At 40.8% G+C, this 144,179-nt stretch overlaps 2 long non-coding RNA genes across 2 annotated transcripts; both read left to right on the top strand.

Moving 5' to 3' along the window:
• The first annotated feature begins 33,894 nt into the window (after positions 1–33,894).
• Positions 33,895–79,401, top strand: LOC115358104 (uncharacterized). The gene is made up of 3 exons (XR_003928154.1): positions 33,895–34,016; positions 35,900–36,018; positions 78,802–79,401. It is a non-coding gene; the product is annotated as an uncharacterized LOC115358104 (long non-coding RNA).
• Positions 79,402–82,146: 2,745 nt separating this feature from the next.
• LOC115358105 (uncharacterized) lies at positions 82,147–97,609 on the top strand. The gene is made up of 5 exons (XR_003928155.1): positions 82,147–82,203; positions 82,512–82,516; positions 83,204–83,211; positions 89,702–89,709; positions 97,599–97,609. It is a non-coding gene; the product is annotated as an uncharacterized LOC115358105 (long non-coding RNA).
• Positions 97,610–144,179: the final 46,570 nt, after the last annotated feature.

Here is a 144,179-nt window from a genome sequence, read left to right as displayed (position 1 = left end):
ACAGGCAGCAGGAGAGGAAACTTTATGTAAAGGGGCCACTGAGTGTAGTTACCATAGTTAACCAGTTTGCCTACCACACTAAAACCCTGGTTCATGTTCATCACACACACACACACACACACACACAGACACACACATAGCTGCACACTCAGACTTACTCCATGAAAAATATTCCTGACTCATTAGTCACTCTTGACTCAGTTCTCGCCCCTGCAGATTCCCCTCCTTGCTTTCTCCTTCCTCCTCTCCCTCTCCTTGACTTCACCCCCTCCCTCTCATCTCTCTCCTACTGTTTTTCACACCTCTTGCCCTTCTCCTTCTCCTCCTCGCCGCTCAGTCCTGAATTCTCAAAATTCACCTTCGTTGGCCTCTCGGCTCGGCTCTCTCCATCAGCGCTCGCTCTCTCGTTCCTCTGCTCCTCCTGTGTTTGTTTACCGGCGCTGATTGCTGACCCAGCAGCCCTCCTCTCTCTCTCTCCACCACCTGCATTTGGGTTGTGTGAGGCCAAGGACGGCAGGCAGGGAAAACTCTCAAGTCTTAACCTTAATCTGATGGAGCTTTTACTTAGACAGCATTTTTACTTCTGTTGCATATATGTTGGATTGCTTATCTGGCTATTTCTTAGATTTAGATTTAGATGCAGCCCTCATAATAAGCAAAGAGGTGAGAAGACTGACGAGCAAAACTGTGAATCACAAATTGTAAATGTTGATCAGTGGGGGTGTAATGAATTTGAAAAGGCTAATTTAGTATTTTTAACTGATATCAAAATTGCAGTATGTTCTTTTGACTGACTAATTGGAATCTAATGGAATTAGAATGGATTGCTATGCTTTGTAACGTGACATGATAGTAAAATTAACTCGTCAAGGAAAACAGGTAATGGTATTAAACCTTTGCAAACTATTTATTTCTATATTTATATCAGAGTGGTGTGCTGAAACAATACACTATCATGCTGACATTTTCTGCACACTGCATGCCACAGGACACAGAGACTTATCAACTCTGTGTACATGCAACACCGAATGGGAAAAACCTTTCAAAAAGAAAATTTGCCCATGGGCTTGTGGGTTTCAAAGGGTTAACGGTCTCAGCAATAAACAGGATCTGATGTCACTTTCCCCCGTTAAAAGCTATGAAAGCAGGGTGAGCTAAACACTGGAGGTTAGAGGAGAGAGTGTGAGCTGGCACTTAGCAGTGTTGAATTTGGCCCTCCACGCCTCCGGCAGGATCAGGTTCTGCTGTCCCACAGTAGCTGCACGTATGGAGCAGAAAGCGAAAGAAAGCGTCTGTGTGAGTGTTGGAACCACCACTGACAGAGACGCCGTACTGTACGGGATGGTTTGCAGCCGGCTACATGTTCATTTTTATCACTTTGTTTCTCTGAAGTGTCCTCTGGTCTTTTCACAAAACACCCCCCCTCACGGAAAAATACTGGCTCTTAAATGGTTCTTCAGAATGCTCTCTGGTTCTACAGAGAACCATCAGCAGTTGAAGAACCTCTTTATTTAGGGGCTGGTTCTTCACACACTTCATGTGGTGCTTTAAAATAGTAAAGGTTCTTCATTTTATCAGGTATTTGGTGACAACAGCATGAAATTAGGACTTCAACTACTGATTATTTTCATTATCAATTAATCTGCAGGTTATTTTCTCAATGAATGGATTAATGGCTTGGTCTATAAAACAGAAAACAGCTGACATTTTTAGAATAGAATAGAATAGAATAGAATAGAATAGAATGAATTTTAATACCTCATTTGGAACTGACTGAAGGCAAAAGGAATGTTGATGAATGGCCAACAAGTTTGTGTTGTTTTTCAATCTACCCATAATAATTTGATTTAAAATGCTCAAGGAACAATTTATTCTGAAAAATCTCAAAAGAACCATTTAAAAAAAGGTTGTATACTGAACCAGTTTGTTCCATAAAGAACTTTGCTGAAATTTTTTGGATGGCTCTTTAAGGCACCTTACTTACTAAAAGGTTCTTTGTGGAACCAAAAATGGTTCTTCTACAGCATCACCTAGAAGAGCCATTTTTTTGGTTCCAGTTAGAACCTTTATTTTTTGCGTGACCACCCCAAATCTCATCACAAGAAGGCCAGAGAGGGCCCGGAGTGATTTCCTCTCAACAAAACAAGCCAGTTACGAGGTGGAAGGCTGGGAAAGAAGAGAGGGTCTTGCTCAGGTCCACCAAGAGTGCCACGATACTAAACAAAAAGAGGAACAATAACAACAAGCGCAGTCCCTGGGAACCTTCCACCTTTTACCTGAATTATTCATGAGCCCAATACAGAGAAAATAAATATTTATATACACCATAGTGAAAGATTTAACAATGAAATTACGTGCTAGCGGTTCAACAAAGGCATCCCAAACCTATCAAATATTCAAGAAACTTTGTGGGGTTCAGTGTTGGTGGAGAGGCCGAACAGATTGCCTTGTGTAGTGCACCGGCATGCTGATTTGGAGGTAAGCTTGTGCTGGAGGGAATGTCAGAGCATCCTGACTGCAAGCACAGATGCACAGTGTGTGTGTATGTGAAACAGAAATGTAAGTGTCGCTGGACGGATGTCAAAAACTCAACATGCAACATGATCTTGTACCCTCTTGTTTTTGTCCATCAGGTTTTTAACCTGGCACAATTTAATTAGAAATCTTCATTCAGTTCACACACATTAAAAATCGACCTGGGTCACTCGAGCACGCACTTATTCATATAAAATCATCCCTATCACATCCTACAGTATTTTACAATGCTGCAATTCAAGGACGACACTTGAACATTGTCTACATGTGTTTTTTCTATTTATTTGCCTGGTGGGTTTCTTTTAAAAGGACCATAGCGGTGACTTTGCATGTTTAGCGTAATATCTACAAAATGTATATGCAGCACTTTATGTTTCTGCCAATCTTTACCGAAACAAGCACTTGTCTTTTAGGACTTCTGTATCATTTTTCCTAGCTTTTATGCAGCCGTTGGTTTCTGGCGCGCGGTGTGGCTGCTGACCCAGTGCTTCACGCCGCTGGTTTGTTTGCTTGTATATTTTTAATCCTGTCTGTAAATGTGTTTAACTGAGTTCATCAAATTGCCCTTGGGGAGATGCTACAGAGCTGCTGCAGCAGCCAAGAACATTTACAAAAACTCTTTCATAGCATTCTAACCCTAACCCTAAACTGTCATGTTTTTACTTAAGAAAAAATGTTTAAGGGAATTGCCCAATAATTTCAGTGTACATGTACTTGTACCCTGCATGTACCTGTGTAACTGTAACTCCTCATGGATGTTTAAAAATCATATTATTTGACTGCTATTTGATTTGATTATTATTAAAAGTCACATGCTATCTGACGATAGAAAAAAATGCATGCATTTTGTTTATTCCCATTTCACTCTGCTAGTATTCTCCAGTTAATTTTAGTGAAACTGTTGTAGTTTGCTGCAGGATGGCTTCAGTTCTCTGACTCCTGTTATCTCCAGTTGGAACTTTGCACGATCAACACTGCAAATCAAGCCCCGTCAACACAGCGCCTGAGAAAATTAATCTTTTTAATTGAATGAACATGTTGACTGGATTGTAGTCATTAAAAATTCCCCCGCACTATATCGCTGTTTAGGCTTTTATAGGCTTTTATAGACTTCAATATCCTGCTTGCTGTGTGCGCAGAAAGCGTTTTGGCTGGACGGCCTCGCTGCGGCCAGCACCTTGGGGTAATGAATTCCATTAAATCATTCCCCCTCTCTCATTAAGGCCACATTAAAAGAGGCCAAAACCTGGAGCAAAGTACACAACTGCCATTGTGAGCCGATCCAGAAAGAAGGAAAAACAAACCACTCAACATGGAATAGAGTGGTCCCTCTTTATTTTTGGGGGGAACCAGAAACAGGCTGCTCTTTTATTGGCTGTCAGCTCTCACCCTACTGCAGCAGGCAAACACAGATAAGGAGATGAAAAGAAAGGAAGGGAGAAGGAAAAGGGGACATCTCTGTATTGAGAGGTTAAAGAGAGGCTCATCCGGGCGTTCGATGGCTATGTGAAAGAGAGACAGGCAGAGAGAGAGAGAGAGAGAGAGAGAGAGATACAGAGAGAGAAAGGGAAAGAGATGGATGGAGAGTGTGTGTTTCTGTCCAAGTGTGGGTGTCTGTTAATGTGGGTGCATTTGAATGGGGAGATTTTTGTTGTTTAAGTGTGTGCGTGTATGGGGAGGTTCTTTATGCGTGTGAGTGTGTGTGTGTGTGTGTGTGTGTGTGTGTGTTTACAGATGAGTCTCAGGAGAGAGCAGTTGGAACACTGTGCAGGCCTGCTATCGTCAGATTTTGTCCAAGCGCTGCCAGGAAAAGTTAAGTGATAGCCTGGCTCTGTGCAATATTTCCCAGATTAGATATGAAAGACATTAAAATGCATCAGGTTTAATGTTTCTGGACGTGTGTACAGTGTGTGTACAGCGAGTGAGTTGCACAAACGTCACTTTGTTTCACACAGACCGTATGCATGTGCAGACTGCAGTTTAGCCTTGTAACGTTTTCTCGGTGATTGAGTGGAGCTTGCACGTTTCACAGGAGGCCAGTGAGTGGGTGGTCAGCGCCAAAAACATGCTGAACAACTTTTGTTATTTTTCTAATGATTGGCCTTTTTTTTTTTTTTTTTTTTTTTCTGGTGGGTGGTGGAGACCTGGCATGCCACTTCTCCATAGGTCTCAGCACTCTGACATAATGTTGAGCACAAATCTTTGCCCAAATATGTAATTCTGCATTTTCTCTCTGGGGAAAATCCATGGAGTTTTCACATAATCATCCCTGTCACAGTCTGTGACTTAAGCCACCATTTCAAACTTGGATGTTTTTAACTGCATGTTTCTCTCTTAAATGCAACTTGATCCACTGAATCCTGCTGCCACTTTCCAACCCAAACAATTATTTTGCTAACCAAAAGGCTAACTGCGGTGCACATCAAATAAATATGTAGCTGACTATTACATGACCAGCTCTGTCCAATAAATTTGTGACTAGAAACATTATACTCATTGCTGAGCCATAGAAAATACCTGTTCAGCTACACATGGGTGACAAATTAAAGAAAATAGCTAATATAAAGTGTCCTAATAAGGTGTTTGGCCACCACAAACTGCCAGAACAGCTTTAATACTCCTTGGTATATTCTCCAAATCTCTCCAAAAGTTTTTTTCTTGGAATGTTACTCTCCCTCCCCCGGCTCCATATTTTTTTTTTTTTTTTCTCTCTACAGTGGCCTTAGGATGCTGTCGTAGCATTGCTGGACTGTGAATAGAACTTATTTTCTTCCTAGCACCCAGCACTGCAGAAGCACCTTTCCACTTTGAGGTGGGTTATTGTGCTTGATGTCAATTAGGACACACAGCTGTTCGTTTTCCATCAAGTTTCAACTGTCTTTGCACAATAAACTGTAGGGCTGGTTGGACATGGCGAGTCATTCTCAAAGTCATTCTTGAGAGTTTCCATATGCTCTTGGCAGTCAAGACACCGGCTTATGCAATATTTAGTTGAGGAGTAAATCTTTGTACATCCTCGATTCTCACCTTCTTTATGTCATCACTTTCTTTTGTTTTTGGAATTGCCTTTTGGCGAAGCAGTGTGACATCAAACGTATCGTGGAGGTCACAAGAGCGCGCAAGAATGCAGACTGAGAAAGATCTGTACTTTGTATAAACGTCCTGTCAGACGCTTTTACAGCCTCCTGGTTTCCTTGGGTTTCTTTCATAACCGCCTCAACAGCTTAACAGCTAGCAGCGAAGTAAAACAATGTCACATTTTTCAAAATGGATAACTATCCCTTTAAGCATGTTGTATTCATTTGCTGAAATTTGACTTGAGTAGGGGTGAAATTACTAGTGTCAAAATCTACCTGATTGGAAGTTAAAGGTAGTTTATTTAAAATGTACCCAGAGTTACAGATAGTATTGATCAGTGCAATGTAAAAAAGGAAGGACAAGAGGACACGAGACAACTATATTCTTTTCAAATTAAAAAAAAAAAAAAATACAAATAATGTGCAAAGCAAAAAGTGCACAAACTGGACTGTTTGAATACAATTACAATTTGGCGGTCTCTAAAGTACATGGAGGGTCTACAGCATTTGTACTCTGTAAAGGACGTGGTTTCTAACGTAGGAAAATACTTAAGTCAAAACATACTTAAAGGGAAATGACCTAATTAAAAAGTAAAAGGAACAAAGGGAACTCAATTATGGCAACAGGAGTAATTAAAATTTAGTACTTGTGCATGTGTGTGTGTGCATGTGTGTGTACAGTATGAGTGTGAAAGGAGCACAGCCAACACCCTGCCTCTTGGGTCGGCTCTCCCCTTATCACTCCAGCTTTCTTCCTCTTTAAGCCTTCCGCCTTCCCCTCCCACTGATCCATAATGGCACCCATGGGAGACTGCAGGTGGACCATCTCACAACTGGCATGCAGTCAAGCTCAAGCGGTGTCCCAAAGCCCTGAACGCTCACAGGGGATAAAATATCTTTCCTGATTTCTTTGCTCTTTTGGATGATATTGAGCCATAGTTTAGCCTGAATCACCTCATTGATCTGTTCTCTGTGTAACGTTCTTTCTATCTCACTTATATTGCACCTTGATCCTGTGTTTCTATAATACTTTGAGACATGTGCCAGAGCTGTACATACTACAGCGGGGCTAAAAAACTCATTCTCTTTGGTTGCCAAGAGGGAGTAATCAGGATTACAAAGCAGCCGTGAGGAGTGAGACAACAAAGGCCATCCCTGTTCTCTTTGGCGTCTTATTCAATTCCGTCTCACCCCGTCTTGTCTTGCTATATCCCCTAAAACAATTGTAATGTCCCCCATCCCCCTCTCTCTCTGCACTAAACCCACAATCCCTCTCACTTTCTCAGTCTTTCATTCATTTTTGCTCTTTTTGTCTCCTATGCACAATAGGTCTCCTCAACCCGTGTGCTGTTTGATGTTGGACCCTGAACAGCGGACCCCTCCCGCCTTCCTTTCTGTCGCTCCCTTTATTCCCCTTAAAAATTTACCCAATTTATTTATTTATTTCAGTCTAGCCGAGGTTCACTCATCGCCCGCTTCTCTGATCCTGTCCCTTCGGTGCCCTTTCTCTGGATAACCGGAGCCTGCTCCGGTCCATCACCACCTCCCACTCAGCCACAGGCCGGGTCTGACAGATTCACACAACCCCCCCCCAAACTGCCCAACCGCCCCCCTCACCCTCATCATCCTTGCCTTTTACCCGCCTCACCCCTTCCCACCATCTACTGTCAAGCCTCTCTTTTAAACAATACCAGGGATTTTGCATCTTTACCTTAAAATCTTCAAAAAGTACATACTTCACATCTCTGCAAGCAGTTACATTTTAGAATAGCATTTTTTTCTTACCTTTTATCCAGCCACTGGTTTTTATTCATTCCACAATGATATGAAAATTTCAAACTTTCTTCATATCAGTATTCTGTTGCCGTAAATAAAATCATCCACATTAGTTTTCCTAAAGCAGGGGCACTGATTTTGAATGTTTGGCCCATTTACTACAATTTACCTATATGGGGGTCCCAAAGATGGCACAACATATAATCAAAATCCCCCAGTTTTCAAACTTGAATTGTTGGTTGAAACACCCACTTCATGAATGGCAATGACTTTGTTGGCTGCAGAGGAACATTTTCAACCACTGAAGTGATAACTGGCTGTGTGGCCAATCCAAGCAAAGTTTCACGATGAGAAGAGTTGAATCAGATACGGTGTATCTGTAGTCTCTGTACTTTGTTCTAACTGCTGGCTTTTCAGGCTTTGGGAGTCGTCCATGGGTGCCTCAACATAATACCCACAGGAGTTATGCAAATTCATGCTGTGAACTTGAGACAGGAGATCTCCCCTCCTTTGTCAGTTTCTCCCAGAGCGGTTCTGTTGTTCTAACTGACTTAACAGCTGACTTTGCTACGAGCTGATTGGCTGTCAAAACAGGCGTGCCTTATGTTCTAAAACCAGTCACTGCCGACTTAGTGAGCTGAGACAGGCCAGTTCACACTGCTGCAACCTCTCCCTGCAAACCCCAGGGACTATTTCAAGTCAAATCATCAAAACACAACAGTGCTGCTGCTTATGGGAAAATGAATGTGGACGACTTTATTATGGTGATGGGATTCTGTCACAGTCTGTGACTGAAGCTGGTTTTTCAAATGTTTTTATCTGCACATTTGCACATCTTAAATGGGCCTGGCTCCATTGAATCATTATTCTACTAACAAGAAGCTAACACTACAGTCTGCTGAACGGCTTTACTCAATAAATTTACGACGGCAATCATTCTAGCTGGTTGCTAGGCCATAAAAAATAGCTAATTAGCAAACTGTCAAATTTGAATTTGTGGTTCAAAAATTGGTTGTATGTGATTAAATGGGATTTTGATCATATGATGAGAAATCCTTGGGACCCCTGCATGATTTGTAAATTGGTTTGTTGCAGTTTAAAATGTGGGTAAATTGTAGTAAATGGGCCAAACATTCAAAATCAGTGCTGCTGCTTTTAGAAAAACCAATGTAGACAACTTTATCACGGTGATGGAATACTGGTGTGAAGAAAGTTTGAAGTCTCTGAAAGCTCATTTTCATATTGTAGTGGAATGAATGGAAATCAATGGCTGGATAAATGGTAGGAAAATGACACTGGAGTTATAAAGTACAATTGTTTTTTTTTTTTTTGTTTGTTTGTTTGTTTTTAGGAAAAGCTTAACAGAAATGTTATGCATCTACATTTTGTTGATATTGTCCTTAAAACTAAGACAAGGACAGAGAAAGATACTCCCATCCACTAGTTTAAAGCCCCTCAATCCAAACCGTTCCCCCTCCATTTTCTTCCTCCTTCCCCATCCCTGGCTAGATCCCTTGGCCCGTTAGCTACACTGTGAGTGATGTGTTTACGGGGAGGGCTTTGGCCCAAGGCACACAGATATTAATTCCACTGACGGATTTATCTGCTTGGGGACTCCATGTGTGCAGTATGTTTGTGTGAGCGCACATGGGTGTGTCTGGCTGTTTTTGTGTGTGCATCTGTGTGCATGCTTGTTTTTTATGTATGAATGTGCATGTGTTTTACTGCAGACTATCTTTCACAGTATAGCCTACAATGCACACGAGTTGTCTCTCTAAAATGGCTATCTCATGCCGATTGCCCACCTGTGCTCTGTGTATATAGCGCGTATTTGCATGCGGTCTGAGATCGTTCTGGTAATAGCGAGCCATTCCATGTAGATCAGCAATGACAAGTGTAATCTGTCTGTGTGGCAGTGGCTCCCATAGCACTGTGTACTCCATTTACAGTCCATAGGCTCCTCAGTGGTGGAGGCTGTACAGCATGTTTTAATTTAATGTTTTCTTCCATGATTGACTTGTGACGACCAACTCTGCAGTTTGGAAACATTTTGACCTCTGATAGAGGCTAACCAGGACAGATGTCGACATATCTACTCGAACATTAAATTTGGGGCCGAGAAGTGAAGATAAACAAACAGCGAGGATTTGTTGATGTCATTCCATCTACGAGGAAGTGACTGCCTGCAGTCATCGTTGCAGGAGAATCCCATTTTCCAAATGTCCCGACAGATTGCTGATTGAGCTTTGTGGCTATAAAATATTGCACTACTTAGAACAGAAAATGTTGGAGTGCTTTTCTTTCAATCCCTGAGCAGCACTGTGCCACTTTTTTCATCTGCTTTTTGCTTTTGCTGCCTTATAGCAGTCCATGTCCCTTGGCTAAATGTTTCATTTAGTTTCAGATGACAGCGCCCATGCAGCACCTCCTGCTTTTGAACTGTTTGCAGTGTGTATCGTCTTACCCATAATGCAAAGAATATGTGGTGATGAAAACAGGTTTTCAATTGTTGTGTCTGGGGAAGGAAAAAAAACAAGAAAATGCGGAGGCATAGGCAATACACACACACATACACACAACCAAGCCGCCACCACCCACCTACACACCACTCCCAACAAAGCTATCCGGTGACACTCGGGAACGATAATGTTTGTTATTCATGTTGGAGCGTAAGATCAGAGGAGACAGCTGTTGCTCCCCCTCCTTAAAGTCTGATATGGAAAAGTGTGAAAGGTCACAGGTTCCTCTCCGCTGTGGTTGTCAGCCCTGAACTGTAATCATTATTCAACAGCATCAGGTCCTGGGGGGCCACCAGCTCCAAACACACATACAGTAGACACATACACACACACACACACAAACACAGACAAACCACCTGAAGGACCATACCTGGGATTTTTTTTTTTTTTTATTTTATTTTTTTTATGTTTGGCCCATTTACTACAGTAAACACACATTTGGCACAGTAACAAACCATTTTGCAAATCATGTGGGAGTACTAAAGAGTCCACAAAATATAATCAGAATCTCTCAATTTTTAAAGTTGAATTTTTGATTTCTGAGGGACTATCTTCTGGTGGAAGGACCGGTTCGCTCTGCTCAATTTCAAGTCATCAAAACACAGCAGTGTGGCTGCTTTTAGGAAAACTAATATGGATGAAGAAAGTTTGAAGTCTCTGAAAGTTCATTTTCATATCATAGGCAAGGCAAGGCAAGGCAAGTTTATTTGTATAGCACAATTCAACACAAGGTAATTCAAAGTGCTTTACAGAGACATTAAAAGCAACAAGACACAATTTAAAACAATAAAAACAGTCAATAAAAAAAGGGAAATAGATCATATCATAGTGGAATGAATGGAAGCCAATGGCTGAATAAAGGATAGGAAAATTGATATTGTACTTCTAAAATATGACTGCATGCTTTGGGAAAAGATTAGCAGAAACTCTGCACATTTTGTAGACATTTAGCTAAACATGCCAAATTACTGTAAGGGTTGGTCACACTTGTCTTTCACCTTTCTTTCCGTTAAGTTCAATTCAAGTGTATGAAAGGGCAGGAAGAAAGTATCCATCCTTCGTATCCATGTGCAGAGAAATTTTGTTTCTTCACTCTGAACAAACATGCAAATTCGTTTTCTGGTTCTTCTGTTTTTTCAAATCTACTGGTAATTTTCTTGTAATTTTATTTATGTATTAATTCATTCATTCATCAATTAATTGATTTATTTAGAAATTTTCAAATGTTATGGTCATTTTTCACTATTTTTTTTAAATTGCCTTTTCCCCCCATGTTTTCAATGTAAATCAAGTGAATTTGCTCAGGTTTCAAAGGGCAAAGCACACACCACAGACACCTTTTGTTCTTTGCCCCCTCATCTTTTCACCACCTTTCATGAAATAATCTTCTCTTCTTGTTCTTTGTTGTCATTGTTTGCTTTTCGTAGCTTCAGCAGGTCTTTTTGCACCACACAACAGCAAGCTGTTTCATTTAACCACCACCGTGTCTGCTGGACTAAAAATATCAACCCACAACTGCATGTATTTACCTGCATTTGGGAGGTGGCGGGTGCGACTTTGCCACCCTGCTAGTCACATCCATGCTTGTCAAAATCTTCCGTGTTGATGATGTTGTGTGGCAAAGTGGGAGAGAATGTGTGAAGGTAAATTCTGAGTTTCCAAGGAGTGAATATGACAAGGGAGAGGACAAAACATCTTTTCCACATAGGAACAGTTGTAATGATTTGATGTGAATGCAGCTCTAAGCAATATTACACTAAGAGACAGTGAGTACGTTTACATGCACACCATATTCCGGTATCATTCGGAATATTCGCAATATTCTGGTTGGAACAGGCATATGCCAGGGGTCTTATTCGGAATTCTCTGCAACCGGAATATGACCTTAATCGGGTTTAGTGCGTGTTTACATGACACGTGCGCAACCGGAATATTGTGAATATTCTGGTTGCGCAGAGAATTCCGAATAAGACCCTGCGGCTGAGTGTTGCATTACGTCAGAGAGTAGAATACGCTGAAACACGGGAACATGCCAAGTAACATGTAAACGGAATATTCCAGTTGCCACAGCGCAGTTACCTTAACCGGAATATTGACCCGAACCAGAATATGGTGTGCATGGAAACATAATCAATGAGAAAGACAAAGACTAAGAGAGGAGGTAGCCAATGTTGTGAATTCTCTGTTACTAAGTGAAGGAATTTGACTAGGTTTGCTAGTTATTTTTATTGGAGTTATTTGATGGTGATATCATGAGATTAGGATTGCAACTACCAATTATTTTCACTCTGGATAAATGTGCAGATTATTTTGTCGAATGTCTCACTCTATAAACCATCAGAAAACTGCTACAGCGTCACAGCTGACATTTTTATTAGCTCGTCTGGAACTAAATGAAGGAAAAGGCACGTGGGGAGAAACGGCCAACAACATGTTCATATTGGTTTTCAACCTGCCCATAATAATTTGATTCCCAATGCTGAAAAATTACTAAAGTACTTTTTTAAAAAAAAAGGTTGTTTACTGAACTAGTTGAGTTCCCAAAGAACCTTCTTAAAAATGGTTCTTTAGAGAACCTATTCTTGCTAAAGTTCTTTAAAGAACTATTTATGGTTCCTAAAGGAACCCTTTTATGATGGTTCTTTGAGGTGCAGTTGGGGGTGCTTTAAAGAACCACCTACACAAATGGCTCTTGAAGAACCTCTAGCTAAAAGGTTTTTTGTGGAACCAAAAGTGGTTCTTCTATGGCGTCATTACAAAGAACCATTTTTGGTTCCAGTTAGCGCCTTTATTTTTCTGTGGGTAACTAGCCTGGGGAAGCTAGTTAGCTTACCTGCTTACCTTCCAAGGTCATGAATGGTCACAGGGAAGGGAAGGAAGGAATTATTATTATTATTATTCTCATTTGTGTACATATTTTACCAGAGTTCCTTCTTTGCCATTCAAGTCTATGCATTAGCTCACTTGTGTGTGCGTGTTTTTTTGTTTGTTTTGTTTTTTAAATAGTAATTATCACTATTTTCACTCTAGTTTTAGGATTTTAGTATTTAATATATTGTGTTCTTCTAATTATTGTGATAGTCTTTTTGTGATACTGTAACTGCTGCAACAATGTAATGTATCTCTGTCTATCATCTTTATGCCACATTGTTTCTGTCTCATCAAATGTTTGCTAAAAGCTGCTAGACACACACTTGGACATTCATATATGTACACGTGTGCACGCGCGCACACACACACACACACACACACACACACACACACACACACACACACACACACACACACACACACATCAGCATACATTTTGCACATAGGCCTGAACACACACTTTCACACACAAGCTCTGCAGTCCCGTTCAGATCAACAGATGAGGCAGATTGCAGAACGGAAACCTGTCAGTTGCGAGGCAGTAGACTCGGTCTCACAGTCCAATCCACAGACAGGCAGACAGACAACAGCATTTGTTTGTTTTCCAGTCTTTGACAAGCTGGATAGCTGTCACTGCCAAGTTGGAACAAATGATTTTAAGACCCAAAATGAAATGTCAGTAAACAACGGTGATGGATGGAGGTTTAGAGGATGGATTAGATGTGTGCCTGTTTGTTGGTGGGATGGAACATAAAATAATAACTATGATTAAAAAGTGAAAGACAGACAAATAAAACTATTAATCATAATAACTTCACATCAACACAAGGAATTTGTTTCATCACATTAGAGATATACATAGCAGCATTTCGAAAGGGATTGGAGCACAGCTGGCTTAAAGCCGTAGTGGCACTTGCAGCTTATGATGGAAGAAAATAATACAGAACATAACTACAAAATGTTACTTTCCTCCCTTGAATCCCTTGACCTTGTTTGCGTAAAACAAGGAATACACTCCCCACATCCTCATTGATCTTGGCACAGTCAAAATATGAAAGCTGTGCTGGACAACTTTACACGTTAATGGACCCAAATGGCACTGAGAGATAACAGTTTGAATTATTTGACTTCAATACTCTGTAAACTTCACACAGCATGCTCATATTTACCAGTCTGGCCGCTCTGAAAGGATAATGATGGGATGAAAGGATATCAAAGAGAGCAGAAACATGTAATGTTAGTGAATCCAGTTTTCTCTGGACAAAGCGCGTGCTCATCGCTCATCGCATTTGTCAGTTCCTGTGGGCTAGAACCCCTACAGGCCATGTTCTGTTAATCTTGTCATGAAATTTCACCAAAATCTTTGCCAATTTTATTTATTTATTTTTTTTAAGATTTCAATTTTTGGGTCATTTCTTGCTAATTTGCTTATCACCTTTTTTCCCCTCATATTTTTCACAGAAATTGGGTGAATATCATGTAAGATCTTCTGAAGGTATATTTTCAATGCCAGAAAGTTTTTTGTTTAACAGACTCTGCCAGACTGGCAGCTGCCCAGTATAAGCACATAGGGGTAATTGAGTGAGGTGGACAGCATTGTCTAGTTCCCAGATTTTTCCAACTAGCTTCTGACCCTTCCATCAGAAAATAATGTCTTGGAGTGCTTGAGAAGCAAATCTTACACAAAGATCTATCCCTGTTGATATGCATGTGCACTTGCCAGCGCTGCAATTGATGCGGTTCTCTTAGGATGTGGATTTTCTTCAATAAAAACAAAGAAAAAACACATTTTCCATGAAAAGATCATAGTCCTACCATGAAGTAATAGTGTAGATAATTGAAACACCAGAGAAAAACATTTGACATAAAAGATTCACACTGATAGCACAAAGTTAAAACTATTACAAGGACTGTAGAAATTTTATAAGACTGCTGACACATTCCTGACAAGTTAAAAGTATGAATCCTCTGTCTTTTGCAGTTATTTAACGATGAATCTCAGGCAATGATTTATTTCCCCCCAGATGGATGTATTGGATTTTGCAACAGAACTCTTCAATTTAAAGTGAACTGACCTCAAACCTGGTTGTTACAAATTCCTGCACTTCATTCAATGCAGGCCCAACCTGTTTCATAGTGTGGAACTAAGAAAGTATGACTCACGCTCCTCTCATTTCAAAAAGGTCACGATATTGAAAGGAATCCAAAGAAAAGAGAAGCCCCTGCCCAGTCCTTTTGAAAGCTGACTTCTTCTGGTGATTTTACATCAATGTCCTAAGCCCCGTGTTTGGCCACAAGACAGCTCCAGTGTTGATTCTGCCAATAGAAAACTCATGGAGGAATCACTGAGATACCTGGCAGCGTCATCCAGCTTCAAACCCACCCACGAGAATGTAACACTAGAGCTGTTTCTCCCTTGCTTCTTGCAGCACCAGCAGGGATGTGAATAGCGAATAGTGTGAACTCCCTGTTTCTCCCCTGGTCCCTTGTTATCACCCTCCATTTTGCGCTCTGAACTGCGTCCAGCTTTTTGAGACACCCTGGCTCCTCGTAGACGCACATTAACACAGACGCACACGCCAGCTTGAGAAGGACTAGCCATCAGGAGTTACATGTGGATGATTACAGCATGTTCTCATACAGTGTTTGCATGAGATCTGATGTAACAAAAAAAAAAAAAATAAATAAATAAAAAAAAGACCTCTGAGGTGTAGGCCTCAGAAGTCATGCCGTCATTTGTCTCCAAAAATCAAACAGAGACATGGATGAGACTTTCCCAAATCCTTCAAACTAAGGACATCTGGATGTTTGGATGTTTCACACATTTTTAAAAAAAAATAATGTCATAACAGCATAATTTTTAAAAAACGCCTAATGGCTAAGAGGTTAACCACTCGAGAAGACCCACTGCACGCAAGTGGAGCTGTTGTGACTCTCCTCTTGTTAAAGGTTTTGCATGTTTCGCCTGTGGAATCTTTTTGCAAAGCAAGCAATGGCATGTTAAAACTCTCTTATTATTTTTCCTACCTTTTATCCAACCACTGGATTCCATTCATTCACATTAGTTTTTTAAAAGCAGCAGCACTGATTTGAATGTTTGGCCCATTTACTACAATTTGCCTGCATTTTACACTGCAACAAACCATTTTGCAAATCATGCAGGGGTACCAAAGATTTCACAATATGTAATCAAAATCCCATATAATCCCATACAATCAAGTTGTTTTGATGACTCTCCACCAGAAAATAGTCCCCAGAAAAACATTTGCTTTCCATAGCCAATTATCAGTTCTGTGGTTTATGAGTGGTGATGACTTTGTCAGCCACAGAAGCAGAACATTATAAAGTGTTTGTTTCGGCCACAAATTCAAATTTGAAAAATGGAGGGATTTTGAATATATGTTACGAAATCTTTGGTACCCCCGCATGATTGGGTTGCTGCAGAGTAAAATGTGACTAAATTGCAGAGTAAAATGTGCCAAGCAATCAAAATCACTGGTCTTTAATAATTTTGCTGTCACCCTTGAACAAGGAGAACAGATCAGCCAAAGAAATGACAAGGTAGCTAGCTAACTAGCTATTTTTATAGCTCAGCCACCAGCTAGAATGATTGCAGTCGTAAATTTATTGAGTAAAGCCGTTCAGCAGATCGTAGTGTTAGCTTTTTGTTAGCAAAATAATGATTTGGGTTGGAAAGTGCAGCAGAATTCGGTGGATCCAGTCCCATTTAAGAGAGAAATGTGCAGATAAAAACATTTTAAACGCCAGCTTAAATCACAGACTGTGACAGGGGTGATTATGTGAAAACCTCATGGATTTTCTCCAGAAACAAAATGTGTTGGTTCCAGAACTCCAAGGTTTGAAGTCAATGTTACATCTGACTAATGAGGCCTATGCACCCTTGATTTGTAAAATACTTACACGAAGCATCTGATATGCAATATACATGACCAGCCTCATAATCTGCACTGAAATAAATGATGCGTGGGCAGCTAAAAAGATTTTGGTTAAAACTCTTGAAAACTTAGTAGAACATAGTAGAAATCTTCCTCCAGCATCAGCTGAGATTTGAACCCGTCTGCCATGTTATTTCAGTGTCAAACTACTTTGTCTTTCGCTCACATTAACTCCGCCTCCTGTCTCAGCTGATTCACAGGATATCACTCAGAATCACAGAACATTATTTTTGGTAGCTTTGACTTCGAATTTAAGATGAGAACAAGCTCACACGACTCTCCTTGGCCCAGCTCCGGGTTAATATTTTCCCCTTTTATTGACTTCAAATCCCAGTTCAAATGATTTCCCTGCACTCGGTCTCTCTCTTTCCCTACACCTATCCACACAAGAAAACTTAATCTCCCCAAAGTCTTACCATATGCCCCTGTTTACTTTCCAAATCCATCTTTTCCCTCGATATGGTCGGTTTAGATCAAATCTAGGACTTTATTTGCTCAATTTAGCAATCTGGGATGTGACATTTAACAAATGCACACAGGCACTTTGGATGGGCACGCCTGTGGTAGATGTATAATATAGTCTGAATAAAGCAAAAATGCATTGGCACTTACATTCAAAATGCATTTGTAGTATACGTGGCTTCAAACTTTGACTGGGCAAGTGCCATGGTCTACCTTCTTGAGTTACACAGGTACCACAGACCTCTGTGGGGTGTGTGTGTGTGTGTGTGTGTGTGTGTGTGTGTGTGAGTCGCAGAACCAGATAGGACCCACGGCTAAAATAATTGGAGCCATTCATTAAGCCAGAACCAAAGCCAGATTGTGTCAGCTCCCTTCATCTGAGTTTAATCAGGAGAAAAAACACCCTCCCTCCGTGCTCATTCCACTGTCCAGCTGAGATCCAAGGACTTGCGCTGAACCCTGCGTCCAGAGCCTCGCCTTAATTAGTCCATTGTTTCTGCGAGGCCCGGCACACAACTCTCTGAGCAGAGAGCTTCATGGGAGTTTCTCCAACTGTCACCTGGGGCAAACTTTTACTGACTGGTATCCCCACCCCCTACCCCCCACCCACGTACAACCCTGCACGTATGCTCTCTACTCAGACATATTTCCATTTCTTCCCTGCGCCCCACTGACAGACAGACAGACGTAGCGAGATATCGAGGGGTTCAATCTGCTATTTCAGCACAGAGAACCAGAGAAGAAGCCGAGGAAACAGAGGGGAGAGGAATGGAGCGAGGAAAGGGTCAGTTCTCAGAGCGCTGATTGTTTTAGGCCACATGCATACTGCGGGTCTTCATACGGAATTCCAAATTTCTGCTCGCATTTGATATGTTTTAACTATTCATGCCTATTTTAGTATGCAACTGTAACAGTTATGATGCCAGAATGAACTGACAGTAACGTTGAAATCATGTGCAGAGTAATAACAATATCATTTTGGTTTAATTGGATGAACATTGCTCTAGCTTTGCTCAAACACATTTTTGTTATAATATGTGCCTCCAGGTTTTGACGGAATTAAGCTCTTCCTTTCTTTTTCCTATTCACATTTTTTATGCAAGCGCTATTGTCGTTTCTTTTCTCTCTGTGGTCACGTTTTTACGAGTGCATTTTGCTTCAGAAACACATTAAATCCATGCACCTTTGTTTCCCTAGAGAAATTCCTGCTGAGCAACGGATTTCTGTTGGTTAAGCCACCCATGCATGTCATGTCCATGCACTTACTGAACATGACATCACACATGAAAAACACTGTTATTTACCCTTTTTGAAGTTCTATTTTACAGTTAGACAACATAAAAAAATAAATAAAATAAAAATCCTTCTCATGACTGAGCCTTACTCTTACATCAGTCTCATTTATGGCCTCAGCATTATCAATACAACAAGATTAAATTAAATTAAATTAAATTAAATTACATTAAATTAAATTAAATTAAATTAAAAATAAAATAAAAATGACTCCTACAGTTCAGGAAATTAATTGATAAAAAGGTACAAAAGAGAACTTAAACCTATTTTTCCTACAAGTGTGAATTCAGCAGTGTGATTGGATTCTAGTATAAATTATGATTTGTGTCCATGTAGATGTATGTAGATTAAATTGTCTTGCAGGCCCTATACACATTATTTCCTTCTTTCCGCTGTCGTTTTTCACTGTCGCCAAATTATGACAACTGTCTCAAGTGAATGTCAATAAGAATTACTTAATGTTATGGCAATACTGACCTATTTGACCATTCAAATACAAATTGACCAAAGGTAATATACCTCAAAATCTGTTTTAATACACATACATGTATGTAGTTCAGATCAGAATTAGAAAAAAAGAAACTCCATGCACCACACTGATTACAAAATATTGGGTTACGTAGGGGAAAATAAAGCAAAACTGGGGCACTTTCAGCTGCTGTGTGAATGTAGATTCAGAGCATTGCTCTGTTAGGTTTTCAGAAATCAGGAGGGAGGCCGAAAGACAGAGGGCCACTCACACTCTCCATCTCTCTCCAACTCTGAAGCGAGAGGCATCAACCTTTCAATATTCAGGGGACAGAAACAGGCTGAGTGTCTCCATTTTGAATGTGCGTCACAGGCATGGCAGGACAAAGGGAGCTCAAGAGTGAAGCACTTGAGATTCAACTGTTTAGGCAGAAAGGACACTTTTGTCTCGAGCTGCAGCAAACCGGTAATTACACTAAAGAGACTGAAGGGTTTCCGCTGCCGTTTGATCTTGGTAATTTGATATAATTTTCTCTTAGAAAAAGTTCTCAAGCTCAGATGAACTGTGGAATGAGGCAGTTATTGATGACATTTAAGATTAGGCATGGTTAATTACACTCATGAATGCCTTAATGACTTGGCCGGCACCACTGTATTGACTGTGCCGTTAAAGCAAACCGCAGTACAAAGATCATGGACACAGATATCACTTGAGACGTGTCAAATGTTCCTTAGGCCCTGTTTCCTGGCTGCAGTATGCATTTCATTACAGAGCTGGGTTTGATAAAGCTGGGAAACTTTGATTTCCAACAAGCTCTCAAATGATCCAGGCCAATAGGGGGAGCTCTAGCATTTCTAATAGCATAATGAAGCCAGAGAGAGAGAGAGAGAGAGAGAGAGAGAGAGAGAGAGAGAGAGAGAGACACACATACACACACACACACACACACACACACACACACACACAGACTATAACAAAGAGACACAGCACATTTGCTTATTTGCTTTTTCAGTGTGTTTCTGAAGTGTTTGAGAGTGTACTTTTATTTGAGTAAAGTTGTGAATGATCCCTTGAAATGGAACGCCAAATAAGTGATCATGGGCTTAGACAACATTTCTTAGAAATATACCCTTACATCATAAATGTTAGTCAGAACAAGTTCATTTTTGACCATACCCTTCAACCAGCACATTTTCAGAAGATGAGTTAATTTGAAATAAATTCAGATTCATTCTTCTTCTTTTTCTTCTTTTTTCCACGAAAGGCTTGTACAGCATCCAAAACTTATCAAAAATAGATTTAAAAACTTTCCGTATTACTCAACTTCCAACATTTCATCTCTTTAGGCTCTCTGTAGGCTGCCGGAATATATGGAGTGAAACTGGACAGCATAAAATTGAGTTTGATTAAATTTAATGAGATGTAGTCCATTCATTTATTACATCTTGATCACATTAATGGCTATGGACAGTTAAATTCTTAATGTCCCATCTATTACATTATAAATTGAATGCATGGATCATCAAATCAATTAGTAATGATAAAGATAACATTACAAAATGATGACTTTTGACCAATTACAGAGTGGAATGTATAGATTAATGGATTAATGGTCAGAGCTGGGTGTTATTGCTGATACCAACAGCTGAATCTTACAGGAGGGATATCAAGAGTGAGGAAAAATGGTTACAAGTTCAATCCCCGAAACAGCCAGTGTGTGTTTATCACCAACCATGTGACCTACTGAAGGGTCCTTGAGCAAAATACTGAACCTGCACACTCAAGTCGCCATGGATAAGAGCAGAAAGGTAAATATACATTTGTAACTTGAGAGAAGCAGGATGGGTCAGTGCATAGAGTTTTGTGATCCACCTGCCAATGCTGTCTTCTTTCACCATTGTTAATAGAATAGCAAAGTAGCTTGACATACAGTAAAATCTAAATTATGACATGAGAAGGTCTATTTCAAAGTGCAATATATTTTTTTCTTAAATTAAAGGCAGACTGAGCAGTTTCAAATGGGAGGGCAGAGCACTTTGTTTACTGATGGTAAGGATGAGGCTAAGGAGAATAAACCCCTCAGGTTCATGCCAAGACTGACTGAAGACTGATGCCAACCCATAGAATTAATCAAACACTTGTAAATGCCTGTCTTGAGTCTATAATTTTGATATCAAATGTACACAAAACATGAACAATGGAGTAAAATGCTCTTATATTTTGGGTTATGATGGGGTAAAAAAGATGTCCTGAACTCTGGAGACATTCTTTTGAGAATGGAGCGTCTTTCTTACATCAGAATAGACGCTTTACTCAGTACTTAGTTGAAGCACCTCTGGCAGCAATTACAGTCTCGAGTCTTTTTGGGTATGACGCAACAAGCTTTGCACACCTGGATTGGGAGATTTTCTGTTATTCTGTTTTGCAAATACTCTCATGCTGTCAGGTTGGATGGGGACTGTCACTGGACGGCCATTTTCAGGTCTCTCCAGAGATGTTCCATAGGGTTCAGGTCAGGGCTCTGGCTGGGCCACTCACGGACATTCACAGAGTTGTCCCTAAGCCACTCCTGTGTTGTCTTGGTTGTGTTCTTAGGGTCACTGTCATGTTGGAAGGTGAACCTTCAGCCCAGTCTGAGGTCCTGAGCGATGTGGAACAGGTTTTCATTGAGGATGAACTGTACTTTGATCCATTCAGCTTTCCCTCAACCCTGACCAGTCTCCCAGTCCCTGCTGCTGAAAAACAGCCCCACAGCCTGATGCTGCCACCACCATGCTTCACTGCTATTATGGTACTAGGCAGGTGATGAATGGTGCTTGGTTTCCTCCAGACATAATGTTTGAGGCCAAAAAGTTCAATCTTGGTTTCATCAGACCAAAGAATCTGAAGAGAGACATAAGAGGCTTCCATGTAGCCACTCTGCCATAAAGCCCAGATCGGTGGAGGACCACGGTGATAGTTGTCCTTCTGGAGCTTTGTCCAATCTCCACACAGGATCTCTGGAGCTCAGTCAGAGTGGCCAGCAGGTTCTTGGTAACCTTTCTTACTAAGGCCCTTCTCCCATTATTGCTCCGTTTGGCTGGGCAACCAGCTCTTGGAAGAGTCCTTGTTGTGCCAAACTTCTTCCATTTGAGAATTAAGGAGGTCACTGTGCTCTTCAGTGCAGCAGAATTTTTTTTTGTAGCCTTCCCCAGATCTGTGCCTTGCAACAATCCTGTCTCTGAGCTCTGCAGGCAGTTCCTTTGACCTCATGGCTTGGTTTTTGCTCTGATATGCATTGTCAGCTGTGAGGCCTTCTATAGAGAGGTGTGTGCCTTTCCAAATCATGTCCAGTCAGTTTAATTTACCACAGCTGGACTCTAATCAAGGTGTAGAAACATCTCAGCAACCATCAAGAGAAATGGGAGGCACCTGAGCTAAATTTCAAGTGTTGTTGCAAAGGGTCTAAATATTCATGTCAATGTGACATTTCAGTTTTTCCTTTTTAATAAATTTGTAAAAAAATAAATAAATAAAATAAAAAAAAAATCCCAGATTTTGTTTTCACTTTGTCATTATGGACTACTGGGTGCAGATTAATAAAATAATAATAATAATAATAATAATAATAATAATAATAATAATAATAATAATTTAAAAGATTGTAGCATCAGGCTGTAACATAACAAAAGTGAAAAAAGTGAAGGGGGTCTGAATATGTAGGACAGTGTAAAATGTTGGCCATTCAAAAAAATGATCAGTGGTAGAAATATTTCCTTACGTGGTCTAAGCTCTCTGTGCTGGTACTCAGTTAAAGTGGTGGCTGACAGGTGCCTGAAAGGTTTATGAAACATGTGATAGAGGGAAGTAGAAGAAAACATGAAGCTAACCAAAACGTTACATGCAGCTATCTTGTAGTTCTTCAGATAAAGTTGTTATTTTTGTCCTGCAACATGCATAAATGTGTTCAGAGAAGAAAAAATAAAACAATAGAAAACTCAAGTAATCTACTTCAGTCTCTGTGGTGGCTGTTTGCTCCTCTGCTGGATGGGGAGTCCAATAACTTCGCATTTTTCAAAATGGGTGAAGTGTCTCTTTAAGAGATGTAACCTGAGATTTGCTATTTCTGAAATACAGAGGATCCAGTCCCCTCCATAATTTTTTAACTAATGACTGAAAGTAGGCAAACAATCTATAACAGGTTCATTTAATGTCTGTTTACTACTCTGTATTCCTAATCGATACAACACAGGATTCAGTCTAATCCAGTTAAATAAAATTTTTACATTTCTATTTCTGCTACTTTTACCTGAGGAAAATCCTCTGGTGCACACAATGTGATGATCTCTTGGATGTGCAGTGTGAAAAACCACAGCAATGACAGCTTAGCATCAGGATAAACAAACAAACAAACAAAATATTGTGCAGTGATTCACTTTGTAAGAGTAGGTGTCAATTTGTTCAAATTATTTATACCCTATCTTGGAATGAAACTTGGCTGTACATCTCAAAATCTGCATACTATAATCCGTAACTTCAAAATGAAAAATATTCACGCATTAAGCAGTTTATTTGGATTTTGAAGTCTAGTGAAGCATTAAAAAAATAAAAGCCACTGGAGGCATTCTTAACCCCTCACCCCACCCCTGATGTCACAGAACACCGCAAGGTAGTGTCTTTGTGCTTTTGTTATTTGTCCTCTCAGAAAAATACTGGTTCTCAAAAGGTTCTTCAGAATTCTCTCTGGTTCTACAAAGAACCATCACCAGTTGAAGAACCTCTTTATTTAGGGGCTGGTTCTTCACACTTTCTGTGGTTCTCTGTGGCGACAGCAAGAAGTTAGGACTGCAACTAACAATTATTCAGGATTAACAATTATTCATTGAGGACTAATCTGCAGATTATTTTCTCAGTGAATGGATTAATGTCTTGGTCTATAAACCATTAGAAAACAGTGAAAGATGCCACAGCATCACAGCTGACATTTTTAATACCTCGTCTGGAACCCAATGAAGGAACAAGGAACGTGGAGAGATGGCCAACAACATGTTCATGTTGGTTTTCAAACTGCCCACAATCATTTTGATTTAAAATGCTCAAAGAAACATTTATTCTGAAAAATTACCAAAGAACCATTTAAAAAAGGTTTGAAAAGTTTTTTAAAGAAACATTTTTTGGATTGTTCCTGAAGGCACCTTTGAAGGTTCTTTTGTTGTTCAACAGAAATGGTTCTTTGAAGAACCTCTTGCTAAAAGGTTCTTTGTGGAACCAAAAATGGTTCTTCTGTGGCTGCACTCCGAAGAACCATTTTTGGTTCCAGTTAGCAACTTTATTTTTCTGAGGGTATGTAGCCCACTGTATCCATCTGCGGGCAGTTGGGTAATGTTGTGTCTGAGCCTTGGGCAAGAACAGTTGAGCTCTCTAGCTGGCTGGGCTGGAAACAGGTAGGTGAGCACTGCCAAACAGCAAGACAACAAAGACAAAAGCAGGCTGAAGGGCACATGGTGGGGATGTGTTTGAAACAAGAAACGTTCTGATAGCTTGGAAGCTGAGCTATATTCAACTAAAAGGAGGTATTTTTAGGGAACTTGTTGAACTACAAGGAAGATTTTCTAAAGATGGAAAAGTACTTGCATGTCCCTGACCAACAAGAGAACCTTGGATGTTTCTTTTTTACTAAATGGTCTAATTTCCCAGGACACTGATTTTTTTTTGTAGTACAATAAAAACTGCAATGAACAGATCCCCTGTCGGCCAGGATGATTATTGTTCTTTGCTGTTTTATTATTTTTATTATTTTATTATTATTATTATTATTATTATTTATATTTGGTTAATTTGGGACCTTTGGCCTGAGGAATCAGGCTCCAGTAGCAGGGGAGCTTATTTAAGAATTACTCAACACAAATCAAGAATTTAACCCTTTGAAGCCTGAGCCTATTTTATTTATATATATTTTTTATTTTTATTTTATTTTTTTTAATCTATTTTATTCTTATCTATTGTGCTGGAGTTGTTGCAATCGCATTTCACTGCTGTACATTCATGCATGTGACAGATTAAAAAAAAAAAAATCTTGAATCTTGAATCAAAGACACGGAAAAAATGGTTATTAGAAAATTAGAAAAAATATTACTGGAAAATTAGTAAAAAATATATTTAAAAAGTAATAGGATATTACCAGAAAATTTGAGGAAAAAAGTGCCTGAAAAATTATCAAAAATATTTTTAAAAATTACAAGAAAACTATATTTATAATTACTGTAATAATATTTCAAACATCAGATTAGGCTGCAGGATTGATATCAGATTTCTTGCATTTAAATGCTTGTGATCTTGTGATGCTATTCACAAATATTTAGCCCTTTGATATCTGACCAAATTCACTTGATTTCTTTCAAAAGCTTAGCAATTTAGCAAGAAATGAACCTAAAATTAGCAAGACATTAAAACTGACACATACACATTTCTAAGATAAAAGGAATACATTTTGTAAAGAAGGTGAAATCACCCCCCACCCCCCACCCCCCAAAAAAAATAAAAAATAAAAAATAAAAATCCATGGGCTCCTCCTTTCAAAGGATTAAGTGTCATTCTGGTTCACACTTCTGTTGTAACTGTTAAATTATTCACATCTCTTGCATCAGGCTCGTTTTACTACATGCTGCACTCAGTGAACATTACTTATGAATACCTTTCAGCTGTACTGTTGGCAGTGAATATGCATGCAAGTCCAGTCACCAAAAAGTGAAAGTTAATTATGCCAGCCACAAGTCAAACATGCCCTCTGAGCTGGGTTTTGGGTTTTCAGGGGCACAGAGCGAACTGCAATAGATAACAACATGCTGGACTTAACCAAACATTTGAAAATAAATTCAAAATGGAATTTGATCACTTGTTTGCAGAGTACCATCCTCTTCAGCCAGCCTGATCTCACAAAAATGTGAAATGGCTGCCATTTCTAAGGAATCCTTCACCCATAATTCATCATTTTGTATCAAATGATGAGGAAAGTCCTGATGAACAAAGTCTGACTCACAAGCCTTCATGGTTTGGATGGAGTTTTTTTCCAAAAACACTAGCCATCTCTGATCCAAGGGAAAGAAATGGAGCCATAATTTTAAGATTTTACAACAGCAAAACAATAACAAAAGCTCACATTCATCATGATAAAATAAAAAACAATGCAACAAAAATTGCAATATAATTATCAGGGTATTGCCACAATAAAAAAAAAAAAAAGAAAAAAAAAAAGTAATGTAATAAATTTACCAAAAAAGAACAGAAAATTGACAAGAACGCAACAAAAATTAACTAAAAAAAAAAAAAAAAAAATTTATCACACTTGATCATGCATTCATGATGAAAATGCCTCATTGCTGAATGCACTTTAAATTTTATTTTGGGGTCAGTATTCTGGTTAAGGTAATAAGGTCTGCGCTGCAGCAACTGGAATATTCCGTTTACATGTTCCTTGGCATATTTCCGTGTTTCGGCGTATTCCAAGCTCTTATTTAATGCAACATCCAACCTGCGGGGGGCAGCAATACGCCTATAGGCGTCTGGTGTGAAGAAGAAGAAGAAGCTGTCACTATTTCTGTTTTTTCTCCCATCGATACACTCCATGATATTTAAGTCTTTCATTAGCTGAAGGCAGACTGCAGTCTCCTCACTCCAAAAATGCTGGCTGTTGCTTCTTTGCTTTTTGTGTTGTTCATGTTGTTCTTGTTCTCCCTGCTTGCAGTAACCATAGCAACAAAGATGCCCCAGGATTCCTTGTGAATCGAGCATGCGCAGATGTAACTGAATATTCCGGTACAGAGCATTTTCCGATTAAAGTGTTACATGGCACAATATTCCGGTTGGAACAGGCATATGCCAGGGGTCTTATTCGGAATTCTCTCCAACCGGAATATGACCTTAGTCAGGTTTGGTACGTGTTTACATGACTCGTGCGCAACCGGAATATTGCGGATATTCCGAATAATACAGGAATATGGTGTGCATGTAAATGCGCTCATCTACCCTTTTCAGTTTGAAAGTCTCACATCTCTTAGAAGAAAGGATGAAACCAGCTGCTGGACTCTCATTCTCTTCACCATGCAGAGTGGCAACAGTTTCAAGAATTCAGTTAACAAGAGATTGAAAGTGGTGGTGTTTGACCGGAAATGGGTGGGGTTTAACCGGTATGTTATTTTAAGCCTGAAATTGATACAGGTTGATCAGAAGTTGCTATATTTATTGTTTATTAGAAAACTATTTACAGAACAGCCTCGCAATTGAGCTTCAGATCAATGTTTTTGATCACATTAGTAAATGAACTATTTACAGAACAAATTGTTTATAAACACAGAACATGAATATTCTTAAGTGCATCAATGAATACAACATATGCAGTAGGCAATTATGAAGTGAAGAGAGAGTGTATATAGATAGATAGATAGATATACACTATATTACCAAAAGTATTCGCTCACCCATTCAAATGATCAGAATCAGGTGTCCTAATCACTTGGCCTGGCCACAGGTGTATAAAATCAAGCACTCAGGCATGCAGACTGTGAAACAAGACATTTGTGAAAGAATGGGCCGCTCTCAGGAGCTCAGTGAATTCCAGCGTGGAACTGTCATAGGATGCCACCTGTGCAACAAATCCAGTCGTGAAATTTCCTCGCTCCTAAATATTCCACAGTCAACTGTCAGCTCTATTATAACAAAATGGAAGCGTTTGGGAACAACAGCAACTCAGCCACGAAGTGGTAGGCCACGTAAAGTGACGGAGAGGGGTCAGCGGATGCTGAAGCGCATAGTGCAAAGAGGTCGCCGACTTTCTGCACAGTCAATTGCTACAGAGCTACAAACTTCATGTGACCTTCAGATTAGCCCAAGTACAGTACGCAGAGAGCTTCATGGAATGGGTTTCCATGGCCGAGCAGCTGCAGCCAAGCCACACATCACCAAGTGCAATGCAAAGCGTCGGATGCAATGGTGTAAAGCACGCCGCCACTGGCCTCTAGAGCAGTGGAGACGCGTTCTCTGGAGTGATGAATCACGCTTTTCCATCTGGCAATCTGATGGACGAGTCTGGGTTTGGAGGTTGCCAGGAGAACGGTACATTTCAGACTGCATTGTGCCGACTGTGAAATTTGGTGGAGGAGGAATTATGGTGTGGGGTTGTTTTTCAGGAGCTGGGCTTGGCCCCTTAGTTCCAGTGAAAGGAACTTTGAATGCTTCAGGATACCAAAACATTTTGGACAATTCCATGCTCCCAACCTTGTGGGAACAGTTTGGAGCGGGCCCCTTCCTCTTACAACATGACTGTGCACCAGTGCACAAAGCAAGGTCCATAAAGACATGGATGACAGAGTCTGGTGTGGATGAACTTGACTGGCCTGCACAGAGTCCTGACCTGAACCCGATAGAACACCTTTGGGATGAATTAGAGCGGAGACTGAGAGCCAGGCCTTCTCGACCAACATCAGTGTGTGACCTCACCAATGCGTTTTTGGAAGAATGGTCAAAAATTCCTATAAACACTCTCCTCAACCTTGTGGACAGTCTTCCCAGAAGAGTTGAAGCTGTAATAGCTGCAAAAGGTGGACCGACATCATATTGAACTCTATGGGTTAGGAATGGGATGGCACTTCAGTTCATAGTATGAGTAAAGGCAGGTGAGCGAATACTTTTGGTAATATAGTGTAGCTTAATTTGTAATATTTATACTACTACTATATTTATTTTTTATGAACTACAGTGAGAAAGTGTCAGACTCTCAGTGCATGCAGCCAAAATAAAATCAAAAGAATAATATACTTTGTGTGTTCAGCTAATGTGTGTGTGTAAGTGGTGTGTGTGTGTTAAGACTGTGACTCTGCACCGTGTCCGGGATGAGCAAAGTTTTCCAAATGACTTTATATCAGAAACCTGCCGGTAAGAGCAAGCAGATGGTTAAAAAAAAAAAAAAAAAAAAAAAAAAAAAGCAGTGTGTCAGCAGTGAGAGACGTGACGCGAGTCGCATTCAGCCCCAACCCCTAACCCCTAACCCTAATCTGCTCAAAAGCAGCGCGTCTAAACCAAGTTTAGCAGAAACTCTACTGACTATCAGTGATTACAGACCGAGGGAAGAGCGAGCTGAAAAAAACGCGACTGAAGAGAGACGCCACGTGAGCTGTGACACCTGAGAGAGTGACAGAGAGGTTGTCACTGTGTGTGTGTGAGAGCGGGGCACACGGTGTAGGGGACGGTCGCTGTGTGTGACTGTCCTATCACACAACGTGGACACAGTCAGTTACCCAATGAGGATGTTCATTCATCACGAGCACAGATATTGACTCATATTACTTGGATCACACTCGTACTCGGCAAAAGTGCTATATCCTTACCAGATACTTGTTTCAGCCGAGTATCCGGCTCAACCCTACTAAATATCATTGCAAAGTAGAATTTGATGGGGTGATCAGCCCACTGTATCCATCTGTGGGAAGTCGGGTAATGTTGTGCCTGAGCCTTGAGCAGGAACAGTTGAGCTCTCTTGCTGGCTGGGCTGGAAACAGGTAGGTAGTCCCACTTCTCAGTCTCAATGTGTCCCCGTCACCACAAACCTCTTCTGCCTCAGCCTCTCTGTCTCAGCTCTGTTCCCCAGCTGCTACACTCTCACCTCACCACTCAACCTGTATCAACATCCCCCATCCCACCCCACCCCGTCCCCCCACCCAGTGTTACCTCCCCTACCGCTCACTTCCAGCAAAAGCCCTATTAACCCCTTACCGGGCTCTATATTGTCGCTGAATAATTGAAGGTGCCTCCCACCACAGTGAAAAGGCACCTTAATAATGAATAGGATAGGGCTTCTTTTAAAGGTGGAAGAGCCCGTTGAATAATTCAGTAGGAAAATCTGTAGTAAAGACACCTGTTGCATAGAGAGAGAGAGAGAGAGAGAGAGAGAGAGAGAGAGAGAGAGAGAGAGAGAGAGAGAGAGAGAGAGAGAGAGAGACAGAGAGGTCCCTGTATGTACAGTTTAGCAGGAATCAAATTCACTTGATGAGAATGAGACTTCTGATGTCTAAAAGGTGCAACAGAAATATGCACACCTACACATACAGGAATTTGTTCTTGCAGTGAAATGTGCTACTATCAAATTCCAGCCTATTCCACCATATGATTTTTTTTTTTTCCTGAATCCATGTATGATTGTTAAAGGACCATCCAGTGATTTTGAATGTTTGGCCCATTTACTATGGTTTGCCCACAATTTTACATTGCAACAACCCATTTTGCAAATCATGCGGGGGTACTACAGATTTCACAACATATAATCAAAATCCCTCCATTTTCAAATTTTAATTTGAAAATTTCTGGTTGAAACAGCCATCTTATAATGTTCTGCTTGTGCGGCTAACAGAGTTGTCACCATTCATAAACCACAGAACTGATAATTGACTATGTAAAGGACAAGAAAACAGTTGTTCCATAGAAGGTCATCATCTTTACGGCACGCTTTGCCATCGAACTACTGATCTGACAGGATCTCCCAAGTTTGTGCAGCTCAGCTCTTGTCAATGGAAGTCCTCTGGTATGAGTGCTTTTCTGTCTCCCATGGTCAAGTACTCAGAGGGGAACTGTGCATTTCCATACTTTCAGAATGTGGGAAAACAGAATTAGCAGCTTTACCACACTATTTTTGATGGCCACTCAAAATCATCATATTCACAATATCTTCATGGCATTGGATCTGTTTTTTTTTTTTTTTTTTCATCTGGGTTAGGTTTACAGCACACCTTATGAATTTGATGCTGTTAGTCTATTGTTGTCACATACGCACCAGGAAGGCTTTCAGATCCATTCAGAACCCTCTGCCCAATTTCATCAAAACATGACAGTTAGGAAAACTAATCTGAATGATTCTATTTACAGTAATGGAATACTGGTGTGAAGAAAGTGTGAAGTATATCGAGATAGAATGAATGAAAACCAATGACTGGATAAAAGTAAACACACACACACACACACATGCACACACACACATATATATATATATATATATATATATATACACTACTCACAAAAAGTTAGGAATATTTGGCTTTTGGGTGAAATTTATGGAAAATGTAAAATGTTCACGCTACAGTGATATTATATCATGAAAGTAGGGCATTTAAGTAGAAGCATACACTGGTGATTTCCTCATCTCAAACAATTTCTTGAAACAAAAGCCAACAACAGTGGTGGGTATACCACAACAAAAAATGTCAGTGTCAATAACTTGTCATGTGCCCTTGAGCATCAATTACAGCTTGACAGCGACGTCTCATGCTGTTCACAAGTCGACTTATTGTCTGCTGAGGCATGGCATCCCACTCTTCTTGAAGGGTGGCCCTCAGGACATTGAGGTTCTGGGGTACAGAGCTCCGAGCCTCTACACGGCCACTCAGCTGATCCCATAGGTTTTCTATGGGATTCAGGTCTGAGAAAGTGCAGGCCACTCCATCTGAGGTACCCCAGTCTCCAGCAGCCGTTCCCTAATGATACGACCTCGATGAGCTGGAGCATCAAACACCTGATGTGAATTTTGCTGTTAAACTCCTTGTTAGAGAACAGCAACTTGTGCAAAAAGTACTGAAACATTGAACAGTTGGACATGTGCATTCAAAAGTTTACAGGAGGTCACATTAAGTTCACCTGTAAAGGTTATAATGCATTTTAGGTTCATCCTGAAATTTCACCCGAAAGCCGAATATCCCTAACTTTTTGTGAGTAGTGTATATATATGTGTGTGTGTGTGTGTGTGTATATATATATATATATATATATATATATATATATATATAACCCACTGGTTAACATATAAGATAATTCTATATTGAATTTGTAAAATATGACTGTTTGCTTTGGGAAAAGATGAGTTATTATACAGACATGTAGACATTAGGCTAAACATGCAGAATCACTGGTATGGTCCTTTAAGGTTTTAATGTTTTTATTTCATGGTCTTATTCTATTGTCTCTGTTTACCTCTGTATTGTGGAGCCCTTTGTAATAGTGAAATGGGGTTACACAAATAAACTTGACTTATATCTCATGTCAGGACACCAAGACTTCAACACGAATACTAAAAATCTAAAAGAATCATATTTTGCAGATAACACTTAAATTGACATGTCTTTACCCCCAAACGGCTATAGCCCCATCAACGTTTTGTCACTGCACTGAGCAAGTCCATATTTGGATGCACCAGGATTTCCTACATTTTATCATTTTATTACAATTCATTTGGACCTTACATCATTTTACTTAATTCACCCCACCCACCCACCCTTTTTTTTTTTTTTTTTTAACCAGACAGAAGTGTTCACTATCCAATCGTACAGAAATCTTCAAATGTCAAAAGCTTTTGACACTAAAAAACAGCATGAATTTTTCTGTGGTGTTCCTCCAGATCTTGATGTCCTAAGGTGGCATTTTGGAGAGAAAAAGGTCAAATTTTGCACTAAATCTGTGCAACAAATGACATCAACTAAAAAAATTGGTCCAATAACTTATGAGACATGAATACACATGGAAATAAATATAAACCTAATAGCCACTAACAACAACAACAACAACAACAACAACAACAACAACAACAACAACAGTGTTTACTTCCAATTTATAAATGTGACACCTGTGCTGAGCTGCATCTCAAATCAATCTTCAGGTTCCCAAATTTCAGACAATGTTTACCATTGTTTACCATGTTTACCATTTGGCATGTGCTGTTAACCCTTTATCTCCCCTGAAGATCCTGTCCCTGTTTGCTTGTAAAATTGGTGTTAAAAAAAAAATAGGGCCGAAGTGGAAGAGGTTAAATGTCTGATTTATCTTTTATTCTGTATCTTGTTTTTATGTCAAGTACATTGTGATACCTCTGTGTATGAAGCTTGCTCTATAAATAAATTTGCCTTGTCTAAAAATTTGATGATAAACCAAAAAAAAAAAAAAAAAAAAAAACTCCCAAGTTTGTACTGCCATACTTGATCTGGACAGCTTTGTAGCAACTTTTGCTCTGGGCTTTTGATTTTGAGCTGGTGTACATCTTTGTTGGCTGAGTAAGCTAAATAGTTCCATATTTTGCTCATAGTACAGTTTAGAGATTCAGTTTGAGTTGTGGTGGGCTGTTTGATGCTGTTGTCATGTTGTCAGCTGTTTGACCTGGTTATATTTTGTGCTGACTGCTGCAATGCGCTGTCAGGAGCCAGACTTTGGATCTGTGCATTCGGATCAGCGTTGCTAACTCTCCTCCCAGAATAATAGCTGTTGGCTCTTCAAAAGGCTGCCAGTTGACATCAGGCATTAATTTGCTTATGAATATATTTGATGCATGCAAGATGACATACAGTATATGAGAAGTTTTTTTTAAAAATTGTATTTATTTTTTTTTTTTAATTTGATGTACAGGTAGCACAAATAAGTGTAACCAATTTATCTAGACTATAGAATAGTCTAGCTTGAATGTCAAGACAACTTGCAAGAAGTGAATATTTATTTACAGTGCTCGCCACAGCACCGGTAAACTCAAAATAACAAAAAGGACAAGGAAAAAAACGTATTAACTTATGGCAAATCAAACAAAAGGCATGTACCTGCAGCGGGACAGCCTCACCTCTCCTCCCAAGTAACAAAACCAGACTGACTATGTAGGATAATCAATTCCCACCTAACCCACTTCAGCCAGTACCATCACATAAGAAGGTTGACTACACAGTAACCTTAAGACAAGGAAATCAAATAACACTTTTAGACTTATCTATAAACTCTTTCACATTATTAAATGGCTCTGTATAAGGTTAAGAAATCCCAACATTACTTTATACTGCCTCAAACAAACAAAAGAGGCATTGCAACAGAAAATAAAACCTCTCCACTTGGTTTGGCCCAGTGATGTCAGCCATGACATCACCAACAGCATAAAAATCAGGAAATGCTGAGCAGCCCCCTTCCAAACAACTAGTCCTGAATGGTGGATGGAAAAGGAATAAACAATGATGAACATGAATAAAGGGAAAAAAAAATGTTCAATGTTCAAACCTGCAACATGCTAAAGGTAACTGAAACTAATTTATAGTTATGTGCTTGCTTTAACCCACTCCTGTGCTTTGATGTAAACTGTAACGTAATGCCATGACAGTGAGTGATGCAGTGTTACACTATCAATGGTAAATTATAGCAAAATGCACACAAGTAGAAAATAATACGGTGTAATGTGTGAGATGAACACGTGAGGGACAAGTGGTGAGCAAAGGACAGTTCTCACCCACTCTGTCATGGAGTCACCAGTACAGTTTTACCAAGGGTCAGACAGAGGAGCTAGAGTTGTTGCAAGCTGCTTTTGAGTGATAAAGTCACTGAAAAATTACTAATTTAGGAACAATGTTGAACATCTATATAATTCAATACTGAATAGAGTCACAATGGTATTACAATAAAGTAGTATCAAAATTTCAGTTATTGTAATGCTGCTTGTATGAACTGGATGAGCTGAACCTAACACTCCATATTCATGAATTTGCAAGAAAGAAGAAAACTTCTACAAATTGAGAAAGTCTGCCAGATGAAAATGCACCAAAAGGAAATGCTTGTCACACTTCAGACGTTTTTCAAAACTTGACAATTTTTTATACCAGTTGCACTGGAGAGGATGGATGAGAGGAGAAAGTGGTTGGAGCAGCTTTGTGCTTTATTTCCCCCTGCAGCACAGCAGAGAGCAGATCTCTGTCTGGGGTCACAGTCACTGCTGAGAGCACACCTGGCAGCACAGATACAGTCATTCCTTCTCTAGAGAGTGGAGGTGTGTGTTTGTGTATGTGTGTGTGTGTGTGTGTGTGTGTGTGTGTGTGTGTGTGTGTGTGTGTGTGTGTGTGTGTGTGTGTTGAAGACACACAGAAACTGTGACAGAGAGAGAAACAGGAAGTTCTGTTGTGCATGAATGTTGGAGAAAGAAAGTGAGAGTATTGGGAAAAGAGAGGAAAAGATTGTGTGTGTATGTGTGTGTGTGTGTGTGTGTGTGTGTGTGTGTTTGTTGAATATTAAACTGCAAGACAGGCTGAGGCTCAGAGAATGCCTTATTGGAAAGTTGGGGTGACAACAAAGCAGGACAGAGAAAATGCTGAGCCCAAGACACTTTTCTTGAACAGTATTACCTCTGTGGTGGAAAACAGAATTGAATACACATTGGTGTTTTTCTTCTTTCTTTTTTTTTTTTGAATTAAAAGGCACAGAAAGTAAGATTTTTAATATTCTGAGATTGCATCTTCAAATATACGAATGCTGTACACTTTTCGCTGTACACAGTATAGTATTTATTTCGACCACATTTCTGCTGTCATTAGGTTGTCACAAACAAGATTCATCAAAAATATTTAGTAGACACAGGTATCCACAACTGGTGATGTCATATGTTATATGGCTCCAATGATATATGCTTTATTCATCTAAGGTCAGTGATGTAAAAAGCACAGGGTCTTTTCATTTCACGCATTTAATGATTCATATTTTTGTTAAAGCCATCACCACAGATTTCTGCATGTTGTTGCGACTCTGTAGACACCAATCAATGGCATTAAGAGTCATAGATTATACTTAAGGTTGTAAGGATGTTGTGGCTGAACATAACATGAGGAGGGATCATACAAAAGTGTAAAGCAGTGGGTTATCTGTAAAGATAGTTTTGATGGCAGGGCAGAGGGTGGGATTGTTCCAAAAATGTCATGACATTATTGGTTAGAATTATGATGTAGATTTACTAGAATGCCACAAAGTCATCACCAAAATATACCGTCTTTAGAAGAAGTAAATGTATGTGATTTTTTGTTAAAAAAAAAAATACAAAAAAGAAATATACATTCATATATGTGTAAATGTACATTTTTTTCTTTTCTACCCCTACTAAATTAGGAATCACTTAACTGTGGTTGCTGGACTCCACAGGTAACATCTCAGGGAAAGTGGGAGAGGACCTGGTTCAGCACCTTGTGGCACTCCACTATCACCAGCTCTGATGCCAGGTCAGGCGTTGCAGATGTCACAGGACATTTTAATGGAAAAAGGTAAATCATTTATAAAGAGACACTCCAGTCGCTCTCCTCTGGTCTGCTTTGCAAATGTGCAAGCCCATTGTGACAGGACAAAATGGTGGCAAACCGAGAGAGAGAGAGCACAGATAGAAACAGACACCTTGACATTTAATTCCATTTTGCAAGCTCCTAACTGAGTGAATAATGTTTCTCTTTTTATGTCAAAGCAGAAAAATGTATCACACTTTGTACCATCAATACCTACATAATAACTCATGCAAATGTCACCGTCCTTCGTTAACATTTTTCAAAACCCGCAATATTACAGAGGGTGACATTGAAGAAACGATAACACCTTTTTCACTGATTCTATCTGCAGTGTTGACAGATTTCTCACTCGCACATTGTGGGGAGCGGAGTGACTTGTCAGGGTTTCTCTGAGCCGTGCCAAGTGTGAGTCTGCCAGTTAAGTAGAGGTTGGCGGGGCATGCCGATTATCTGAGTGACCTGCATTGTTACAGCCACAGCCCTGTTCTGTTTTGCAGCCTGTTCTGGGTCTTCACACTTGTTCTCATTCATAATGAATACCGACTGAGCTGCAATATTAATAAAGCTCAGAGCCTAGGGCGCCCTGGGTTTATTTAAGGATTCAGATTAGTAGGACGATGGAGGTGACAGTATCTGTCCGTGTGTGTGTGTGTGTGTGTGTGTGTGTGTGTTTGCATTTGTTTGTCAAGACATACTATAGGCAAGTCAACAGGGTTGTTCAGCAAGTGTCTTTCAATTGTATGATCAGAGGTTTGTTCCCCAGGCTAGCCATGTGTCCTGTCCACCAATCGTGAATAGAAGAGGTCTTTCCCATTGAAGAAGTCTTTCCCATTTAAATGAATTTGCCAAGATGGTTGAAGTGGCGGCCATTTTTATATGTACCATTGTGAGAACCAAAGCAGGGGGAAGATGTTTAGCCTCTAAGCCAATGACTGCTAGCCTTTAAGATGACACTTTTCTTCTCCACTAAAATTCTGTGAAACTATGACGCTTTATAGCATTTAAGTGGTTATATTAAGTAAAAGGTTCCTGATGCTGACCAGCAAGGTTTTGGTAGTGTGCAGATATTGACAGGAGGAGCAAATAGGAGAAGCAAAGTCTTTGCTGATGTGATGCTAACCTAATGCAACCTAATGACTAGTGCAACATTTCAGCTGAGTTTTGACAGTTATCTAAGTTATTGTGCAACACACCAGGCTAAACACGTTCAAATGCTCAGAATTATTTTCTGTGTTCAGGCTATAGCCACAGCATAACGTGTCACCATGATTGAGCGTGACACACTTTACAGTGCTACTGACCTGCCACCACAGCAGAACTACAATCGCCATTTCATTCTGTACCGGCCAAATGACCATGACACACAGTACAATGTCTGTTCCTCTCCATTCAAGTTCTGTGGTCCTGTTTAACACTAACAGCATTGAAGACTAACTGTAAGTTTCTCTGGATAAAAATAAATCCACAAATCTGAGGAAATGTTTAAGGCCTGCTGTGAGAAATGCTAAATCCTGTGAACTGCGAGAATAAAAAAAACAAAAAAAAAACTCATTCATGAAAAGAACCTGCTGCTGAAAACGTAGTGTAACACTTTCCAAGTAAACAACACTACTTTTTCTTGTTTCCATGGCAACACTTAAAGCGCTTTCCAGAAATACATCCCAGCCGAACAAAAGACATTTCACATCATTTAGGGACACAATTTACACATTTTTCCCCTGAACGCTGCTCCTTGCTTCTGTCTGAGTGGCTTTTGTGATTGAGTGATGGCAAACTTGGAGTGGCACACAACACTATTGGTTGCTCTCAAGAATGTCAAGCACCTTGTGACTTCAAAAGACTGATCAGGAACATTTTTTGGCAGCCTAACTTGCAATTTCCCTGCCACATGTGGTGCACTGCTGATAAATCATGTTAGATAAGGGGTTCTGAGAGCTCTAGGGCTGTTTGGAGCACGGCAAAGTGCATTTTAGTAAATAAATTGAGGTTGATGCAACTGATGTGTGCAAGTGAAGTAGTCCTATGATTCTGCTATGAATGCTACGTGAAATACAGTGCAACTTATCTTGAGTGCAGCTCTTGGAGGAAAAAAGACTACTTCAGACAAAGGAAATATTGCACAAAAACTACCAAATAATACTTTTAATAAATTATAGGTTTTGAAAAAGGAGGTGCAGCACAGGAAAACAGTTAGATTGTGGATAGCCATGTGCCACTGTAACTGAATTGGAACCGCAGATGTGAAGTGTTTCTGGAATGATGAATGTTATTGATCCCCAGGGGAGGGAATTCTCCTCCAAATTCCCTCCCTGTGGAGAAAACTGAACCCAGATCATCCCTTCTGTCAAATTATCAGACCATGCTGTCATCGCTCAGTGCTGATCTTGTAGTATCCTTGATCAGCTCTTCTAATTTAGAAGGGACTAAAAAGCAGAGATGAATCAAGTTCAGCATTGCTACTATGAAATGAATTTGCCAATAAATGCCCCTTACTCCTGGCCACCTAATATTTTTCTAATTATGATGAGAAGTGTATTAGATGTAGTTCAGTAAGTATTGGAAAATAATTGGTAGTGTTTGTTTGAATGTACCTGGACTATCAAATGGGGAGAAAGTATTTGTCCATTATCTGAGAGAGCCACGTTCAATATGCTTCACTCACCTGGTATTGCACGCTAAGAATTATTTGAAAGTATTGGAAAAAGTATTGGAGGATTAGAGAGCTCATGGGTGTCTGGGCAAAACTTTCTACCGGTATCACCAATTTACCCAAATTTCTAAATGTAGAAAAATAAAAATAACTATGCTGCTGTATTCACTCACTGCCTGACTGCATGCATCAAGAAAAACACATCTTGTCTCAGGAAAAAGAATTCAAATGCACATATCACTATTTGAAAACAGACCAAATGCAACAGGGAAGAAAAAAAATCATGTATAGTTCTATCTGGCTTTGTTTGGTACAGATCTTGGGGAAATTACAATGCGTGCTTCTCTGCCTCTTGTTGGGCTTTAGGTAAACAACAAATTTCCACACTGTCAGTGGTGTATGTTCTAACCACAGGCTGTTCATGTATCACTCAACAGCCTGCCGTCAAAGGCTGAAAAAGAAGTTAGATCAGCTTCTACTGAGCATTAATCTGCACATATACTGAGCTCTGGTGTCTTCAGCCAGCACTCTAGCACTTCCTACGTGAGTATGTAGGGCCATTTGACAGAAACTTTCTATCTTAAACCTTAAGGTAAGAAAGGAAGAGTCTAAGACAGGATTTTTCACAATCATTTGGTAGGACAGACGCAAATCCTAACAAATTTTAGGAATCCTGTCTTATCTCACTTCATCCTATCTTATCTCAGGTTATGAAATCCTGATTACTCAATCCAACATTGCATATCAGCTTTTATGTCTGTTATCCAGCAACCAGTGCTAATTTTTCTCATCTTGCCACACCAAACAACTTAAGTTCCACCCCTCTTAGAATCTATGTAGCGAGCAGCAAAATTACTAATTGCTGTTGACACCTCCATTAAACTGCATGACATTACAGACATATAGATATTCTTGCCATGTAGGCCACTTTACTATGAATGTGTCCTTTTGCAAAAAACAAAGGTTATTTTTCAGTTGGCAGTTGCAGCCGGTTTAAATATATAATATAATATTTAATATACTTGTGTAATACACTTTTCCTATCTTAAGTTAGGATAGGAATATTGACCATTTTCCTAAATTAGATCATAATCCTAATTACCATGGTTACCAAACAGTTAATATAGGATTTGTAAATTAGGACATTTCCTTAATATGGGCCCCTCCTTATAGCCACTGTAGAGAATGACTGGCAGTAGCACTGAGGCATGGAAAACAATGTGAATAGCCACAAAGTAGTTGGGATGAAACAAGAAGATTCTTTTATTTTCCAGTCCTTGACTTTATAATCCAGCAGTTTGGCTATAAAAGGAAATCAAAATCAACAGCAGATAACCTTCAATAAAGAGAAGAAAGGGAGCATGGTCCAAAATAAAACTGTCTTCCTGCCAGCCTCTGCCAACCAAGCCTTGGACACCTGTGCCCTCAAAGCCCAGCTCAAGTTTGTCTCATGTAAGCACTGTCTCTCTCATTCTTTACGCTGTAATGTACAACCAGAACAAAAGACACTCTGCTTTTGATGATAAACCCTTCAGCTGATTTTCATCCAATAATCCAATCAGTTTGAATACTTGATGAAAGACAGAACTTTCCAGAGAGAAAGGTTTTTTGACTCACTTATACTTGGGTCCAAGCAGGCAATACAGCAAAAATGAATCCTCATTCAAACTATATTAGCCAAAATCAGCTAGCGAGATGTGAGGGGTCACTGTAATTGATCCCATGGACATACTATACTGTATGCTCCCAAGAAGTCCCAGAATTCCTCAGCATTAGACCAGCGTTAGACCTCCATTTTCTGTTTTCAAAAGACTAAGGTTTACAGGTGACATCATCTCAGGAAAAGTGAGAGAACCCAGTTCAGCACCTTGTGGCACTCTAATAGTGGGTCAGGCATCACAGATGTCACTGGACATTTTAATAGAAAAATAATGGACATGAAAATAAAGGACATTCTGCTTTTGATGATAAACCCTTTGGCTGATTTGGTCCAATAATCCAATCAGTTTGAATCCTTGTGGAAAGTCAGAATTCCTGACAACCTTCCAGACAGAGTAAGATTTTTGACTAAGAAGCCACAGAGTTCCTCAGCAGTGCTGTCAAGCTTTGTTACTGGGATCCAAAATCTCCTATATAATATGCATAAAAACCACACATCAGCATTTTCCTCTTTTCTCAAAGGAATTTCAATTGGCAAATTTTGAAATGGTATGTCAACTCCAATGAATGCCACGAACTGAGAGCATGTTGTATTGAATGGAGAGTGCAATACTTTTTCATCCAGAGCTTGTTTCTTTTTTTCTTTCCTCTCCCCTCAAATCTTGATTAGTTTCAAGTTGGCCAAGGTTAGCCGCGGTGCCAGAAAGGAGTATTGGTTCCAGAGATTAGCCTGCAAATAGAGCTGACGTCATAGCCTCTTCATTCAGAGCGCTCCCTTTATTGAATGGAGGCTTACAAGTGACTTAACCAAGATGTTACAAGCACTTGAGCACGGCTATTACACAAATGCACCCCATGTGTTACCATGTTGCAGAGAGAGAGGAATCGAAGGCCAGGATTTCCTCCTCTATTACATGCTGGCTTCTTGTCATTTGGAACCCAGTGGATGTGGCAAATATGGAAGGAGAAGCATACTCTTGCAGTTATGCAAATTAATATCATGGCATTAAACTATGATGGCATTTTAGATTTGAAAGAAGGGAAGGAAGGACAAAGCACTTCTCAAATTTGTCTCATGTAAGCACGTTCTGTCTTATTTTTTACGCTCGAATGTGCAACTTGCTTTTGATGATAAACTCTTCAGTTGATTTTGATCCAATAAGCCAATCAGTTTGAATATGTGAGGATTTTGCAGACAGAGTAGGGTTTTTTTTTTCTCACTAATACTTTGATGGACTAAAACTAGAGATGTCATTCATTCAATAAACACATGAACTGATAAGGTTTCCATCAGCTCACACAACTGCATGACTGGTGCAAGGCCTTGAAATAAAGGATACACGCAAAATCTAAATGTCAACTATTTTCTACCAAATAACAGAATCATTTTCAATCCTACCTTGGAGAAATGTTGAGGTCTTTCCCTAAAAGGACCATACAGTGATTTTTAATGTTTGGCTATTAACTACAATTTGGCCACATTTCACATAGCAACAAAGAATTTTACTAATCATGTGGGCGCACAACAAATAATCAAAACAAAATTTTAATTTTTGGTTGAACCACCCACCTTATATTGTTCTGCTTCTGTGGTTAACAATATCATTGCCATTCATAAACCATGGAACTGATAATTGGCTGTGTAAAGCAACTGTTTCCCCGGGGAATATTTCCCAGCAGAGAGACTGTTTTACTCCGCTGAATTTCAAATCATCAAAACACAACAGTGCTGCTGCTTTTCAGGAAAACTAATGTGGACAGTTTTATTGGTGATGGTACATGGTGTGAAGAAAATTTGTCTCAGAAAGTTAATTTTCATATTGTGGTGGGATGAATGCAAACCAATGACTGGATAAAAGGGAGGAAAAAAAGGTAGCCAAAATATCAGAACTGTAAAATACAACTGCTTGCTGCAGGGAAAGCTTTGCAGAAAATTTAAGTAAACATTTTGTAGATAGTATGCTAAATATATGGCCCTTAAAGGACTTGACAGCATTGAACAGTTCCATGTCTGCTATGTCTATCATATCTCCAAGTGTTCCCCTGCAGTGCACTGTTTTAAGTGTGAGAAACCAAATTTGGAGAGAAATGACTGTAACTGACATGCTTTGTCCTCTAAAAGTCCAGTCCCATTGCTATGGACTAGTGATTGCTTAAGAATAAAATGCAATGTGTGGGGAGTTGAAGGTCAAACCATTTGTCAAAGAGTAGAGGTGAATGCCCTGAAGCAAAATAATGATCTTGACTTCAGAAAGGGTTCATTCAAGGATCTTGGCCATAAAAAAAAAAAAAAAAAAAAAAAAAACACACACACAATTAAAATAGGATCTAGGATTATCTGGGGGGGAAAAAAATCCCAGCTATAACAGGAAACCAATTTAATGTTTACAAATTCATGTGGAGATCTAAAGCAAACCATCCACCCTGTTTCCCCTGAGCTCCTTCAAAGTGGATCCTTGATCTACCATCTCTTTCTCCACAGATCGATGGCAGCTGAAGAGTTCATTATCCAAGACAAATCCATACTCTTCCCTGCCACATCTTCAGCCATTCTCATCCCTTCTTTTCTCTGCCTTTTAATTGGCCTTCAGTCATCATTCATCTGGGCCACACTTGTTCTTTTACCATTCTGTCGTTCCAGTTTAATGACACAAAGGCTAATTTTACACCCTCCAGTCATTCCGTTTAATTACTGACTGTCCAGAGTCCTCTTGCTCAATCAATAACAACCACACAGAGATGGAGAGAAAAAATGTCCATAGGGCACTTGATTTGGAAGGCGAAAGAAGATTCTTCATGTCATCAAAGAGAGAGAGTTAGCAGAAGTGAATATGAGATAGCTAATTTGTCACCAGGGACGATTTGTGCAATGTCACTGGCATACTGTATCATCCACCTCTCACATTATCAGTGCTTACTGTGCTTCAAGGTTTCACAAAGTGACAGTGATAAACCTTGAAGGTCTAGAGTTTCAAAAGAACTGTTGCAACATCTCCAATCAGAATAGTCTGCCTGGGACTTTGTATGATAAGTAACTTAAGTAACAAGTGGTGAGTGACTTCAGCCTCTGATTTGGCAATGTCACAGAAGATAATCAGCTGTTAAAACCACACTGCATTGCAAATCAACTTTTATAGAGAATTTTCTTGAGTCATCATTATCTTAATTCATACATAGTGACTGGTGTTACTGCATAATAGCATCACTTGTTTCATGAAAAGTTCTGAAACATGACAGTACATTGCAATAGCCTGCTTCCAATGACAAAATGCCCCCATGATTAACAAATTTATTTTACATAGATGGTGTGTCTTCTCAATATTGCCCAACATTGTAGTTTTTACTTCGCTGCGATCCACTCTTAAAACCCCGATAAAACATGTATGTTGGCGTGGTGACGCCTAAGTGTCGACTTAAAATGGTGTTAGATCCAGAGGGATGTGTCGGCCTCTAGTGATGGATAGTGGTTCGGGAAAATCGAATCTCCCGGCCCCACGGAAATCAGACTGAAGTTGACAGTTCAGCCTTGATATCAGGCAAACATTGGAAGTCATATCATCTAGCCCCTCAACATTTTACACTCTAGAAAAGAGTGATTTTTTTCAGTGTCGCAAGTTTGCTTATATGAGATGATATTAAAAAAAAAGATGGTGGTGTAAGAGGAATGGTGGGCAGGGTGAAGTGGTCAAAAAAGAAGCAGGAAGAGTAACAGCATGCATTACTGATACAATGATAAAAACTATAAAGTGAAAGTTGGATGGATGGTCACTGTAGGAGAGGCATTAGGGAAGGTCAGAAAAGACCTGGAACAGCTGGTCATGGAACATGACTCCAATTCTTCACTATTTCTGGGAACATTATGGACTAATACATATAAATAGAAACAATTTCAAGTCTGGACCTTTGCTATTGGGTCTTTTTATCACAGTGTGCAAGTTACTCTTTTAAACTAAAAGTTGTGGACCTAGAGCCACATGAACAAGGTGTCCTTGTGCGTGCATGTTTACACATGCACTGAAGCCAGAATGTGTGTATATGTGTGTGTGTGAAGCAATTGGAGGCAACCAATCAGCAGTCTCAGTTGAAGATCCATAGTTACCTTGGGGACCAATGGAAGATGTAAGGGTGGGTGGGGCTGGGAACTGATGGCAGAGCTGAGTGGCTATGGCAGTGCTAATGGTAAGTGAGAGGTAATTAGAGAGAAAAGACTAGTGTGCAGCTCTCCATCCGGCGAACGGAGCGGGGAGCCGGCCTGCCCACCCCCTCATTTATCTTCATCTGCTTAGCAGGCAGCTCTGAGTCAGGACAAACAGAACGCACCCCCTCCATCTTTCTCCTTCCCTTGGCCTCTCTTGTGTTCCTTATCTTTCTGTTTCTGTCGTCTTTTTTTCCTTTGCCACCCATTCCTCCAAACCATCGTTCATTCTATGGATCTTTCTTTTGTTTCTCTGTTCTGTCTTCATCTTCTCATCATATCCTGCTCTCTGCCTTTCACTTTTCCTTTTTCTACCTGTCCTATATGTTCTTCTTTCATTTCTCTCTGACCATCTACATCCCATCTCTCACTTCTCTCATTGCTTTTTATGGTCGTTTCTCCATATGCAACTTTTACAGTTCTTTATGTGTCTCTCTGCCTTCCACCTTTAGTCCTCGGCTAACTATGTTACATGCTTCTCCCTCATTCAGAGGAACCCTGTCTCCTAAAAATTATGGTCTCTTACAAACAAACTGCATTCTCAGTTACGTGTTGAGGGGAATGTGTTTTTGTTGTGGATTCTGTTTATTTGCAACGTATCCCAAGAACCTTTGTAATCAAAAGGTTCATTCAAGACTGCACTAGGAGACAGGTGTGGTGGTATGCTCAACTCCAGCATAAAGCGATAGTGATGTTCATTTTTTGCCAATGTTACGTTAACCTTAGCCAAGCATTTTTGGTGGCTAAAGGTAATGATACTGACTAAAATGCCAACATACAAGATATGTTGATTAGAAATGTATTTTGACAATTTTTTTCCGATTGTTAATTTGATTTACTACCACCACCCCCCCCACCCCTGCCCTACCAAAAAAAACAAAAACAAAAAAAAATGAAAGCTCTGTTAAAATTTTGCAACATGAAAAAATTCCATCAATTTCTTTCAAAAACTGGGAAAAATGTATTGAGCAAATTAAGAAACAAATTACTGGAACGTTCTGTTATCATAAAAATGATATATTTAAAAGTCAGATAAGTGATGCTGGATAAGCGTCAGATTTCTTGTGTGTAGGCTGCATTCAGGCACCTTTCAAAAGCATGTAGTCCTTTGAAACCTGAATATATTCACTTCATTTAAAAAAAGAAAAACATGGGGAAAGGGTGATGAGCAAAGAAAAATACTAAAAAGTAACACAAAAATACCCCAAAATTAGCCAAAAAAGTAGAAAAAAAATTACCAGAGAGGGAGAGAGAGAATTACAAAATTAAGATTGCCCAAAAATTCCTCACAAATATGAAAAGAAAAAAGAACTGAAGTGAATTTTCTTCAGAGGGTGAAAGCTTTCATCTTTTCTTCTTCTCTTCCTCCAACATTTCTATTTCCCCTCCTCTTTCATCTTTCCTGCTGCCCTCTCTCAATCATCTTGGCTGATTATCATTTTTTCCCCTCTCTGTTCCATTGTGTCTCCTCATTTTGTCCTCTGAAGTTATTCTTCATTCACCACTAGATTCTAATCCCTGGAGGTCTTGTCTCCCCATTTATTTATTTTTTTCCTACTTTTACACGCTGCACTTTATCTGATCCACTTTCAAAAGTTTTAAACATCACAAGTAAATGTGATGAAAATGTGATTATAACGCCAATTCTCACCTTGATCTTCATCATCAGCACCAGCAGGACCGTCATTATTGGCTCTTAAAAGTGAATACAAAAATGGTGGCACACCTGAACAAATTGAGGAATGAGGTATAGAACATAAACAGACAAGAACAAATGAGAAACAATAAAGCAGGACTAAACATGTTGACGTCTGTAACCAAGTAGATAAATGGATCGTTTTAGGTCACTGGCACATTTACTGCTAGGAGGGGTATGAAAATGCAACTGCTATGATTTCACAACAAAAATGAAATGCACATTTTACAACCTCATATGAGGTCATCTCTTCCCTCACAGATGTATGATGGATGGGATGTTCATTCATCCGCATTTCTTCAGGATGAGCCAGCACAAAGGTAGCCAGGGCGCTGATGAATTTGAGTTTCAGAGCAGCTTAAATTCATCAGCACTTTCCCTGTGGCTTGTTGTCCTTAATTAATAGCTTCTCTTGTTTTACGATCGCAACAACATGTCAAGCTCCCAGCACGGATACAGACAAGGACAAGGCCCACATCAATAATTGGCTGCAACAGGTGACAGAGAAAAATGGAAGAAAACACCAAGAAAAAAGATACAGAGGTGCAAGACATGGGCATAACTCCAGGCTGCGACAAGTAAACAGAACTAATTTGTTGCAGGAAGTAATTTGTATCACTCATGACTAGCGGCAGTTGTTGGAGAAACAGGGAACAGATACACTCAGGTACCTCAATTTATCACTTCACCACTCGTCCCTGTGTCACTGTGTCATAGTGCCCTGCTTCCTCCTGCTGCAGCTGGAGCACGAGGCCCCACTTTTGGTTTCTGTGAACTACCTAAAAATAAACACTGCACACTAAATATTACAGTATTTCTAAAACGATGATGATCCTGTTTGTCCTGTTATTAGCTACTGTTATTAGTACAATGCAAGTACTTAGGATTTTCAATGATGTGATCATTGTTTTTTTATTCATCTTAACTGCTCATCTTTTATTGTGTGTATCTCTATCTATCTATCGGTCTGTCTGTCTGTCTGTCTATCTAGCTATCTTTTTTCTTTTTTTGTCATTGGCTTGTGATGATGGGAGTGGGAGCTCTGCATTTTCCATGTTTGCCTCGACTGTCATTCTTTGTGTTTCTCTGTTTCTTTGTTAGCAGTGTATCTCAAAACATTATGAATGGCTTGCACAAAGAGCCAGTTAATTTCCCATGCTGATGGGTAAACATGGGATATGGCCAACGTGTACTCACCCTTTGGCATCTGATACTGACGCCAAACGCACCCTTTGCTATTGGGATGAGACACACCAAGCTTTCTCACTCTTAGGGCTCTGTTTTCGCAGACCGGGCGAGGTGGGGTCGCCAACTGGGTGTGGCCAGATGGATTTTGCAAGTTTGGCATGCCGTGCGCCATGGCGCAAGTACTCCGCCTTCCCTCCTACCTGTGCTCCGCCTTGCACTGAAAGTAGACCTGGTTTCAGATTGCGAGCTTTGAGCGCACCTTGGCGAAGCCTTTTGGCACGAAAATGTCACTACACCAAGCTGAATCTGTCAGCACCTCCCCCTGCTGCAACACCACTCCCATCTCAGCACACCTCGGTCTGCCAAAATATGAAACTGTGCGCCCCCCGGGTTGCGCTGGTCCAAAATAGCTCTGCGCGTGGTCCGCCTCACTGCGCCACCCTGCGCTGTGCCGGGAAACTAGAGCCCTTAGTGTCAGATTTGTAGGTTTGGTTTGGCCAACAAAACCACTTGGTTCAGTTGAGGGTGAGGTCAGGTTTAGTACGGTGACCATGAAGTGCAGCAAAGCCGAAATCACAGCAACAAAACAGAGACCACAACCACAAATCAGGAAAACACAACAGCCTTAAGTCAAACTGGACAAGGTAGCTACCGACCGGCAGACAGGGCTCGACGCTGATTGGACGCCCTGCCCTGTCCGTCTGTCTGCCCTCATCCCATTCAGGGCTGTTGGATGCTACATGGCTCTGATTAGATTAGATCTGTCTCCTATACAGCCCTGCTTCTTTTAAACATGTCTTCAGAGCACGGCCACCAATATATCCATGTTATTGTTACATGTTGTCAAAAATAAGTCATAATTTGTCATCCAATCAGTTTAAGTAATTCATTTTCATTCATTTTTTAAGTTCATTTTCTAAATTAAACAACCTGCAAAGCTAAATAATGTCATCACTGTTCAAGTTACCATGTTAACAATTAATCAGTTTCTAAGTTAATTTTCATTCATTGATTCATTCAGTTAATTTCGAAATCAAATCATCATTTTCCTAGGCCTAATATTTATAAAACTGAATTCAAGCCTTTTTTTTCTGTTATTTAGAAAAACATGCACAGAAATATACAATTTACAACAGACGTAAAACATATATACACATACATGGAAGCACATAGGTAATACATAGTCAAGTACTACATGTGATAGAAAAACAAATCAGTTCTGCCCCTGTTCAACTTAAATACTTCACCTATAGGAAATAAAATTAAAGACCAAGTAATAGTATGTCAAAATACTGTAACTCAGTATCCTGCGCTTTTGATACTGTCAGACCTTCCATGTTATACATGACAAATGAAATAAACATGATTATCTAAAAGTGGAGGCCATAAAGATATTGAGTTTATTTTTTTAAAAAAAATAAAACGGTGAGATATTAGAATTTTGCATTTAAGACTTCAAGGAACTGCAGACACCCGATTATCTTCTTTATTTATGTTGCAAATCTTGTAAACATCACTGTAAATAATAAAATTATGGATTAAGACAGCTTTAGGCGAGTAAACTGATTTTGACTGGCCTACACTTAACTTCTTATCGTTTGCTGGTTCCAGGAGCCACTCATTAAAGTTTACTGATGAACATATATAGATGAGCTTATTATAATGGCAAAATTCCATACACATTGATGATAATACAAGCTTTTATAAGTAATTCAAAGTAAGCACAATATTAGTAACAAAGCCCAAATGAACCAAAAAGTGCCTCTCTTCATGCTACTTGTCTAAAGCTGATCTGAGAGCAGCTTCAGCCTTTGCAGAGGAACATCCATGTTGCTCTGAGAGAGACCCTTCAGCTGCTCCCCGGAAACCCTGCTGCTGCTCTGCCTGCTCGCTCCACACGGAGGCTGCAGCCGCTTCTCCTGCTGCTGCTGCACTCTGGATCACCAACGTGTTGGGCGACAAAGACATGCAGCGCTGACAGATTTTAGACTGCAGGTCAAGTTTAGAATATTGGAAACAAAAACACAAATGCCTCTCTCACAAATGCCGATATAAACCTTATTACTACATTACTAAATTGACCACCCAGTCTTGCCTTCTCTCTCTCTCTCTCTCTCTCTCTCTCTCTCTCACACACACACACACACACACACACACACACACACACAGTGCTGGTTCTGGTGTGGACAGTCAGATGTTAGGTTGATTGAACTGAGAAACACATCAAATTAAATCTGACTCAGAAGCAGCAGTGATATAAATCCTAAACATAACCCTCACCTCTCAAACCAGCTGGGGCTCCACAGACGAGCTGCTGGGAAATCCAAGCCTCTTGTCTCTTGGCAGAGCTCCGCCCGGCTCACCGCGGCTCGGTGAGTGCGTGCCTGGTCTGGCTAGCTAGCTACCCCCAAAAGATTCAGTTTATGGAACTTCTAACCTCCGAAAACACTGGATCAAATTTTGATTGACCTTTTTGCTCCCATTCTCCTCTATCCAAGCCCAGCGCCATTTATTCTTAACGCCCTTATCGACAACTTTGCTGTCCTCCCCGGGCTTCATTAACCTGTGGTCCATCCTGTGGGCTGCAATGCATCACTAGCTGGGTTTCCATCAACCTAATTTTATTCGCTTTTTCCGAAATTGCGAAAAAAAAAAAAAAAAACTTTGATGGAAACGCCAGAAATTTGAAAAAACGGCCGAAAATTCGCAAAAAAGTTTTTACACTTGGAGGGGGTGGATTTCTCAGCGTATCGATAAAAGAAAATCTGCTGTGGGAATTGGTTTTGCGAATAAACGATGACTGGACCGGATACCGTGTCACACCTCTACGCTACAGTCTTATTATTAGTTATTATTATTATTTTATTATTATTATTATTATTATTATTATTATTATTATTAGTCTCTTATTCCTTATTTAGGATGGTTCAGTACGAAGTTAGCGCTGCCAAAATAGTAAGCAGACTTCTCCCAAGAGGTGACAAGTTCAGCAGGAATCTGTCCCTGATCAGCTGTTGAGTGTTTGTTGTTGTTCAGTCGACACACAGACGCTATCTTATAGCGTCATCTCACGGCGCACTCTCCTCTCAATAATCGCAAAACAAAACTAATGGAAACAGGGATAAATTCGCATTTTCTTTTGCACATTTTGACAAAATTCGCTCAAAAATGTCGATATATTTGGATGGAAACCCAGCTACTGTAGGCTAATGAGGCTCACTTTCGAAGGCACGTGGAGTGATTGTCAACACCCAAGTCCCGCCCCCGCCCTACTTCTGATTGGCTAGGAGGCCTATTGTTAGTGTGGTTGAGAACAAAAGCTGCGCTTCTATTGGATCAAGAGAAATGTCTGTTAGATAAAGCTGGGCGGACTCCCCTTTTTTTTTTTCGCAGTCACGCCGGTACGCCGGAGATCCGGCACAGCGCCGGAATGCTATCAGCCCTGAATGAGAAATAACATATGAAATATTCAAAAACTGACTTTAGTTTTGCTCTCTGCTGCTCCCATCACTGTCAACATGAACCCTGTCATATGTTGGGCTGTGAGGGGTACACCAGGTGTGTGGCATTTGAAGAAGCCGAGGGCAGACAGACGGACAGGGCAGGGCGTCCAATCAGCGACGAGCCCTATCTGCCGGTCAGTAGCTACCTTTTCTGGTTTGACTTGTGGTTGTTGTGTTTTCCTGATTTGTGGTTGTGGTGTCTGTTTTGTCGTGACTTTGGATTTGCTGCTGTGCTTTCTGATTTATCGTTGTGTTTTCTCTTTTGTTAATTTGATTTGCTATTTGTTGTTGAGTTGTGTTATTGCAGTTGTGTTTTTTTTTATTTCTTGTTGTGCTTTCCCACTTGCTATTGTTGTGTTTTGTGATTTGTTGTTGCATCTTCCTATTTGTCCAGTCACCCATGACACGGTCTCGTTCCAGAGGCAAGGCGTCTCGTTTCGCTGAGGCATCTCAGGAAAACTGAATTGATCTTGCATCCAGTTCCTCAGGGTCCTATGGTTTATTCTCCCACCATCTACCCCAACCACCTCCCAAGCCCGACTTTGTTGCTCTCTCATTCCATATCACCATGCCCCGCATTTCCTACTGAGGCAAAAGCCTTGGGCTTCTAATTGGCTTTTGTGTTGGTATCTGATGCAGAAGGGCATGACAAAGCATCAGTATCTGACACCCTGGGAATGAGAATGGGCTGGTATGGTGGTGGGCATCACTCGTCACTAAAAGGCATAGAACTTCCAAATGGATTTACATAATGCCACAACATTTTGTGGAAAGATTGGTCATGAGCCTTGAAAAAGGTGATTATCTCTTTAGACAATTGGCCAAAGCATGGCACCAGATCACAGGTTGTGGCTTATCATGAAATGGTGCAAGTTCCAAACAGATTCATTCAATGTAGCAAAGCCTGGCGGAAGTAGAATTTTGTGGTTATGGGGCAAGAAAGAGCTGATTAGCCTTTCACATCTGTTTGCTAAAAAGGAGTTTGGCGGTTGGTGCACTACACAGGTATGCACTCTACTGAGTGCCATCATTCTTGTTTTAACCATAGATGGATGTACAGGAGGAGCCGTTCTTTAAGACAATTTCAAGAAAATCCACTTCCTCGGTTGCCTGAATTCTGCCAAAGTCTGTGTGTGGTCCCGCTCTGCAGATCTGTGATTCCACCCACATGTGAGGATGTTTTCTCCTCAACACATTAGCTCCGGTCTGGATGTTGGCTACAGCTGTCTCTTTAGACGTTCTCCTCCATTGCCATGACCGAGAGTTGCACTCAGCATTGATTAAAGCTACAACTAGGTGAAACCCTGTGACAGGCCACCTCTATGGCTGTCGCCTCCCACATGCAGGAGTCGGATGAGGAGATAAAAATACTCAGACACTTAACCCTCACTGTTGACATTTCACGGAGTGACGATGTGGGACTTGCACTATCAGATCAAGATACTGTAATGGTGGATCTGCCTGTGCTTGTGCACACAGTTGCACACACACATTTTGACAGGCTTGCTGCTTGATCACACTTAAAAGAAAAATCCACCCTGTAACATGTGAACAGTGTTCAAAACAGCTATTGGTGATGTACCTTGCATTTATGAGTTCACTTGGTTGTTTGCTGATGTATTTCTCTTAAATATCTGGCCAAATATGGATGGTGTGATGTCAGGTGAAGAGATTTACATCACAGCTACAATTGAGCTTGATAGTGGAAATATTATTTTGGGATTAAAAGCATCAAAAGCAAACATCAGGTTTTGGTGTCAGTCCTTCAGAATCAAAGAGCAAGGGCTTCTCATAGAGCTGCCATTTGCACCAGCCTTCAGCGATGATACAAGAAATCCTCATGGAACAGGAGAGCTACTCTCTCCTAAAACCGAAGCCTCAGAATAAAATGCAGTCGCCCTAAAATAACAGATTATGACAGGAATGATTATGTGAAAACTCTAGAGATTTTCCCCATAGAAAAAAATGCATTTGACATAGAAATCTATATCTGAACAACAGCTCACATTCCATGTTGCGAGTGACTTCTGACAAGTAAGAACATGTTGCATTTTGAGTTAAGGAGCACATTACTGATCAAAGACACACCACAATCATGAATTAGCTGGCTACTCATCTATGGTATATTTATATGTCCATACACATCCACTTATGTTTGTTGGCAACAAGCTCATGCTAGTTCTCTGGGGGTTGTAAAAAGTTTTTCTTGAAAATGAACTGAAGCAGAAGTCGATTAGGTAAATTGAAACAAAGTGAGTAGATTAAAAAAGGAAATTGCTACACCAAACATAACGAACACATGGTGATGTATAATGTTGTAACAGTATCCAAGGGTAGATTTTTCCCATTAATTAAATGTATTACTCTCTAGTGGAGGGTCATTCATTTCAAATGAAAGGATGTATTTATTCTGCATGGTTCTAAGGTAGATTCTTTGTGCTGCATTGGATTTGTTCTACTCATGCACTGATCAGCCATTCAGAGTCTTAATGGTGCAGTATGTGAAATTGCATTGAAGTGAGGACTCTTTATGTTGGGATCAACACAATAACTTGGTCTCTCACGATGGTCACCATGTCAGACTTGGCAATCATAGTGCCAAAAGTTCATGTCGTGTCTTCGTTGGGAAATTGGCAACACTACAAGTATGACTCAGACCAATCATCGTTCAGTCCCCTGCATGAGTTTGTAAGTAATCAGGGAGGCGGGCCAAGACATTGCCAATCATGGCTACAGAAGCGCCACGTGTGATGCTGGCGGTCTTGTGTTCCGACAGCAAAAGAGAAGAAAGAAAAAAATGACGGTGGATGTGTTCCTGGCTGTCACAAAGAGGACACTATGGGCTGTCTGTCGAAGTCTAGCGGTTCTCTCCGTGCTGTGACGCGCTGGCATTTTCTGATGGAAGAGATCGGTTTGTCTGAAAAGGAAGCAGTGTTCCTGCCTTCAGGTGAAGGCCATACAGATTATATGGCATCCTGATAAAAGTATACAAAAACATGAGTTTACTACACAAATATATTGCCAGTATGTTCCTATGTATGGTGCATTCATCATTTTCCATATGTATCAATGTGTGGTTTTCCATACCTCACACTGGTTGCATAAGGTATGTCCATGTTGGATAACCTGTGCATAATTGCGCAGAGGCCTTTGAAAAAGTGCATCACTCTCCTCAAACTGTAGAATAACATACCAGCTCTGCTTCCTTCAGGTGACTGTATTATATTTGATAAGAGAAACCTATTATATAGCCTTTAGCACAGATACCAGTACGAAACAAGCCTTAATCTAACCCAGCCCAGACTTGGTGATTTGGTGATATTCCCAGTAGTGTTGCAGCTGTGGTTATTTTATTGTTTTTTAATCAATTAGAAACTCATTCTGATGTACAAGTAGATGTTTCAGATGTGTGAATCATTTATATCTATGTGTAACCACCTGATTCGACTGTTACCACACCATTGAATGGGCTTTATCAGTTGTAATGACCCCCATAGAGTGTGGGTTAGTATGGCCCTACTGCAACTTGTGGGCCTACTGGGTCAGATAGCTGTTATCATCTATTCCTATCACAAATTGCTCTGAATCAAATGTTAGCTTCAGCCATCTTCCTTAGAGTTTGTAAGCTTAGCCTTTGTTAGCAAATTGGTTTAGGTTAGGAAAGGGTCTTTCCTAAGGTTAGGAAAAGGCTTGTCATGGTGGTTTATTTTAGGAAAAGGTGATGGTTAAGGTAAGGAAAAGGTGATGGTTAAGTTTAGCAAACTTAATGCAATGTCCGCCAATGTTAGCTAGATAAAAACAAACACAGTTCTTGCTTCAGTGGACACTCAATCCTGGACCTCAGGAGTGAAGATCTATGTGATTGACCCGTCCACCACCCCAATCCTTGTGCGGCTGACTTGCTGGGTGTTTATGCTATGTCACAATACGTCTGGCTCCAGGATCCCATTTGACTGGTTAAGACAGACTGACAATAGCAAAACATGGAATAGCCCTCTGACCCACTAGAAGGTGCAGTAGGGGCCTACTAACCCATACCAGAGGGAGTGATTACGACTGATAACGTCCATTCAAATCAGATGGTGAAAAAAAAAAAAAAAAAAGCCTAACATTAATAGGAGTTCATGTGATTTTGGACAAGCGTGTACCAGAGCACATCCACAAAACTAGCTCAGTGATTGGTTATTGTTTTGACTCTGCCATGGTACTCCCGCAAGGAAATTTCAGAAAGGCGGTATTGTGACAGTATTGCCACAACTCAGTTTCCTCTGGGTCTCAGAAGTAAAGATGCCCAGTCATCGTTACCGAGCCTAACACTGGAAAGCTGTTGGTGATGACCAAATCAGGCTGAATCCATGGAGTCTGATCCAGACTCAGTTGCCAAAAACAGTGAAATCAGTCCAAATTATGAGTTTTTACTCAGCTGCATTCTGTATTATTAATATTTCTCCACCGAATCAAAGGTGCAATGAATATGAATGTTCTGATGCTATAACTACAAACCACCATCTATCTATCTATCTATACACACACACACACTTGCTGGGTGTGTGTGTACACACGCACACGCACACACACACACATATATATGTGTGTGTGTATATATATTTTCCTATGTTTACTTTTTTGGGGAGAATTTTTTTTTACTTCTGGTAATTATGTTTTCAGAATGCTGTTTGAATAAACAATTTGAGTTGGTGAACCGGAATGTGAACTTGAATGTCAGACTATAGACTTAAATTGACCTTAAGACCATATATAGGTACATTTGTCACAAACTGTCAGTGTTGCTTTAAGCCACAGGATCCCTCCATAGAAATATGTACATTAATATGCACACAGTAGTAGTATGAATGGATTGAGCATGGCTGTAGCATTTAGGAAATATACACATGCATACATACACAGAGCCCCTCCAATACACTGACACTGAACACACACATACATGTTCCATATACATACAGTATTCACTGGACACCCACCCACACAGCTGTTCACAGACAGTTGTTTTTATTCCCACTGCCAAGTCATTTGTTGCCTATTTGCCATTCTGAACACAAAGTTGACAAGGCTTTGACAAGAACCGCAAAGAGTAAATTTATTGAATTGCTGAATGTCAAATTCTATTTGTCGGAGCAGACCTCTCTTGCACACACTTATCAGCTGCCCTATCATAGCCTAATAGCTACTGTAAATTTGCTCATATCAGATGGCAGGCATTCATTTAGAAAATGACTATCTTAATCTATATTTCATCAACTGGACTGAAGATATTAATAGCAGATATTCATATTAGGTCTTAAACCTCATCAAGACTTCTGATGAGAAACTTATGGTAAGAGACCTCTGTGACCCATGGAAAGTATTCTTTGCAATATATTTCACCAGATTGCCCTCTTTTTCTGTATTTTGGACTGCAGAGTAACTACATTCAGGTGGTGTGTATTGTTTGCATGCCTGCTCTTTCAGCATTCACTGGGACACATAAATAATGCTATTAAGCTGTGGAAAGCCTATAAAATACACAACCGTCTCATGAGTGGAGTAAGCCCAGATGGCTCTCAGTTCAAGCCTGAAAGACACCATAATTCTGGTCCAAGAACGCAGGACTGTTCCAACATGGCTGACACTGATCAAATCTTCAACAAGGAAACTGACTTCACAGATACATGTTGCAATAGTTGTGCTCAATTTATGTGATGTACTGCAGTTGTTACTGAGAGCTGTACTGTAATTGTCAATTTCACAAACTTTTTTTCTCCAAAGCTTGTATAGAAAATTGTTTGAAGACTCATACAGTACAAGCCCACTTAAAGGAACATACCAGTGATTTTTCATCCTTAGCATTAAACATTATAAGGTAGGTGTTTGAACCAAAAATTCTAATTTATCAAGGGATTTTGATTATGATGACTATGTTGTGGAATCGTCACCCCTGCATTAATTACAAAATGGTTTGTTGCAGTGTAAAATGTGGGTAAATTGTTGTAAAACATTAAAAATCACTGGAATTTTTAAAAACCTTTAAAGCCCACATACTGCTCTGATACTGTCAGTCAGAGAACTTGAAAATAAATTCCTGCCAAGCACAAATGACAAACATCTCCTAATCAAAAGAAAACTGCCACTGTTGAATCAAACGATGGATGACTATGCAGCAAAATGTGGGAAGCAGGAGCTGTCCTATCTGCTGCCGTCAACCCTGTCACATTTTAAGAGTCCGGTCTATCCCCACACTCCCACCCCCTCCACATCTCGCCCTCTCCGCTTACTCCAGTCTCTCTCCCTGGGCTTATCTATGGTCACACCACCCTCCCATCTTGAGCCCTTATCGGCCGTGCTGGTGTGCGTCACGCATCCACAGCCCTGCTGAAGATAGGACATTACACGCCAAGATTCTCCCGTTCACTCGAGATCTCACACACGAATGATTCCCACAGGCAGCCGTCTTAGCACTCAGGGGTTTTGTCCCTATCCTGGACAAGCTGTTCGATCCTATCCCAGCAGTGCATTTACCCAGGCTTGTTTGTGCAGCGGTGTGCCACCTATCACCTCTCTGTTGGGACTTATGCTGATACGGCGGCACGGTGACTTAGTGGCATACCAAGCAGGCCGGCAGGTGTGTCGACAATAACAACAAAGAGAGAGATTTTGGAGTCGATACTGTTGACACAATCGAGAAGCCGAACTAGTTTGCTACACTACTTCTTTAAAAGTTCTCTGAAAACTTTTCGTAACAAATTACCAGACATGGTATTTTCCAGAAAAAGTATAAAACTCTCTCTCTCTACACAATCGGTGTTTGTTATTTGATACTCAGCAAACAGCTGGAGTTCTTAACCATTTTCAGCCCAGGACATAAATTGACTAAATTTACACTCAGCCTCAAAACATACTCTCCAGAAAAGGGCCTGCAATCCATTTTGTACCTTTGAGTTTAAGAAACACCGTAACAACCCCCAGGAACGAGAGAGAGAAACGCTACAAAAATTCACCACAGTATAAGAGCAAAACTGAATGCAGAAATAATCAGAAAACAATGCAGCTGAATGTGATTTGATCTTGTAGACAATAGAAAGCAACTTATTGCAGCGTGGAATATCTTATAGGGGCCCTGCAGGAATGGGAAAGAATAAATCAGGGTGGTACATGGTGAGAACGCTTGCTTCTCCTACACTTGCTCAGGAAGATAAGGAAGTGATGACACACTCACAGGGTAACAAAAGGTAGAGAAAAGAAGATTGGAAAAGGGAGGGGAGCATGTTATAGAAGATCACACTATCTTAGGAGGTCTTCCTTGAGATATTGCCCCGTGCTTTTTCTTAGTATTGTTAAGTTTGTGTAATGAGGAAATATCAGATTTGTTTAGTGTTAAAATTCTAGTCCTAAATTGCCATATTTGATAGGTGCACCTTTATAATTCTGTAATTATCATCAAAACCTTGTGTTGAGGAAGTGTTTTATTTTAGATAGAAAAAAGTCTAAGTCCATAAGCAAAAATATTTATTGGCCAAAACATAAATTAAGCAAACCAAGACAGTGTTATCCAAAATAAGAGTGACAGAATGCATTTTTGGTCATTTAGGCTGCGCCATCATCAGTGTCCAACAGACAGGAGGCACACACTTTATCTCATTAATACATTGATCAGCCTAGGCTGGCCAAAAATTGCTCAGTGAGGAACAAAAATAGCATAAGGTCATATGAAAGACATAAATATTATAATATTGATATATAATATGGATCCACATATAATACAAATGACATCAAGATTCCATCGCCTAACTGTAGGGAATGAGTAAGTCCAGCAAATATCACAAAGGGTATCAAAGAAAATATCACACAAAGCGGTCTTCATTTCAACACAATATAAACCAGCATATTCATGTGGAGGAACAAGTTATGGGGAAAAAACTGAAAATTTTGCAGAGTATTCTACTGCAGAGTAGTCTACTTTATAAAGTTGTTACTTTAATCTTCTCAACCCAGCAATCCATCTGCAGTAGACCTTTTTCACAGCAGCCATTTTGACATGAAATAGCAGGGTAAGCACGGGTGTTACTATATGACATTGCTTAAGGTTCTGTTCCATTTAAGTATAGCAGAGCCTTTTCAAAAGAAGCAGCATGAAGACTAACAGGGCCCTGGCTCTGTTAGATAGAAAGGTAACAGAACCTTGATTAATGTGCTGAGTTACACCTGTGTTTCCCCTACTATTTCATATCAACATGGATGCTATGAAAAAGGTCTATTATTCATAACTTTCTTTGGCACATATTTTGCATGACCCATAAATACCAAAACCTATGGTTTACAAGGGAGACCTGCTGGTAAAGGGTCATTCTGTGCATCACTAAGGGATTGTGATGAACTGCAGGGACATTGGGGACATTTCATGGTAAAACAGAGTATTTGCTCATCCATTTAGTACCGTTAGACAAAAGCTTTTGTCACATGCCAGTTACTGTGTGATAGCGTTATATATGCTACAATAGGAAAATCAAAGTGATGTAGGTAACAAGCTCGTGATGTGACTAAAATCTCTGATGTGTTGTACTTTCAAGCTTTAGTTAACTTAAAAAAAATGTGGCCATTTGTTTTTTTCATATTTATGCCTATCACACCTTTACTATTGTATTATGTAGTTATCATGCTGTAGCTGGATGTGATGAATGCTAATGTTAGCTGCTGCCTAACGTTAGTTAATGGTTGCTTTTGGATGACCAAATACTGCTGTTTTGCCTTGAAATATGTCTGCCACACACTCCTCCCGTTTGCTCTATACTTTAAGTCAACATTTTGGTATAAACCTTTGTGAAGACATTTTCAGTATCATATTTAACTTGGAAGATCAGAATCAAAAATACTTTATTGATCCCTGAGGGGAAATTGGGTTATGGTCCCATTTTCCTTAAGATGTTCACTTTTTCTCTGTTTCTTTCATAATAAATCACAATTTAAGTCAGATTTATTCTCTTCCCAGGCTTTAGTTTGCTCACATGTGTTCTATATGCAGAATTGAGGGGTAAGTGCCTTGCTCAAGGGCACATTGACCGTAACTGTTGAGGAAGGGGAAAGCATCACCGAGTCACTCACTCACTTATTTTCTTTGCCTGGCCAGAAACACTCACCTGGTCAATCTGGCCGCCCATCTTCCCTAAATGACATTAATAAACCTCAATTGCATTTTAGTTTAGCAGAGAATTTCCAGTGAACCAGCATGAGCAAATCTCTGTTAAGGTGCGTGCAAACCTGAAGTTATTTCTTTTTATCCAGACACGTCTATCGCTTCACTTTGGTTGTGCAGGTCCACGTAGGTTAAAAAACACTTCAGTCGCTTTATCGTGACACGACCCCGGGAAAATGAGAAACCCTGGGAAAAACAAGCCCCAAGAAAAAAATAAAAACCCAACATCAACCCAACATCAATGCTGATTGGCTGTCAGGACGCGATGGGTGGAGTCAGGGGGAAGCGACGATCGAAGATACTGAAGCGACCGTTTGTGCCGTTCGCACCGCCCCGTTCGGATCATTCGCGCCGCGCCCGGCCACACATCATCTCGTCTTTGCATTCACTTTGTATGTAATCGCGCCGCTCGAACTGTTCAGGTTTGCACACACCTTTAGACCTAAATGTACCAGAACCTTCATTAATGTCATTTGTTACACTTGTGTTTGGCATATTTTGCTGTGAAAAGGGTCTGTAGCATTCCATTACCTATCATTTGGTGCATTGCACAAATGTGAATTAATAGATGGTCTTAAAAAAAAACTTGTAGACATGATTCTCATGAGCGTATTATAGTTCCTTTTAGAATGGACTCATGATAAATGTACTCATGTTTAGACTCTCACCAGATGCCAGGCATCAAAGGAAAGAAGCTGGACTTCAGATAGGCATTAGCTTAATTGTGTTGCAGCACAAGCAAACAAAGAAAAAAGTTTGGCACAGTCCTTACTGTAGCTCTCTGAAATGGTTCCTTCGAAAAGTTTCTTCTCTTGTTTTCTTAGTCTCTGGAGGTAATAGACCTGTCGCTGCAGTAATAATGATGAATCTCCTCTGTCTGCCCAGCAGAGGATGGGAGACAGCCCCAAAATATGGATGCGAGGGGCTGGAGCAGTGGAACTGGGTTCAAACCCGAGTGTGTGAACACCAAGATTATGACTATGGCATGGAGTAATAAATCAAATGGAAGTTGTGCCCCTAGACAAAGACTGTCACAGGTTACCATGAGATACCAACCTGAGGTCAGAAACTCAGCAGCACACGTAGAGTTTGCTTCCAAAATGTTATATATATACATTCAAGAACCCAAAATTATGTTACCTGGTGTTTATCATTCAATGTCTCTAGATCCAGCCTGTGAAAGTAATATTTCGTCAAGGGCTTAGGTTACCCAGTGTCCTTTAAAAAATACCATAATTTGTTTTAATTGTGTGATCATTCACTTTGCAGGAGCGGGTATCATGTTTTTCAAGTGGTGGATATATTAGTTTGGCACAAAACTCATATGATATAAGTATGCATGAGTATGACTGTGTGATATTGTTAATCCATTATGTTTGGTTTAGTGTAATGTGACTGAAATCAAGCCAAATATGACTATGCTCTTTGACTTCAATTTTAAAAACATGTACATGCATACTATATTCACAACAGCTTCCAAGTTTCAGCGTGGTTCCTACCATATCACGTTTAGCAGACTCCACTCTTCCAATTACTTTTTGAAGTCTGGGAAAGTCATCACTGCAGACAGCAGTGTTTGGGTGGTACCAGCCACACTTCCTCTCATCCTTGTCCCAACAGCACAACACTTAATTACACCTCTGCCATTTTAATAGCTTCTGGGTAATGTATTTGATGGTGCAATTATTCCTTCCTGACAACATCACAATTCATTTAGGCTTTTTATTAGAGCTGAGGAATTCTTTATCCTTGGGGAAGCAGTGGAAAAAAGAGAAATCTCTAGTAGACTTTAATAATCCGATCTTGGATCTATAGCAGCACAGCTGCACCCCATCCCCGACCTGCAGTCCAGTATGAGTATTTCACAGGGTTTGCACTGTAAATTCATGCCTCCCCTGCTGCAGTGTCATTGGACTTGGTAGTTTATGTCTTGAAAAACAAACGGTTGATCTTTGAGAGTCGCACTGCGTCTGTGATTTCATCAGTAAGGTGTTGCAGAAGGAAGGCAGAAAAAGATTAGGTGGAAACAAAGAGTAATAGAGCTTAAATGCAGGTGTATTTTTTTGCCCTTACAGTACATTACATTGATATATAGAGTTTTATTCCATAATGACATATCCACCATTTGAAATTTGCCATCCTCTCAAGAAGAACTTGCACTGATGGAAAAGGGCAAAATAAAAAAAAGGGCCAAAACTAATAAAAATACACAACAGAAAAAAGGGAACTAAAAAACTTTCATTCTCTGTATAAAACTGAGTGCTGGCCTGAAAATCAAGGACACTGTGGTCCAAAGTAAACCTAAGACCTTTTCTTACAAAATGAGTACACTTGGGGATAGAATCGTCTGTGCCTTTCTAATATTGTCTAAATTTCTGGGAGAAAAAAATCCGAGAGATATATAGCTTTTTGGAATGAACGTCTTCAACAGCCAATAAAAACGATTTCCCTGTCAAGTGGAGACGATGTTTTTAGCATAGTTGGATGACCCTCAAGCAAATCATTGTTTAATGAAAAACAAAATCTCGCTGGCTCAGTGGTTCAGTATTGTGTCAGTTTCTCACACATAGTTTTCTAACACTGGTCTCTGTTTACTACTCAGCTCTAATATTCAACTGCCTCAGATTCTCAGGTGTTTTGGGTACTGTCTTTACAGAGGCAGACATCCAATCACACCAACTAATCTCTGACATTCCCCCTTTCTCCCCTTCCTCTCTCTTTCTCTTTCACTTCCACTCTTTCGTCTTTTTCAACTTCCTATTATCCGTCAGTCCTGACATTGGTTCATTCACTGTTTCATTAATGCCTCTTGTCCTTTATCCTCTCTCCCAGCTCCATCTTTCAGTGTCCCATAACATTGTACAGCTCCATTTCTCTGCCCACTCTCCCTTCTAAACAACCAGTCAAGCAGGCACCACCCTCTTGCTGTTGGCTGCACTATGGCTTCTTGCTCTGTTAAACCTTACTGTAGCGCATTGACCCGGAACAAAAGCAGTCAACCTATATAGCTGTGAGTGAGCAGCTTCCATCTGTGAGAGTGATCCGGTGCTTCCGGGGCCCTCTGAGCTCCACTATCTCTCCTGACCTGCTGCTGCTGCTGCTCTTGTCGCGCTTCACACTTTGGACACTGAACCTTGGTTCAACTCCCACAACTGGCTCACAGTCCTCTGGGCTGTTGCTGAATAGCCCGGGGGCTTGACCTTTTTGGCAGGCAGTGAACTGTCAAGCTTGGCCACGTTCATGTGGTCCTCCATCAATGTATAACGCCCCGTCTGTAGTGATTGTAACATCGTCTGGCAGAAACCCCAGACCCTGTGGTCATTAGAGGTCCTCAGTGTTGACCTTTACAGCCAAATCATCCCAATGAAGTCATTTGGCCTCAGAAAGAATCCTAATGAACTTGGCCTGTTTAAGTCCCAAGGAAGAACAAGGGGGACAGCTGTTTCTAGAACAAGCGCTCGACGATTGAGTCATTTGTGGTCGAGCGCTTTGGGCACTTGGGCGATCATTAACGTTACCCAGCGCTACTTTCTCATTCTGCCGTCTCAGGTCAGTGAATAGGAGTACTGATGTGCCTTGGGCTACCACAATGGAAACCACCAGAACAAAGGCGACTGAGTAAATGTTTGCTAAGTACAGTAGTCTACAGTTCTTAGATAACACACTCTCAACTGTTCCAGTGGTCTGTGGGATTTAACTAACAAGCGAAACGCCGCCAGGCTTCAGTAGAGGAGATATGAGGCACGATTAGCAAAATGCCATTCTGGTAAACGTCTATGAAATGCAAGCGGTGGGTGAATTTAGACTTGACGCTGGATCAAAGGTGCGGTGGCCAGTGCACCTTCATCAGCTCCATGCCCGACGCGCCAGCAGGTATGTTGGGAATGCTGGTAGCCCTGTACAGTGGGTGCGGTGAACACTGGAGCGTGACGTGGCTTTGTGATGGGATCTCCATGTTCTCGGTGGGTAATTGAGCTCCAGGGCGACTGACGGAGGTAAAGACAGACGGCTCAGACAACAGAGAGGGTGTAGGTTGTCAGAAGATGGAGAAAGCCAAAAGACAGAGAGACACACTTCAGGCAGACAGAAACATATAGTTTTGTGATGGGCTGGTCTTCATCTGGGTTGTAGTTACTAGTGTGTGTGTGTGTGTGTGTGAGAGAGAGAAAGAGAGAAAAAGGAGTAAGAGGAGGGGAAAATGTCAAACCATGTCTTTGTTGGGTTTAATAGTTAAAGTGCCTGCAAATGTGTGGGTGAGAGGGAGGGAAAGAGCCGGGTTGAGGAATTGTTACATTAAAGGACCATACCAATGATTTTGCATGTTGCGTGTCCCAGAAAATTTTCACTGGGGAAACATATGCTGTACACAACAAATTATCAATTCTGTGGTTTATCAATTTTTGACAACTTTGTTAGCCGCAGAGCAGAACATTATAAGGTGGATGTTTCAACCCAAAATTCTAATTTACAAATCTAGGGAATCTGATTACATGTATGTTGTGAGATCTTCAGTACCCCTGCTTGATTTGCAAAGTGGTTTGTTGCAATATCAAATGTAGTCATATAAATTGTAGTCAGCAGGCCAAACACTCAAAATTACTGCTATGGTCTTTTTTTTTTTTTTTTTTTTTTTGGATGTTTTGAAGGTTTGAAGCAGTCATTACTGAACCCAAGAATAAGGCAGTGTGTCTAGTAAGTGCAAGGCTGGTATACCACTTTCAATGTATGGCATCAATATTTCACTCAACTCCGTTTTCAAGGGCAGGCAAGATGAAACTGCACTGATAAAATAAATATTGGAACCACACACACATGCACACACACACACATGCACACATACACACACACACACACACACACATGGCTGTAATGATTAATCGGTGCACCCAAGGCCTAACCTTAGTAACCCCAAGGCTGTGGCTACAGAGCTCCACATTAAGTATGCAACCACATACCTCTGCACTTCAGCCATCTTCTCTCTCGGCCCACTCACCTGTCTTCCAGCAGCACCTGCTCGGTTTGTCCGTCTGGGCATTCATCGCTATTCTGATCATGCTTGCCGCTCAAGTCCCCACATGAGCTTCTGTATGTGCTTATGTGAATGTGTATGAATGTGTATGAGTGTGTGTGTGTGTGTGTGTGTGTGTGTGTGTGTGTGTGTGTGTGTGTGTGTGTGTGTGTATGCAGAAGCGGGTGTGCTGGAAAGATAGTACGTAGGTAAAAAAAATGAAAAGAGTAAGCATGTTTACTGCTTTCCTCTGGGCTCGGTTAAAAAGGGATTTCGTCTCAGATCTAATCTCCATCTAATATTACCAGTGTGGCGCCCACCTACATAATGTTGCATAGTTCCTGTGCCCATATGACCCAAGGGGAACTCTTATTGTTTTATTACAGATCAGGGAATGTAGGCCCCTTTTCTCTGGCTCTTGTAATAGCCTGTCCTTGGGTGTTTTTTTATGGCAGGTTATCCCATTCATCCAAACGCACCACAAAAGCCTTGCTCCACCACAAAATAGGTGAAGGGTGAATTTTAATTGTTCATGAACAGTGTAAGAAGTAACTGGATCACTTTTACACAAATTGCTGTGATTAAATTACTTTTCCCAGTAATAAAATAATTTAGGGGATTATGTTTTCATTTCCAGTAATTATATTATGATTACTGTTCTAATAAAATTCACATTATTTCCGCTACTTAATGGATCATATCAGTGCTTTTGAATTTTTTGTTGAAACACCCATCTTATAACATTTTGCTTCTGTGGCTTACAAAATTATCATCATTCATAAACCATGGAGCTCATAATTTGCTGTGTAAAACAAATATCTCCCGGGGACTATTTTCTGTCAGGGAGACATTTCACTCTTCCCAGTTTCAAATAATTCAAGTCATCAAAACACAACAACAGGTGCAATAGGGCCCAGCACTGAACCCTGTGGAACCCCAGCTTTCAACAAATCAGATTCAACATTTAGACATATGGATATCTATTTTCAAGATAGCTACTTTTCCATGAGTATCCCATCCCTGTAATACCATATCTCTCCAGCCTCTTCATTAATAGGCCATGATCATCAATGTCATGTTTTTTTTTTCCAGATCTATTAAAAAAACACTGTAATATTCGTTATTGTATTTTGCAGTTGATATTTCTTTTCTTTACAAATTCCATCACTGCCATCGAGGAGGACTCATTAGCTCTAACGCCATACTGGTGGTCACTCATTAAGTTGTGTTTGTTGTCTTTGTAAAATTCTCCAAAATTCCAGAGGACTGGGAATACCTATTGCAATTTGTAGAAAGCGATGAGGAGCTTTACTTGATTACATTTTGAGTAACTTCCCCAACACGTGACTATGTTCAATTAAAGTTATTCACAATGTTTTCTTGCAGCAACTAACAGAGTAAAGGTCAAAGCGCATTAACGAAAGCTCAGAACTAGGCAATACCAGTATGCTAATGTCTAACTCAACCCAAGATATACCTATTGAACTTTGCGAGTATTACATCTTGGGATGGGCAAGCATCCAGTTGCAATCTCCAGCTGGTTAGTTTATCATTGTGAGGCACTAGTTTTGTCATCCCATTGGCCAATATACACCGTGGCATGATTCCAGCGTTGATGTGCTGCCAGTGACTCGATCTAAGGGCTCCCATCCAGTTATTTAGATAGTACTCTGCTCGGCAGCTTCAGCCTTTTCACCTCTCCTGAGCCCTGATTGTCAAGAGCAGCTTACCTCCAGCAAGAGGCAGTTGAAGGAGAGAGATGTGCAGGAGGAAGAGGAAGATGAGGAGGAGGAAGAGGAGGGATAGAGTGAGGGTTGCTTAAGAATGCCGCTCAGGTTTTCAGCTGGCATGAGGAGGGGCCTCTTTGGGATGACAGAGTGTCTGGCTGATCCAGCGGGAAAGCCAACCCAAATGTGGGGATGGGATGGTTGCTGTGGTGCTGAGGGAGGACATGGGTGATGGATGGCGGTTGTTAGACGCCGTAATTGTGTTCAGGTAATTGACCCCCGTCTCCCACCACCCGCCCTTCTCTCTCTTCTCCTGGTGAGCCAAACACTCTTTCTCTCTTTCTCCTCCATCCACAGACAGTAGAAAACATCAGTGTAGAGAGCCCTGCTCCAAGCCTTGGCAACCTACTTGTTTAGGATTTCAAACCTTTACTCAAGTGTGCTGGCGGTTACTACTCATCTAATTTCAGCTGAAGTAATGGAAGACTGTTTCTTGCATTTTTAACATTTTAGCACTTAGCAGACACTCTTATCAAGAGTGAATTACAATGAATGCAACGAGAGGATGAGCGCAACTTGACCAAGAGCAAATACATGAGGAGAGTAAGGGCCATGATAACAGTGCCAGTTGAATAAGCAGAAAAAAGTCATGCTGCGGAATATTTCATCAATAACACAAGTAGCCTAAAAACAGAGGGAAAAAAAAAGAAGTGCTTGGTACATGAAGATGAACCAAGCTTTATGCATAAAAACTTCTGATCAGTGAAAGAATTCATTCCCAACTTCTTGCCTTGCATTTTTATATTCTGTGAGAATAATGATTTTAGTGATGTGACATCCAACTATAGCAATTACAGGAGAAAAATCCATAAAAAAGCAAAGTCCATAAATGCACTACATTTAGCTTCGGTTCCAGTTTTCACAACCATTGGCGATGTACCTTGCATTTCTAGGCCCATATTGTTGTATGGTGTTGGTGCTTATTCAAGTATCATCAGCTGTTGTTTAGAACATAAAAATCAACAAAGAAGTAAAAAAGTTCTCGGTACAGAAAACAAGCCAGGCTTCTGAGTAAAAACAAACTTTTGAAATGAACAATGAAAGTGTTCATTCCTAGTTCTTTAACTTGCACTTTGATATAATGTGAGAAAATGATGTGGGATACAGTTAAGACTTTGGCAACTGAAGCTAAAATCCATTCTTAAACACAGTCCTGCTGAGATTGTTGATTGGTGCTAGTCTTTGTCCTGTGGATAAATGGTCAGACAGAGGCGATGTGAAGTCAAGCCAAGATATTTCCAGCATAGCTGCAGGAGCTGGAGTTTGATTGCAGAATGTTTTTCAACTAAAACATCAAAAGTAAGTGTCAGATTTCGGTGTCAGTTTCTCACAGACAAAGAGCAAAGGCCTCTCTCTAGACTCATCATGATAAACTAGCAATAGTTTTACAGGGAGAAACCCATCATAGAAAAGGCACACCAATGTTCCCATTTTAAAGTAGCCTCAAAAGACTAGGGCTCCGTCTCCCAAAAGGCTCCTAAAGCTGAGATGATCATAGAATTAATCTTTTTCAGTTTACAATGCATTTCCAAGAACAATCTTAACTAAAGAGACTTTTACAAATGATTGCAGATGCTGGCCCTCAACTCTTCTTGTTACAATACAAAGTTAGCTCATGCTAGCACAGGATATCAGGTGCAGTTGAAGAGTCAATCTAACGGGGGCATGAGGAGGACAAACTAAAGTTGTGTTCTGATTGGGTTCCCCCACTCGTACCTTATGTGTGAATCTAACTTTTGAATCCCCAGCAAAACTGCATGTTTGAGTCAGGAGAAAAAAAAATACTGACCAGCCTCACTCAGCATAGACAGGACAAATTCTCAGTTTCATGATTTCTGCACCCAGTGATGACAATAAGAACCCTTTTAATGAAAAACTGCACATTTTAATTTACCATACATTTAACATTCTTAACAGCAGCTTGTTTCCCCCTGACATGCAGTAATTGATATACAACAGTTAGGACCACAGTACCCCTGCTAGTAAAGCCACCTCCCTGTGTGCCTCTATAGCTGTGACTAAGATAGAGCAGGATTGTCATAGCTTGCTATGGAGGAGGTGATGATGTACTTCCCTCTTCCTGCATCAGCAGATTATGGCAGCATTCATCACTGGTTCTAGACCCTGTTCTAATAATCAGCGGGGTATATCTCAATCTGGAGCCCGTGATTTATACCGGGCCCTGCGGTCGGGTGACAAGTTTTTAAACGGAGCTGTGCAATGTAAATCATAACCTGACTGACTGTCGAGTTGATGGGTTCATGCTGTGAGATGTGAGGCAGTACAGCAATTCTCCCCCGACATACATGCATACACAATGTGTGTGAGCACATTAAGCTGTTGAAACAATGAAGTACCAGTTAACCCACAGTTAGTGGTAGCTCAGCATGGAGCAATGCGTGTACTTGGTGTATGTTTGGTGCGCTAATATCTACTGTATGTATGGCAATCATATTTTACTACAACTCATTCTCAGGGGCAAAAGTGATGAAACTGCACTGGCAAGGTAAAAAAAAAAAAAAAAATCAGAACTACATACAAACACACTCAAACACTTGTGAAGTTAGGAAGTATGATTTAAATGGTGAATGGAGTGCATTTCTATAGTGCTTTTCTGGTCTACTGGCCACTGAAGGTGCTTTATAATGTTTGCCTCACATTCACACACTGATGGCAGAGGCTGCCATGCAAGGTACCAAGCTGTCCATCAGGAGCAGTTAGGGGTTCAGTGTTTTGCTCAAGGACGCTTCAACATGCTCTCTGGAGGAGCCGGGGATTGAACCAGGAACCTTCCGATTATTAGATTACTGCTTCACCTCCCAAAGGGGGCACCGTGGCTCCTTTCACAAGCATTTAAGAACTAGCAATCTGACATTGCTCCAGCATGACATTTAATGCATATTACAATTATTAGAATGATGATGACGATGATGATGATGATGATGATGATGATGATGATGATTATTATTATTATTGGATATATTTTCTACCAGGCTTCAAAAGGTTAATTAAATAGGATTTATCATACATTGTGGTATTTTAAATTGCATCCATAACAGAGTATAGGCTACACATTAGACAAGCATTGCATCAAAAATAGTTTAGTTGTTATCCTGCTGATCCTTTACACCCCTTTTCCTTTTCTTAGATTTCAAAAATCCAAAATTTGAAACTTTTACTTTTACTTAAGTTTGTTTTTACAGCTATGAATGTTAGGTTTACTTATGTGGAGGATATTTTGGCTCTCTTTCCACTCCTTGTTCGGTTCTAACACTATATTTTCCAAACTTTTCCTCTTTCATTTATCATTCACTATCATTTCTCATTCTCAGTATTCATATCATTGCCTGATGAAAGCCATCAGACGTTTTGATAGCCTATTCACAACTAATCAACTTTAAAGCATCATGTCAGCCACGACTGACTCCAGGTGATGCCATCCTGTTGACGCTAAACATGTCGCTCATTGGCTTTTTTTTTTTTTTTTAACAGTCGCTTTTATTGCACCATTCAATCTCACCTTTTAGGACCAGGCAGTAAAGCAGACCAATGTCACCCTGCTAACACAGACCATAAACTACCCAACTTTCATATACAGAGGTCTGCTGGACCTGGACTGCAGTGATGTCACCTTATCCCATCCAATCGGAGAACAGGTTGTGTTTAGTCCAGTTTGACCTTGCTTACATCACTTCACAGATCTGATGTTGGGAAGTAAGTGGGTGTGTAATGTCCATCTCTTCATGCAGTTTTCATTAGAAGGCTTTCCCTGGAGGTAGAAAAGTAGATAGGAGGCTGGTGAGGTGAGAGGGAGCCACTTCCTGGAGTCAAATCTTCTACTCACCGATGCATCAAAAGCAAAGACAACTATCTTTTTTTCCCCATTGGTTTTTAGGAAATATAAGAATCAATACTTTTTTGTTAAATGACTGCATGTGCATGTAATGGCTTCACAAGGGAGGGTGAGATGTAGTGCGATTCACCTGAAGGACAATGACTCAGTGCTTAGCTTTCTCCTTGTGAGATAGGCCACGTCTCAAGGTTTTCTTATGGTATGAGCCTTTAACAATTATTGCCTGCTAACTGGCCTTTAATACCCCCCACCTTAATCCAAAAATGGAACTGTACTGGAATCGCGAGATGAAAAATGGCCCATTTGCCGTCTTCACCGATTGAAGTGACCTGAAAGGAGATTGACCTAATGAGAATATCCCTGAACTGAAATGTGATTAACATCGAATCAAGGAAAAGTTGGCAATAATCAAAGATAGATAAATCTGGGCTCTCCATCCCTCTCTCCAAGGTCAGGGACTGTCAGACCCTCCATCTAAACTCCATCTTGTAACCGTCTGACACACACCTCCAGATTATCACCATCTCAGCCTCTCACATTTTCCTCAACACTGGCTCTTATTCAGCACCTCTAAATGAGTTCACATTAAAGACGCCACTACAGATTTTCCAAGACAAAGTGAAATTCAATGAAATCCGGCGGAGAAAAAAAATCACATTCAGCTGCTTGTTAGGTAATGAGCTCTTTAGCCCATGTTTTCACCCATGAGAATCCAATCTCTGCACATGCCACCCATCCCAGGCGTATTAAATAGAATTCAATGGCTGGGTACAGGTTTTGTAATGATCATTTGGGTCGGCAGGCCGCCACCACCGGCTCTCTTCCATCTGACATTGCTGTGACTCCATTAGGCGAAGCGCTGGGAGTAAATGATGGTAGTCAGTGCTTGGCAGTGTCAGCGCCAGCTCCGATCAGCCGGCGTCTATCGATTCAATCACAGCATAAAGGATGGAGCGAGGAACAGGCGCCCCGGGTGCATTTCGTCCAACCAAGCCGCACTCTGTCTTTTAAACAGCGGCACATTGGGACTCAGGGAGCCATTCATTCCTGACAGTCCCCCAGCCAAGTGTGTATGCCAGATCACACACTTGCACACACTTCCAGATGCGCAGAGACACACAACTGCAGCACAAGGTTACAGACTGATATGAGATACAGATATGAGATGACTGAATTCAAATATATTTAGAGAACATATAAGACCATAAAGAACAGGGGTAAACTCATTAAACCTGTGATTTCTTTCAAAAATACAGGGGAAAGTTGATGAGAAAGTTAACAAGAAGTGACCTGAAAATTAGCAAGAAGTTAATAAAAAGTTACAAGAAAAAAAAAAAAAATATATATATATATAATATGATAATAAAAATTCAAAGCAAGCAATCCAAAGAAATTTGCTAGAGATTTGTTACACAAAAATCCAATCCATCCAATAAATATACCCCCGCCCCCAAAAATGACAAAAAAAAAAAAAAAAACACAGTTTATGAATTTTATGAATACATATGAAATGAAAGTTGTGAACTGTAATAAGAAAATTACCAATAAAAATTCCAAAATATTCTTCATGGTTCTTAGAAAAACATGGAGGAAAAGGCCAAAAAACAACAACAACAACAACAACAACAAAATTCTACAAAAATTACATGAAAATTGCCTGTGAATTCGGAAATCATTACCAGAATATTACTATTATTAGAATAACACCCCCCACCCCCTCCCAAAAAAGAACAAAATGACCTCTTTCCAGAAAATTACAAAACAAGGTCACAAAAATTACCAGAAAATTATTTATCATTATTATGAGTGAATACTGCTACTACTACTACTACTACTACTACTACTAGTAGTAGTAGTAGTACTACTACTACTACTACTAGTAGTACTACTACTACTACTAATAATAATAATAATAATGATAAATTAGTTCATGCATTTCAGTTTAAACAAGTGTACACAGAAACACAACACAAACCCAGAGCTTCACACTACCTGTAATTTATCCTAAAGCATGTTGCCCAATGCAAAGATTAGTAGGGTGAGTTTGAGTCCAACACCACTGGAAAAATGCTGGCCCATCTGTTTTTTTGCAAACACCCAATTGCACTTCAACTCTGTGGCCTGCTTACAATCAATTCTATAAGTACAATAAATCACTACATGGCCTTCTGCTGGTCTAGGGAATGAGGGAGAGGAAGTGAATGAGCAGCTTTCGAGTGAACACTTTTTTGTAGCCCTGCAGCATCACTCTGAGACGGTCTAAATCAGATGCCGTTGCCTGGCTACTCTCCCACACTTCCGTTTCACATACTATAAAGTAGTGCTGAACAGCAGCCATTAAACATTAATCTGTTATATTATACACAAATTTAATGCCATAGCCTTGCATCTTCCTTGGTGTTTTCATGGCCGAGCTTCTAAATCGCCTTCAGAATGTGCTTGATTGGACTTTCCCATTGCAGTTTGCTACTGCAAGTCTATTTCTTTCTTTTTTTTTTTTTTTTTTTCAATTTTCTGTTTCAAATCTTCATATAAAACTCAGAGAAGCCTGCAGTGAAAAAAAACAACAAAACATTGTATTTCACATACCAAAACATGTCTTTAATCCCTCAATTGTCTACTTTCACATTTTGCATTAACGCTAGTGTGCTACATTTGACATGTACAAAAATACGTAAAAAACATTCACAGACAGATTTATCCCAAATTTTCCACTGTAACACATCCAAGATGGCAGCCTTAACTTCTTTGTTGATGCTATCATTCCAAAAAATACACTTGCCGCTGTGTAAATTGTTAGTGTTATTAATGTTCTGTATGTGCTGTATATGCTGCTCAATGCAGCCTGTCCAATTCATTTGTTCAAATCATTTCAGCAGGTCGAGGCAGATGGGCGCCCACACAGAGCTGGGTTCTGCTCCAGGTTTTGTTAAAAGGGCTTTTCTCCTTGCCACTGTGGCCCTGTGCTGCTCTTGGGGGAGATTTGGGTTCATGGATTTGGTCAATATCTGTTGGATTTCTGTAAAGCGCCTTGAGATAACTTTTGTTATGATTTGATGCTATACAAATAAAACTGAATTGAATTGAACTGAATGCTGTTGAATTGCTGTTAAATAAAATCAACAAGTAGACACTTATATTGAAGAAGCATGTTCATTGAAAAAAGCAAGGTGACACTGGTGATTTTTGACTTGATAGTGAATATATTGCTTGGAAGTACAGAACCAACAAAGACGTTGTGGCTGCCATCTTGGATTTTATGATGAAAAATTGGGGTATACCTGTCTTTAATACTCTTTTAAAGTTTATTTGTACATGTGAAATGTAGCACATTAGCACAATGAAAGTATACAAGCGAAGGATTATGCACTTTTACGTCCAGGTAAATGAAACACAATGTATTTTTGTCACCACAGGCCTCATTGCCTTTTTTAATGTGGATTTTTGCATGGACCAGCACAGGACCCTCTGGGGACGTCAACAGCTGATACAACCAAATGCTACCGAAGGGTCCTGGATCAGGGCTAACATGGCCCATATTTTGTATTCCTTCTTATTTGTGCTTGTGCAGCCTCTCCCTCTCTCTCCTTCTCCCTCCTCGACACCTGACAAGATAATGTCATTTCGACACCTTGCCGTTTGTCAGGAATCGCTTCATGATGACAGTTTGATGGGCTCTGTGATTGATTGACAGATCTGCTCCATCATCATGTAAATAATCAGGATCTTGATTGGAAGCTGGGCTGTATCGGTCTCTTTCTTACACTTGTTTCATACTGAGGTATACTCCCTTCATTGAAATTCATTCCACTATTTATTTTAATTTCTTGGAGCTACACAAAGGGAGGCAGTGATTCGAGATACAACAACTGGGTCATGTTTGAGGACATTATTGTGCTACTGCTTTATTCTATATTTTTATATCCAAGTGTTTAACTAATAAGTTATGAGTTCAGCATGTAAGTACTTAAACAGAGGCATATAGAAATGGCCTCTTGACAGAGAATTGATGTGAAAACCACAACAGTGACTCTTGGAAGGGACTGATTTATATTTGCATCAATGAAGGTCATTTGTTTATTTTGCCAAATGATATGTCACTTTTATAATAGTAGTTGCATGGTGATAAAAATCATGGGCCTTCCAAGTATTTCAGTAGAATTTTTTTTTAAAGGATATAGTGTGATTACATGACTGGATGACTTCACCAATGGTTAAACTATATTCCATATATTTTCCATCTAATGCATTTTAAATAATTTGACTGTCAACATGTTTCCAGTACCCTGTTTTTTTTTTGTTTTGTTTTGTTTTGTTTTTTTATAATTCAATCTTTTATTTTCAAACTGCACTATGAGAGACTTTGATGTGAAAATACAACTGCAGTATCTGACCATCCAATATCAATAATTAGGGCTGCAATAGAAAAGAGTGCCCCTTTTGTACTAATTTTCCCCCCAGAGATTTGGCCTATTAAGCTAAATTAATTTCAGGTGTTGGGCAGGGCCACTGATGGGAGGGCTTGTGGACACACCAGCTGTAACAAATTGACTTCAGAGCAAACACAGATACACAATCTAGTCCAAATCAGCAGGGAGCATGCACTCCATCCTTCAAGGCTAGTCTCCAGAGAAAGTATGGCTCAGTCTGCTGTGTAAAGAGGAAAATGAGATGAAGTATGTGCAGCTTACTGGTGTCATGTCATATGATATCAACAAAGTCAAACTTTCAAAACATTTAACAGTTGTGCCCTGTTGGCATTTGAAGTACAAAGGTGTCTAGTGCAACTTTCAATATATGAGTACTATAATAGTTTCTCAAAGATCTTATAATATTATCACAACATACAATTAATTTCATATTTCCTTCATACCGACATTTATGCACAAAAATTCAAATTTATCCGACTTTTCGAAAGCATGACAGTTTTGGATGCAAAGGAAATTTACGACAGCCTGTGCACACATGAACTGTGTGTTGTATGATGTAAAATGTTGAAATGTCTGCGAAAAACAGTAAAAGATTGTTTTAACCAAATTAGAACATGCCTCCAGTCTACATGTGATTGGCATTTGTCAACATGAAAGCGAATGGCATGCCTATGAATGTTTGATAAATTTGATGGAAGTTGTTGGAATTCTGTTCATTTCTGGCACGCGTTCACAAATGTGGATCGCAAAATGTGTTGCATTAGACTACTGTACTGACTACCTTACTTTTGTTATAAGGAGCCTTTTCTGCAAGAGTCTACTCATTAGCTAGTGAATAAAATCAGAGCAAAATTGCTCTTTATTCAGCTGCATCCCAGCTGGAGGAACCTAGATCCAACTTTGCAAACATTTCAACAGTGTGTTTCCCAAAAGCGTTGTTCTGGTAGCAGATTAAACCACAAACACACACATTTAAAATCTTCAGGAAACCCATAGGGAAAAATGAATGTAACATATGGTTTACCAAACTTACATGTACTATTTTTTTTATTGAAAATGTTATATTATAGGCTAATTATTGTAGGCTAATTTCTTAAATTAAAAGATTTTTTAAAACAAATCTCATGTACACCCTGCAGTAGTCCAACATACCTCTAGGGGTACACGTTCCCCCATTTGACAGCAACTTCAACTGTATCACATCACTGAAAACGTTGTTGAGCCTGTTGTGGTTGGAAGTACAGCAGGCTTTTTGGGAACAACTGTGACAAGGTAGTCTGTTTCTCTAACGATCCATCGCAATGTAGTGGTTTCACAGTGACTACTGTCGTCATTTGGGAAACACACTCCATAGAGCAGTGATGCTTTGGTGTGAAAAGCCTGGGAGGCCTGCAGGCCTGCAGAGAAAAGTACATTGGGATCTATAAGAGAGTACTTTCTGATTAACAGCAATTAAACTGGCCATTAGCCACTGCTTAACAGTTGCCATGACCACACAATTACTACAGTGTCAATCTGCAATTACTGCCCTCTCGCAACCCTTGAGAGTGCTGTGATGTTGATGTTGATGTTTTGCTAAGTGTATAACATACACACACATACACACATATTCTCCCTCACTCTCTCAAGTGCATGGATGCAAGATATCAGACAGCAGTACAGTCTTTCATGTGCCTTCCTCGAGGGACATAATTGGCAGGACATGGCTCCTAAATGTCTCTGTGTTTTCAGGGGGAAAACAGAGTGCAGCAGTGCAGCATCCCATGATCTGTTTGTAATAGGCAATGTCCATTTTAGATGCCTAATCTTAACCCGATCCTCAAGTGCTTTTATGGCCATGAATGGATGAATGGAGGGGGTCAAAGATTACTGTAGTTTGTCTAAATTCAGGCCCACACTTAAATCCCCTTCATCCTGTGGGGAGTGCCAGCAGAGCAACTCTCTCCTCTCCTTGGCTTCTTATTGTCTTGAACTCTGCCCCCATTGATCCTGCCGAGCCTCCTGGAGGAGTTTCTTGTGTCCTCTTTACTCCTTGGGGGTTCCTGCTTCAAGAGAATAGCCTGGATATATTAAGGTATTTGTAGGACTATGGACTTTGTGTGGGGTGGAAGGATGGCAAAAGGTTAAGGGAATCCCATAATGACATTGCTGAGTTTCCATACTGACTTATCGGCTGGCCTGTCCAAAGTTATACTTGTTGTATTATTTACATTCCCACTTATACCCTTCTGAGAGAGAGAGAGAGAGCCCTCTGAGATTTTGAAGAACTTTAAAAAAATTAAAAGATATATTAAATTTCATCATTGAAACCTTTACAGCATTTTTGAAAGATAAAAGATGAGAGACAGTGATGCTCTTTAAGCAAAATGCAGGTTATATATATCTGAACAAGATCTCATATACCCCTTTTCCACCAAAGAGGTTCCAGGGCTGGTTCGGAGCCAGTGCCTGACTTAGCACTGGTTCTTTGGTTTTCCACCGCCCAAGCACCGGCCAAACTGGTTCCAAATCGGTTCCAGGCAAGCACCAACTTCGAGCAGGGGCTAAACAGGGGCCAGAGAAAGAACCAATGATGCGACCCACCACGTCATTGGTGGGCGGGGTTACAGACCCAAACGGGAACAGCGAACACTATAAACGTATAGCTAAACGTAGTCGCGGTTCGTTCCGACCACGAATACGGCGGGTAGCCAGCAATAATTGCGTTTTTCACCTCTGGACCGCAATGTAGGCTTGTAAACACACAAGCAGTATTTGCATGCTGACGTCATGACATGGGTCTGATTTGGCTCCGCTTGGCTGTTGGCCGATGGAAAAGCAAACCGGTTCTTTGTTGGAACCAGTCAAGCACCGGCTTTAGCGCCAGCTCCGAACTAGCACCAGGTGTTTTTTGGTGGAAAAGGGGCATTATATCCTAGCCTGGTTCCAAATCCATGAATCACATGCTTACTTTAAAAAATAAATCTTGCAAATCATACAGGCCCGGTGTTGTCCAACCCAACTGGGTTTTCTTGGTTGAAAATGTAACTGGGCCAATCAGCACTGTTTTGAACTACCTTCCTGAGCAGAGTTAGAATTAGCCCAACTTCACTGAACTGTTTTTCATCAGCTTTTTAGCAATACTAAGCTCTTGAATTTGCTGTGTTGTCTGTTACCAAAAACTGACCTGGCATAAACAGCACAAAGTGTCAACACTGACTGATGTTTGTGCATCTCCCCTGCATTTGGCCAAGTCCTATTCACCTATTAATGCCCTTAGTACAAGACTGCCATTAATTGAAAAGTTTGTTTCCACAATAGGCACACAGTGTTTCCATTAAAATGGTATTAAGTAATCCATGGCCTCCACTGGCAACCAGATGGAATTGCAGCTGCAGAAATCCTCCTCCTACACAAATCTCTGACACAATCTCCATCCATCTCAACCCTCCCATCCACTGGAGCTGCAGAGGCCTGTAAATGACACAAACAGTGGAGTCATATGTTCACTATAGAGTTGAGTAAGGTAGTTAATCAGAGAACAGATCCAATGGAACTGTCTAGTGAGGAGGATATCATGATGTAAAATGTTGTAACACTGCTATTTTGTCATTTGCTTTTTTGGCTTCACAGCAAGGCTTGTGAGTCTTTGGAGCTGACATGTCTTCATTCGCTGGCTACTCAGAGCACCATCCCTCATCACTGAGCAGTAGGTGGGGGATGAGGTTGGGAGTGTCTTGATCTTCCAGTGGACTGGGAGTTTCTGCTTCAAAACAGCCAGCGGGTTGAAAAGTGAGTTTTGAAAGACCAAAGAAATCTCAGCTGCTGGTGAAGTAATCATTGAGTCATTGGTATTGATTAACAACTGTACCAAGCCTCCATAGATATATTGTGTCCAGAAACAAACTTACTTGCTTCCCCTTTAGCAGCTCCTTGTCCTGCTGAAGAATCCTTGAACAAAACACTGAACCTGTAACTGCGCAGTCACTGCAGGGCACACTGGATAATAAGATCTAAGAAATCTGCTGAATGAACACACAAGATATGTAACCATAGATCAGTATAGGTCCAAAAGATTTTATTCACTGTCTGAACAAAATTCACCACAGTTCTTTTTATAACACATTCTTTGAGGAATTATTTGGAAATTTTCTTGTAATTTTATGAAAACTTTATTTTAATTTATGCGTAATTCTTCTTGTAATATAATTTCAAATTTATTTATAAATAAATACTTTTAATTCTAAATATAATAGCCGCTTTTTTGTTATCAAATTTTGACTAACTTTTTTCTTGTAAGCTTTTACACATTTTTGGGACAGATGTTTTAAGTTTGCTCATCGGTTCTCCCAATTTTTCTGACATATAAATACCTTGTGGGGGCTAAAGACTGAGGAAGGCGGGGCACTGTGCCTGATCATCTCACTGGGCCTAACAGCTCTGAATCCATGCATCCAGCCATCCATATATTTTCTGCCAATTATCAAGCAAAACTGGTGCATACCGCTGGTATAGAGGCTCAAAATGGTTGTTAACATCTCATCTCTGCACAATTCTAACAATTCTTTTGCTCCCTCTTTCCCCCCTCTCATGCAGACTTGAGCAACAAGCATCAGGAGGCCACTTTCATCACAGGCATCCTTTATTTTCCATATATGCTTTTTGTTCTCAGGGAAAAATAGGCTATACGTTATAATTCTGGGCATACAGTATATCCTAATGTAAGCATACATCCTAATGTAAGCATCAATGTGCCTGTTTGTTTAAATGAAATCTAGCTAATCCGTTAGGGGACGTATAAAGGCCTGAAATCCAGATTGCCACCACTGCCTAATACGATGTACAGTTAGGTCCAGAATTATTTGGACAGTGACACAATATTCATAATTTTGCTCTTGTACACCACCACAGTGGATTTGAAATGGAGAAATCAAGACGTGATTGAAGTGCAGACTTTCAGCTTTAATTTATGTGACATTCCTCACCAAAAATATCTTCCTATATAACAAAGCAAGGATATGTGAAACTAAACTGAGTGGAAAATGACATGAACAGTCCACTGCATCATTCCTTTTTTCTTCCATATAGTGCCTACAAGTCTTCTTTGAATCCTCTGAAATGACAGTTTCATCCGACTGAATCAAAAATAACCACATAACTGACATTTACCTGAGAAGAAATCTAGAGTCATATTTTTATTCTTACATGAACATTACCAACACGCAAATCCAACTAGACAAAACCAATACTTACATTCATGATTTGATTAAAAAATATGCAAAACTGTTTCAAAAGTCAAACATAAAAATATAGACACACACAATGTAATCACAATGACTTGTGATTACATAATATATAATAAGTTCATATTCTTTCATCAGCCTTGTATGTGGCCTTCTGCAGCTCTGGGATGGAGCTGCAGTCCTTTGTTTGTTTGCTGTAGACACTGCAGCTCTTGGACTTGTTATTGTAGTACCGTCTCTACCTTGGACAGGAAATGCAGAAAAGGGCCAAGTCAGTATGTTTAGAGCTACAGCTATACAGAGCATGACATTTAGTGTACAACAGCACCATGAAGGTAAAGCTAGAACCTGGAAAAACCTGGAAAACCCTGGAATCCCAGGTTTCTGGAACAGTCTTGTCTGATGTACTTGCTAACTACAAACACTGGCAGCATTATAACCATTTTTTGTTTTTAAAAATTATATTTTGAAGTAAAAATACATGCTCGGACATATTTCTTTTCTGTGCTGCAGTCAAAGTTTGCATAAGCATCACACAGGACTCTGAACTAGGGTTGTCAACTTTCACGCAGACAAATAAGGGAGGCAGATAGTGGAATTTCTTTTGTATCAGACACAAATAGGTTGTTCCTATCTTACACGTTTCAGTGGCAATACTTCCGAGCAACACCAGCTGATAAAGACATGTCACACGCCACCTAGTGACACCTCTGATGAAGGTGGAAACTAATAAGGGATGCAGCTGACAATATTTGTCAGCTGCCTGTCTAATGCATTGAAAAGAAGTTATAGCAGGGCTACTCTACTTAAGATGGCTCAGGGGCCACTCAGCAAAATTCATCTGTGTCCAAGGGCCACAAGCTAAACATGTCTGTCCTATTTTGGACGTTGAAACAATAATTTTGTCACAGGCTACATGACTAGTCTAACATTTACTGAAACCTACAGAAAACAGCTACATTTCCATCCAAGGCCAAATCTCACTGAATAAAAGATTGTCATGCAATGATTAATGATGAAATGATCAAGTTACAACAAAATGAGGCTTCATTCCCAAAATGTGAACAGAATGGGCAGCTTGCTCAGAGGTTAATACTGAAATGAGGCCATATCACACTCCTTTGGAACATTATAAAATAAACAGGCTTCATTCAAAAAATGTGAACAGTGATGTGCACTGACGGTAACACTGCAATTATTCATTATTCATTTAAGGGGCTTTCATATAGCGCGCAGTTTGGGGCGCAGAGCAGCACGCACGCGCGTCATGCAGGTATTTGGTATTTAATTGCAGAAAAAAAAATCTCGCCTATAGTGGAAAGCAAATGCATCATATATCTCTGCCAATTTTTAAACACACCTGGTTTTCCCAAATTGTTGGATCTCTCTCTCCATGATTGTGCATTTTTAATGAGATCTTGGTGGGACTGTAGTCTGCTGTCCCACAGCTCTGCACACAGAGAGACAGCCACAGTGACGCTTTCCTCCATTGTTGTTTTGCCCTTCTGCCAAAATCTGCCAGATTTTTTTCTGATTCCACAATTCTCTCCTATTGGACACGCCGAGGTGACGTCACTGGGCGCTGCGCCCAAGTTAAAACATTCTCAATTTGGGTACAGCGCGCACAGGTGCCGGCGCAGACTGCTGCGCCTTTGCCTCCTGGCTCCTGGTTACCTGCTGCTGTTGCTATGGCAGGGCGGGCACAGTGTAGCTTAGCAACACTGAGTGACAGCACTTTGACCAATGAACGGAGTGCATACTCACTGACGTGCGTGAATGAGCTCCGCTCATTGTCCCTCATTTTTGAGAGTCTGCCCCCTCTCCCACTGTTTGGCTAAAGTGCGTCCCTAATTGGTTCAATATGGGACGTGTGTTTTGGTTGTCAAATACGGGACGATTCCGTATTTGAAGGGATGGTTGGCAGCCCTATTCATTCATTCATTCATTCATTCATCTTCTAAACCACTTATCCTCACTAGGGTCGCTGGAGCCTATCCCAGCGCTCATAGGGCGAAGGCAAGGAAACACCCTGGACAGGTCACCAGTCCATCACAGGGCAGACAGACAAACACTGACATTCACACACACAGTCATACCTAGGGGCAGTTTAGCTTCTCCAATTCACCTGACCTGCATGTCTTTGGACGGTGGGAGGAAACCCACGCAGACACGGGGAGAACATGCAAACTCCACACAGAAAGGACCTTGGGTGGGAATCGAACCCAGGACTTTCTAACTGTGAGGCGACAGTGCTAACCACTGCACCACCGTGCCACCCGCAGCCCTATTCCGAACAGTAACACTAGACAACATGCTGCTAACACCTGGGGGATGCTAACAGACAAAGGACAGCTAGTTAACTCCTCTGTTGAAACAAGCAGACTGGGCTCATGAAAAAACAACAACAGTGAGCTGACTTTTCCAACACAGCTGAACATGGAGCAGCTAAACACAGTAGCATGCTAGGCTTAGCATGGCATGCTTCTCCATGTTTGGCTGGGTTGTCAACTCAATAGTTTTCCTTTCTGATGAAAAAGTGTCGAGTGGACAGCTTTGCTAAAACAGCCAAACATAAAGCAGCTGCAGCGACACCAGAGGCAGCAGCAGCAGCTAACATCAGCTAGCAGTCTGTCCTCCAGCCTCTGACTTCATGAAGCTCTGGACAGACACTAAGAGCCAGTCCACTGTTTACTCCAGTCTTGTCTCTTGCTCAGTCATTCCCTCTTTTTATTTTCCCTGTTTCCCCCGTTTTCTTCATGTTTCTTGGGCTCTGCCATGGTTTCTGTACTGAGAACAGCCAGTGAGCTGCTGGTGACAGTGCGGTAAAGTGTTGTGCCTGTTGGCCACCCGCCAGCCAGCCTAAGTGCAGGAACAGGCTTTGAGGGCACAGAGGGGCCATGACAGAGGCACCATGCTGCTCATTACGTGCAGTGATGGGAGTAACGGTGTTACAAAGTAACGGCGTTACTTTTATCAGTAACGAGTAATCAAAGAAATGACTGTTTCCCCCGTTACAACACCGTTAACGTTACTGACAATAAAATGCGCCGTTACTAGCCGTTACTTACTACTACTAATTATTATTATTTTATTATCCTATTCAAAAAATGTGCGTCTTGTGGAGAAAAAGCGGTGTGTCAATTTTCAAACCGGTCGGACTTTGCAGTTTTTCTTAACTTATCAACATGCATGGAGAATGAGCACAAATTACAAGAAACATATGTGTTCCCTGATGGCAGAGTGGATAATATCTCCGCCTGCTATACAGAAGACCACAGGTTCAATTCCCCACCTGAACAAGTTGGCATCACTACTTTAAACTATAATGAATTACTTTTTCAAAGTAACGTGGCCAACACTGACAATGATAGATGAAATTTGACAGCAATGTCCACACTGCAACAGCAACGCAAAAATATGTGCATTAATAAGAGGATTTAAGAAAAGAAAAAAGTAATCATAAAAATGACTTTCCCCAGTAACTTAATTACTCTTCTGCAGCAGTAATTGAGTAGTAATCAAAATTACTTTTTTACAGAAGTAATTAGTAATTGTAACTTATTAGTTTTGTGAGTAATTGGTCCCAACACTGATTACGTGTCAGTGTAGCATTAATATGATTTTGAGGCTGTGATTTTAAGGCAAAATGTTACATAGTGTTGCTTTAATTAGCCCATGAGTGAATCATGACTGAATGACCAAGGAATCCACACGAATGTGGATGGCCATGAACTGTTATCCAGTGCAGCATTCTCTTCATGAACACACTGGGAAAACCTGATGGTCATCTCACTGTCTGCGCCATTCAGATGAATGAGAGGCTTGAATACTGGAGACTTGTTAGTGTCTGCTGGGTCCATGTTTTGGCCAGATCATTCTGTCCCAAGCAGCAGGCAGGTGGGCCCAAATCCAGACAGCACAGGCAAGGATGAGCTTAAAAGTCTTTACCAGGAGTTGCAGGTGAAGTAACAGATGGCACTGGCAGGCATGAAAGGCTTGAAGACTCGTAGAGCTGACAAACTGAGGACTGAGCTGGTAGACAGGCTTCCTGGAGACAGAAACTAATAGGAAAACCTGACAGGATGCGAGGTAAAAACTAGACTGGACTAATGGTTGGAAGTGTACACTGAAATCAGCGATCTGGCAAAAAAAAAACAATTGAACTGGTATAAATATGATACTGGTATAAATAATAATATTGGTATAAATACAACTTGGCTAATCAGAGGGCTGTACTATGAAGCAAGTTCAACAGAGCCAGGCTTTCTTTGTGTGAGCTGGCTTGACAAAACTTAAAGCCCCAAATCGAGATAATAGGTGCTTTTTTCTTCTGGTTATCAACTGGCTTTGTGAAGCCTGGCTTTCTTCTCTGAGCTCTGTGAGCGTTCACATTAAAAAGGCTGTTTGCTGTGTCATTTGACTCTTTTCCTGCACAAGATGGACTGATTGCCTGCCGCCTACTTCATTCAGGAGGAACAAATTGTCATTATGGAGAGCTATGAGGAGTATAAAAAAAATATATTACTGTGGCCACAAACAAGGCCAGAGAAGAATGTTGGCAGAAAACTGTGGATCATGTAAATTTGTAAATTATCTTCCAGTTAATTTCTATTAATTAAGCATTTAGGATTCACCCTATCCTATAAGGAAAAATCCTATAAATCACTGTAGTTTTTGTCAGTATCAAGTGAAATAAATGTAATTGTTATAATATTAGGCCTATGTGTGATAGATTTTGATTTTTAACCAGTGTGTTATTTGATGCGTCAAACGAACTTGGCAGCAAATAAGCACCAAGCATGAAGTATCATTCAGAGTGGGATGTAGTTGCTATGGCTTATTATTCTTGTATTTTGTGGATGATATTCAGTGTAAAATTTAAAGGGTTAATACATGTATTCTCTGAAGCAAACAGGAAAAAAAGCAGATTGTAAGCTGAACCTGTGAACATAACCTGGTCCGGAGCGGGTTATGGTCGCTGCATTTGTTACCATGGTGATGAAACCAGGTCGAAAGACTTTAGACTCAACATACTTCACTAACCCATTAATCTCGCTTCGTAGTACAGCTCTATAGAAACTGGCAGCAGGTATGTCGCTTAACAGGTAAGCATGCAGATGATTGGTCCATGAGAGGGTGTGGCAGGTAGAAGCTGTGTGGGAACTGTTTAAGGAGGGAAGATGGCAGAGGAACCGGATAGGAGGAGTCTCTGGACCAGAGATGCAGACTTACATTACTTGTATAAACAGAGAGCGAGACACACACCCACATAGACACAAAAACCACCAACCAACTGCCAGGGCAGGGCTGTTACATTTACCAGTGTTTCTGGTATATCTATAAGCTGATTTAGGGCTCTTACACATCTCTGTCTTCAACTTCCTTCCTCTCAATTCCCTCATCAGCTGGGATCCAGCAGAACTGCACACTGCAATATATTTTGCCCTCTGCGTTTGTTTTGATGTGAGTAGTTTGGTTCCGTTGCGAGTGACAAGTCTGGTATCTTTGTTGTTATGTGCGTGATCCAAATCTTTCAGTCATCAGAATGAATGCATAATATAATATATTTAAAGGTCAGATCAGTGATGCTGGATTGGATTTCTTGTGTTTAAGCACTTGTAAAACCAAAATATTTCTTGATATAAGCCATCTTTGGGGTACAGAACAGTTTGAAATCCCCTGGTCTGGTGGACTTAATATGAAAGCATAAATAAGTTTCTCTTTAGTGTAACCTCAGTTTTAGGCAGACATGAAAGAACAAGCTGAAGCAACAAGCAGGAGACGGGGAGAAAACAGGAAGCAGCCTGCCAGCCAGCCAGTTAGGCCACTGCCGGTGTCGCCGAGCATGGCTTACCTCTGCCCGACGCCACATTATCAGGACTGACACACCAGTTGGGCACTATACCTGCTCCTCCCAGCTGCGCCAGCGCCGGCCTCACCTCTGCCAGGCAGCCGCTGACACTCCAGTGCCACTTCAGAGGACAAGGCACTGAGAAATCGGTCTGATGCCACTGGGTAGGAGGAGAGACAGATAGCAGGGGGGAAGCGAGAGTTTGCCGGAGTGTTACTTGCCTGTCTGCCGCAGAGGGTGGTGAATACTTGTTTGTTTATGAGTTCAGCGAAAGCACCACGCGTGTCATTGGCAAAAAGCCTGCCAAATGGATCAATGATGAGGAGTTGCTGCTGCTGCAGCAGCCGTGCTAGACATGCTGAGATTTAATTTGCCCAGACTGCCTGGATGAGGTTAAGACTTTGATTCTGGCTGTTGAGACTGATTCTGATGCAGTTACACAAAAGACAAATTGCAGTGTACTCCAGCATAAATAAGAATTATATTCTTTAATAATTTCATTGCATTTCTAAGCATCTTTTAGCTCAAGAGTTTTCAAACTTTTTCATCTTCTGTATCCCCAACTCTCATTACGCCCCAGACCTCCACTGGTGATTTTACAAAAATGACAATATGAAAAGATGAAAAGATATTGTGGTTTGTGTTAGTTAGGGAATTGTCTATGTGTCATACTTGTCAAATACACTCAAAGTGGTGAGATTAAAGCATAACCTTAAAATCATCATTCATACATTTTTGTGTTATAGTGATGTCTAGTGAAATAACCATTTGAAGCCTCAACAAATTCTCTTGATTTCTCTGAGAAACATGGGAAAAAGGAAATTAGCACTGAGAACTGAGAATACTGACTGCAGCCGAGTTTGGGGGTTTAGGTTTATTTCATTTTCACTTACAAAAGTGTAAAAGAATGAAAGGAGAGAAGAAATATCAACTGTGAGGGTGAGACAAAGAAACCCCAATAGACTTGTGCAAGATCTTAACCAAAAAGACAAAAGAAGGAAAAACACAAGACACGATCCCCGCTGTTAAAATGGCAATTTTTAGCATCATGCCTTTATACCACATCATCTCCATCATCTCCCATCCTTATCTAAGTGGGTTACGTGTGGAAAATCAAGCAGACAACCTACTCCAGTTCTTGTTCTTCACATAGTTACGCCACACAATCCCTCAACAATAGATACGCATTGAAAAGTAGGGGGAAAGTGAAGAAAACAAAAGATATAGCGGGATATGCATTGCTTTCACAGATTTATGATTTGATTGTGGATGAAACACTCTATGCTAAATGTTGATACATTTTATTTTGCTGTTTAAGCTTTTATGTACAGCATCTTGATTTGGTGCCATGCCACTGGTTTGATGGCCCATTATTTTGAAACCAGCCCGAAAAATGTCCCACTGCAGCAAAAGCCCATTAGTCCAACAGCCTGTTATCCCAAAAACAAACGGCCATGGCTCTGAAGGCCCATTCCTCAGACAATACACACTATGGCACTTCACTTACTGCTGTTGTTATGCCAAGTTTTCCTTCCCTGCCAAGAAATGCGTCCACCTGTTTACCTCAACTCTAACCTGTGAAATCACCGCCTAACTTAACCAGATTTATGGAGTGCACATCTCTCGGAGTGTTGGGATTTCAGAATAATGGGCCTTTGGACCAATGGGCAGTGCCCCTTTAATTGATCTCTGTGTATGGCATGTGCCTTATGAATAAAATTGCCTAGGCTTGCCTTATGATGACTGTAAAATACAATACAGTTCGACACCACTGTGCTTCCACTCTTACCACTGCTCTTGGGCACTGTCGGTTCAGTCTCGACTTCATAAACGGAAGACTTTTCAGCACATCCTCATTCCCAGGTCGTCAAGTACAGGGGCTTTGTCGCGGCCCTTTCATGTCTTTTACCACCACCAAGGGCACCCTTCAGCACCACAATGAGATGCATCACATGTCGATGTCACGTGGTTAGGTTTAGACATAAAAAACATTTGTGGTCTGTATCCTTCTATGTGACTGTTTTTATTTTCTGCAAAAAAGTTTAATAAACCTCCAAAATGGCTTGAAAGCACCTCTGCTTCCTAATCTTGACTATGTGTCTCTGAAAATGCAAATTTGCAACATCCCCCAGAGATACCCCCTCACCCCCAACTCCTTCCCCCAGGTAAACTAGCCACTAGATACTGCACCTCATCCTGTGATGGAAACAGGCAACATTGTGGAAATACAGCCCTGCAGCCCTACTGTAACATTAGCTAGCATTGTGTACTGTAATGTTATCTATGGTAGTATTAGCATAAGTTTGCTTGGCAGGAGACTTAAATAAGTTCACACCACTCACCAGGCTGCCTCTGTGTGACGCCAACCTGCAACCTGCAGTTTCACTGGCATGTCACAATCTAATTTGCTTAGTAGATGTTGATAGGTTCTACACCTATGTGATGTCACAAATTGTGCTTGATTGTGCACAGCACAATACCTGACTTCAGGAAACTGAGGACAGCTGGCCTCAGCATTCCCATTTGCCCAGTCGTTGAACTACTTGGTGAACTCTCTACATTACATAACCCCTCACATTACTAATATCATTAACTATAGCCAAAAACGCCATATTACTGGAAAGACAGAACTAAGGTATCAATGATCCAATGGGTCAATCTACTAACAGAACATTCAAATGTAGAAAAACGTATAGCCACTCTGAAAAACAACATCGAACCCTACGAAAACACCTGGTCCTCTTTTTTACAACACCTCCAATGCTGATTCCTCTTACAACAAATGGTCATTCTTTCTTTAATCTTTACTGAGACCCTTACATTTTTTCCCTCTATATCTCCATATACAATAAACCAAATAATTATGTATGTCTAAGTATTGCCCATATATAATTTTATATATATGTGACCTTTCTCTCTCTCTCTCTCTCTCTCTCTCTCTGTGTGTGTGTGTGTGTGTGTGTGTGTGTGTGTGTGTGTGTATGTGTATATATATATATATATATATATATATATATATATATATATATATATATATATATATATATATGTATATATATATATATATATGTGAAATGGGAATGTATCATGAATTATTTCATTATTATTTCGATTGTTGTTGTTATTGTTATTATTATTATTAGAAGTAGTAGTATTAGTATTATCATAATCATCATCATCATTACTTACTGTTGTTGTTATTACTTATGTAATGTCAATTGTCTGTCTGTTACTTCTGAGTATACCATATGTTCTATGTCACCCACTGTTTGTCATGTCATTATTTGCTAACAAAACAAAACAAAAGAAACAAAAAAAGGAAACTGAGGACAAGCCTCTCCCCTTCAGTGGAGGAATGTGAAGATTTCATATTAATACCAAAGAGTGAAGTCAAAGTCAAGCCTCCAAGATTAAAACAAGCAGAAAACCTGTTCTTGAGGGGAGGGGGTCCTTAAATACATTTTATAAAATAATGATAAAATAGCAGGGAAATAATAACTTTGTTGTACTAACAGGCATGAAGACACACTAGCAGCAGGTAAACACAGGCACTCAAATTGTTATTGGTATCTGGAGGGCAAGATAACCAAAGTGTTAAAATTACCAGAAAGCAATTCATGAAACCCAGTAAACAGTTTCACTGGAGGCAAGGGCCTAATAGCCTGGAGTGCTTTCCTTTCAGGTGGATGCGCTTGTTCTAACAGGTGCTTAATAATAGACGGGGAATCTAGTGGAAGTGGTAACACAAGGCTGAGGCACTGTAAGCAGGTACACGGAAACACAATAGGATTAGAGAGGAGATTGATCCTGGCTTTGTGTGCTGTTGTTTGGCCAGATTACCGGAGCCACCGTTTCATTGTGCGGAAATTGGACGGAAATTTGTTTTCAATTTGCCAACGGCTTGAATTGTATTTGGGCATTCCTGTTTGTGTGGGTACGTGTGTGTGTGTGTGTGTGTGTGAGGGAGAGACGAGACAGCAGACGTACCACACTTGCACTCTACAATTTTCAGGTGATTAACCAATTTCCCTGGGCTAATTGTGTCAACAGTGACACAACAAGTCAAACTGTATTCATTTGAACACCTGATATTAGCTCGCTAAAGGTTTGCAGAACTGCAACTGCCTTAGCTGAATGGGACACGCAAGAACACCAACACTAGGAAACAGTGTTCGAGTGTGCCGTTTCAAATGACTTCCATTAGGAGCAGTTCTAGTCACAGTGAGCATTTTCATGTACTGAGTGTCGGCCAAATTGACTGGATGAAATACAGCATTGCAGAAACATGAAATACATTTGTTTTCTTGTTTTCTTTTTTTTTTTTTTTTTAAGATGCCGAGCACTGCTATGAGCTGTAACTCACTCTGTCATTCACTCACTCCCAGAATCACAATTAGCTGTAGGTCCTACAGCAACATTGTGTAATAAGGGTACCAAAACAGAGGAAAATTAGATAGACAGATGGATAGATGGATAGATAGATAGACAGACAGATCAAACAGCCTGGGGTGAAACTGACCCCAAAGAAACACTGTGTACAAAATGTGTCCAGAGCATTAGAACATAGAGGCATTAAACATTCAGTGTGGTCAAACTGACCCCAGAGATAACAGGAGGGCTACTGAAAAAAAAAAAAAAAAACAGTAGAAACAATGACATTTTCAATTTCTAATTTTCTAAGAACACACCTCATTTGTGCTGTCCAGCTCACTGTGCTCACTGTCTGAAGACATGGACCGAACAGTCCAAGCAGGCTCCTTTCTTCCCCTCACGTTTGTGTGCATTTCCTGTGAATATCACGATTCATCAGTGTGACCGTTAGATTCATTACATTCACTGAACATGATGTTCTGCAAAGTAGACCTAGCTGCTCAACGCTGCCCCGAGTCAATGAAACAAAAATGACCTTTTACACTAACATATTGCCAAACAAAAAGAATACAGATGTAATACAGATGTATCCATCATGCCTCTTGAAAGCATCCTGCACATTAATATATTTTTATACTACAGTTATCATTTAAATTTTGCTCTGAAATGCAACAGACCATGTGGTCTTTCCACAGTCATATCTCCTACAGACTCATATCTCCTACAGCACCTTATTAGGTTGTTCTCAAAAATTTCATGAAACATTACTTGTTTAAAAAGATTTTTGGGGGCTGTGGAGGAGAAAAGGTCTTTCTGTTGCCTGAGAAGACACACTGTGCAATAGAGGGACAGGTACGGCTGTATGTTTTTAAAGCGCCAAAGCATAAGAAATGTGTTTTCTGAAAAAAAAAAAAAAAAAAAAAAAAACTTACAGTGCTATCCTGGAATTTCATGTTCATTGTGTGTCACTAGTTAGCAGGTTGCTAGCCCTTTAAGTATGCCTCCTTATTAGACCAAGCACCAAGGCTGGCAAGGTGCAAACCAGTGAAACCAATGACGTGGACAGCATCATTTTTCATCACAAGCGGACAGGAGTAAAGAGGATTTTGGTGTGTGATCCAAGGCACAGAGAGATGAATGACAAAAACTGCATTCATATTACACTTTGTATGTCAATTTTACGCAGATAGAAATCAGGTTGAAGCTGTTCCTCTAAACATTCAGTGTCATGGCTTGTTTTGAAAAGCTCAGCCTGCTGTAGCCTACATATTCCTCCTGTTTTACCCCATTTGTTATTATTATTTGAATTGCAGGGGACTGTGGTGACTGTGAATTGGAAATGGGAGGGCGAGGCAGAGAGCGCCTCAGCCCCCAGTATTTTAGGCACAGTTCTGCCTCAGTGAGCCAGACTGATTGGGATGCAGCAGGGTCTCTCTCCTTTTCTCCCCCTCTTGCCTTTTCTCCCTCTGTCTCTCGCTTTGCTCGGTCTGAAACAGACGTTCTGATGAAAAACAGAGGGGGCCAAAATATTTATGAACACAGGGCACACACAGGAACACACACACACTCACAGAGTACAATATGGGCTTGCATTTCTGCAGAATGCGCTCACAGAAACGCATGAGCATGTATGCATGCATTACCATCTCAAATTGGAATGCTACTTGGAAAGTGTGTGTGTGAAGGATTTGATTCGATAGTTAATTTTATAAACGCTCAATACTTTCACCAAAGGTGCTCTGGTAGCTGAAATCCCATTTCACCTTCAGACTTCATACTGCGAAGGTGTGTGGCAAGGAATAGCTAAAAGGAGAAAAAGATCTTGTACAGACAGAGCTGCAGCTCTTGCTCCTGACAGAGGACTGTCATACAGACTACCAAATCCCTGTCCACCTAAACTGATTAACAAAACCCCAACTTGGAGCAAGTGCTCCAAGGTGAGCATTAAAGGGATAGTTCACTCATTTTGATAAATGTGATATTATTTCACTCCCCTTAGCTGTTCTGTAGGACAGTAGTGGTTCTATCTTCCTCTCATTGTTACTGAGTGCTGGATACTGGCTGGATGCTCCACATGCTAACTGTTAGCCTCCTGCCACTGAACTGGACTTCCCCCCAGCTAACATTCTGAAAGCTAACCACCTTGGCCACTCAAAGAAGGTCCAGCATCACTTTAGTGGTGTTGCTTTCCAAAACAAACAATAGTTTTGCTCCAACTATTATTGCTAAACTATGTTTTTCCCTGTTATCAACATCCAGAAAGATCTGGTTGCTTCATTGAACATACACTACTCACAAAAAGCTAGGGATATTGGGCTTTCGGGTGAAATTTCAGGATGAACCTAAAATGCATTCTAACCTTTACAGGTGAACTTAATGTGACCTTCTGTAAACTTTTGAATGCACATGTCCAACTGTTCAGTGTTTCAGTACTTTTTGCACAAGTTGCTGTTCTCTAACAAGGAGTTTAACGGTAAAATTCACATCAGGTGTTTGATGCTCCAGCTCATCGAGGTCGTATCATTAGGGAACGGCTGCTGGAGACTGGGGTACCTCAGATGGAGTGGCCTGCACTTTCTCCAGACCTGAATCCCATAGAAAACCTATGGGATCAGCTGAGTCGCCGTGTAGAGGCTCGGAGCTCTGTACCCCAGAACCTCAATGTCCTGAGGGCCGCCCTTCAAGAAGAGTGGGATGCCATGCCTCAGCAGACAATAAGTCGACTTGTGAACAGCATGAGACGTCGCTGTCAAGCTGTAATTGATGCTCAAGGGCACATGACAAGTTATTGACACTGACATTTTTTGTTGTGGTATATCCACCACTGTTGTTGGCTTTTGTTTCAAGAAATTGTTTGAGATGAGGAAATCACCAGTGTATGCTTCTACTTAAATGCCCTACTTTCATGATATAATATCACTGTAGCGTGAACATTTTACATTTTCCATAAATTTCACCCGAAAGCCAAATATCCCTAACTTTTTGTGAGTAGTGTATGTACACATGTTGGAGGACAAATATGACAACTTTTTCCATGGTACTAAAAGTTAGCTGGCAAGTAATGTTGTTGTTAGCTTCTTCTCCTTTACTTCCCTCTACTCTCTGCCAGCCACTGCTGTGGCCGTGGACCAGCATAGGGAGCTGAGGCTGCACAAGAAAATAATTCTACTATGGATTATGTTTTTTTTTATGGTCAGCTGTTTTTATGCCATTTGCATTTTGGGCTATAAAAACTCTGCCACACATCATCAAGTTCAAACTTGTCGATTTAACGATTTGATAGATCACTTTTAAGGATGCTAGCCAATTACAGCATTTGGAGCTTGTAGCCAGTATCCAGCTCCCTACAACAAGTAACCTAGCAAAGTATCTCAGTGACTTTACATAAGACCTTGCACCACTTCATTCAAGATCATGATTTTGTTATTAGTTCTTACTGCAGACTTAAATATTTATAAAGTTAAATTATTGATATTGATTTTGAAATTTGGTTGAAAAAAAGCAGTAGTTGTTCTATGACGTTGCTTGATGGTTTGTTGTGGTATTACAGCAGTATCGAAGTACTGGAGCACAAACTCTGGTATCTTGACAAAGGTAGCACACATCCAGCAGCAGAGATCAATCAATTACACGCGCGTGCACACACACACACACACACACACACACACCTTGTCCCTCTGTCTTCTCTGAAATCTCCATTTGTAGCACCAGTGTCTGTTCTGACGCCCTGAAACTGCTCTCATCCCTCACTGTCTCTCCTTCTCGCTCTCAGAGGAACATGAGGAGCAGATCTCCTCCATGCCCATGGCTGCATTGATCTATAGAATGTTCTATAGAATGGTCTATTCACAGTTCAGTTTTACTGTTAAACCTACTCAACACATTTTCCCACGTTACCAGGCCTAAGTGTTGATTTTGTGGTGACATTTTGTGTAGACAGTGATGACTGCACTGTTGTTTCTTCAATTTGGATGAGATTGCCATATGATGGGTTTTTATCTCTGTCAACAGTCATGCGAAAAGAAGTGATCTGTCACCTGATTCATGAGCCCGGTGAAGGCTGTTGCCTAGATCTGTTCATTTTCATCAAAAGGCTGATGCATTATATTTTCCCTCGTTTTTTCATATCTTGAAGCATTCTGCACCTCACTTTTGTTTTTAAACCCGCGGCTTCCATTAGATTTTTACGCCCCCCCTGTGTACACGTTTGTTTGGAGTCAACCAGGCATACGGTGAAGATTAACCGCACATTGTTCTGTCTGTGTTTGTGTCTGTGCCTGTATATGTTGTTGAGGACAAAACACCATCTGAGCATGTCCAGGATTACCATCCATCTCCATGGCGACTGCCTCCTCCACCTCCCTCTCTCTCCCCTCTCTCTCTTCTCTCTGCATGGATAATCTGTGGCGTTTACTCTGCGGCGCCTACTCGTTCATCTCCCACCCCCGCTGCAAAATCTGAATTCTGAAATTGCAAAAGGGAGTAATAAACAAGATTGACTGCATCTCTCTCTCTATTGATCTCTGCTCCAATGTGCTCACATGATTTGTAATACTGCCCCCCCCTCCCACCCCACCCCCCAACAACAGCGACCAATGGCCAGGCCACATACAGACAAGGCATATTACAATGGGATGGGAATCAATTTCTACTAGATTAAGCCTCTTCTCCTGTGTGTGTATGGACGCAGGCTTGGGGGTGGGAGGGGCTAAATGCACCCAAAACAGAAAAAAACAGGAAATGGGAACCTTTTTGAGGACATAACACCCAGAACAAAACAAAACAAACACAACACACATCAAAAGCAACCAAACAAAAAAATATTCATCATCTCAAGGTGATTATGTTGGACAGCCGTTCCACTTTAGTTGCCAGGCTGCCATTAGCTTGTTTTGCCTGGTTGCTGGTACTCGGTGCCAGGCTGGCAATTAACTTCTCCGTGTTATCTTTATCAGCAAGAATCTCCCCATGGTTACTGAAAATGAACACAATACAGCTTTTTATTTGGTTTGTTCATTTGTGTCCACACAAGACAAAGGATTACATAGAAATAAACAAAAACAAAAACAAAGAAAAAAAAAAAACAACAACTAAATATTTCATTCCAAAACATTATGCACCCATTTAAGGGGAAAAACCCAAAACAATGTAACAATAAAATAAAATAAAATAAAATAAAATAAAGCAACTGGATGAAAGTCAACAGTGAACAGACAGTATTTCAGAGCAGTGATGACCTTGTGCTCAATGACATGACTTTTGAGCTTCAGGCTTCCCCTTCACATGTGGTTTGTCATGTGTCAGAAATAGTTGCTGGTTCACAGTTGAACCAGATAGTGTGGAGATGTGTGCAAGCTAACGAGAGACTTTAGGCATGCAGTCAAGACATGAGCACCAGAGCAAACCACGACCTGGTACATCGATCACAGCAAATTCTCCCTCTCAACCTTCTCGTTGATCAGTTTGTCTTTAAAACAGTGGCATGACTTGTCGTTCAGCGTTGGACCTTCTCCACTTTGATGATCAGTCTGTCCTCGTCAGCTGTTTTGTTTACAAAGGATCTCCTGACAGGTCAAAGTAGGAGTGGCATCCATCAACACCAGGTTGAAGCCGACATCAGCATGAAGAATTTGACAGATATGAGTGATGTGAACAGACGTGGCATTTAAAGGGATCGTTCACCCATTCTGAAAAATTTGGCTACCCTGTCCTAGCTGTTGTGTAGGACAGTAGTGGTGCTATTTTCCTCTCATTGTTACTGAATGCTGGATACTGGCTGGATGCCCTTCCCTGCCAAAATGGACGCCTTAATCCATTCAAATTGTTGTTTTTTTCCCAGCCGAAATGGCATAAGTAATGCTCGAAGAAAGTGATCAATCGTAGAACTATTTTCATTTGCAGTCTAAACTCTGTGTTGGTTGTCACTTACAATGGTGGCTGGCAGAAGGGAGTGGAGGAGAAACACAACTTTGTACTGAAAATATAGCTGCCATGTAGGTTTGTGATTATAGATAGATAGATATACTTTATTGATCCCAACCAGGGAAATTCTGGTATTATCAAATTCATTATCATTTGGCCAATGAAGAAAACAAACAATTGCAAACTCAAGGAATGTGCTTCCATCTCTCTGGTGGCTACTGCTCCTCCGGTGGAGTGATACAGGAAATGCAGTGAAGTAAACTGATGTTAAACCTAATTTTGAGTGGATCAACGCGGTTGAGAGTGTGAGCAAAGTGGAAGTCCACCTCAGTCTGAGGCCATTGAGACTACGTGGGATTCAGCAAAATATCCCTTTAAAATGAACAAGGTAAAATGTGGTGCTTGACATCCTGATGCAGCGCATGCTTTCTGAACACTCTATTCCAGGATCCATTTGGTCACATTGGGCATCATTTTTCCAGGGGATTTTCTCATTAATGAAGTGTGGAATGACACTGTCGGTGCGTTGGATGAAAAACAGTATTGCACTGCCCAGTTTACTTATCAAAGGAATATAACATTGTTGGCCATAATATATTTCTGCACATTGCTCTCTATTCATTCGGTTGGTTAGATCTCTGAAGGAACTTTGGCTATTGATACTCAGGCACTGAATCACATCTATCATATAAATCAACAAAGGAAAGCATAATATGCAGATTTTAAGTAAGGTTAGACTGTAGCCGCTGGAAAAGTGACTGGTTCAGTCTCCCTGTCAGATTTTCCTTCCTCTGATGGAATCAGATGTGTGCACTGACATGAGACCACCCGCCATTTGATATGTTACAGCAATTTGACTCTTTGCCAAGGACCGAGGAGTTTGATTTGTTATTCTTTGATAACAATGTGCGTGGTGTTTAGCATAATCGCTGCTATACATGGACAGATGAGAAGGAGAGGGGATGGGGGAAAAGAAGGAGAGTCTTTCATTTTCTGAATTCCACGCTGCACCACCAGATATTTTTTTCAAACTCCAATAAGAGGCAGACTCTCCTTGTCCCTCCTTCCCTTTCTCTCGGTTATGCCTCTGCTCCCCTTATTACCATGTTTACAACTTGTTGCCCCCCTCCCCCATTTCCAACATTTTGAAGACTGAAAGCTATGTTGGCTTTGGCAGCAGTGGCACAGAAAGGGGAGGAATTTTGAAAAGATGTCACCGAGTGCGCTGGTTTAAGAGGATCAGACATGCAAGAGTGGAAGAGAGCCCTTAAGTGCTTCAAAAGAAAGAATAAAGGGCGAATTATCATTTAATCCCACCCTAGTTTGTACGAGGAGGAGGATGAGAGGAGAGAAGGGTTCATTTGTGCTACAATGGGATCTCAGACAATGGCTTATGGCGTGGGAGGACGAGGACAGCGGTGGAGGGGTCATCCCTCCATCTGCAAGCCAGTAAACAACAGCAGAACCATTGGGGCAGAACAGGTAGAAAAGTTCTCCTCTGACATTTCCCAAAGGAGAATCTGCTCCATCTAAATGTTTTATCATTTCTTTAGACCCAGTGAACAGCACAGAGAATGACAGGAGACAGATGGGCGAAAAGGCGAGAGCACAGGAAGAAACAAAAACCTCAACTTAACTCACCTGCAGCTCGCACACCACTTGCTTTACAAAGGCATTTGTTTGACTTGCATTTTATCATGACCATGAATTTATATCATTTCCTCCTGAACAAGGTGGAGTTATGAATTGTTTTCATAGTATTTTTGGCCTTCTGTTGACTGTCATGCATGAGAAAGCAGATATTCCATGCCTGTCCGTTGCAAAAATGAAAAAGCCACGAGGCTTTTCAGATATCCTGTAGATCACTGCTTGTTGCGTCCAGCATTCAAATCGTTGGCTGGGTTTCATTTTCGAAATGGACCCATGTCACAGCACTGCCCTGAAAAAAAGTTGACCGTGATTCACTGTAATGCTCTGAGATAAGGAGAGATGTAATGCATCTCATTGAGTGCAGGCCTGTTGGTTTCATTATGAGAGGGCTAGACAGATAAAGACAGGCGGAGATATAGCGTGTGTGTTTGTGTGTGACTCCATTACTATCTCACTCCTGAACATAAAACATTGAGTAACAGGGGAGCAGGCAGTGATACCCACTGTCAAATAAATAAAAGTGGGTCTGACTCTTATTTCCTGTTTCACAAACAATAACCGGAGGCTTTCGTTCATTAGGGAAGTAGGAGTTAGCCATTCATCGTCCAACAGGAAACACACAGATGTGGTCAAGCTAGCTATGCTGAGGTTACTCCATTGTGACCAGAAACATGTCCAACAGAAAGAAATATGAGAAGAGATACAGGTGCTGTTCAACTAAGTAGTAGGTAAATCTCAAACCTCCCCTTGTCCAAGAACATACAACCCCCTCGACATGCAAAGAATGTAATATCTTCATCAGCGAAACACTCATGAAGGATGAATGATCTGTTTCTGGACATAGAACTCCTTTTCATTTCTGAAGGAGGATTACTGTTTTCCCACTTTATTCATTCCTCTTTTTGCATTCCTAGTACAGCAAGAAATCCAACACAGGCTCTTGAATTTTTTGTGGAGCATGAACTCTGAAAGTGCAGATTATGTTTTGCAGCTGCAAATAATGTCAAGATAGTTGAGGGTGTGGCTCAATAAATATGTGCTCTTGGCTTTTGTCCTCTTTGACTCTTTGATGGTATAGGCTAAGAGCTGATCAATGTGCCTTCCTTCCTCAGGTATTTTGCCCTTAACCTGTGAGGCACCCACTCTAGCCATGGTGAACCCTTTGTCCAGTAGCAAGATTATGTTCCTCCAAAGGGACGTTGGCAGGAACAAAACACACCTTTTTCAAATGCTTTTTACATGAAAAGATTTAAGAGAGCTAAAGGGATAGTCCACCCATGTTAAAAATTGTGATATAATTTCCCGAAGTTGTTCTGTAGGACAGTAGTGGTGCTCTCTTCCTCTCATTGTTACTGAGTGCTGGATACTGGCTGGATGCTCCAAATGCTAACTGTTAGCCTCCTGCCACTGAGCTGGACCTCCCCCCAGCTAACATTCTTTAAAGAAAAAAAAAAAACACCTTAATCCTCTCAAACTTTTAAATAAAGTTTATTAGAGTTAAATGATGTGTAGCAGAAAATTGGACAGCCTCCAGTCTCGGGCCTCAGTTCCAACAGGTGCCTGAAAGGTGCGCAAAATGTAAGCAATAGAGTGCAGTAGAGGGAAAGAAAAAGCTAGCCACCACATTACTTCCCACCTGTCTTCTCAGGAGAAAGTAGTTATATTTGTCCTCCACCATGCGTACATGTGGTCAATGAAGAAAACAAACAACCGCAAATTCAAGCAATCTACTTCAGTCTCTGTGGTGGCTGCTGCTCCTCTGGAGTGATACAGGAAGTCTCAAGATTCAAGATTCAAGATGCTTTATTGTCAATTCTGCAGTTATGTGCCAGACATACAGAGAATCAAAAAAATGTTTCACGCTGACCTTACCCACAGTGTAAACACTGCAAAAGAGTAAATATAAGAAAACAATCAAATAGTGCAAAGAATGCTTTAAAAGCAATACAAAAAAAAGACAATATTAAAACAATAAGATAGTGGGGAAAAAAATGCAACAAAAACACAAAAACAAAACAGCAGCTTTCATACCACAGTGATTGAGTATTGAGGTAGCGCTGGTCATGTTTTGTGGTTATTTAAAGTGGCTGGTGCCTTATTGTGGGTGGGATAGTCAATCTGAGGCCGGGCCTCTGTCTGCCTGTGTGTGTGTGTGTGTGTGTGTGTGTGTCAGTGTGCGTGTGTGGGGCAGACACACAGTCTATGCCACAGTGCAGAATTTACTAGATCTTTCTGTATTTTAATGGGAAAAATACAGTTATACACAGTAATTTTAGCAAAATGATCGTCCATGTGTTCTCGGTTTAGTAAACTAATGCTTCACACAAAGTAGAAAATGTCTTCGCCTCAGTTGGGAATTGAACCTGGGTCATAGATGCTTAAGTTAAATTAGGTTAAAACTTCCACCTCGCTATTTCAGTTTCATACCGCCGCCTGTTTCCAGTTGCCAGTTGTGGTATCTTCATGTAAAGATCTAACAAGAGAGAAATGAATGACCACTCATGTGGAAGAAAAATAGACATGACAATATTCCCCTTTTTGATTTTTTGATGTAAAATAAATCCGGGGGTCAAAGTCAGTTTTTGTCAGTCATGCAAGGAGTAAATAAAGGTCACCAGTGCTTTGAAGCAAATGAAAGCTGGAGGTGGAAAAAGCAAAAACATAAGAATGTACCTCAAAACAAAGGCAAAAGCATGAGAGAGAGAGACTCTCAGGGCTGCCTGGCTCTCTGTAATGCTTTGTGACGGCCATTTTTTACCTTGTCAATAAAACAGCCTGCCGTCTAAGACCTGCTCAGCGTTTCTCCTTGGCTGATTAGGTGCCATTGGCAGAGTCTCTTTCACTTCAATTTTGAATTTTCTGAGCCCCCACTCATGGTGTATTACTATTACCACTAACTGTGAGACTCCATCGAGCTGTCTGGTACCTGTGGACATGCGTGAAAATCGCTGCAAAATATCAGTCTAAATGTAAATGGGCTCTAGTAATTGTTATCTTTTGTGAGTAGAACTTTTCTCATTGACTGCTCTTTTTAGGATATTCTGAGTTTTTTACTCTGCATAATTTGAATTTAATGGCCCAGACACGTAGTTAAATTGGGACATAGACTTGTTAAAAATGCATTTTTGGCATTTCATCCTCAACTTGAACGAGGTAATAACATAGCTTTGACTCTGAAGAAGCCTTGCAAACACTGACAGTGCATTTGATATCATAGCACATCTTTACAGCTGTAAAAACCTTAGTCCTGTTATGTTTGACTGTGCCATGTACTGTAACTGTGCAGCCACACATTAGAAGGAGCCCAATTTCACTGTTTCCCAAGGATCTTCTGTTTCTCTGGCAATACCTGTGTCCCCATCTGCTCTCAATTTACTCAAGCTTGGCTGAATGCTGGATCCTCTGAAATCCATATTTTCTTAAGTAATGTTCCATGAAACACATGATGTTAATCAACGTGAAATTAATTGTTAACCCCCGGAACATGACTGCAAATGTGATGGACAACAGGCAGAAACATAAACAGGCGAAATCAATGGAGGAATGAACCAAGTAACATTTCCTTCTGATTAGGAAAACCCGGTGAAATGCTTTTCCAAACGTCATGGATCCAGACAGTTTGCTAAAGTGTTCTGTACTTCTATGAGCCTGGTTTGTTTTAAAAGACCACCACTGAATTTGAATGTTTGCCCATTTATTACAATTTATCCACATTTTACATTGCAAATATTTCACAATACACAATCAAATCCCTCAATTTTCAAATTAGAATTTTTGGTTGAAATAGCTTCTGCAGCTAATAAAGTCATCAACATTCATAAACCACAGAACTCATAATGGGCTGTGTAAAGCAAATGAGATACCGCTGAGATACCATTTCACTCTGTCTAATTTCAAGGCCTCAAAAAACAACAGTGCTGCTGCTTTTAGGGAAACTAATGTGGATGACTTTATTACAGTGATGGAAAGGATGATCTCTGAAAGTTCATTTCCATATGGTGGTGGAATGAATGGAAACCAATGGCTGGACAAAAGGTGGGACCAAAATGATACTGGAGTTCTAAATTATGACTGCTTGCTTTGGGAAAAAGATTAGCTGAAACATGCCAACACAATGGTATCGTTAACCACCCACACCCCCCAGCCTGACGGCAGAGCTTTACTTGCATTTCTCCCTGTCTCTCTCTGTCACACTGTCCTGTGCCTCATAAATACATACACCTCAAAGCAGCGCCGGCTCACCCTGTGACATGCTTCATGCGCCAAGGGATCCACTACTGATAAGCGCCGCCCTCCCCCACCACCACCACCAAAAATGATTTCAGGTCTCCAAAGCCGAACTGTCCACACAGGACTATCTCCACAAAGCTGCTACGCATGAGCTGCTGAGCTGTCTCATTGATCTGCCTTTCCTCACAGTCCAGCCCGGGCATTCGCTCTTGTTTGCCACGCCTTGGCGAGTCCACTTTGGAAAAACATCACCCCCGGGAGAGGTGGTGGAGATTTTAAAACTCTCCCTCTCTCCAAGAAATAAACTTGTGTTGTAGTCAGCTGCTGCAGGCTGCACACAGTGATGTCATTTAAGGCTAATAAAATGGAAACTGTATGCATGCTATGTACAGGGAAAGCATGCACAGGGGCTTAACACATGGTGCAATGCACATCGACATGGAAGGTGCCATTGATGCTTGCACATGCATTAATCTGTGTATATGTATTGTACATGAGGCCATATATGCCATGTATGCTCTCAAACATCACGCCAGAGCCACTCATAGCAGAATTCATGTCGTGAGAGTATTAACTTGTGAAATAAAACACACACACACACTAACCCCTACTCACCTTGCTCCTCTTTGAGAGCTCAGAGAAACATGTTACAGTAACTAGGCCTCTGCCGCTCTCACCTCCCTTCTTTATCCACCATCCTTCTGACTCTGCAATGTCCTGTTGTATCCCACACACACATACACACAATCACACACAATCACACACACACAAGGCCTTTGCTGACAGAGAAGATCCACGCCTCTGCCGCCTCATCATCACTGTAACCCAGAGAGCTCCAGCCTTGTGCCCTGTTGCTGGGCGGAAACGTGCTGTGCACGCTGTTTTCCAGCGGCATGCTGGGAGTGTTTGTGGGCAGAGGATCAAATTGTAGTGATGTAAAAAGCTGGATTTCCCCCCCAAAAAAAGCACAAAATTTGACAAGTAATTACAAGAAAACTATGTATAATTGTTATAATTGTACCATAAAGTTATATAAAGAGAAAAAGCAAACCATCAGAGATTACACAAAAATGTGAAACAGAATTAAAAGAAAATTTGAAATTTGAAACAACAATGACAACAAAAAAGGAAATATTATTACCATTTTTGAAAGGATAAGTGATAGGGAGGACGTTCACTTCAATATTTTATGAGTACAGTGTATATACAGGCCTAACAAGTGATGTCATTTTTTTCACCTGACCCTCCTTGTTTTCCTGAAAAACATTTCTATGCCCTCTGCCTTTATCTGAATTAATTTCATAGAACAATGGTGATAAGGGCCCATGACATTGCAAATGTATGTAACTGACCTACACAAGCTGTTTGTTTACACAGTACACTGACATAGGTGGACTCCCAGGAAATAAAGGCAGTGAGATGCTTTACATTATCCTCTGTCACTATTAAAAAAAAAAAAAAAAAACAGTACAAATTAATATCTAATAGATTCTTTTCAAAATCTGCCACTGTCATTTGTTTACACATGAACATATGGAATTTTGTCTTCCTCTGTGTTGGTAGTTGCTCTGTAGCAGTAATTTTCATGCACTGCCCCAACCTTAAACATGTGACATGACAGCAGACATTTGCATTACATTCCACATTTCTCAATTGCACATTTTGCTGCGCAAGAATGCAAGGGCATAGCGTCACCCTCTGCGTTTATGTGTGCGTTCCTTGCATAGTGCTTAAGATAGCCCCCCAGTGTGTGTGTGTGTGGGTGGGTGTGCAGCTGTGTCTTTTATGCGTCTTTACATTGGTCATCTACATGGATATAAATCAAGTATGTTAGTGTGTGAATATTTCATGCAGAAAGAGGTGAGAACATTGAAAAGGGAAGCAGAGCACAGGGAGTTTTAGAGAGTGCATTATAAGTTACTCAAAAATGTGTCTCCTTTTGAAAGTGATTTTCTGTGCAATTACTCTGTAACCATTTATTCTGTATTGAGGAGCCTGAATCAAAACTGCACATGAATGGGCCTGCAGAGAGAGAGTTGAGGCATAGTGAACACAAGCTTGACATGTTCAAGGCCAAAGCCTGCAGGATACGACAGCACAGGAACACAGTGTACTGACACTTCTGCTGTAGGTTTTGCCCAACAACTGAATTATTTTTAACTAATTACATAGATTTGATCTGATTATGTTTCACTCTCCTCCTAAATGTAGGGTTTATGTGTCTGCATTTGTCTTCTGAGTTTCCTAAAATCTGATCACTAGAATAACAATCTTCCTCCTGGCCAATGAGCTCTGAAACATGAAATCTGAATATTTTAAAATAAAAATAAACAAACAAAAAAACAAACAAAAAAAAAACACAAATTGCCAGAATATTAGCAAAAAAGCTTCTTCTTTTTTTTTTTTTTTTTTTAAAAGGAAAGTAAATTATCATAAAGTTACACAATCATATGGAAAAAAAATATAAGAAAATTTGCTAAACAAATAAACTAAAAAATTCACTTCATTTAATTGAAAAAAATCAAAAAGTTTTTTATTTTGTTTTTTAAGCAAAGGGTTAAAAGGATATGTGACAGGGAGGAGGTTCACCTCAAAATGTTTAATTGTATATGCACAGCGTCCCCAGAAATGCTTTTTTTTTTTTTTTTTAACCTCACCTTCCCTTTTTTCTGGAGAAAAAAAATTCAGTGGCCTCTTCCTTCATTAGAATTACTTTTGTGAATGTAATAAACAACTGCAAACTAACAAAGTGACATAGGCTTACATTAAGTTATAAGGGCAAATCATGGGGATGCAGCTGGTGTGCTATCATTCTGTAACAGAGCAAAAAGAGATGCTGTTTTACACTGGAGTTATTTCTTTCATGTACACCAAGTGGAAATTTGCCTTCATGATTTAAAAGTCATAGAAGTACAATGGAAGACATGAAAGACATATGACAATAGATACCCCAGCACAGAAAAAAAAGCACAAAATCTGCTCGTTAAATTGATGTTGTATTCATGTCTCATGGTAATCTTAATGTTTGCTTTACCAACCCAAACAACCTACGTCCTGCAGTTTCCTGTATCATAGCTTCTTTAGAGTAACTTGATGTAACTTTGTGGGAGCGACCAACAGAGTTGTTTGTAGTTGCTGCTAAAATCGTCACATCAGATCTGTGCTGTGTCCTTAGTTCTCCCCAGCAGTGCAAACTCATTAAGTAGCTCCACTTTGTACCTGATAGCAATTTTTCTGCCCTTTTGGGTCTAGGGACCTAGTCATTCTGAAGCCTGCTGGAAAGTAGGTTACCTTACAATGACCCAAAACCCTGACATTTGCAATGAAAAACAGCATAGTAACTGTGGTAAAAATGTTTTATTAAAAAAAAAAATAAAAATGCACAGCCCTCCTGTAGGCTGAAAAAAAAAATCCACAGATAACCAACTTAAATTCAAAATATTCATCTCTCCCTTTTGCTGGATGCATTTAATGTTATCCCCAAAATAGACAGTCAGTCAGTATGCCGAGGACTTGATTCAAAAACTATTTCTTGCTAAGGGCGCAGAGGCCTTGATTTGATTAAACCTGATCCCTCCCTATCAGACGTTTTCTAAAGCCCCTGGCGTCAACATTATCTATGTCATCAGGCGGACACAAAACGGGCACTGTTGTTGGACTGGTATGCACCCAGCCGGTGGAGTTAAAGGTCAGCCATCAGCGTTCTCTTTTATGTAAACAAAAGGGGAAAAGTTCTCCACACTTGATGATATCTTTTTACAGAGGTTTTATTTCCTGTAAGCTTTTAAGATGACTTAACTGCACATACAAACAGAGCGCACTCCATCAAGCTGAAGGAATCCATCTATGTTTACTGATAAGCGATGGCAACTCAAGTGTGTCATTGACCCTGGCAACTGCTCTATTTGTCAGAGTAGGGCGGTGTGCAGCGCCTCTAAAACCTCTTTTAAGGAGGTTAGCCTCCCGGCTGAGGATTTAAGATGTGATAAGGTAATTGGCTGATGTTTTGACACACGTTTCATTGGTGCTGCATTGAAGGGCCACTCTGTCGTCCTCTGTCAAGGAGGTTAACGACCGGGACCCCAGACGGTGATTAAACATTTATACAGGACACCTAACCCCTGATATATCAAATGATCTCAGCAGCCCAACATGGGCCTCTCCAGCTCATCTTGTGTCTCTTCCCAATTCCTGCACCCCTCATCAGCCTCGTCTGCCTGTAGGCCTTCACGGCACACAGGGGAACTGTAACACTCTGGACGGCGCTCCACTTTTTTCATCCCATTCGTGGAATGACGTGGTAACCATGCATTTTCAACCAGCAGGGGCTAGGGCTGCTGCAGCACTTTAAACATGGCATATTACACACATAAAACTGGGAATTTCCCCTCCCGGATTCTGAGCATTTATGAGCGGACTTGTTTCAGCTGCTGTGGCCAGAGCGAGGCTGCATTCACCATTAGGTTCAAAACTTTGAATGATATAATTGTTATGAGCTGCGCCCTGCCAGCCAGCAACATTACCAAGGAAGCTAAGCCTTTTTACCGGCATCTTGAGATGCTGAAAAGTTTAATCCAGAGAGGCTTTTATAAGCTTTTAAAATGATTGACCATATCGTCACGGCTCCGGAAACCCCTCCCAAAGACGGAGGTTTTATATGCAGGAGCTGGCCACCGGAAAAGGGTGTGGGGTTACCATTTTGCCTGAGGGTGAACCTGTTCCTTGCCATATTTGCACCCCCCTCATCTCCACTTCCGAATTTGGATAATACATTGAGAAACAAAGCTAAGACAATCTAGAGAATACCACTCCCTCTAGCTCTTTCCCTCACAATCTTTCCAAATTGAAAGAAATAAGAGACTGGAAAGATGGATCAATAAATCCTTACCAGTAGGGGCCCCTGTAGCAAAGCTGCTCTGCCACATCCTGTAATAGCTATTCCCCCAAGACCTTTTCACCTGCTCCCTCCTTCATCTGCTCTACATTGTCTTTCAGCATGTCTCACTGGTGCTGCTATGGCATCTGTGGGAAGAAAATGAAAGAAAGAAGAAAACGACAGTAAAGTTTTTTTTTTTTTTTTTTTTAATGGTTTCATGGCCAAATGCCGGTGCCTGGAGGCAAGGAGACAGGAATAGGTCGACATTTTATCTGGCATGTAGCCACCGGCCGTGCACATACATATATTGTTCACCTATCAGTCTGCTCTTCTCCATAGGGAGCTGTTCTATGCTCAATATGAACCTCAGGGGATCTTTTAAAGATGATATCCCAGAGATCGATATGGATGGTCACTGGGGACCTGGCCCTGCTTCCAACAAGTACCTTTCTACAGAAGGCGACGGGTTGAACTATGGGCAGTCAAATCACATGACAGGCTCCGAGCACAGTCTGGTCTCAATCTCAGATAAATAAATCACACTTTAATACCTGTCCCATATAACTCCTCCGCTACATCTGTGACTGGAATACAGGCTTGGACCGGGGGATCAACCGGAAAGTACAGAGCAGAAAAAACAAGCTGAGAAAGAGGGAGAGCCGGCGGGGGCGGGGGGGTGAGGTGGTGGTGGTGGTGGTGGGGGGGGGCAGCAGCTTTGGATGAGAGGCCAAAACGTTTGTGCTGTCAGAGAGAAAGGCAGGATCTGTCTCGTTCCCAGCCGCGCCTGTCCTTTTTTTTTTCCCCCCGCTGAGGCAGGGGATAGAAGTGGGGGTTTGGGTTACTCTGATTAGGAGATTGCACAGGCTGACGCGCCGGGATAAAGGCTGGCCTGGCCATGTTGGATGTAACTCAAGCTGGTCGCTAGTCCCCAGGTTAATTGGTAGGATTAGAGAGACAGGTGTTCATGGCGTGTTCGGGGGCTGAGTTACACCTGAGACATGGGTATTGACGTGTGTTTCAATGTAGCATAAAATTGCGACATTAGGAGCACAATTTGCGATTTGCTGACAAATGGCCAACACCGTGGACTTTCCAGAATCTGACACAAACTTGTGGAAATGAGGATTAATCTCATTTCACTGTCCTGTGTGCAGATGCTTTTCACAAACATTTAAAACCAAGAAATGTAACTTTGATCCACAATCATTCATTTGACATTTAAATATATCATATTAATAAGTATAAAAAAAATCATGTATTTGTAATTTTCTGGGAGAATAATCCAATGGCAATTTATTTATTTATTTATTTTCTTGCTAATGTTCCAGTTTTTTTTTTTTTTTTTTTTTTGTAATCTCCTTTTTCCCCATGTTTTTGAAAGAAATCCAGTGAATTTGCCTGACATTGATCCAGCATCACTTATTAGATCTTTAAATACATCATTTTTATAATTATAAATCTAGTTGTCTTGTAATTTTCTGTTTTGCTAATTCACAGGTATTTTTTTTCTTTTTTTCCCTATTTTTATTCTTTTTTCTCTCTTTGTCTAATTCCCCCCCACCCCCCACCCCCCCACTGATCTGATCTTGTCTGAAACTGAGAATCTGTCATCCACTTTTGCAGCAGCCAATTATGAATAAACAGGAAAACTTTGCACTTCTCTCACAAACAGGAGAGAATTCTTGTGGTCTAGAGATAAAAAATGACAAATCACAACATGTTCCATATTTGTGGAGACAAAGCATCAAGTCAGGGGACTGTCCTTTGAAAAGGGGGATGTCTGGTCATCCTATTTTATATGCCTTAAACATCCTGACACATGCATTGACCTGCATTCACTCATAATCAGATCGACTGGTACTGTCTCACATTTTAAAGCAGCCAATTCAAGTTTGATCTAAGGCACATTTTAGTCCTTCCTCGAACCAAACACGAAAACATTCTGCTCAAATTGTCCTGATCTGAAAGGCTAATGTTTTGGGAAGGAGAGGATTAAGATAAGTCTTTAATTTGCTGCGTCTTTCAGGACTGTTGTGTACACAAGCCTTGGAGATTAGTGCCTGGCAAACAACTGCTCAATTAAGAAGTAAAGATAAAATGGCAATGGGGGTAAAAACAAACAATGTAAACAGAACAGGTTGCCACAATTACAGTCCATTTGTAAAACAGTAATTAAAGGCCTTCGCTAAGTGCTTTCTCTTGTTGGTTTACTGCCACCCAAGAAAGATCCCCACGTCCACTGTGCTGGGGCTTTCCTCCGTACTTTTCAGCTGTACCAGACGCTGTGGGGTTGTTAAGTGAAATCGAAGCTTTCTTGAAAACCGCTATACTTAGTAACTATGACTACCAGGCAGGGGCGGATCTAGACAAATATTCATGGGGTGGCAAGAGGGTGGCATGGAGACTTTAAGGGGTGGCAGAAATATATATGCTGATTTAATACCAAATGATCACATATATCAGTATTTGCTTGGAAAACCCCCAAATGAGGATATTTTAACTCAAAAACATTCCATTATTGTGGTACATGAGTAAAGCATTGAATAGAAAACCAAAAGGTGGCATTAGAAATATTTATTTATTTATTTATTTATTTATTTATTTATCAACCCCTTAAATAGTGGGAGTGTCATCTTTTGCTGCATTTACTTGCACTCGGACATTTGAGTCTCGTAACAGCGAGTTTCCAAACAGCCACAATTAAAAAATAAATCAATAAATTGTCTGAAATTGGGGTGGCAACTAGGGTGGCAAGGCATTTTTCTAGGGTGGCAGCTGTCACCCCCTGCCACCCCCTAGAACCGCCTATGCTACAAGGCTTTGTGTTGGTCCTCATCAGATACTGAACACCTCAACAAGGCCTGTGAAAGACGACTGCGACCAGGCCACAAAGAGGCCATTTGGTCAAGGTGGACTAGCACAACACCTCAGGCTCCTCTTCTGCCGCTAAACAGCAACTGGCCATGTTTCCCACGTCTTCCCCCCTTCTGTTCCCCACATTCTCCATCCTTACCCTCGCCTTGCCAATGTGCTTCCTCCCCCTTCCAAAACCTGGTGACCCTTGCCAGGTGAGGCTGACGGCAGCGTGAGCCACACAGCCACAGCCTCCCCTAAACCTCCGATTTGGAATCAGCAAGGAGCGAAGGAGAAAGGCTCTCTTTGACTATCATTGGCAGCGCCCTCTCCTTCAGTGCCTCACCTTCCACTCTCTCTCACTCCACTATTCCCGTACGGGCCTTTTAAAACTTCATAACAGGTTTAAGGCAAGGCAGATTCATTTAACATTACATTACACCACAGGAGCTTTGGCTTGCTGCCTCTACACCGAGGGGGGAAAGGGAAAAAAAAAAAAAAAAAGACAGGGAGCGACGTGGCCACGGCCCAAAACCCTCAACCCACTCAGGAACAAGTGCCTCTGTGTTCCTCGGCAGCCGACAATAGGAGCCCCAGCTACATGTTGATAATCCCTGCCATGTTTTATGTGCTCATTAAGTATGGATTCATAATCGTGTTAAGCGCTCAGTGGGATGATCCAACACGATGAGGAAGGAGGCGGAGCCTTTGTGTAAACAAGCACCTTGAGTTACCTCGGCTTTTACTGTGGGGCCCCCGTCCTGAGAGTTGATTACATTAAAATCTCCGCTTTAATGAATGAATAATAAAAAGGCTGATATACTTAGTCCTTTCTTGCATGTCAGTATTTACAGATGGCGAGTTTATGTCGATCAGTATCTGCCTGAAACTGTTTGGTGTCAATAGATGATCTTTTTATATCCAAAGCATCACAAACATAAAAAATGCTTTGTAGTGATCAGTGTTGGGGAAACTTTTAAGAGTAACTAGTTACTTAGTTACTCTTTATTTAAAGTAACTACTTCAAGTACTTCTATGTTACCCACATGAAAGAGGAATTTTTGACATTACCCAGTAAATTTGAATTTTATTGAGTGCACTATCAACTCAAAAATCATTACAGGCAAGAAAACTTTCTTTGCACTTATGAACTGAGGTTGAGACTGGCCAAATGTTTTCAGTGACTGACAGCAAATGTCCAAGTACAAGGATCAACAAGTCTGCAATTCATTCTGAATTCTAATGAAAACACATCAAACTTGCAAATACTACAACTTGCAGCATAGACTCCATTTCCTGTTCCAGCAGGTGCCATGTTCCTCCATTTTGCCAGCCAGCTGGTTCACCAACTCCAAACCAGCATGTCAGCAAGCTGCCAACACAACACCATGTCACGGACTGCTGCCACGGCACACTTTCCAAAGTATGGAGTCAATGATTGCTACATTTAAAAAAGTATGTAGTTACATGAAATTGTTACTGCAAAAAAGTAATGTGATTACTGTTTGTACAGTGTGATTACTCGATAATGTTTTATTTGAAAAAGGCATAACTTTTTCATCTCATTTGATTTGACTGATATAAAATTATATAAGGCTCTTTGATATAGATAATCGATAATCTTTTACCAAAACTATCAAATGAGTGTAGTACATTAACAGGTTCTTGCTATCTATCTATCTGTCTATCTATTCATCTCTCTAGCTGTCTATCTATCATAGAATAGTAACCATGCTATTTTAGAATGGCCAGTAGACAGAGGAGACTCATTTGTAGGGCCAAATATCATTTTGCAAATTCTTTTTTAGTGTCTGAGGAAAAAAATATCACAGCAATCTAAGGTTATCTTTTTCCCAGATGAGGCCTTGGAAACAGTTTGAAGCAAGTTGACTTTTTCAGCTCTGCCTCCCATTCATAATCCGTGTTACATCACAGGATGCTTCAGCTTTTCTCCCAAACACCCCATCTGATTCGTCATGCTCAGAAATCCCCATTTTCCTCACGTCTGATAGGTGGCTGACAGCTACGAGCCTTGTGAGGACTGGTCGAGGGAGGGTCTGTTTAACAGGCGATCAGTATGCTTGGTGATGGGTGAGGATTCCATTAGGGGGAAATTAGGAAAGTCAGGGATAGGAGTAGCAATAACAGCTGATATTAGACTTCTAAATCATAGGGCTCTCAAAGCGTATTATAGCTCCCTTGTACTTCCTGCCTTCCCGTCTCTCTCTTGCTCACTCGGGTCTCCGGGACCCTGATGGACTGAAAGGGCTTGATCAGTCAGCTTGTTCCTCATGGCCCAAGTGTTGATAAATCAAGCCCTCTTTCCTCACAGCGCCAAAACACACCGAAAGAGGAGGACACACTATCTACACTGTCTAGACCAGGGACTCATGTTATTAATTTTGAACAGAGCCTCCGCAAAGAGGCTGAAGGCTGTAGTCTGTGTGTGTGTGTGTGTGTGTGTGTGTGTGAATGAATGTGTCTCAGGGAAAAGCTGTTCAAAAAAAATGTGAGCAGAACAAAATCTATCAATGGAAATATATAATTCAGTCTATAGTGCACACATAGCCGAGATTAACTTCAGTTTGGTTATGAAATGCGGTAGCCAGCATCTGGAATAAGACACGTAGAAACTATTTATAGCACATAATTAAACATATCTAACACATGCCGCTGTGGCAAGTACCTCAAATCTTTAACAAAATATTGACATCATTTTGAATGATTAACATATTTATTTATAGTGTTTTGCAGTAGAGATTTTTCCTCTCAATTCATTAGTATTATTAGTGACTTATTAGAAATTATTAGATTTAGACATGTACTACATAATCTCCTGTCTTTAGGAGATTAGATAGTTTTTTTTCTTGACAAATTACAAAATGTGTTCCTCTCAGGACTCTGATATGAAAAGATATTTTGGTTTGTGTTAATTATGGAATCTTCTAGGTGTCATACTTATTCTCATACTTATTATAGGTGTCATAAAAATTCTAGAACATTAGTAAAAAAATAGTAAACTATTACTACATTAGTAAAAAAAAAAATGCTCATAGAGAGTGAAAGAAACACGCACACAAAATTAGCAAAAATCAATAAATAAACAGATAAAACCCCACCTCAAAATTAGCAAAATAAATCACAGAAAGCAGAAAATACATAAATAAATAAAGGCAACAAAACTTTACCTATACTGATTAAAATGATGCATTTAAAGATCAGCACAGTGATGCTGGATGCATTTTAAATACAGTGATATTAAACTAGTTCTCATTTTGCTGAGGACCCCTTGGGAGACCCTCAAGGCTTTCTAGGGACCCCACTTTGAAAAACACTCTTTGAGCTGATGGGCTACTCAGCAGTGCCAGTCTTGTTTGACAGCCACATGATTTGCTGGTCCCTGAGGTGTATGTAAATGACAATAAATAGACTTCTTACCAATGTCATTCCCTCTAGTGTTTCATTTAACATCTCAGATGGCATAAATATGGCTGCCTTTTTGATGTTTATTATTATTATTATTATTATTATTATTATTATTATTATTATTATTTCTAACTGCAGGCCATATTTCAAGTGAGTGGTGTAATGAAGGCCATGTGATTGGGTTGTTTCATATGTGCATTTTATTAGACTGCAGAAGCCCCTGTGGGTGTCTGACATGGGGTGGACGCCGGGTTCACTTTCTTCTGAGCAAGACCCTTTGATTCAGGTCAGTGAGCATACAAGCACCAGAACAAAGGAGTAACACTTAGCAAGAGCTATTCTGTACGGGTCCACTTAATGTTGTCACACGCATGACATGGCAGACGTCACAGCCTGTTATACCTGCTGAGACCAGCGACTGACAGCTGCCTCCACGTCGATGGCAGCTGACACAGAAATGCTGATCGTATGGGCAGTCGCAGCTTGAAGCCGGCGTGCGGCTAAACTTCTTGCACACTTTTACTTCCCCATGGAGGGTTTGCTGAACACACATTCTTATTTTAGTAGCAGAATTCTTTTTATTTATGCACTTGTTTCACCTGGGAGCTGCCCATTACAACCTCAGCATTCAGCTGCTCGCTGCCAAGCACCTTCACTGGAACAGTGAGCGGTTAAAGGGATAGTTTACCCATTTTGGAAAATTTGATGTTATTTCACATCCCCCTAGCTGTTGTTTTTCAAACAGTGTTTTTCAAAGTGGGGTCCTCCAAATACTAACTGTTAGCTGGGGGGAAGTCCAACTCAATGGCAGGAGGCTAACAGTTAGCATTTGGAGCATCCAGCCAGTATCCAGCACTCAGTAACAATGAGAGGCAGATAGCACCACTACTGTTCTACGTAATAGCTAGGGGCAGAGTGAAATAATATCACATTTTTCAAAATCAGTGAACTACCCCTTTAATGGTAGCTGTTGACAGAGGATGGACTACCTTTAGTTCTCTGTCTCCCTGGCCAGCGCTCACGGCCACCCCAGGGATTGGAATTGATGACCTTTAGAGAGCAAGAGTGTTCCACTAAGCTTCCACCAGTTACTGGATTCATACATAAAGGCTTGGAGAGGAGCCATGGGAGGCTGAGCGCCCTGGACAGCATTAAAGTAACTGAAGAGATTTTTCTTACATCTGTAGCATAATACTGAGGAAGAATCAGGGCTACAGTAGTTGAGTAGGTATTTTCCCTAAACATGAACTCAAAAACTTGAAGGGATAATTTCAGGATATTTAGGTATTTCATTTGGCCTCCGAAACTAAAGGTACTGTGTTGCAGGAAAGAACTGTATCCTCGGCACACAGAGGAGCACTTTAATAGCGCGAGAAGGGAAACACATTTTAAACCCACCGCAAATGCAGTCAAGGAGGTATTTGATTAAGAGGGCGGTAATCGAGTCAGTGTGCTATAACCAGGGGCCCAGCCCGGCAAACTGCTATTGAAAAAGTGTAACGAGAGTGAATTTAACACCCGGCGCTGGCATTTTGTTAATCCAGCTCTGTAATTTAGTCCTTCCTCCCCCATCTTTCAATTATCATTATCGTAAAATGAAGTGAGGCCTGAGAAGCTCTGAATGTGCAGCAAAGTTTTATCCAATTACCCGCTCCAAAGCTTTGTGTTTTCATCTCTCTTAAAGATGAATATTGGAGTGCCTACAATGTCGTGTAGAGCCCCTTTTTTTTGCCTTAAACGCCGTGGGTCCATCATAAGAAGTTAATCGGTGAAGGACGGAGCTCCAGTAAATCTCAGATCGTTTGAAAGCAGCAGAATGAGCCTCAGCCACTGTGATCCCACTCACTGAGAGCTCAGTGCTATGTAAGGATACGTGAGGGTGAACAGACATAATGAAGGCTTGGAGCCAAACTTTACAGGAGAGCCAAAACAAGTTTTTGATCAAGTTTGGATGAGCTACTGAGCATAGTATTTCAGTTTTGTGTTTTTAGATTCAGCAGGACTACAGAAACAATATTTCCACAGTTTAAGTTGATTACAACTGATGAACTTGCACAACTTCATCCAAACTAACAAGGTGCATGGCAAAGTCAGGATCATTTGAGTGACAAGTGGATTCCAGCCACACTTACTGTGTGCACATGCACGTTTTTAAGCAATACATTTGTTTTTTTCTCTTTTATCCACAAGTGTGGCTGGACTCCTCGTGATTTACAGATTAAATTAAAAAATATTCATCAAATATTTAAGAAATGGCCAAAAAAGTAAGATAAACCTCTTTGGCACAAATATTTATCAATAGATCAATGAGGAATAACAACGTACATCAAAACATAAAACGATCAAAATGAATTACCTCATTTTGAAGTAATGCAACTTTCACCAACGCCTTTAGAATTCTAGCTTCTGTGGAATGTATTAAAATGACTGAAATATTGATTCTTATTGATATTTTTATGCTTTCATCAATGTTTGTTATGCTTGAATCAATTTGTTCGGGCAACAAATAATGAAATTGAAATAGTGATCCTCTAGTATGTCTGTGTATGTCTTTTTGGTCTTATGTGGTATTTGTTATTTGTAGTATTTGTAGTATTTGTTATTGTCATTCTTATAAGTAAATATTACTCAATAAATAAAAAGCTAAAAATACAAAAATTGATGTGGCAAAGACCTTTTGAAAACCCTCACAGACACATAAGAAACTCACCACTTATTCATCCTCATACTTGGCAAATATGTAATGCAAGTGGCTGGATCACTTGCATTACATATTTGACACATTCAAAGACCTTTAAAAGTCATCCTAACACTGAGCGATGCTTTCATGTGTGCAATGTCAGAAAGTAATTTTTTCATGTTTGAAATTGTGGTTGTGATATGCTTTCATATTTTGCAGCCAGTTTTATGAATACTATACTTATAGCTCTATGCACATGTAAGTGTGTGTGTGTGTGTGTGTGTGTGTGTAATAATAATAATAATAAAAAATACCCTAGCTATTTAAGGGGCAGAGGCCAACGACAACATACCAATTTACTTTCACACTGTTAGTTGGGAGTTTCATATGAACAATTAGGCTAATTCTCACCTCAGGCATTTTCCCCTCTGCACCTCCTAACACCTTTCAGTTCAAGTCATTGTTAATAAGCTTCCCTGATGGTATAACTTATGATAAAATGCGGCAATACCAGGCCGGGTTCACAGGGGCCGATCGTTAAGGAGATGAAATCAACTCCGCTGGGAGCGAAGGAGGCCAAATTGCTCTCTTAATTCATTAACAAGCAGATGTGGACCATCCATATTCAGCTCCCAGTGGGGACTTAGCAACCTAGGCTGGGGTTAAAGGGCATTCTGCAGCAGAACAAGCCATCTCCCAAACCCACCAGCATCAGCCTTGCTGTGTGGGAACTATCAATCAGGTTTCCACAGCCCCACAGAAGGGCTGCTCTTAATTGTGGCATGGGTCTTCATCAAATATGGATAGAGAGACCTCCCAGTAATGTCTTAATTACTTAAGAAGCAGACAGCTCCACTCAGTTTGCTGATCAGCCTGTCTGGGCCCGTAGGCGTCGAGAGGCGGCTCCGAGGATGGAAAGATCCCTCACCCTCTTGTTCTGCTCCCTCTGTCTCTACCTCCCACCCTGGCTGCATCGATCTCATCAGCATGGACGCTCGCTGACAGGAAATCAATCTGAGAGTCTTCTTAATAAAGCCCTGGACTCATTTCAGTTCCTCCTCTACGCTCCATGTGCTCCGCTCCAGACTATATCAGACTCTTGTTGTCTCACTCCTCCATGTGGTGGTGAATTGGCTTCTAAAAGAGCTCGAGTGGGACTTGGAAAAGTTTTGTTGTCAAACTACCTGGGTTTAAAGGAAATGCACAGAGCTTGGCAGATGGTGCACACCATCCGGACTTTGTACACTTCTTTTCAATAGCAGGATCATCTGGAGAAGTATGAAAACTCATCTTTTTAAGTCTTTTTTTTTTTGGTGTTTGGTATATTTTTGGTATATCTTATCAGGCAGTCATCAAATGGCATTCCAAGGTTTGTTTGCCCAGTCAAACAATAGGATTGAAAGATTAATTCATAAAATTGTGGATTTAATTGTGGATCTACGCTGTTGCTCTGTCCATGAAAGCTGTTCTTGCAGTCAGTGCCATCCAACTTGAATTTTCCATCTTGAAAACTTATTCCATGGAGTCTTTTGACATATTGTTTTTGCTTTCTCGCTCTGCCCAGAAAGAGTGAAGGTTTAAGACACACATTCCAGTTGAAACAATTGCGGACATCCAGCGATATGGTGCAAACACATACAATCAATATGTGGCCAAAAGACCACATAAAAATTGTATAAAAATTGTATAAAAGCTCTGTTTTTATAATTATTAGTCCTACTGCATCAACTTTATACTCAGAGTTGAAGGTCAACTCAAAGTCAAACTTTAAAAAAAATTTTTGAGTGTGAATATAGTAAAAAAATGGCTACAACATACACTATATTACCAAAAGTATTCGCTCACCCATTCAAATGATCAGAATCAGGTGTCCTAATCACTTGGCCTGGCCACAGGTGTATAAAATCAAGCACTCAGGCATGCAGACTGTGAAACAAGACATTTGTGAAAGAATGGGCCGCTCTCAGGAGCTCAGTGAATTCCAGCGTGGAAGTGTCATAGGATGCCACCTGTGCAACAAATCCAGTCGTGAAATTTCCTCGCTCCTAAATATTCCACAGTCAACTGTCAGCTCTATTATAACAAAATGGAAGCGTTTGGGAACAACAGCAACTCAGCCACGAAGTGGTAGGCCACGTAAAGTGACGGAGAGGGGTCAGCGGATGCTGAAGCGCATAGTGCAAAGAGGTCGCCGACTTTCTGCACAGTCAATTGCTACAGAGCTACAAACTTCATGTGACCTTCAGATTAGCCCAAGTACAGTACGCAGAGAGCTTCATGGAATGGGTTTCCATGGCCGAGCAGCTGCAGCCAAGCCACACATCACCAAGTGCAATGCAAAGCGTCGGATGCAATGGTGTAAAGCACGCCGCCACTGGCCTCTAGAGCAGTGGAGACATGTTCTCTGGAGTGATGAATCACGCTTTTCCATCTGGCAATCTGATGGACGAGTCTGGGTTTGGAGGTTGCCAGGAGAACGGTACATTTCAGACTGCATTGTGCCGACTGTGAAATTTGGTGGAGGAGGAATTATGGTGTGGGGTTGTTTTTCAGGAGCTGGGCTTGGCCCCTTAGTTCCAGTGAAAGGAACTTTGAATGCTTCAGGATACAAATACATTTTGGACAATTCCATGCTCCCAACCTTGTGGGAACAGTTTGGAGCGGGCCCCTTCCTCTTCCAACATGACTGTGCACCAGTGCACAAAGCAAGGTCCATAAAGACATGGATGACAGAGTCTGGTGTGGATGAACTTGACTGGCCTGCACAGAGTCCTGACCTGAACCCGATAGAACACCTTTGGGATGAATTAGAGCGGAGACTGAGAGCCAGGCCTTCTCGACCAACATCAGTGTGTGACCTCACCAATGCGCTTTTGGAAGAATGGTCAAAAATTCCTATAAACACTCTCCTCAACCTTGTGGACAGTCTTCCCAGAAGAGTTGAAGCTGTAATAGCTGCAAAAGGTGGACCGACATCATATTGAACTCTATGGGTTAGGAATGGGATGGCACTTCAGTTCATAGTATGAGTAAAGGCAGGTGAGCGAATACTTTTGGTAATATAGTGTACCTTATGGCATCTTTAATTTAGGTATATAATCTCTGAATAAGCTATACATTGTGTAACACAGCTGAAATGCTATTTGAGAAATGATTTCTAAGACGTCCTCAGTGACTAATTGACTGTGGGAACGCTCGTAATTTATGATGCGACCTTAGCGGTTCTCCCTGTATGCTAACTGGCTCAACCCCTTGACTTTTGACCCCAGGGTCACGGATGTCCAGATAGCGGACAGTGCGACCTTGACATCTCCAGATGGGATCACTAAGCCGACCATCACCATCCTCACAGGCCCCCTTTGGCCCTGGAGGTTAGAGGGTGAAGGCGACTTAGTGGTATTTCTCCACCACCCTGCTGAAAATCCCACTTGGAAAATCCTGCTAATCCGCCGTCTCTGTTACTTGGAGCACTGTCACACAACTTTGGTCCAAGCAGGAAGACATGTTCATGTGCATGTACATGTGTGTTTTATGTCGGAAACTACTTTATGCACTGCTGCTCTTCTTGGCCAGGTCTCTCTTGAAAAATAGGTGTAATAAATAAAATATATAAATACACCAACATATGTACAGATACACATACTGTATACAATAAACATACACAGTGAGTGACGCATGTATTCACACATATGAACAAGAGTGAGTATGCACACACACACACAGAGAGAGAGAGAGAGAGAGAGAGAGAGAGAGAGAGGAAGCGAAGCCCCCAGTTCCCCATGGAGCGGATAATCTCCTTTCTCTAGCAGAGCAGTGCTCACCGGGTCAACTCCCAGATTACCTTTGTGTGTGTGAGTGCTTATCTTTTTTTTTTTTTTTTGTTTACCAACAGCTCTCATACACTGCCATACTTTCACAGGCCTACAGAGAAACAATCATTATGCATGGGAATTCTAGTTCTATGAACACAGGTGGAACCTTCTAACGGGGCTCTAAAGGCTTGTCCCTCATCCAACCATATACTATAATACTCTTGTACCAACTCCCGGAAAATTGGTGCACACATACTTGGCTGAGGTGAGCCGACTCTTCTCCATATGCAAAGATCCTATAGGATGTGCTGCCGCCGTACATTTGAAAATTTCTTTAGCTGTTTCTTTAGAGGAACCAAACCCTGAGGCTGATCAACTGTCTGCCTGAGACAGAGCTCCCCAAGAGTGTCAGACTGTCCAGAGCAGTGCTGCCAATACTGAGTCATCTCTGCGTACCACAACGCTTAATTATATTCAGGATTAGTGTCTCCTGGCTCACCCTCATCAGCGGAGGGGGAATGAGACGGAGGAGGGTCGGGGGTGTTCAGCAGCTTTTCCGGCCCCTCCCAGTGGTGGATCATCCAGAGGCATCAGAGACAAACAAAACAAGCAGTGGTTGTTTCGCCTCAAGGCAAAGAGATCCACTGTCGCTCTCCTGAACCAGGTCCAAATCTGGCTCACATTGATTACGTTTACATGCACACCATATTCCGGTTCGGGTCAATATTCCGGCTAAGGTAACTGCGCTGCGGCAACTGGAATATTCCGTTTACATGTTACTTGTCATGTTCCCGTGTTTCGGCGTATTCCACTCTCTGACGTAATGCGACACTCAGCCGCGGGGGGCAGCAGTACGCGTGTAGGCGTCTGGTCTGCCGGAAAAACAGACGAAGAAGTCTTCTTCTTTTTCTTCTGTCGCTAGTTCTATGTTTTCTCCCATCAATATCCTCCATGATATTTAAGTCTTTCATTAGCTGAAGGCAGACTGCAGTCTCTTGGCTCTTGCTGCTGTTCACCATGCCGTTTTCCCCGCTTGCAGGTAACCATAGCAACAACGACGCCACAGAATTCCTTGCAGGTCGAGCATGCGCAGTCGTGACTGAATATTCCGGTTCAGGGCATTTTCCGACTAAGGTGTTGCCTCAATATTCCGGTTGGAGCAGGCATATGCCAGGGCTCTTATTCGGAATTCTCTGCAACCAGAATATGACCTTAATCGGGTTCGGTGCGTGTTTACATGACACGTGCGCAACCGGAATATTGCGAATATTCTGGTTAATACAGGAATAAGGTGTGCATGTAAATGTGCTCATTGTCACGTTGTAACCTTCATTTGTTCTACAGGGGAGCAACCCTTGACATGAGGCCAGCCCCCATGTTCTCCAAACCTGGTGCACACAGGGCCTTGATAGACCAAAGGTTCTTTGTGGCCCATTTCCACAGGATGTCCACCAAAAGTGTCAAAGAATCTTCAGTACTGCTGAGTAGGGCTGGGCAGAAATGCACGACTGCCTGTGCAGTCCTGTGAGCCCGTCCAGTCTGCCACATTGCAGCAACATGGAGGAGAACGTAAACACTGAGCTGCTCCACTGAGCAACTGCAGCAGCTTGTACCAAAGAAAAATGCAGCGTCTGTCGTTTGGACACATTTTAGCTTTAGTGAAGATGGCACTGAACAAAAAGTCAAAAGTCAAATGTAAACACTGAGGAATAAATCAGTTTTATTCCTCAGCTTTAATAGTTGAACATATTCACAGTACAACCCTTGTCAGTGAACTATGAGGGGAAAAACAAACCAAAAAAAAATACTGGAAAAAAAAAAGCTGTGCTCTCTGGTAGGTTGATGTGGCTATTTTCCTGTGGGAGGCTACACACCATCTACTGTCTTCCTCATGCAGGTCCTTCCTCATCCTGTCAGGGAGGCTTCCATGAACACCAAAACATAATAGGCTACTCAGCTCAGTTGTGTTCCTGTTGCAAGCTTCTAGGAGTCCCCCCAGTATTCCAGACCTCCTTTGATATTGCTGGTGGATGGCCACCAGGCAGTTTTGGATCTAAGTGTTGCATGGCAAACCAATGCTGCAGACGCCTCATGTGCAGCAGTCCCATGGAAACCATCGGGTGAGCTGCCATAAGGCTTTTTTCTGCTGCTATCACACTCAATCACATCACTGGGATCATTAAAATTGTCATCTTATCCTATACAAATTATTAAGATCACATGCTTGTGTCACAAACTTTGGTAATGAAGCAATAATGGAATGAAGTGAATGAAGAGACTTTTTAAGCCTTGAGACAAGATAGATAGATAGATAGACAGATAGATAGATAGATAGATAGATAGATAGATACTTTATTCATCCTGAAGGAAATTCACAGTTTTCAGCAGTATCCACAGAGTACAAGATTAAGTAAATAAAAAATAAAGTAAATAAAAAATAAAGATAAAGAATAAAAGATGACACTCGAGATCGAAAGATCTAAGTACCCAATGTGCAAAAAAACAATGTGCAAAAAAAAAAACAGTGTGCATCGATGTATACAATGTGCATAGATGTGGGCAATGTGCAAATTTACAGTATAAACAGATGAAAAATAGCAGCAAGCAATATATACACTATAAACAGGGAATATATAAAAAAGGGAAATATGGACATGGAAATGGAAGCATAGATTTTGCAACAGTGTCTACAACTGAATATTATGAAGGTGGTCCTAACATTTAGGACACTCCATCTAAGTGATGTGCTGTGCAGTCATGGCATGTTATCTGTGTTGGCATTCAGTCTACCCTCAATAAATGGATACCATGAGAGTTAACATAAAGAAAATGTAATCCCATCTTCATATTAACTAATGTGTGTTTTTCCTCTGTTCACACTGTAATAAACCATGCAAGGGGGGAAAAAAAAAGTCTTAAGTTAATTGTGTGGTCATTTTGTCTGGATGAGTGAGGAACCTAAGCCTATTAATTGTAATCATTTTAATTACAATATGGGCAGCTTTTTCCTGTCACCACAATATCCTCTTTCCCTCATTTGCTTTGGCTAATAACATTTAATTGAGTTCCATCAAAAGCGTGCTGTGTGATTTATTGTTTGGGGTTTTTTTTAACAGTCCTCCTAGACGTTGTTGTCCTGTGACCTTCACTGGGTCTTATGTGGATACAGATAGTGGGTGAACGAGCCTCTGAAGAACAAATGAGATCAGATGTGTCACAAGCACGGGATCTCGCCTTTGATCACACCATGCTAACATGCTGTCATGTTAGCCTCAGCAGGGGGTGCTGTGGCTGTATACGCCCAACAGCCACAGTTGAAGGGTGCCAAATCAAAGGGAATCACACTCACCATCGTGCTCTCAATCACCGCTAATTACTGGCCCGTGACTCAATTAGGTAAATGATTAATGACTTTCCAGAGAGATGTGGAAGGATTCAATTACGAACAACATAGAACCACAAACCGCGGCTCACCTCTTCACTGCCGTGCGTCAGGGCTGAAACAAAGCAGGCCTCCAGCAAACGCACAGCGCTACGGTCACACTGAAAGAAGTTTCTATATTATGGCACCGCTTTATGGTTTATGCTTCTTGCTGTAAAATGTGTGCTGTGTAAATGTTCCCATACACCACTGGCTGCAGGCCTTGATGAACTACTTATTGGAATGAACTGGCAAAATGCCTCAAGAAAGAACAGATCCGGGGGAGTCTGGCACATTTTCATCCAAGGAGAGGTTTTGGATTAAACAAATCTATGATAAAGCAAACGACTCATGAGGCCAAATCTCTTTCTGCGCTCCTCCCCAGCCCTCACCCCTCTGTATCAAACAAAGTGACATTTGAAAGAGAGCAGAGAAGCAGAGTGGGTAGATGAAGGGAGGTGCTCGGAGTCAAGAGGGAAGGAGAGAAAGAAAGGGAGGCAGCCACAGAGCCATCTGGCTGGAGGAGGTAAATTTGATTGATTTTGTCTCAGGAAATCAACAAATACCTTTGACACAGACAAATGTGAAAATGAAATCTGCTATATATTAGTCTGATATTAAACAAATGTCAGCTATTTTGTCTTCAATTACTAAAGGAGGTCACTGCCAGTTTGAACTGCCTGACTCCCATTGAACTGTCCACCCAGACTTCCAACTGTGTACATTAAAAATACATTACAGTGCATTCTGCATAAAAATCCTGCCTGAGTCTTTTCTTTGTCGGCTCCAGAGGTCACTGAACACTGGCAGTGTTAAAAGAAGAAATGAACTATTTAATTCACCGTTGTGCTCTGCTGTAGCCAGGTGAGAGAAAGCATCAGCTCCAAGTCTCGGTGCATCAATGCCCAGGCCTGTGTAGTGACACTAACATTACCTCAGGCTACTTTGTGGCAGCAGCTTCAGCTCAACCTGTGACAGAACAAGCCTGTCACTCACCGTCCACACCCATGCTGAAGTTTTTCACTCAAATAACACTGACATCTCATTTTAAACAGCTCTGAAATGAGAAAAACGAAAGCCCAATGTTATCCTTTTTTTGACAGAGCTAATTTAGATTTTGTGTGACTTGTGGAACGTCTGCTCGGTAGCTTTTGTTTCATAAAGGGATTTGAATGACAGACTTTTTTTTCTTCGACACACTTAACCTCCTGACTAATCCCAAAGTTATTGGAAATGCTTAAACAAGTGAAGCATGGCAATATAGTCACTCTGTGAATATTCTGACTTATTCCTCACAATTTCTGAACCTGTAAGCTTAGTGTCAGGCTAATCTTTCATCTCCTACTTTCTCCTCAACCAGCTTGTGTTGTTGTCTTATGATTGATTAATGATGCCTTCAGAAGAAAAACTTTATTAAACTGTCCTGTTTATCAAGCTCTAGCCTATAACTTAATTTGATTACTAGTAAAACAGAATAATAATGTTTGTCTACTTTGTTATAAAGGGGAAATGGAAAAATATGTACTGTGCTCTGGACCTAAAAAAGTCCCTCAAAACTGTGTTCTAAGAGCTACAATCTTTCCCTGTCCCTGCAAAGCAGACACAATAAAAACTGTTCTTAAAACTATGAAAATGTTCCTCCACAGTCTGGAAGCACCTAAAGACCCTTTCAGACCATGGGCCTGTACAGAACCAGTTCTTTAAATGACAAAGGAGTTTGAAGGAGCCATAGAAAACAGTTCTTTGAGGAATAAGCAATAGTTTTGTCAAAGAAGAGAGAAGGCAAAGGTGAAACAGCAGGTAATTCTCATTTCTTAAACCAAAAATAAAGGTGTTAACTGGTACCAAAAATTGTTCCTAAGAGTGGTGAGTGGTGCTATAGGAGAAACATTTCTGGTTCCATAAGGAAAATTTTGGGCCACGGTTCTTTAAAGAACTATTTTTTATAAATGCATCCTTATAGGTGCATCAAATACTGCGCTTTTTCTTTTAGCAGATCAGTTCAGTTGAATATGCAGAATTTACAATTGATGAATGAATGGCTGGATCGTTACACCTCTAATCCTAACCTTTGTTTCCTCATGAATGTGACATTTCGCAGTAAGGGCCTGTTGGAAAAACTAGTTGAGCAGCATCTCCAGGAAATGATTTTGTAATTCTTTTTTCATTGCTGAGTCACCGCATAGTAAAAACCATCTTGTTCCACATAATGGCTTAACATGTATTGTTGCCCACAAACAAAGCACCAGTAACTGTGCAATTGTATTTTATGACATTTACAGAGCTGCTGCTCATAGCACCCGTCAATGAAACACAAATGGTGTGTGAGAAGTAAAGAAATAAAGTCTTTCCCACCACAGCACAGTGACAACAACATTGCGTGCTTGCATGTCTTAGAACTAGTTTCTCTGTAATTCCAGTCTTTGAATGAGGTATAGTCTGCCCCACACACCTCCATTGTCCTCACTGAATGCAATTTTCTTTTTGAACAATACCTCTTGAACAGTAAGAACCAGCAAGAACATGTCCATTATTAAGCCACAGCCTTAAAGATTATTTCTCTCTCCGTCTGTGCTGTGTCTCTTTCTCATGCACACATATTTCTGTCTCTCTTCCACGAGACATTATAACTATCTGTCGGGTGCTTCTTACCTTGTGAATGAACTGAAAAAACCCCTGCATGCTCTGTGAAAAGAAAAAGCAAACTTTAACATGCTAACACACACCCATGCACACAAACCCTATGGTGAGATACCAGCACTGCAAGTCTCTAAACCAGGATGGCTCAGCGGCATGGTGGGACAAAATGACAGGTTTTCAGATACTCTTAACCCCAACCATAATGCCAAGTGCCAAGCACACACCCCAGAAAGCCATCAGTCATAACAATTACTTCACTTGTCTTCTGTTTATTTCTCAATTTGGTCCCTTCTTTTCATTCTTAAAGGGATGGTAAAGCCAGTTAAAAAAAGGGATTTTATTGTTTAGTATTATTCTTGGGTTCTATCGTCATCATTCACCAAGATCTGAGAATTCGTAAAAGTCAATAACTGTAATAAAATGGAGTTTTAGGGGCTGCCTTTTCTCCTGTAATCCATTCCAGCAGGGCTGAGTGGGCATTCCTTAGAGTAATGTTATTGTCACAACTCTTGTAAGACCAGCCAACTGTAGTTAAAATACTGGAGGGTTGAAGTGTTAGAGTTGATGTGATAAAGGCCATGATTAATGATGCCAATGCTCTTGTATACTACTATATTCCTCAGTGTGCCGTGCTAACAAGCTAAAAGTTACTCTTAATATCGTTTGCTGAAGGAAGCACATGCTAGCACAGGATAGCAGGCGCCATTGAAGGATCAATCAAACTGGGTCTGGAGGAACAAAAACTGAGGTCGTGTTCTGATTGGATCATGGATCTCTCTTTGGTTAAAAGTAACTTTTTAATCCGTCCCCAGCAAAACCCCTTGCTTGAGCCTGGAGCAATGATCCAACCCTGCTCTCTCTGCATAGAAAGGACAGTTTCAAAATGATTTCTACACTCAATGACATTAAAAACCATGTAAATGAAAAATTGCCCATTTTAGTTTACCATTGGTAATGGCGTGTCTTATTTGACATGATTCATCAAAATATTCAACTGAAAATAGAATCCAGCAAGCATGGACAGACTACAAGGCAAAAAGAAGCAGGACATATCGGTGATGTATGTTCAGCTCATCAGGCATTGCATTCTGTCTCACCAGGGACCATAGGGAACATGTCAGCTCAGACAAACACAGTGAAAATCCCTCCCTACAGCTCTCCACCGAATCCAAGCTTATGGTCTGTTTTTTTTTTTTTTTCCTCTCCAGAAGTTTTCTGGACTTCGTCACGTTCCGTTCTTACATGGCTAGCTCTCTTTCCCACCAGACAGCCTCTGTCTTTCAAAGCCATTTAGCTCACATTGCCCACAGACAAGACAACGAGACCTCCAGTGCATTGTAGCCCTGGGTGGTGATGTGTGGGGGTCTTGGGAAAGTAACAATTTGTCGGGGGGAAAAGCTGCCTCTGTATACGGATGATACACACATTTATCTAAATGACGATCATGATCCCAACATTTAAAGCAGCCAAAGGTTCAACTGTGTAACGTCTCCTCCTGCTCTGTCCAGGAAATGTGCTTCAGAGTATGCACGGAATATCTGGCAAGAAATATGAAATGTGGGAGCCTGCAGGCTCCCAGCAGGTCACCTTTTAGAGAGATGTAAGAATAACATGGATGGTGCAATATCTTATCCATCAGAACATCCAGGCCTGGGCTTTCTCCTCATGTTCCCCCAACCCTCTCTCCCTCCATTTCCCGGTCTGCTAAGGATGTGCATGTATCTGTGCAGACTAAGGCCTGGTCTGATTTATGACTGTGTGGATAGAGAAAGAATCAAGCGGAGAGCTTGCATGTGTTCTTTATTTATAGCCAGTGCGGATGAAAAGTGAGCTCATCTTCTCCTCCTCTCGGTTTCTCCCTCCTTGCTCACTTTCTCTCACCCTTTGCAGCTCCTTATCCTTTTCTCCAGAGAAGCATCTGGAAAGAGTTACGGCCACCACTCAACCACAAGAAAGGCAAGTGTCTGCCCCTTAGGACCATACTGATTTGGAGAAGACATTATGAACTAGGACCACAGTGGGCGGCCATGAACAGATACTTGCTTGTCTGTTATTTCCTATGTCAGCAGAGCTAAATATTGTACTGTAACGGTAGTGTCTGTGAAGCTCTATGTGAAGTTGGTGCTATGAGGATGTTGATGTCTACTTTTTGATTTCTTATGGTCACACTTAAATAGGCACAGCTGTATGTATTTATTTATCTATTTATTTTTCAAATGTTTTAAAACTATTATTCAAATAGTAGTGTACAGGGTATGGTTCTATTCTGTGTGCATATATAATTATCATTCAATTGTTCAGTTGTTCTATGGAAATTAATTCTACATTTATAGGCAGTAATGTATCCTAGATTTTGCCACTGAATAAGTGAGATGAGTCACCCTGCCTTTAAGAGGTGCTAATCATAAAATACTTTCATTACTCTTGGTTTCAGTGGACAGTTATAGTGTCATTTGGTATGAATTCTGTTTCAGAGGTGTTTTTTGCCCTGGAGAGAATAAAATTCTAACAGAAACTGAATCCTTTTTCTCTTTAGGCATGGGAACGCTCAGATTTTAAGATAGTTCAGTACCAAATAACAGCTATGAGCAGTTTCAGTATAAAAATAAAAGATACTGACCTGGTAAAACTAAGTTGAACTAATGATCAGTGATATAATTGGTGTGTCCACAGGAAAGATAGTGGTGTAGATTATCTAACCACACTGTGTTTAAGGTTAAAGCAGTAAGTAGGACTGAGGAGGAATCCCGTTTTTCAAAGGGGAAGCCATTTTTTTTCCTTTAGAGATTCCCCTGCATGATAAGAGAAACAAAATTACAAAATTAATTAAGATCCAGCAAAACGATTACTGGATTAGTCTAGCATTAATTGAAAACGCTGATGAAGACTGCATATCACAAAAAGAGATGTTTAGGAGCATTTGAACCATTTGCACTCAAGGAAATGATATCAGGACACAATTTGTCAAGAAAATTTTTAAGGGGGGGTGGAGGTGGAGGCTGCAATATTGAGTCAATTAGGCCTACCATATAATCAAGTTGCTATCTTATTCTGAGGCTATGAACAAAGTAGTCCGATGATGCTAATCTAAACGCAGCTTGTAGGGGAAATATGTAAATGACTTCTATACACTACTTCGTGGTTTGAATGCTCATACCCATCTCCAATCCAACCTTTTAAAATAGAATTCAACAGTCACTAGTTTCCACAGCCATGTTTTTGAGCTATTTCAGGGGATAACACTTCAAATGTAGCACCTTCGGACCTTCTGCGAGGAGAAAGGAGTAGCAATAGCATAGCCTTGGGGTTACCGTGCTGCAGCTTTCTTTTCACAGAGCCTTTTGCCCCCCCACCCAGCATCAGACATGTGAGATCCATGCCTTGTGTGCTACTGAAGGCAAAGGCTGCTATTACTAAGACAAGACGCCCTCTCCAAGCAAGTAGGCACACAGGTTGCTTGTCTCTTTAGCCTTCAGGCTTTAAGAGACATCCAATAAAGGCAAAACCTTCCACTCAGCAACAGTGTGTGTGTGTGTGTGTAGCACTGAGTCTTTTTGGCAGACATGGAAGGTGGGCTGACAAGAAGGTATGGATTTGACCACAATGAGGTCATTGTTTACCTAGAGAAGTAGTGCTGTATGTGCCGCAGGGGAGAGCTCTTTGTGTGGCAGGAGATGCTGAGGAAGAAGTCTTTGTATCTCCTCCGAGTGTGCAGAGTGTGTCTTTCTGTCAGGTTTATCTGTCTGACATTCTGCTTTTTAAAATGTATGTGTGTACATGTGTATACATGTGTGTAGGAGAGAGAGAGAGAGAGAGAGAGATTATGCAGGTACGTTCCCACTATGTGTTTGTTGTGAACAGAGGGGTCCAGGTTTGTGCCAGATAGCCTCTGCCATCACTCACACTGACAGTGAGTCTCCGGCTTTGCTGAGCCCTTACTTGAAGATAAGGCTCTGGATCCCTTTGGCTCTGCAGTTTGATCAATCTGCAGATTTATAGCCACCACTGCAGCACACTGATGAAGCATAAGAGCAGTAAATTCCACTTCCCCTCATAGAAAACTCTCCCCTCAATCTCTTTCATAGATTGACGTAACACCCTTGAAATTTTTTCCCTTCCAGTTGTGGTGGACTTAGTAGCCAGTGGTTGATGTTAATAAGCCAAGGCTTGTTCCTCTGTGTTTCCGTCTGTCTTACTGTTTTTCACGCATTTGCTGTGTTTCATCTAATAGTCCCAAGAAATTGCACAATTTCTCATTTTCATCCCTTGATGTCAGTGTGGATCTGTCAGACGCTCAGCGGGGCTCTGTCTAGTCCTCTGAGAGGCAACCCTGCGTAACTGAAATTTCACTGGCACGAATGGAATATTGGATGCTCATCACGATTTTACTGGCAGAGCCTGTTCTTCTTGTACTCTGACTTCCCCCCTGTCCCAACCCACTGCTTCTCAAGCTCCCTCAATAAGTTTTAATGCTCTGGGCTTGTACTTCTTTTTCTTCTCTCTTCAGTAATTTCTTACTGTCTTTAGTCATTTTACTGCCAGAATTAGAAACAAATTAGAAGCGTTAGAAGAAAGAGAAGCTTGGCACCGCTGCAGTGTGGTTGAGTGTGGTGCACAGGGCCGTGACCTAATTTTGAAGTCATGATGACACTCTTTGAGATACACAGTTTCACTACTGAGTCATCAAAAGTACGCTTGGGCAAATTCTGATGCTTGCGAAGCTTAATTCAGGTGCTGGTGGAAAGTATCAGCTCTTTTGAAAGGTCCCTAATGATTTTGTGGAGGCGGTGCACACCTGAGTGGAAACAATTTGGAATGTCTTGCCCTTTTACCACAATTTCCCCACATTTTACACTGTAACAAACCATTTGATAAATTATGCACAGACACTAAAGATCTCACAACACATAATGAAAATCGATATTTACATTTGAATTCTTGGTTGAAACACCCAACTTATAATAAGGGACTACCTTCTGGCAGAGGGACCGTTTCACTTTGCCCAATTTCAAGTCCTCAAAACACAGCAGTGCTGCTGCTTTTAGGAAAACCAATGTGGTGGACTTTATTACGGTGATGGAAAACTGGTGTGAGGAAAGTTTGAAGTCTCTGAAAGTTAATATGACTACTTGCTGTGGGAAAAGATTAGTAGAAACATGAAGTATATACAGGGTGACCCCAAAAAACGGGAATCTTTGAAGTGCGTATTGGCAGACATGAGCAAGTGGCAGCACAATTTTTAAAAAATGAATATTCCATCATTGTTTCTTAAATGGCATGTTTTCAGGTTTCAATTACTATGAATAAAATATTTTTCTTCCATCACTCTTGGTTTTATTGGATTGTTAAAAAGTTCCCGTTTTTTTGTGTCACCCTGTACTTTGTAGACATGGTGAACATGCAGAATCACTGGTATGGTCCTTTAAAATATTATCTAGTCTCCAGTGTCTTGAGGATGTGGACCTGATGAAGCAAGCACAAAGCCTGGATCCCCTAGTCCTGCATAGTGGATGGGGGGGTGGGGGCTGGGTGAAGGGATAAAGGAGGGCTTAATAGCAACCTGCCTCACCTCCTGACCTGCATTGTTAGAAAGGAGGAACCAGAGGTACCTGACTAAGGTTCCATTCAAGATTAATAAAAGCACAAAGCTTGGATATCCGACATGTGGTTCAAATTCCTCCCATCTGTACAAGGGCTTGACACAAGCTGCTGTCAAAGTTAGACAAAGCAGTGCAGTTTATTCCACTTGTTTTGCAACTTTTCTAATCTCCTAACAGATTTGGCCATTATGGTCATGCAGCACCACTTGTACGGAATTTCTCAAAGTATTTATTTTGACAGATGCTAAAATCACAGTGACGACATAGTAACCATTATCACATTTTGATGTCCTTACAAAAGATCTCTCCCCTTTTCTGCCTTTCTCATGTGTGGCTGGCTCTTTTCCTAAATGTCTGGCGGCTGTATCCAGCATTCATGAATGCGATGTGCACGCTTACTAATCTAAGGCAGTTGAGGCAGGTGGGGGTGAGATCATTACTCCTGGTAAGGCAGACTTCTGAGGCCCGGAGCAAAGCAAAAACACCTCTGATCTCCTCGCACGGTCTAAAGCTTGGAAACTTTCCCTCAGCAGCACAGATTCACATTGACGTCAGATCAAACGAACCTTTGCTTTCCCCAGAATGAGTCTCTCCTTATTTAGGGCTCCCATCTTGCACATCTCCCTTCTGTTCATTCAAAAGGTCGGGAAATGCAAGCGCTTTCTAGTTACTTATGTAAATTTCCTACTCGATAATTCTTGAGTTTATTAGGTGCCAATGGCTGTCTGGGTTTCCCAGCGTGGCTACAACTCCACATGCATTCCTATGAGAGGGTGAGGGAACTAAGAGAATCCAGGCACTTCTGCTTTCCCCTATCGACACTTTAATTTGCAGTTGCTGCCCTATAGGGGGAGCCCTGACCTCACGATCCCTCTCTGCCTCATCTGGTCTACCGTTCCCTATCTGATTCCCATCGCCTCCAATGTTGTACTTAAAATACAACTTCAGGCTCATCATTGGCCCACAGCTTTGGGAGTACATCAGAGATAGAATTCACTTTGATCACAATGCATCTTTGCACAGTGACATTGTAGGATAGACAGGAAGCAACTTACACGAGGTAATGATATGTGACTTATGTGTTTCTGCATGCATGAGGGCCTTGGTGGCTGAGCAACAGAGAGCATTGCCAGCCAGCCTCAGCGGAGCTTTACTGCTCCTAACAGGCACGGCGCACCTCTCCTGTCACCGAAGCTTTTGTGTGTGCACCTCATCAGCACAATGCAGAGTGTAACTGCATAGTATTGGCTGGCTTCTGCCTTCATCAAAGCTGTGGAACCACTTGTGGCTGATATTGTGGGTGATAACTTTTCCTCTACAATGCCATGTGTTCACCTTTTCCCCACAATTTTTTTTCATGAGTCAGATTCATAAATATAACTGTTTGAATTTTTCTTAAAAAATGAAACATTAACTGAATACGTGACATTTGCAGCTATTGACAGCTTATTTATCTGTAGCAGGGGCACAAAACTAATTTGCCATGGGGGCCTGCAGAAGTTTGAGAGATGATTCAGAGGGCCACAATGTGTATTTAAAACTGATTCTTTAGGAAGCAGTTTTGGGACTTAACTTATTATTTCAATGTTGTTGTTGCTGTTGTTGTTGTTGTTGTTGTTGTTATTATAATTATTATTATCATTATTAAGAAGAAGAAGAAATTATCTACCTTTGCACAAACCCCCCAAAATGTGAATTTGGTATTGATATTCATTCAAACCTTCAACTATAATAAAGATTTTTCAAAATTCAGTGTAAATGATGTTAACATGGGCATAGCTTAATACATATTAGTGTTTACCGCAGCTTCTTCTACAGTTCGATCAGCTGATCAGGATTCAAGTGGAACAGGCTCCACCCACACTCCATTAGAGTGCTGCTATGTAATAAGTGGCACATCCACATGAAGGGGCACCCAATTTGAATCGCAACATAGTGCTAATGTCACTTGACCAATCAGAGTACTGGAACTGAGGAGCATCACCTGTAAGTCAACCATTAAGTATGGCTCTTTCAGTGCAAGATGTAATTGCTGGTAATTAGAGATATAAGAGCGCATTGATAATGTAATTAATTATTATGTCACAGGTTGGATTTCATTGGTCATTGGGCTGCATCAGACCCCCTGTGTTGTGCATGTTACCCTTTCATGTGAAACAAAATGAAAAAAGGATCTCTAAATTACATTACAGTTACAGATTTCATGTTGTCTGGATGGGTGACCAGATAGATTAAAGTTAGTTTAGCTTCATGAGCAGCCTGTTTAAGAGTGCATGTAAGTACAGAAGGCTAGAAGCTGTGGAGGGTGCACTATCCCTCTGACCCCTTTATAGCCACAGGGCAAATACATCTCCGTCAGGCTTGTGCTCTGAATAAACAACTTAAAGAAGTGGGTATTCACTGGATCTCTGCTTTCCAGAGATAAGTCTGGATGGAACACAGCATCACCAAATGTGGCGGGGAAAAAAAGACAAGATTTTGATGTTTGGCTTAACCGAGAGATTATGCATGCCTGGGGAGCGATGTGCTTCACAGCCTGTGTGACATAGACCATGGATTTTCAAACTTTTTTCATGCTCTGGACCCCCAAGTTGACTTTCATTGAGCTGCACACCCCCATCTGAAATCATTTTGCCTTGGGATCCCTGATAAGAAAAGATATTTTTGTTTGTATTAAGAATGAAATTGTTTAGATGTCAATCTTGAACACTGACAAAGGTTCAAAGAGACAATATTATAATATCTTGTTAAAATAATAACACACTTAAAACGGCAGAATGTCAGTAACTCTGATTTCTACAGTGATTTAATTGTTAGCAAAATTAACCCTTTGAAACCTGAGCAAATACTTTGAATTCTTTCAAAAACAAAAAAGCCAATAAACACAAATACAAAACACAAAAGCCAATAAATAAATATATTTACAAGAAAATTATCCCCAAAAATTTGCAAAATAAATACATAAAATAAAATTGAAAAATAACAAAGAAGACCTTTTTCAGGAAAAAAAAAAAAAAGAAAACTGTATTTCTTTGTACTGAAATTATATATTTAAAAGTCACATTTCTTGTGTGTTTTTTTTTTTTTTTTTCTTTTGGGAATTTCTGCTTTGTTGGACAGTCACAGGGCAGAGAGACACGAAAAGCAGGACAGAGAGAGGGGATGAAATGCAGCAGAGGGTCTTGACCATATTCAAACCCAGACCCAAGTACCAGACCCAAGTTTGGTACTTGTGATGTTTTGAGCCGATGTAGTTTAATATCTGTCTCCTTATTTTGTGTGTTTATGTGTGTATGAAATATGAATTTTGTATATGCAGACCAAAAATTAATTCTATTCTATTATGTTGAATTTTGCCTGGGACCTCCAAGAAGCCCCTCAAGGACCCTCTGGTGGTCCCCAAACCCAAATCTGAAAACCACTCACAGACCACTGGAACAATGTTGGTTTGCTTGCTAACCTCAGCAGAAGAGATGCTGTTTTTGCCTTAGGCAAAAGGTGTGTATCTGCGTTCTCACGTCCTGGCTGCGGTGCTTGGGTTGATTCACATGTTGGCTCTGGAGTCAGCGGTCCTTGAACGCTTCACAGCACATTAACCAGCGCAGGACACTCGCCTCTCAGCTGGGCAGTGAAGGCAGGGAATGCTCTGTAACCCATTTGCCCACCTCTGTTCTGCTATATGGGTGTAATATTCTTAGGTCTCCTGTGGGCTACAAGGTAATAATTACACGTACACATACACAAACATTACAGTGCACTTAAAGGTACACATGCACAGGCTCAAACAAGCATGCATCCACAAACAGACACACACACTAATATGCACAAACACGTATTACCCATGCGCATATGCATGCATCCATTTGACCAGGCAAATATTGATGATTTGGCCTGACTTAGTGTGTAAAAATAATAATCTGAGCCTTGCCAATGTCTAATTGCCACAGCTGGGGTGCGCATTTCCCTATCTACGTTAATAGAGTGAGTGGGCCCAAGCTCATTATTCTGGCAGAGAGAGGCTGCTTTATCTACTATCTGGCCCATTTTAAATGCTAGCCTATTTTTAAATGGGTTCCTACACACTGCCTTGTAAGCAGCAATGAGCGTAATCTCTCATTGGACTTTGCCACACTCTTTCTAACTCCCCCTCACTCCTCTCTCTCACTCGCTGTCTGACTTGTCTAGCTTCTGTTGCTGGTGTGCTGCTAAGATGAATTAGTCATTCATACAATTACATTGCACTCATTCAATCTATATGTGGGCCTTGAACAAGCATGCCAGTGATTTTGTATGTTAGGCCAGTTTTCTACAATTTATCCACATTTTACACTGTAATAAACCATTTTGCCAATCAGGCAGGGGTAGTAAATATTTCACAGCATATAATAAAACTCCCCAAAAATTCAGTTTTGAGTACAAGATCAGGGTGTATCACTCACTTGGTCACTTTTCATTGTCGTGTATTGGTTCCCCTCATTGTGGAACAGCACCTGATTGTTTTCTTCACATTCCCTGTATGGCCATCACTTTTTCTTCATTTTGCACCCAGTGCAGCACTCCCAATCCCTCAATTTTCAAATCTGAATTTTTGGTTCAAACATTCATAATCAATGGATCTGATAATTCAGTGATTAAAGGGAACATTTCCTTGGGGATTTTTTTTCTTAGAGGCTTCCAGATCTGTTCAGATCACTCAGTTTTCTCATCGAGTCATCAAAACATGGTGCTGCTGCTTTTAGGAAAACTGATGTGGATGACTTTATTACCATGATGGTCTGACAGTTCATTTTCATATTGTAGAATGAATGTGGAATGAATGGAAACCAGTGCCTGGATAAAAGTTCTAAATACGACTGCAAAATCACCGGTATGGTTCTTTAAGATACAAGGAACTGAAGGATGGAGGACAAAATAACATTTTGTCCGTTCTTAGCATAGAAGACATTTGGCAGTTGTGCTCAATATCTATTCTAATATCTCATAATTACAGCACATATTGATAGAAGCTGATAGAAGCACTGCATGCAGTCCATGCAGTTAAACAGTTGATTGCATTTGCCTCTCAGAGCTGAACTCTGTTGTCTGGCCATCTACACAAAGATCCCCGGTGAGATTTCAGAAAACTATTTCCCTCTGGCGCATATCTTGAGAGCCTGTTACTTGAAATGATTTAGAGATTTTCACATTGTCCATCTTTGTCTCTCTCTCTCACGTCTCTCTCTCTGTGATGTGCTCCCCTTCTCCTCTTCCTCTTCTCCTCCATCTGTTTCTCTTTGTCTTTTGTTGCTGAGGGTAAGCTCGGCTCTCCTCATTTCATTCCTCACTCCCCCATCCCTCTCTCTCTCTCTTCCTCTCCCTCTCTCTCTTTCTCTCTCCCTCTCTCTCTGATGTGCAGGGGATACTTGGCCAGCACCCAGTTTGCAGGCGCTGTGTTGTAATTGCTTTTTGTTGGTGGAAAAAAAAAAAAAAAAACACTCACACCGGAAAAACAGATCTCTTCTCTACATCCCTCTTCTGTAAACCACTGTACTGTGCATTCCTGCACGTATGTGTACAAGCACGTGAGTGTGATAAAGATATCGGCCAAGTGACTCTTCATCTCTTGGTTTTATCTTATTTTAGTGTGAGACATGTGACTGCTTCTACAAAGGACCACCGCCACCACCACACACACACACACACACACACACGCACACGCACACGCATGCACGCACACACACACACGCACACGCATGCACGCACACACACACACACACACACACACACACACTTTTTAAATGCTTGTGAGGGGAATTGAACAACACCTAGAAGAAATCTGACATTGACAATATTTTTTATATTAATATTTAAATATCTAATTTCAATAATTGTAAATTTTATAGGCTGTAAAGTTTTCTTGTCATATTTGTATTTATTTATTTATTCATTCATTCATTTATATATTTTGCTAGTTTTTTCATGAGTTTTTGGCTAATCTGATCTTTTCTTTTTTTCTTTGTCTCGCTAATTTTGTGTTTATTTTTTTTTGTAATTTTGTTTGTGATTCTTCCTCATCACCTCCTTTCTCCCGTGCTTTTGAAAGACATCAAGTGAATTTGCTGAGGTTTCAAAGGGTTAAATCAGTTTGTTATTTTCTTTTTAATAATGTTCGTCGTTTCAGATGCGTGCAAAACTAGAATTTTAATCAATCTGCGTCATTTACCTCTCTTTCTTTGTGTTTGTGTTTGCATACCTTGATTTTTTTTTTTTTTTTTTTTTGGAATGTGCGTTCCCATGTCTGTTGAGGAGCGGCTGCATGTGTCTGCTGTGAAGAACTCTCTCTTTGTCTTTGGAGGGAACTCGTTAGAGTGCAGACGTTCTCCCCATCCTCTTTAGCACTTACTCCGTCAACACCGCTTGTGCTTTTCATTTTTCACACCCCCGTCTCCCTCCCTTGTGCAGCCCCCCCCCCAACACACACACACACACACACACACACACACACACACCCCATCTATATCCACCCCCCCACCCCCACTCCCTACCTCTCTGCACTGGTCTTGGCCCGCTGCAAATCTAGAGCATTCTGCTGCGAGGGCTGATATTTCTGAAGCCAAGAAACACATACATTTATGTTTCAAGCATCCATGACTGTGACCGACATGTATACAATGTTATCAGCCCCTGTCAGACATGCCAGCTCTCCGCTGTTGTTCATTTGAAAGCTATTTAATGTGTCAGGCCCGCGTGTGCCAGAGACCTACAGTCTTTCCTATACCATGACTCTCATTTTGCAGGTGTTAACACACGACTGTGCATGAATACCGAGCACATTTTACAGCGAAATTTTCGGCATTACACTGACGCTCTCATGCAGGGTGATTACAAGGAGTGAAGCAGGCTGCCTGTCAGTATCTAGCAGGGGGGCACTTCAGCATGGCTGTTACCTGGATTGATTTGGTTATGGCACTTTAACAAACCACAACACCAAAACTACTGTTGGAGGACTGAGACTTAAAAGGACTATACCAGTCATTCTGCATGTTTAGCGTAATATCTATAAAATGTATACTTCACATATAGACATGAGGTATATACGTGAAGTATATTATATTATTGTATATCATATTCTATGTGTGTGTGTGTGTGTGTGTGTGTATGTATGTATCTCTCTCTCTCTCTCTCTCCCTCTCTCTCTCTCTCTTTCTCTCTCTCTCTCTCTCTCTCTCTCTCTCTCTCTCTATATATATATATGTATACACATATAGTAAAAGTATATTATATATAAGTATATTATATATTATTATTTTTCCTACCTTTTATCCAGCAATTGGACATCATTAATTCCATTACAATATGAAAATGAAGTTCCACACCAGTATTCCATCACTGTAACAATGTCCTCCACATTAGTTTTCCTAAAAGCAGCAGCACTGTTGTGTTTTGATGACTTGAATGAATGAAAGAATGAAATGGTTTCTCCACCAGAAAGTAGTCACCAGGGAAACGCTTTCTTTACAAAGTCAGTTCTGAGTTCCATGGTTTATGAATGTTGGTGACTTTGTGGATGTTTCAACTGAGAATGTAAATGTGAAAATGGAGAAATTTTGATTATATGTTGTGAAATCTTTGGTACCACCATGTGATTTGCAAAATGGCGTGTTGCAATGTAACAGCAATGCACTTTAACTTTAGGAAAACAGAGGCTGCTTTTCTTTCTCCGAGTCTGGAGGTGCAGTTTCCTAACCTCACGGGGGGCACGAGTCCGTCCTTATCTGATAATGAGTGGCCTATCACTGGCCCCAGCAGACAAATCCCCTCTCTCCTCTGCACACTCAAACTGAAGAAATCTCTAGCCCTTTAGAGATACAGCCAATCCCCAGCTCCTAAGCGCAGTGTCCACATCGCACCAACTTCTTTCCACCCTCAGAGACACAGATGTCACTATCACTGAGCTGAACACTGAAACTCTATCATCTTAACATCATATCATTCCACCATTTAATGCGGCACCAGGCCACTTTGCTTGTTGGCGGCTCCGAACCGCAACGAGAGAAACTTTAATGAAAACTCTGAACTTATTTACACAGAAGTCAGATAGCATCTTGTCAGTAAACTTCACAGAGCTCACATTTCCCCCGTCACTTTGTGATCGCTGTCTCTCAAAGTTTATACCAAGAACTGAGGTGAAAGATGTTGAATATGATATTTGTGGACATTTTTTCTCCAATACTGGGCACCTTACTGGGTCCTATTTGAATAGGATGCGCTTCCTCTTCTTCTTCTTCTTCTTCTTCTTCTTCTTCTAATTATTATTGTTAATATTACTACCTCTGTCAGTGGAGTTGGACAGGGGCAGTCATGGACCAAAAAAGAGATGATTAACTTTTAATGCTCACTGTTGGGCATTGCTGATTGCAAAGAGGTGCATAACTTTTGACACATGTTCACGAAACATGGCAAAATGTTGTGGGAAGCTTGGTCTTGGGGCAAGAAAGAGCTGATTATGCTGACTGGCCAAAATGGGGCGTGGCCGTGGGTTTGGCTTATCACAGTAAGGTACATAACCTCGAAACAGATTCACGTAACAGGCCAAAACTATGTGGAAATCTTGGTCACGGGGCAAGGAGGAGATGATAACCTTTCACGCCAATAGGCCAAAAGTGTGTGGTGGTGGGTGTGGCCTATCACAAAAAGATGCTTAACTCCAGCCTCAGAAATACTGCCTTAATTAATTATTATTATTAATATTACTGTTTATATGTAAAAAAAAAAAAAAAAAAAAGAAGAAAAGAAGAATCTTACCAGGTTTAATTGTTATCATGTGTTTTTCGGGTTAACTGCCTCTTTAAACAGAGCGGTTCTGAGTCACAGAGCAGCCTTGAAACTGTACCAGCATGTTCACTTCAGCACCGTGTGTTTTGCCGTGTTGGTGCACGTCCAAAGCGCCTCTTCAAAATCAAACTGTGGAAAAGCCCCACAGTCAACATTGGCTTAGCAAGTGCCACTGGCAAATTGGGTCGGATGTGCAAAAGTCACCTTGACAGTTTCCACAGCAGTGCTGTCATTGGTAGACGATGGCGATGTCATCCAAATAGACGGTGGGTGTTAAGCGTGTTAAAGGACATCGCACACAGTCCAGAGGAGATGCTGCAAATGCTGGGGAGGGAAGGGGGGCAAACAATACAGAAGCAACACAGAATTTTGCCTGTAATGTTATAAAGCTGCAGGGCTCATCACACTTATTCACTCTGTGGGATGACTTGCTTGCTGGACATTTTTTTTTTATGTAATTCTTCAAAAAACAGGAGCCCATGGCACACTCACTTTTTCCAATTATTATTATTATTACTATTATTAGTAGTAGTAGTAGTATTATTATCATTATTATTATCACTGTTTTAGTAGTGGTAGTTTTTTGAGGAGGGTTGTTATTTCTTAATTTTCTTATCATTTTTTTTTTTAAACAATGTTCTCTATAATTTTATGGTAATTTCCTTGTAAATGAATTTTCATTATGGAATTATAATCATTTCTTATTCTAGATATTTTCTAAATGTTTTCTTGTGATAACCACCTTTTTGACTGTCTTTTCCTAATTTCATGGTAATATTCTTGTATTTCCTTTTATTATTGTTATGATTATTTTTACTAATTTTTTTGGTCATGTTCAGGTTATTTTCTGATAATTGTTTGGTAATTACATTTTTGTGAGAATTGTCTTGATTTTTTTTTGGGGGGGGGGGGGGTGATATTTTGTAATCTACAATTTACAATTCATTAGTTTTGTGGCACTTTCATAGTTACTTGCTTGTGATTTCATTTTAAATCAGTTTGTCCAGGTTTCAGAAGGTTCATTTATTTTTATACCTGAATAAATGGTATAACATCATCAGCCACACCTCCATATCGCCCATCCCTCTGCCTCCCTCGACCTCACAACCACCATTCCCCAGCACAATGTGATTTACTGCCATTACCAGAAGAATGCCACACACACGTCCAGCTCACAGATTTAGTAAAGAGTGCCAGTGCGACTCTGACTGCTGTGACTGTAACAATTTTTCATTGTAATACGCACTTAAACTTTATTCTTCCTTATAAAAAGTTGCCTGTCATATTATGAGTAAGACTGAATGGACATAACTTCAAATGGCAGCATCTGCTCTCACATGAATGCACGAGTATCCCTGCCTGAAATGTCACTGTTTACCATTTTTGGGAAGCAATTTAATTGCATAAATCATAATGTGTGTATATGATCTGTCCAAACACTTTAAGAAGTAGGAGGCAGTGCTCTGTAGGCTGCTAATATCTGTGGATACCGAAACTGTCAGCTTTTTGCAAATTTAAAGGACCAGTGATTTTGCATGTTTAATGTAATATCTACAAAATATATGTACTCCACATTTCTGCTTTTTTTCCCAAAGCAGTAGCACTGTTGTGTTTTGATGACTTGAAATTGGGTGGAGTGAAATGGCCCCTCTGCCATAAAATAGCTCCCAGTAAACATTTGCTTTATATAGCCAAGTATCAGTTTGAGTGGTGATGATTTTTTTGTTTGTTTGTTTTTCTAGCCCAGAAGCAGAACATTAGAAGGTGTTGCAGCTAAAAATTCGAATTGGAAAATCAAATAATTTTTTTTTTGATATGTTGTGAAATCTTAAGTGCCCCTGAATGAGTTTTCAGAGTGATTTGTTGCAATGTAAAATGTGGATAAATTGTAGTAAATGGCCCAAACATTTAAAATCACGGTATGATCCTTGAATATATTTTTCCCACGTTTAACATATTTCTCCCACTTTCAGTTCAACTACATCTGCAAAAACATTTCAGTCACAACCACAAACTCATTTGACACAAGCTGCAAACATGACATGAGCTGAGGCGTGTACGCTGCAGTTGGCCAATATGAGCAGTGAGCACTAGTGAAATGATGTGAAAACTTGTTTCCACAAATACGGCTGCAGGCCAGAGCGTATCTTTTTCACCTAATAAAGAGTGTATCGTCACATGTGATTCATTATATGAGCTGAGACAGTGAAAATCCCATCTTTAACCTCAAAATGTGCCCCGTGCCCACTCTGTAATAGCATTGAGTTCCCAGAGAGTCCTATCACAGTTCTGTTCAGCAGGGGGCTATTGATTTCATTACGAAGATGTGTGGAGCGCATTACAGAATGATGACTGCTTCATGGGAGGTCAACAAGAAATCAATATGAAATTATATTAGAGCTTCGACTGGCTGGGGAGGGAGTCCGGCTACAACGCACCACCGCCAACACCCGGCTGGAGAACGAGGAAGGATTTATTCCAGTGGGAATTCCTTGTGGGAACAAAACATGGCAGAGCGAGAGAAAAAGTGAGGATTAACCGCGGCCTTGTCTGTCAGTATGAGACTAAAGGAGAGAGAGAGACAAAGAGAAAGAGAGGTTGAACTGGACTTGCCCACAACAGAATCAACTGATCCTGCTGTGAATCTCCAACTGGTTATCTTTAAAGTCTGAAAGCAAGGTGCTGTTCATGGGTTCCAGACTTCAGGCAGTCAGAGACTGCAAAGGATTTTCCTCTAAATATTGAATATAATTCTTACTTACATATGTTATGTGTAGTTTGTCCAATGACTTTTGCGCTTATGAAAATGGGGTGACAATGTATAAAACTGGCTGTAATTCCTAAACAGTTAATGCCATGTTTTTGTTCAACCCCTTAAATTAAAGCTGAAAGTCTGCACTTCAATCACATCTTGATTACCCCGTTTCACATCCACTGTGGTGGTGTGCAAGGGCAAAATTATGAATATTATGTCACTGTCCAAATGGACCAAATGGGAACTGTATTGCAAATTTGCAATGGTTGTTTCAATCTTTTATTTATTGAATTTTCCAATTTCAGTATCAGACATAGAATGGTGGCTGCTAGGGTTGGGAACCGGAAACGGTTCCGAAATTGAAGAAATGGAGCCGGATCCATCATTTTCGCAAAACCAGTTCCCATAATGATTCCTGGAATTTCTCATCTGCATTCATTTTGCTCAGTTGTGTGCACCGAAGCGACTGTGGTGACGTCATGTCACCTACAAGACTGAGCGGCCCGGGGTGGATACGCCCCCACTGCACTGCTATGAAGAATGTCGGACAGTCATTATCAAGCGAGGCAGGAGTAGGAGTGCAGCCCTGCAGCATAACCAAACAATGTCGAAGCCAGAAAAATGCAACTTAACTAGGGCCCTATAATTTCCGCGAATCGCGGACGGAATCGCGGAATTAGAAGAACAACTGCACCGGCACCGAGTCCAAAAGGCAAAGAAATTTTCCAGGCTACAGCAGTGCACTGACATGGATTATGTAACAAAGAGAAGAGTTGCCACTCCGCTCTATTTTCACTGGCTAACAGCAGCACACTGGCTTAGCTTGTCTATTCAGAGAAGAAGTCGATGGTAAACATCGACTCCTTC

This window comes from Myripristis murdjan, chromosome 4 (assembly GCF_902150065.1).
Source record: "Myripristis murdjan chromosome 4, fMyrMur1.1, whole genome shotgun sequence".
NCBI lineage: Eukaryota > Metazoa > Chordata > Actinopteri > Holocentriformes > Holocentridae > Myripristis > Myripristis murdjan.
Note: the sequence above shows the minus strand (reverse complement) of the source record. Positions and strands in the feature narration are given on the sequence as shown.